Below are 121,896 nucleotides of genomic sequence, written 5' to 3' on the forward strand. Positions count from 1 at the left end.
GATTAAGGAAAATCCCCAGGCATTCTACACTTATGTAAGGAACAAAAGAATAGCCAGAGTGAGGGTAGGGCCAATCAGGGATAGTGGAGGGAACTTGTGCCTGGAGTTGGAGGAGGTAGGACAGGTCCTTAATGAATATTTTGTTTCAGTATTCAGTACTAAGCAGGATATTGCTGTTTATGAGGATAACATGAAACAGGCTGATATACTTGAACATGTCAATGTTAAGAAAGAGGATGTGATGAAAATTTTGAAACTCATGAGAATAGATAAGTTCCCTGGACCAGACGGATATACACAAGGAGACTAGGGGAAGCGAGGGAAGAGATTTCTGTGCCTTTGGTGATAATCTTTGCATCCTCATTGTCTACAGGAGTAGTACTAGATGTTTGGAGCGTGGCAAATATTATTCCCTTGTTCAAGAAAGGGAATTACAGACCAGTCATCTTACATCTGTGGTGGGCAAATTATTGGAGAGGAGTCTGAGACACAGCATTTATGATTATTTGGAAAATCATAGTTTGATTAAAGATAGTCAGCATGGCTTTTTGAGGAGCAGGTCATGCCTCACAAGTCGTATTGAATTCTTTGAGGATGTGACAAAACACATTGATGAAGGTGGCACAATGGATGTGGTGTACATGGATTTTAGCAAGACATTTGATAAGGTTCTCCATGGCAGACTCATTAAGAAAGTAAGGAGGCATGGGGTACAGAGAAAGCTAGCTATTCTGGATACAGAATTGGCTGACCTGTAGAAGACAGAGGGTGATAGTAGATGGAAAGTAACCAGCCTGGAGTTTGGTGACCAGTGGTGTTCCACAGGAATCAGTTCTGGAACCTCTGCTCTTTGTGATTTTATAAATGACCTGGATGAGGAAGTGGAATGGTGGGTTAGGAAGTTTGTCGATGACATGATGGTTGGTGGAGTTATGGATAGTGTGGAGAACTGTTGTAGGTTGCAGCAAGACATTGACATGAAGCAGAACTGGCCTGAGAAGTGGAAGATGGAGTTCAACCTGGAAATATGTGAAGTAATTCATTGTGGAAGGTCAAATTTGAATGCAGATTACAGGGTTAAAGGCAAGAATTTGGCAGTGTGGAGGAACAGAGGGATCTTGTGGTCCATATCCATAAATCCCTCAAAGTTGTCATCAAGTTAATGGGGTTGTTAAGAACACTTTTGTTGTATTGGCTTTCATTAGTGGGGGAGTGAGTTTAAGAGCCACGAGGTTATGCTGCATTCCTATAAAGCTCTGGTTAGGATACACTTGGAACATTGTGTTCAGTTCCAGTTACCTCATTATAGGAAGGATGTGGAAGCTTTAAAGAGGTTGCAGAGGCGATTTACCAGGATGCTGCCTGGACTGGATGTCTTATGAAGAAGGTTTGAGGGATCTAAGGCTTTTCTCATTGGAGCGAAGAAGGATGAGAAGTGACTTCTTAGAGGTGTACAAGATGATGAGGCATTGATAAAATGGATAATCAGAGACTTTTTCCAAGGACGGAAATGGCTATCTTGCTGGGGCATAATTTTAAGGTGATTGGAGAAAGAGTTAGGGGAGATGTCAGAGTTCGGTTCTTTACACAGAGTATGGTGGGTGCATGGAATACACTGCCAGCAGTGGTAGTAGATACATTAGGGACACTTGGATAAGGCACATGGATGATAGTGAAATGATGGGTATGTAGGTCAGTTTGATCTTAGAGTAAGAGAAAAGGTCAACACAACATCGAGGGCCGAATGGCCTGTACTGTGCTGTACTCTTCAATGTTCTATGTATGTTACTTACACCAAATATCCCCTTACTCTGTGTGCCAGTAGTCAGTTCAAAATAAGGAATATAATTTCAGTCAGAAAACTAGATGTATGCACTCTCTGAACTACCAGCACAGGCCAATTAATGATGAAAGAAATGGTAATGAAAAGGTAAGGTTGAACATTTCACTCATTTCGTTATTTTCTACTTTATACCTAAGATTTTGTACCTTCGCATTTTTGTAACTAAGATGGTGCCAGGAATGGCAATTTTGCATACTTTTCACTATATTCCTGTATCGCTGTACTAATTAACACATTTCCACCTATATTGGGTTTTCCTGTGTGGTATTCCTACTTCTCTAACATTGATGTGAAGGATAACAATTGTATGAGAATCATTTAACATACTGGTATATTCTGGTCTAACAGAGCCAGTTAGAAACAGTCTTGCTCTCTGCTTCTTACAATAAAAATTATGTCCTGAAAGCTGCTAATAGAAATTACATCATTGCCCCTTTACAGCACAATTAATCCTGGTAAAGTGGGTGAGAATTTTATTCATGGAGATATGAGATACTCTTCACAGGTCTGAATGGCTATCAGGTTATCTGGGATAAAAACGATAAACATTTCTTGCTGATGTTTGGAATGAGATGGCTCCAATAGTTCTAATATATTCTATTATAGTTTGTGTTCTTCTTTTGTGTAAGAAACATATATGTTCTTTCGGTAAAAGTCCACTGGCAGCATCTTGTGAAATCGTTCAGAGACTGGCATTCATGGTAAACAAAAAGAAAACTTCCCATCTATCAAGCTGAGCTCCCCACCAGGATCGATTGATATTACTTTCAGCAGGGATTATATTAGCAGGAGTGAGGAAGGAACCAGAGAGAATCGCAAAGGGCTAAGCATGGACAAAGAGAAACAGATGCATCAAGAGATGTAAAAACCAAAACTGCACATGCTGTAAACCAGAAACAAAAACAGAATTTGTTGGTAAAGCTCAGCAGGTCTGGCAGTGTGTGTAGAGAGAAATCCGAGTTCTGACCCTTCCTTAGAACTGAAGGTAGTTAGGAAAATATCAGTTTCTGCAGAACATAGTGTGGGTGGCTTGGGTAAGGAGTAAACAATAGGTTGAGATACAGCCCAAAGAGACAAAAGAACAGTTGGACAGACAAAGGATAACAAGTAGGTATCTGTTCCAATGATGCCAAATTTGACAAGGGGTCTTCCAAAATGTCTACCTTCTTCCTCAACCAAGGATTCCTCAGCACCATTGTTGACAGGGCTCTCAGCTGAGTCTGACCTATCCCCTGCACTTCAGCCCTCACCCCCCTCTCTTCCCTCACGCAACAGCAATAAGGTAACCTTTGTCCTTACCTACTGTCCCACCAGCATCAACATCCAGAGGATCATTAGCTGCCATCTCTGCACCTCAAGTGAGATGCCACCATCAAACACATATTTCTCTCCACTCCCTTGTTAACCTTCCACAGGGACTGGCCCCTCGTGGATACCCTCATCCACTCTTCCTTCACTCCTAACAATCCTGCACAGCCCCATGGCACCTTCCCCAAAAACGATAGAAGGTAGAACACCTGCCTGTTTACTTCCTCCCTCCTCAGTATCCAAGGGCCCAAACATACTTTCCAAGTCAAGCGTCGCTTTACCTGCACTTCAACCAATCTAGTCTACTGCATTCGCTTTTCACAATATGGTCTCCTCTACACTGGGGAAACGAAGCGTACACTCAGTGACCACTTCGCAGAACACATTCTTCTGTCCTAAACAGCCTGAGCTTTCAGTTGCCTGCCACTTTAACATATCCCCCTGCTCACTGGCCAACATTTCTGTCTCAGGCTTGCTTCAGTGCTCCAGCAAAGCACAGCGTAAGCTTGAAGAACAGCACCTTATTTTCCACTTGGAAAATCTACAGGCTTCCGGACTTAAATCGAGTTCAACAACTCTGGGGCTTGAGCTCTTCAATGTACTTACCCCAGACCCCACACACCAGGCCTTGTTTTCACATAAACTGCTAATACACACAATCCATTATTAACGACTAACAGTTCCCATTAATAGTTATTCACCGTCCTAGCCAGATGGATATCTATTCCTTTGTCTGTCCAACTGTTCTTTTCTCTCTTTGGGTTCTATCCTTACGTATTGTTTACTGCACCTCCCCCCATCCTAATCTTCTGCATATAAACTAATATTTTCCCAGGAACCATTAGTTCTGAGGAAGGGTCATTCAACTCGAAAGGTTAACTGTACTTTCTCTCCACAGATGCTGCCAAACCTGTTGAGGTTTTCCAGCAATTTCTGGTTTTTTGCATCAAGAGACGTGTAGGTACAGCAGATTGGAGACTTTGAAACTATTTGTTTGATTGTACAACTACAGAAGAAAATTTGCAGAAGTTGTGCTAGGCAAAATTCCATGTTGATATTAATTCAGATTCATTGCCAATAGTTTCAAGAACTGTATTTACCAACATTGATAAAAACTACAATAATAAATCTTGTGGCATTAAATACCACTGAAGCCTTCATGAAAAGTAACAGAAACACTTTGCTTAACATTATACTTCAAAATTGGATCTTATAAATCAAATCATTCTAAGTGTGCTTCGAAGAGCAATTTAGTACCTATATTTAGTTTAGGTTTAACGCGGAGTTTTTTTGCAAGTACTTATGAAATGATTTTTATTTAAAAATAAAGATGACTGCAGTTCACTGCTGCATAATCGATTGTTTGGATTATGGAAAAGGAATTGAATGGTATAGAACAGTCAAAAAAACTTGAGGTTGATCTTTCACCATGACTGGACTTCCATATTGCCAAAAATATCTTCGTTATAGTCATAAATTATATTTTGTTATTTCCACATAAACTATAAGACTTATTTCCGTGTTAAGCCCAAGCGATTAAAGAATTGAAAATTAATTATAAGTTGAGGAACTAAATCTAGTTTCATAGTTAATGATCTCTAAAAATTCAATTTACCTGGACTTTCTCTCAATGCATGACTAGTTCCAACATAAATCTCCTTGATTTCCGTTTGTGCCATCATCTGTAGCACTCAAGGTCACCTTTAGTCATTATGATTTTTGGCTGGAAAAAAAATATAATAAACAAATAACAAGCTACAAGATTAATGAAGAAAACATCTATCCACAGATCATTAAGGCTACTTTACTGATTTTGAAAAATTAATTAGTGTTGCATTTGACATATTTGTTACATTTGGTAATTAATCAACCTAGGGAGTAAAAGTTGGAATCTTATCTGCCCTGAATCATTTCCATAGGTTTTTAAGTTAGATTTCTGAAATTTGTCCCCAGACAATGAAAGGAAGATCAAGAGATCCTTTAACCCACCATAAATTTTTTCAGGGCTTTCCTGTAATAGCTGGCTTACAATGTGTTGCTGTGCACTCATCACACATCTTCTGCAAAGTTCCTTTTGGTCAGCTGACACTATCATTTTGAAGTTAGTCCAGGACTGTGCCAATATTTTCACAGGTTGCTTTCAACAATTTGTTAGAAGACCACTTGAACCATCCCCATAACCATTCTTTGCAGAGTAGAAAGTATACAGTATTGAAGTAGCATACCAATGTATATACCAAGTGAACTGGATTCACTAATAGATCTTTCACAGCACACATGCCCAGATCTCCAAATAGATCAAGCAAATTTTCAATTCAATATGAGAAAGGGTCCAAACCTAATTCCCTGCCTTGACAGGTGTTTTTATAGCCATTCAGTGTGTTGGGTGAAATGAAAAGTTTGCTACTGGAATGTGACTTACGCCAAGACTCTCTGCTGGTGCCAGATGTTAAGAGAAACAGAAAAGCCAGCCCAACATTTTGACTTCTGTTTGTGAGAGAATGCACAATCAACAGACATGCACAGAAAAGATGAACATTCCCTTGAGGAATAAAAACTCCATTGTTGACACGGTAAAATTATGATCAATTAGCAAAGTTTAAAAAATTGGATGAAAAAATTTGCAATGGTGTAAAGGTAATAACACTTAAATTGGAAAGGTTTTAAAATGTCAGCAATGGAAAGCTAAGAAATTGATGGCAAGGTTAAAAAAAAATGTGAGAGTGAATGAGCAAGAAAAACAGAAACAGATCATAAGAGCTTCCCTAAGTGTGTGAAAATGACAAGATTAGCAAAAGTAAATGTAGTTGCCTTTAGAAACAGAGACAGGCATTACTATATCAGGGCATAACCAATTGAAAAAGATACTGAACAAATACTTTTTGTTCATAGTAGACTCCATAAAAATCATACCAGAAAAGGTGGAATTGAAAGTTGTAATGAAAATAAGAATCTTAAAGCAGTTAATAACAATAAAAGGAAAATACTGGGGAAATTAATGAAAGTAACAGCCTTAAGATTCCCGAGGTCAAACAAAGCAATCAGTGTACCAACACTGCATGTATCTCCTTCGATTCCGAGAATTCTCTAGTTTCTAGAACAGTTCCAGCATGTTGAACTGTGACACACATACCAATAATATCTCTATTCAGTGGGGAGGGAAAGTAGAATAGGGAGCTGGTGGTTGGTTAATCTGACACCAATTGTTAAAAAAAAGTTGTTATTTAGTATTAGGAATGTGATAACAGAGTACTTGGAAAATTAAAAAAAGAATGAATTGTCACATATATCTTGACGATACAATGTAAAGTGATTTGTTGTCACAATCTGGTACCATTTTGAATGCCAAAAAGAAATTAAGAATTCATTAAATAAGAATTCATCTTCTGCTCAAATTGGATCTCTGCAAAATGTTCCTGTCCTCACGGAGTCCCACTCTGGAAAAAGCAATGTCCCAAAAGACCCTGCTCCCGCTGCCATCCAACACCACAGAGTCCTGGCTCTGGGCCCAGCCACTGACAAGAGTCCGGCTCTGAGCCTATCATCACGAGGTGGCCCAGCTCTGAATTCAGCCACCGATAAGAGTCCAGGCTCTGGCCCTACTGTCACCAGGAGGTCCTGATCCAGGCCCAGCCACTGAGAAGCGCCAAAGCTCTGGACTTACTGTCACCGGGGGTCTCACACTGGCCAGTACTGCCTAGCATCCAGGCTATGGGCACTGTCACTGCCGCAAGGAGTCACAATCCAGATCTCTGACATTGCAGCCACTTCCTCGCAAACACCGCTCTGGCCTTGAAGATGAAGAAAATAGAAAAGAGAAGATGAAAAGTACATAAGGAAAAGGGTGGAGTAGACTGCTCCAATAAGCCCAAACACTATCTCCTGTGCTGGCACAGCCATCTTTTTTAGGCAGGGTCAAAGTATTTATCTATGAAAAGGCAATTACGTTTGCATTTTTTTAAGGAATAACAAACAGGTTAGTTAAGGGGAAGCAATGAATTTAGTTTAAATTTCCATAAAGCACTTGATAAGGTGACATACAAAACGTTGTTCCACAAGATCAGACCACTGAGGGTGCAGTAATTACTTTTTAAAAAATTTCCATGGGATGTAGGTATCACTGGGAAGACCAGCACATGTCGCCTATCCATGACAATTATTCTCAAATCGATGATTGATTGAGAGTTAGTTATGGACTTGCTGGATTTATTTGCTCATTTTTAGGAATGTTTCATGTTGAAAGGCACTCAGTACCTGACCAAGGAATCCAACATTATAAAGGTGACATGCTGATAGCCACTGCCTCTTCTTTCATTTTTTCTGTTGTCCCACTAACCAGTGACACTATCCTCGCATACTCCATCCTTCATTCACCATGACCTCAGGTCTCTCAGCAATTCTGGGCCAGCAGCAGCCATCAGTCATGGATCCTAAATCCTGGGAAAAGTCTGCTACTGACCAGTTAAGCACCTATCCTGGATCCTAAATTCTGGGAAAAGTCTGCTACTGACCAGTCAAGCACTTGACGGCCAATTAATTTCAATTAGGCTTCTCCAGTGGAGGGCTTCGGAAACCAGTTGATTCCCTGCTTGATAGGAGAGACCCCATCCACCATATTAATTTCTGCCCAACATTTCAGGTCAATTTATGTTGATCAGAAACATTTCTATCTGATCAAATATTAGACTACACTAACAACCCATACAGACAAAGTCCAATCAACACAGGTAAAGGTTGGGAATATTAAGAGTTGGGAATGCCAGAGTATGTGCAGCGCAAGCACTGGTATTTAACAGACATACAGCACCAATAATCATACTGCTATTTGTCTAACTAGACTCATTTTATCCATTCTTTGGGGAGAAATCAAATGAAGTGCTTAAGTAACTTAAGGAATTGATAGGGTAGATAAAAGAATATCTTCTCATGTGAAGTCCACAGTTTAGGAGTATTCATTCCTAATTAGAACTAAGCTATTGATGTAAGGATATGGTTTCACATGCAAAAGTAGAGACCAACATGCTCCATATGATCTTGGACACTAGAATTACGATCAACATAGGAGCAAATGTAGACTTCACAGGGTGAATTAGTTTAATCAATATATAATTCATTGTTCCTAAAAAACATAATACAAATTCTACAATTGCATGAGATCTCTATATGTACCACTCAGTCATCGGTCTTCTGGTGATGGAGTAGACTCACACAGTAGTTGAGTATCTGAACTTATAGACCAGTAGAAAGCTCTCACATTCTGGCATCTTCCTTGATGTATTCATCTCATCTGTTTCTTCTCCAAGTTCCCACTTTGCTTGTGGGAAGTCCAGGTGATATAATTTTTTGCTGCATCATGACATCCTTGTTTTCTCAACTCTGCTTTTTGCCATCCCAGTAGTTTCTTGTGGTCTACATATGGGCAGGGGATTTCCAAGACCACAATGACACTCTTAACTCAGTGTACAATTGATTGTTGCCTGACCCTGTAACACAATTAATGATCCCAGGATTCAGCATGAGAACCAATTAATGCTTGACCGAGCTGACAAATGTTCAGCCATTTACAAAGCAAAGTCCAATTAGCAAGCTGCTGAAGTGGAGTGATTTAGAATACTTTTAACAATGAACAAGCTTACTAAATTCAATTCTCCTACAAAGGATATGAAAGTCTTGAACTCTTATTTTCCAAAACATTCTTACGGCTGGACATCAATGAACGGTTTGATAAGAGTTTGTTGAGCCAAAGTATTAGCGATTGCAATGTCTAAACATTTAGATGGAGTTGAGATATTGAAAACTGTGATATGATTCAATTAAAGAACAGGATTATGGGACTAAGTGTCCATGATCCATAAAATTCAGGTTTACAAATTCACCATGGGATACGCTAATGATTACCTGAGCTTTCAACCTTAAAAATCAAATTACTGCCCTTTGCTACCACTATGAATCTTACAAACAGGATTCTGGCATTTGTGCATGTTTTGACAATAATACATGAAGGAAATAGGGAAAAAAGATGGCAAATGAGCTCAGAACAGTTACATTATCATCTTCAATAATCTGATATGTTCACAATGTTACAGATAAAACACTTCCGCAAAGCATCTACTTGGAAACAATTTGAGTCTGGAACTGATATTTTTCAGGAAAATTTCCTAAAACTACTTTCCAAACAAAAACCTAATACTTAACTGCTTGGATGCACTGCTCCATGTATGAATATTTTAGATAGATGGTTGACATTGGAATCAAACCGAATAGAAAAACTAAAACAAGTATGTAGGATGTATCAACAATACTCTGGGAATTATAGAGATGCTTGCAAACTTAATTGACTGCAATAAATGGATTATTTCATCACCAAAATATAATCAATGTTGGAATGGAAATAAATCAACAATCTCCAGGTCATTCACTAAATTTTAAGTGTGTCATTGAAACTCCTACAATTATCTGCAATCCCTACCAAAGGCAAATTCCAAAACTGCATCTTTAGTGTTTACACAATGTATCTTTAAGGTTCCTAGTCCATTTAAATTTTTTTAAAAACCTGTTTATCTCAAGTAGATGATTAATTGCCCACAATAAAACATCTATAGAATGGAAATAGTCTCCAAAATCAGTATTTTTTTTTAACTTCCTCATTCTTTTCCTATTGGGCGAACACCCACAGGAATATAAATGACTGCAATGAGGAACCTCAGGTAATGGGAGCAAGTCATTAGAATGATAATTTCTCAGCTTCAACATCTGCAATGAAATACTCTTTATCGCTTGTTATTTTGGTCCTGATGCAAATCAAAGGTAAGCTATCTTTTCCATGCAGGATCCCATACAAATCCTTCTGGAGGTCCAGTGAAGAAAAATTCAGTGTATGGTAGGTGTTTGCTGATATTACATATGTGAGTTTGTGATTGCATGCATCATACTATAATTAGTGCCAATTGGCATATTTTCATCAATACATACATTAGTTTGTGAAAACATCATTTTAGATAAGGAATTTGGTCTTTATTGAATAGTCTGCAATTTTGAAGTTATGGAGCTGAGGACAAATATTTAGTGGGTTTTACAAGGAATTTACTTGTATTTATACATTTTCTTAAGGCATGGTGCATCAGTGGTTAGCACTGCTGCCTCACAGCCCAGGGACATATGTACAATTCCAACCTTCGATGACTGTCTATGTGGAGTTTACATGTTCTTTGCATGGGTTTCTGCTGAGTGCCCTGGTTTTCTCCACAGTAAAAAAAGTGTAGGATAGGTGAACTTGCCATGTTAAATTGCCCTAGAGTGAACAGGGATTTGCAGGCTAGGTGGATTAGCCATGATAAATGCAGGGTAATAGGGAATAGGGTGGGGTCTGGATAGGATGCTCTTCAGAGGGTCAGTACAGAGTCTATGGGCTGCATGACCTCTTTCTGCACTGTAGGGATTCTATGTGTTTCCTCCATCTACATGCGAACCATGTATTAACTGTGCTGCAGAGACTGTTGCTGTATATTCTGAAATTTATATATTTTGCTCTTATGCAATAGTGAAATGCAAAATGGATAGCAAAATTTGATAATTGAGAAACTAAACTTACTTGAAGTTGCCTTTTAATACTATATATTACACTTGTAAATATTTATACTATACATAAATGATTTATTTAACAATGGTACATTAATGAAGCTTTGAATTGTGTCTATTTCAGGTCTGTACACCGTATTTAAATATTCCAATTTTTAAAAAAGTTTTCCAATATATTTCAGATATTTTTAATGCAAACATACTTGTGTTCCCTTACTGGACTTGATAGAGCAATTTATTTAATAAAACTTTACAAAATGATGGCTTTATGGTCTGTTGTTTTTAATATAAACCTAATGTAAAGACTGGAAAGAAACTTTGTGAATTTTAATATTCAAAAAAATCTCAGTTGCATCCATTAAATGAATCAATATGTTGTCTGATTGGAAAGGCTACCGAAGTTTGATTTTTAAGGTCCTATTCTTGCCAAAATGATAGACTAAAAGGAAAAAATATAAATGATCAATACAAGTTAATATTCAAACTTCTGAATTAAAATGGTGAACGCATATCAATATCCTTTGTTTTTAACTTTGAACAATGTCTATTCCAAAACCTGTATTTCTATTAGGTCTGAATAAGAAGTATAACATGCTTTGTTGAAATGTTGTAAATGTTTAAATATTGGTTTTGTTGGAATTTGGATTGGCTGTAATTTCTGTCAGACCCATAAGGCACAATTTTGGCATTGGATTTCCGCACTTTTCCCAGCAAATTCCTGTCATAACCTCAGATGGAGACTGTCAAAACAGCACAAACCATCCCCAGGTTCTAATGATCAGATCCTTTTGCTCACTGATTCCTTCTCCCAGACCTTCCAGTAGTTGGCATTGGTACATCTGAAAAGGTCAGCAAGGCAACTGCCAAAGGTGGATTTTATCTTCTGGTGATCCCAAACTCTGTTTCTGGGCTGACTGCCCAAAGACCTTGCAGTGTGAATGTCAGCAGAAGGCTGCAAGGTTATTTTTAAAGTAGCAGCTTTAAGTTGTGTGTAATATTTTGGTCAGGCTCTGATATTGAGCATGAACTCAAATGCGTATTCATTACCCATGGACACATATTATATTCATTTTATTGTTTTATTGAGAAAGGTCACATAATCACAATTTTAAAAATAATCTGAATACATGTGCTATTCTGTACATTAGCTTTTTGTGAGAAATAGCAACTGACCAAAGCATTGCTGACCTTGAAGTATTTTCTCAAGTTCTTCAAGAAATTTAAGGACATTGGTGAGGCCACTTTTGGAATACTGCGTGCAATTCTGGTCTCCCTCTTATTGGAAGGATGTTGTGAAACTTGAAAGGATTCAGAAAAGATTTACAAGGATGTTGCCAGGGCTGGAGGGTTTGAGCTATAGGGAGAGGCTGAAAGGGCTGGGGCTGTTTTGCGTGAAGCATTGGAGGCTGAGGGGTGACTTGATAGAGGTTTATAAAATAATGAGAGGCATGGATAGGATAACTAGACAAAGTCTCTTCCCTGTGGTGGAGGAGTCCAGAACTAGAGGGTATAGGTTTAGGGTGAGAGGAGAAAAATTTAGAAGGGTTCTAAGGGACAACTGTTTTATGCAGAGAATGGTGTGTGTATGGAATGAGCTACCAGAGGAAGTAGTGGAGGCTGGTATAATTACAACATTTATAAGGCATCTGGATGGATATATGAATAAGAAGGGATTAGAAGGAAATGGGCCAAGTGCTGGCAAATTAGATTAGTTTAGGATATTTGGTCGGCATAGGTGAGTTGGACTGAAGGGTCTGTTTCCATGCTGTACATTTGTATGACTCTGTGAGTCTATAACTGTATGCAAGAAAGACATAAATGTCTATTTAAGATCATAGTGGTGTATTATTGGATAATCCCAAAGCACTCTTTTACAGTAGTCAGAGATACTTCCTTTCTATTTCACAGTTATAGTGCTTAATTTTAACTGTGCCCTCAATTCCCCATCCTAAGAGCTTTGATACAACTAATCTTAGACTTTCTCAGCTTCAGGGTTTTAATCAAGCCCTTCTCATCTGGAACATTTAAACTAAACTCCTTACACTGAGATACTGTCCTTCTTGCCAATCCTAAAGTAACTTCCTTTTTAAGAAATAATTGTTTTGCATGTACAGCTTTGGCCAAGACTTCTGCAAACTGTCCCAAACTGAAAATAAAAAGTTTTCTTCAAAGCTGTATGTGTAAGCTGAAAACAAAACTGGAGAACCTTCACTCTGATAGCCTAATACACTATACTGCATACTTTGTTCACTTGTAAACTCTCCACTTGTAAACTCTCCCCATTATTCTCCAGGAAGTTCATAATACGGTGTTTCAAAATAACTCACCATTGTTCGAGAAATATTTACAAGTTAATCATTAAACCCCTTGAGGTATACAGAAAACCTGTAAGCTACTAGTTCAAAATTCAAAAATCAATAAAACTATGTATATGTTGTACAACTTAAATCTTAACACTAATTGTTCTTTATAACTTATCTCCACTCTGCATAAAGCTAAAGCATTGCATATCTGCAAAAGAGATGATACACAATGGCAAATGAAACAATTTAAGGGTGACAGGGGATTAGTGAGCTCTTGTGATCAATGGCAAATATTCTCAATCAATGTCACTAATTCAGAATGCTCATGCAAAATGTAAATCTTTGCATTATCTTACATTGCAATAGTTCAAAAAAAGTGACTCATAATCACCTTGTTGAGGGCCATTTTAGGCAATAGATACTAGCCTTGCCTATCACACTCATTTTCCATGAAAGAACAAAACAATTGTCACTTGCTGATATGCTACTAAGTTGCTGTAGGATCCAAGCTTTTTTTTAACTTAAGTTGGTGTAATTTCCATAATGTATTTGCACTGTATGTCACCAGATTTTCTTTGGAGGAAATCCAAATTTAGGATGCTTTAAATCTGAATTTGGATCAAAAATCCAAAATTATTCAGTCCAAATTTGGGTCATTTGTTTCTCAAAGTCATTCCATGAATACACTCAAAAGTATCTCAAATGCCTTAGTGAACAGTGAACAAAGTTTGATGCACTGATCTGTATCCATCAGCCTGAGCTGGAGCAGGTTAATCTTACAATGTAGATAAGGCAGACTTAATGTGTGCTGGAGCACTGTGACATTGGTGCTGTACACTGGCCTCTGAAACATTAATAGCTTCACCTTGCATTCGGGAAACAATTGAGTGTAAGCCTCAACTATAACCTACCTATAGGAATGAGACACTTAATCATTAGGTCTCATTCAAGGAAATTTTTAAAAGTTAACAGCCAATATAATCCAGCGAAGAACAATCTGCAGCGTTACAATTCTTTGCCTGTCTAAAAAGCTGTAAAGGTTCATGCTACTCAGTTTGGAACATGGCAATAAGATTAGAATCAAAGGCATGGTGTACCACCAGACAAATGATTCTATCTTTGATACAGTTAATTTCTCTTGTGAAAATAGATTTAGACTGACCTCCATTTGTTTACGGGATGGGCATTGCTGGATTTATTGACCATCTCTAATTGCCCTTGAGAAGGTGGAGGTAAATTGCATGTTTGAAATGTTGTAGTTGTTGGAGTGTAAGTGCACCGTGGAGTGCATTTCAGAACTTTGACCCAATGACAGTGAAGCAAAATGGTTCCAAATCAGGGTGGTGAGTGGCTTAGAGGGAAACTTACAAACGGAGGTCTTCCCATGCGTTTACTGCCTTGTCCTTCTAGATAGTCAAAGTTGTGATTTGGAAATTGTTTCAAAGGAACTTAGGTGAGTTATTGCAAGGCTTTCTGTAGATGGCACACACTTCTGCCACGGTTCTTGATGGCGGAGGGAGAGAATGTGGGGGTTGTGGCTGGAGTGCCAAGCAAGCAGACTGCTTTTTCCTGGATAGTATTGAGCTTCTTGAATGATGTTGAAACTCTACACATCCAAGCAAATGCAAGATATTCTAACACGTTCTTGATTTGTGCCTGATATATGGTGGGCAGAATTTGGAGAGCCAGGTGGTGAGTTCCTCACTTCAAATTCTTGGTATTTAACTTGCTTTTGTTGCCACTGTACTTATTCACTCAGTTCCTCATCAGTAGTAAGGCCCAGGATGGTAATAGTGAAGATTTAACAATGGTAATGTCAGTGAATATCAAGCAGAGATGGTTTCTCTGTTGTTGGAGATGGTCACTGACTCTCACATGTGTGATGCAAATGTAACTAGCCACTTAAAAGCCTCTATATTGTCCAGGTCTTACTACACATGGACAATGACTCTTTCAGTATCCAAGGAGTCATGAATGGTATGAAACTTTGTTCAATAGTCAACCAACATGGAGGGAAGATTATTGATGAAGCAGTTGAAGATGATTCAAACTAAGAAGTTGCCCTGAGGAACCCCTGCAGAGATATCCTGAAGCTGAAAAGACTGACAGAATTCACATTGATATCAGTTTGGCTAGGGCTCCTTGATGCCACATGCGGACTGTCATTCTCACCTCATCTCTGGAAGTCAGCTCAGAACTGAGTACCCCTGTTGAAACTGAAACTGAGTATCAGAGATTTTTGTTTTCATTGTACTTCTATGTGACATTCTACCTGACACTAGATCTGACAATTTATTACACTTGGCATATGAAGCTGTGTTTGCTTATAAAGAGGCTGAACTACAAAAGTTAATACTATGATATCCTCAGAGAATCCATAGGCATGTTTACTTCTTATCCGTGCCGATTTGCTGACCTCTGCTAGAACTGCAGCTGGAGTCCGTGAGTGGCCTTGGGATTTTGGTTGTGAACTCTATACCACTTTGCTGGAAAACAACAAAGGGGAAAATTGAAAATGCAGAAGGGTGCACCAAATTATATATTGATAATGACCAGTTAGAAGGGAAAGAAGAGAAGAAACTCAATCGCTCAGACTTTGGCATCAACACATCTAAACAATATTATAAGAGTAATGAATTACACAATTCAACACTGTCTTCCTTAGATGCGTTCATTTTGAAGGCATCCCGTGTGCACTCTATTTTGACACGGAATAGCATAAGACTGAACCTCAATAAAAATATTAGGCTCAATCTTTTTGTTTCAGTTAAATGAACATTGTGCTGAGTTTTTCACTTGAGGCCCCAACTGGATCTTTCTCAACTCACCCCCTTAGCTACCTATCCTGCCCCTGTGGCATCCTTCACATCCAATTCTAACCCCATCTTAACCACAGGCCATTGCCAAAACAACTGACCACTCACCAGGTATCTGCCCCCTCCCCATCTTGAAAAAGTCGTTGTACATATGGAGAAGTGCCATCAGTCCAGATGGGGCAGACTGGGGGAAATTGGCACCTTGCTTTGGAGGCAGGTTCCTGGAGGTCTTTCAGCTGGCACAGACACAAGATGTCCTCTTTCCTCCGAACCAGTAGGCCTTGACGCAAGAAACCTTAGCGATTGCCACCTCAACCAGCTGGATGCAGGCCTAGCAGTGAAGGAAGAAGGTCAATGACTTTCTCCACCCCCTCAATATAGGTGTTACCATCTTCTCTTCAATGCTGCAGACTCACTCGCTGTCTGCTACTGAACATAATTCCAATCAAGGCTCCTGCTCTCCTACCAATGTTCCCTCAAAGCCACACAGACAGGTGGAGGTTACCCCACATTCTGACTGGCACACAGACACATTGATTTCCAGTTCTGGAATCTGCTGCCATGTATGGAAATTGCAGGCCAACGCATGATACATTAGATGGAATGTAGACTATCACTCTCACTATTTCCTGAGACTTCCTCCCCACTCACTGTATTGCCCCAGCCCTCACCAACATGAATGTCGTCTGTGCTGCTACTTACTAATCTGAGACCCTTCCCCAACAACACCGAATGCTAAGGCTATGTCACCCACTTTAATCTTCCATAATATCCACCCCTGTCTCTCATTCCAGGAGGAAAGTAGACCACAATGGCACAAAAGGTCTTAAAGTAGGCTGTTGGCTGCCTGACATTCTGCTCCTTGTCCCTCATGTGGATAGCATCCTGGCTCCGATTGCCCCACATGGCTGACTGACTGCGCCAAAGCCTCTGGCCTGGTATCGAAAGCTGTCCTTCATTGTGTCTGACAGGACTCACTAAGCAAAAGCTATCTCTCTTACCTGCTGATAACAACGGCAAGCATCCTGGCTTTGTGCTTGTACTAAACAGCAAAGTCAGAGTGATGTCAGAGAAGCCTTGTATATCTGGCAGAAGTGACAAAACATAAAAAGGCAATATAGGGATGGACTTCGCATCAAGAAGAGCCTGGAGACATAACTGGTCCAGTCCATGAGCTGGGTGTGTGACCTTCAGCACAAATGTGTTACCTGACAGTAACATAACAATGAAAGCTGGCAGCCTAAATTGGAAGATCAAAGTACCATAAAGGTTTTTGGGATTTCAGCACATGATGAATGGCAATGTCCATAGTCATGGGGTGTATGTGGTTGGTGCTAATGAACCACACCATGGAATGCTGGGAAACTCACCATATCTCCCAGTAAATGCAAAAAAGATGCGAAATGTTGCTGACATTAAGTTAGGCCTCACTGGAGTTCTTACCCAGTTCTGTCACAGATCTCACCATAGGCCATTAAGGTTATTTGAGAGATTAAAACAAGACCCAGAACTTCTTCAATTGCTTCCTCTGAATATTCACATTTCTAAGGTACATGTCTTCAATAGAGTCACTTGTTTTGGTTAGTTTCAATTTCTCTTTGGACCACACTTACTGATTTAATGTGGAAGTGACAGCAAAGAACAGATTTCTGGCTCTATTCATCAAATACTCTGAAATGCTTTGTGATTGTAAGAAGAAAATATTGATACAGGACATGACGCTTCATGGGAATCCCTTTAGATAATGATGTATTCTTTGCCAAAATAAAACATTATTTTGTACTTCACTCTTACAAATTATATGTCTCTTTCTAAATTAGCCTTGGATGGCTCAGTGCATTCCCTTCTTCCCGGGGCTGGAGATGATACGCCACCACAGAGCAGTGTTGGTTAGTGCTCATTCTTTTAATGTATTTGTGCATCTGACTTAATGTTATTCATGTAGAAATTCTTATCCCTGTCGTATCAATACGCCAATATTCTTTTCTTCCTTGCTTCAAGGGAACTGTTACACATGGGGGCGAGGAGCGTTTAGAACTTTCCAAGATGACTTTTTTTATTTTGCATCCAAGTGCAATTTCATACTGAGCCGTCAGTGCAAGGGTCCCGGAGAGGATTTTAACATCCAGATCCGCAGGGGAACAAATGGCAACCTGGAAACCATCCACATGCTGATCGAAGGTGTCTCTGTTGTTACAGCGAATGAAACAGTGAGAGTTAAAGATGTGACGTAAGTGAGATCTATTGTGAAGTTAGTTAGAGAACAATCGCCCCAAATTTTCTATTCTTCAATATACTTTTATGAATGTTGAGTATCGAATAAATATCCAAAGCCTGAAAACTCCTGTCTCTTCATTGAAATGTAGTCACACAGAATTTATAAAATATCAGGAGAGTCTTTATTGAGGATGTAGGTTTGGTCGCTGAGCTGGAAGGTTCGTTTTTGTTTGTTTCCAGCTCAGCAAGCAAACCTACATCCAGAACCTCAACCTGAGCTACAAATCTTCTCAAAACTCACTAGTGTTTATTGTCTACTGAACAAAAGCAAACACTTAAAGCAAAATACCAATTTCATGTATTTGTTTGTTTACTATGGAGTTTTCTTTTTGGAACTATGTCAGACTCTCCTTTTAGCTTCTAATACATGTCATGCCAAAGGTTGGAAGAGGGCATTGTTATTCACGTTCTGCTATTTCATGAGTCACAACATCACATAAAATATAACTTTTCCAGTTACTGAAATGGCTAGTTAAATATCTTGTGCATTTTAAGTTTTAAATAAGCATATTTATCAACCCAGTTTCTTGAATAAACACAAAACAATTGGTTTATACAGTTTGTAATTTGGAAGCCTCAATGTTTATCCTTCTAAGAAACCCAAAACGCACAAGCGATAACATGCACATGCACACCAGGAAAAGGATATAAAATGATTCGCCTTTCTGAAAGGAAAATGCTTTGGCCAAAGAGTTTTAGTCCTAGAAGAGGAAAAGGTGCAGGTGTGGAATGTTCACAGTATTTTCCAGTCCAATAGCCTGGTAATCATCAACAGATCACCAAGCATGTCTTAATAAGCATAATTTGCTCAAGAAATACGGAAGCACAAGCATGTTTCTTCTTGAGCTGTTAATGGGATGAGTTTTGTATATATATCAGAAACAGGACAGTTAAGCAGACTGGGTTGTTAAGTATATTCAGGGCTGAGATACATAGATGTTGAATCAATAAGGGAATCAATGGTCAAGGGGAAAAGACAGGGAAGTGGAGTTGAGGATTATTAGATTAGCCATGATCTACGTTACTGGCAGACATCTGCTGGTATATCTTATGGTCTTATGGGCAGTCCCTTCCTCAGAGGCATTTTCCATAAGTGAAGACCAGAACAAACTCCAAGCTAAACATTGCTCGAAAGAGCAGTAGCAAGAGGTTTCCAGTAAAGCAAACAGTTTGCACAAGTCATGTGATTTCTAGCTGGGCTTAGAAAAAAAAAGTCTCATATCCACAGTGAATTTTCAATGACTTTTTAAAGAAACTAATCCAGGTATCTCCCGAAAAATTGAAAGAATTGAATTTTTCCACTGAAATAACTTCACAGAGGTCACGAAGCTATCCTTCATTTACTTGACATTGGTCTGCTTCCTCAGACCCAGCCCTCCAAGTGAACAGAACCCTAATATTCCTGTTTCTATCTATCAATTGAGGCTCCCTGATTGGACCTGATTAACAGCCCCATCAGGGAACCCATATTCTCTGAGCTATACCTGGCTGACTTCGTTACAATCATTACATCCGCAAAAATTAAGTCTTCAAATAAAATCTTAAATATGAGGCTTCTTTATAAATTATTGACTCCATTCATTTGTTTTCTAGTATAAAACTGCCATATGATGATAAGATCATTGCTATCCAGAAATATGGAATTTACACAAGGATTTACAACAGGAAGCATACAATATCTGTTATGTGGAATCATCGGGATGCATTGTCGGTAAGGTTATGGAAAGAGATTGATGCAGATTATTGTTACAGGAGGTGTAGACAATCAAGTAGAGATTTGGTATATGTTGATCTTCCTACACATGAAGCATCACGTGTTGCACAATTCCATGGATCATCCCTCTAGTAACTCAATCTAATTGAATGTAAATTGCTGATGCCAGCAAGCTATTTGAGGACAGAGTCTACGTTTGATTTTTCACCCAAAGTACAACACATCTGGCAATACAGCAAAAGCAAAGACCAACAAAACATTACCTGCTGGCACCTTGAATGCAGTTAAAACATCCCAATTTCACAGAAACATTATCAAACAAAATTCAAAACCAAGCAACATGAGGAGATACCTCGAATACCTAGTCTGAAACCTTTGTCAAAGAGACAAGTTTTAAGAGATCTCTTACAAAAGGAAAGGAAGGAAGAGAGAAGAGGGAACATTTGAATTAGGACCAAGAGAGCTGAAATCATGGTAACTGAGAACAGAGTGATTAAAATCAGGGATATGCAAGTGGCCAAAATTGAAGCATAGATACCTTAGGAAGATGGCTTCAGCGTCAATAGAATTTTTTGAAAAGCCACCTTGGTTTTTATTGGAATCTCAGGGTCAAATATAATACTGATTTAATCTCAAAATGAGAAGAATGAAATTGGTAGCTAGAGAATGCACAAGTTGGAAATTAACGTAGGAAGTTTGCAGATGACACCAAAATCAGAGGCTTAGTGGACAGCGAAAAAGGTTATCTCAGATAACAACGGGATCTTGATCAGATGGGCCAATAGGCTGAGAAGTGGCAGATGGAGCTTAATTTAGATAAATGTGAGATGCCGTATGCTGGAAAAGCAAATCAGAATAGGACTTAAGGTCTCTGGGAGTGTTGCTGAACAAAGAGACCTTGCAGTGCAGGTTCATAGTTTCTTGAACGTAGAGTCGCAGGTAGTTAAGATAGTGAAGAAGGCATTTGGAATGCTCTCCTTTATTGGTCAGAGACTATTGAATAGAGGAGTTGGGAGCTCATGTTGCAGCTGTACAGGCCACCTTTGGAATATTGCTTGCAATTCTGGTCTCCTTCCTATCGGAAGGATATTGTGAAACTTGTAAGGGTTCAGAAAAAAATTGTGATCTAACACTCTCCCCTTAGCCCTTAATTCCTTGCGAGGTCAAGAATTTATCAATCTCTGCCTTGAAGACATTAAATGTCCCTGCCTCCACTGCGATCTGTGGGCAGGGAATTCCACAGGCCCACTACTCACTGACTGAAGAAATGCCTCCTTATTTCTGTTCTAAATTGACCCTCTCTAATTCTAGGGCTGTGCCCGCAGGTCCTAGTCACCCTGCCTAATGGACACAAATTCCCAGCGTCCAACCTTTCTAAGCCATGCATTATCTTGAAAGTTTCTATTTCCTCAACCTTCTAAACTCTAATGAATACAATCCCAGGATCCTCAGCCATTCATCGTATGTTAGGTCTACCATTCCAGGGATCATCTGTGTGAATCTCCGCTGGACACGCTCCAGTGCCAGTATGTCCTTCCTGAGGTGTGGGGCCCAAAACTGGACACAGTACTCCAAATGGGACCTAACTAGAGCTTTATAAAGTCTCAGAAGCATATAACTACTTTTCTATTCCAACCCTTTTGAGATAAATGACAATGTTACATCTGCTTTCTTAATCATGGACTTAATCAACGGTTAGACAATCCCAGACTAGCACTCCCAGATCGCTTTGTACTTTGGCTTTTATGAATTTTCTCACTGTTCAGAAAATAGTCCATGCCTGTATTCTTTTTTCCAAATTGCAAGACCTCGCAATTCCTCACGTTTGCTGGTGTTGGAGGATGTGAGCTATAGGGAGAGGCTGAATAGTCTGGAGCTATTTTCCCCAGAGCGTTGGAGTCTGAGGTTTATAATATCATGAGGGGCATAGATAGTATAAACAGACAAGGTCTTTTCCCTGGGGTGGGGGAGTCCAGACCTAAAGAGCATAGGTATAGGGTGAGGGGAGAAAGATATAAAAGGCACCTAAGGGGGTAACATTTTCACATAGAGGGTGTATAAATGAGCTGCCAGAGGAAGTGGTTTGGGGCTGGTACAACTACAGCATTTAAAAGCCATCTTGATGGATATATGAATAGGAGGGGTTGAGGGGGATATGGGCCAAGTGCTGGCAAATGGGACTAGATTAGGTTGGGATATCTGGTCGGCATGGATGAGTTGGACTGAATGGTCTGTTTCCATGTTGTACATCTCTATGACTCTGAGTTGGGTTGAAGGACCTGTGTCCATGCTCTAGACCTCTCTGACTCTATGACTCTCAGTTAAGCAACTGTATTGCATTCCATTATGATCCCAGGATAGAGTACAGGGCCTGATAATGATTTGTGTGGTCCAGTCTGACCTAGTTCAAGCCAACTGAGCTCCATATTCTTTAAAGTCTGCAACTATTAAATGTATTGAAGTGGGGATGGAGGCTATTATGGGCAGAGTGAGGAAGAGTAATTTTCTATTGGGGACAAGGGCATCAAAGGTGGAAGTGCAGATGCAAACAAATAAGCTCTTAGAGTCATACAGTCATAGAGATGTACAGCATGGAAACAGACCCTTCGGTCCAACCCGTCCATGCCAACCAGATAAACCCAACCCAATCTAGTCCCACCTGCCAGCACCCGGCCCACATCCCTCCAAACCCTTCCTATTCATATACCCATCCAAAAGCCGCTTAAATGTTGCAATTGTACCAGCCTCCACCACATCCTCTGGCAGGTCATTCCATACACATACCACCCTCTGTGTGAAAATGTTGCCCCTTAGGTCTTTTTTATATCTTTCCTCTCTCACCCTAAACCTATGCCCTCTAGTTCTGGTCTTCCCGATCCCAGGGGAAAGACTTTGTCTATTTATCCTACCCATGCCCCTCATAATTTTGTAAACCTCTATAAGGTCACCTCTCAGCCTCCGATGCTCCAGGGAAAACAGCCCCAGCCTGTTCAGCCTCTCCCTGTAGCTCAAATCCTTCAACCCTGGCAACATCCTTGTAAATCGTTTCTGAACCCTTTCAAGTTTCACAACATCTTACCAATAGGAAGGAGACCAGAATTGCACACAATATTCCAACAGTGGCCTAACCAATGTCCTGTACAGCCGCAACATGACCTCCCAACTCCTGCACTCAATACTCTGACCAATAAAGGAAAGCATACTAAACATCTTCATCACTATTCTATCTACCTGCGACTCCACTTACAAGGAGCTATGAACCTGCACTCTTCTTGAAGAAAGAGACTGAGAATGCTCTTAACTGCATTCTTGTTACAACGAGGTGTGCGGAAGTTTGAATCATTTCTCAATGTTTCAATCTCCCTCGTTGGCTACAACAGAGATTTCTATTCTTTTTAAGGCTGTGCTATACTCTATTGTGACTGTACCCTTCCCCAAACTGTAGTTAATTGATTTCACAAAAAAAAGATTCACTTATGACATTCCCTTGAGTTTAAAAAGACCCCTGTTTATTATATAATAAGCCCAAGAAAACATGATAAAACACAACATCAACTCTCTGTAAAATCACATTGGTACACGCAAACAACACATGCACAATCAAACAGATAAACTAACAAGTTCACAAAAAAGGAACAAATACACACACAGTTGGTGGTTTGGATTATTGACAGTAGCAAATGATGCAGTTATCCTTTGGTCAGAGTTTGGAGTTTAAGAATAGAGATATGTTGTCAGAACTATTCAGGTTGTTGGAGAAGCTCAGCATCCCTCTGAGAGGGATTGATATAAAGACATACATGTTTCCTGCTTTTGACTAACATTATTGCAGCTATGAATGTGATTCTAGCAGAATGGGTTGTCAATCTGCTTTCATGGCATGCTAATGAATACAACAGAGGTTCCTGACCATTAAACCAACAAACTGCTTCTGAGAATGTAATATGAAAACTTCAATCCACCTTTAAAAAACTGAATATTGCTTCATTCCCAATGAATTCCAGCCACCTTTCTAAAAGCTACAGATGGGCTCAAAGGTTCCGTCCAAGATCCACACCTCATTTGGCACAAATATCCTTCAAAAGTCTCTAAGATGTGCCCATTGTCAGATAAATGCTCTGACATTGTTATGTTCCCAGGTAATGGAAACACTGAACAAGTCAGATTCTGGAGTGAAACATGGTTTGATAGACCATAAGATTCAGTTTTGCAATTTGGTTACCTGGTGGTTAGTCACTGAACAAATTCACAAAAGACTACCAATGTACTTTTCATAAAAGAACATAATTTTATTCAACAAAAGAATAGGAAAATAAACGATATACAAATATACAGCAATTTGGAAAGATTTTGTTGTGAACAATGAAAGGAAGATGGAACCTAATTTCCCAGGAATCTCTTTTATCGAAACTCAAACCTAGTGATGTACCACACCAAACTTCACTTTCAAGTTTCTTCTTCAACTGACAAGTTTACAAATGCTTCCTTTCAATGGTTTTCTGCACATTCATCAACTATAAATTCTCTTCATCTCTCCCAGAGACAAACAGTCACAAGGTAATAACTTTTTTCTTACTAATCTCTAAGGAAAGCTTAGGATCTTTTCTGCCTACTTGGACTGCAAAAACAGCTTAAAACTTATTTCTACCTCTGATGGCCTGGAGACTGCCAAAATTAAACTGCCCTCCTGCTTATCTCTGAGCTAAACATGCTTATGATCCCTGGCCTGTCCTTTTGTTAGAAAAACTCAGCTGAGTGAACACTTCAGTGATTCCTCAGGTTACCAATCTAGTCAAAAGCAGAAATTGCTCTGAAAACTCAGCAGGTCTGGCAGCATTTGTGGAGTAAAAGTAGAATTAACATTTCAAGTCCACTGATCCTTCTTCATAGCATTCTGAGCTCTGAAGAAGGATCACTAGATCTGAAATGATAACTCTGTGTTAACCCACAAGTCCCTGATGAGACCACACTTGGAATATTGTGTCTAGCTCTGGTCGCCCTACTATAGGAAAGATACAGAGGCTTTGGAGAGGGTGCAAAGAAGGTTTACCAGGATGCTGCCTGGACTGGAGGGCTTGCCTCATGAAGAAAGTTTGAATAACCTCAGACTTTTGTCTCTGGAGAGAAGGAGGAAGAGAGGAGACCTGAATTGAGGTATGCAAAATAATGAGAGGAATAGATAGAGTCAATAGCCAGAGACTTTTCCCCAGGGCAGGACTGACTGGTACAAGGGGTCATAGTTTAAGATACTAGGAGAAAGGTATAAAGGGGATGTCAAATGAAGGTTCTTCACAGAGAGTTGTGAATGCATGGAATGCATTGTCAGCAGTGGTGGTGGAAGCAGAGTCATTAGAGACATTTAAGCACCTGCTGGAACATGCACATGGATAGCAGTGAGCTGAGGGGTGCGTAGGTTAAGTTATTATATTTTACATTATGAATAAACCAATAAACCAACGTTGTGGGCCAAAGGGACTGTTCTGTGCTGTACTTATCTATGTTCAATATTCTATGTTCTATGTTTCAGATTTCTAGCATTCTCAGTTCTTTTTCTTTTTAACCTGTCCAGTAATTTAGCTTAATTTATATGTTTTCTTACAAATGCTGTAATCCAGGTCCTTGATTCATTAATGAACTCAGCTCTTATAGCAGTAACACATAGTCACTGGGCATGTTTTTCTTCTCTAGAGGCAAATAAAGTTCTGATCCCTTGTTCTGTACTGTATCTGTAGTTCACCTCCTGATTGCCAAAGCAATCCTTAAAGTAGTAACTTCATTGTGTATGCTGTGCCGACAGTATAAAAGGTTCTACCTCTAATATGTGAACACTCCTATAAAGGGGTAAATCAAATTAGCAGATGAGAATCTTTTCATGCCTGACCAAATTTAATTGTCTTTGATAAAATATTAACTTCAGACCGGCTGTCTGTTGTCTAATCCACTTGTGTGGTCATATGATGCCTATGTCCATTTTAAGTTGGTTCCTATATCAAACCATTTTTGTCCATGTAAGTCCTAGGTATTAAATTGGATGATAACAGACTGTTGGAATGCAGAAGAAAGCCATTGAGCCTAATTGCACCTGCAAAGATGGAATTCAAAAATTCAAAATTAGATGGATTTTATCTGTATTATCATGGCACTGTGTACGTACATTTTTTAAATGCGAGCTATTTATCCCCATAAGCCCCATGCCCTGTTTATGGAGGTAAGCACAGGTACTGAGGTGATGGAAACAACCCCCCCTGCCATATGCATATTTGAAGTGAAATTCATCTCCAACATGCATCATGTAAGACTCTCCCTGTGAGCATGCTCTTAACAATTACTAGAAAGCTGGTTTGCACAATGCTGCTGGCTTAAATTACTTTACCAACCTCTTTATTTAAAAATTGTTTTCTTCTTTGATCCTCTGATTGTGGAATGTTCTGGCAATCAGCCGGTCCATTTCTGCAAAGTGAAGCAAGCAGCAATTTCAGATTGAATTTTTACAGCATCAGTATATTTACATGAGCATTCAAAGAGGAAGCTCTTTTTTGGGTGAGAGTGTTCTAATGTGAGAATGCCTTGTTTCGCATGGTTTCCCAAGACAACTTTCTACTCATTGTATATCACATTGTCACCTAAACATTTGCTTGTCTCTAATGCTGCATGTGCTGAAACCGATGCTAAGATAATCTTCAACAAAAGCTCAGGTTTCCTGTTATTACAATTACTGCATTTTGATTTGTTATGACCTGATATGGCTACCAATTGTCAGCTTGTTTTCCTAAAGTCAAGAAACCTAGCTTTGGTAGGTCCAATGTTTGTCATGTTAGTTAACTATGGTGGTGCTGTAACAGAAAGTAGATTTACTGGTATACATGATTGTACATATATTTATTGCTTAGAGTGAAAGGAAATTCCACTGGTTTTAAACTAATATTCAAAATTTAATCCACATAAATAAAGAGTTCCATTTCTAGGGAATCTTTCAAGATCTTGAGACATTCCAACGTAATTTCAATGTTAATTAGATATGTTTCCACATACAGCAATGAGATAATGACCAGGTATATTTGTTATTCAGTCTGAAATGAGAGATAATTATTTCCCAGGTTAATAGGGAGAAGCCCCCTTTTCTTCTTCACAATAGTGTCACAGATTATTACACGTCTTCCTGCGAAGGAAGATGGTCTCATGGTTTAAAGTCTCGTCTAAAATAAATACCCCTAACAATGCAGCACTCTCTCCGTACTGAAGTAGAGCTTCTGATTTGATTTTATGCTCAAAGCACAGCAGCAGACATGAATGCAAAATCTTCTGACATAGAGGCAAAGTGTTACCAACTGAATCATAACTGTTCATTTCAGATTGTGCCATTGTGATTTCACTTCATCACTAACTACATAATTCTTTCAATTCAAATCCTATCATTTGGTCCACAAGATACATTACTTGACTGTGGTTTGTTGAACCATTTCTGAAATGGGTTCAATTATCAAATATGTACATTTTCATTAGATATTTGGAATTTGTTATCTTTAATTTACAGGTAACTCTTGACACTAAATACAAAAATCAAACCTGTGGCCTTTGTGGGAGTTTTCAAGAAGGAACTGACATCAATACCGGTAAATAAAAACACCAAGCTTTTTTTAATAGAATTCCTACAGTGTGGAAACAGGCCATTTGGCCCAACTTGTCTATACTGATTCCCCACATAGCATCCCATCCAAACTCATCCCAACCCTGTAACCTTGCATTTCCCATGGCTAATCCACCTAACCCACACATCCCTAGTCATAATGGGCAATTTGGCATGGGCAATCCATGCCAAATCGGCACATCTTTGGACTGTGGAAGGAAACCAGATCATTCAGATTAAACCCATGCAAAATGTGCAAACTCACACAGACAGAGTCTGGAAATTGAACCCAGATCCTTGGCACTGTAAGGCAGCAGTGTTAACCACTGAGCCACCATGCTACTCCTTTTGGAGACTTTCGTCAATGTTATTCACAGCAGGATAACTTGCTTTAGAGGACAAAGATATATTTTTTTCTAATTTGAGTATATTTATTGAAATGATATATCAGTAGTTAAGATCATCATCAATCAATAAATATATTTTGGTGTGGAAGAAAGCTAAAGCTAAAGCTAAAGACCTCACCCAAAGAAAAGATTTTGACCTGATAAAAGTCAGTGGTATGGTGGCTCAGTGGTTAGCACTGTTACCTCACAGCGTAGGGACCTGGGTTTAATTCCTGCTTCGGGTGACTGTGTGTGGTTTTTCCCTGTGTCTGCGTGAGTTTCCTCCCGGTGCTTTAGTTTCCTCCCACAATCCAAAGCTGTGTGCGCCACGTGAATTGGCCATGGTAAATTGCCTGTGGTGTTAAGTGCATTGGTCAGGGGTAAATATAGTGTAGGGGAATGGGAGTGAATGGGTTATTCTCCGGAGGGTCGGTGTGGGCTTGTTGGGCTAAATGGCCTGTTTCCACATTGTCAGTAATCTTAAAAAAATATCTATGATAATGCCAAATGGACATTTTTAGAAATGCAACCTGTGCATTATGTACTGCATTGGCCATACAGTGGGCACAATGTGCAAAGACAGATATGTTTATCAGCAAAGTTTATAATAAACATGGATATGTGATATAAAACATTAAAAATGATATTAAGATGTTAAATTATATAAAGAGACAGTTTGCAGATGTACAATAATTTAAATTGATTATAAATAGATAATGAAGTTGATTTGTCATCACTGCCGAAATAATATACCATTGTTTTTAGCATTTCACTGATTTTGAACAGCTACTATCTCATGGTATATTTCCCTTCTTTGCTTTTGCAGACTCTGATAATGCTGTATATAACATCATGGTTGCGAATCAGCTGGATGTTCTGGGTCAAGTATGTGTTAACAACGAACCTACAAGTTCAACATGTTCAGCAGCTTCGGTAAGTTCTTTATAATCAATTTTTTTTCACAGCAATAGTAGATATGTGTCATCTTCTCTTACTGATACATTTTTGATTATCAATATGAATCTAAAAGTTGACAATCTCCAATAAATTAACTTCTCATATTAAGTGTGTTTTATTGTATGTCCTAATGGGTGGATCAAAACTGTGGGAGAATCCAAATAATTCAATATGATTTTCACTTGTGGATTACACTGCAAAGGTACCATTTACTGGTTATTCATGAGTGAGCAATGAGTCAATTGATTGCATGGTTTTATAGGCAAATGTGATAGGCAGATATGATTTGAAAGGGAATTACAACTATTGATGACAACTTGGCAACTTCCATTGTCATTTTATCTCACAATCATCTACAAAATACCAACGTTTCATTCCACAACCTGCCAAGGTGAGAATTCATAACTTCTGGCTGCCAATGCAAGACTGGGCAGATTAGTTATTGCAATACATTTCTTGGAAAAGTCATCTGATTTCATAATTTCTTGCCTACTTTTGTACTGTATGCATCCTCCTTCAAACTGACTGCTTTTCAGAGGCCAATATTCCATGCATTCATAGACTGACCTTTGAGCACAGCATGCACACACACAGAGTAGCAACATTATACGAAATGTTAGTCACATGAGAACAGCAGAGCGCAGGCAGAGTGGTACATTTTTTGACTTGAGACAAGGAGGAAGGCAGAAAGTGGGGAATTCTAGACCAGCAATGCTGATTACTGTCATTCTTAAATGTCAAACATAAATGATTCTCATTCTTTCCCAAAGCCTTTTTTCCCCAAACACAACAATTTCATCACCTCCATGTTTAATCCTGCACCTATTTCACCAATTCCATCTGCACTCTTTGTCCAACACTCAGTAAGGGCTGTCCCCAAACCTGCTCCCTATTTTCTACAGTAACTTTGGCAGAGATCAAGCAGAAATTCTGAGGACCTACAGAAATGGGTTTTGCAGTGAAATTATGGTGACAGAAAAGGACTAATTTTAAGGAAATTGCTCATCATATTTAGAGCTGCAATATGCAGATAGTGAACAGAGGTTAATCTGTTCAGTATCAGTCAACCATTCAGCACTAACCTGCTAATTAGTCCCCCACTGACAAATTGCAATCCAGCCAAATAACTTCAGGTCTCAGTGGCACAACATTACAACCTCACAACAAAAAATTATAAAATGATACTTCAACTCTCTGACATAACTGAGTCCTTCTCTTTTTGTAAATTTGCTGGAGATCAGCTTTATTTTAAAAATAATGTTAAAATCGAGAGGAGGAAATATTGCAACAGGGCATTCAGTTATCAAAGGATCAATCAACATGCCAAATTTCAGGGTACTCATACTGTTAAGGGCTAATATACTTGAGTATTCACATTTGAACAAACCTACTGCAATTTCCTAAATCTATGATTCTAATCTACTTGAGCATACTGCAATTCAGTGAAATATTTTATCTTGTGTTGGTGTTGAAGATATGTGAAGGAACTGTTTGACAAGACAGCAGAAATTCCATTCATTGGAACATTTACTGTCAATGGCTATTTTATTTGACTTATTATTGTCACATGTATCTCAATACAGTGAAAAGTATTGCTTTGCGTGCTACCTAGGCAAATCATATCCTATGTAAGTATATTAGGGAATTGCTACCAATAGTTGGAGCCATGGAATGAAAGAATATGAACACAAATTTTCTGATTCACCCTTTTGCTTTTCTACTTTCAGAGTTGCATCCACCCACTTTCGATGTATTTTTCAATATGCTTTGCAAATCCCACCTTCACTAATGAATACTTAAAATTATGCAAGAAGGATGTATGTGCTTGTGGAAATAAGGAAGAGTGTGCATGTGCAACATTTGAAGAACTATCACGGCAATGTACAAATCTACCTATAAGAAGGTAAATGTTTTATTAATTGGTGATATGGTTGATCAATTTGAATAATAATTGCTGAAAGAGTCAGTAAAGGAAAACAACACCTTGATAATCAGACTCCTTGAAAGTGGAGTCACAGGTAGATAGGATAGTGAAGAAGGCGTTTGGTATGCTTTCCTTTATTGGTCAGAGTATTGAGTACAGGAGTTGGGAGGTCATGCTGCGGCTGTACAGGACATTGGTTAGGCCACTGTTGGAATATTGTGTGCAATTCTGGTCTCCTTCCTATCGGAAAGATGTTGTGAAACTTGAAAGGGTTCAGAAAAGATTTACAAGGATGTTGCCAGGGTTGGAGGATTTGAGCTATCGGGAGAGGTTGAATAGGCTGGGGCTGTTTTCCCTGGATCGTCGGAGACTGAGGGGTGAGCCTTATAGAGGTTTACAAAATTATGAAGGGCATGGATAGGATTAATAGACAAAGTCTTTTCCCTGGGGTCGGGGATCCAGAACTAAAGGACATAGGTTTAGGGTGAGAGGGGAAAGATATAAAAATGACCTAAGGGGCAACTTTTTCTCTCAGAGGGTGGTACGTGTATGGAATGAGCTGCCAGAGGATGTGGTGGAGGCTGGTACAATTGCAACATTTAAAAGCCATTTGGATGGGTATATGAATAGGAAGGATTTGGAGGGATATGGGCCGAGTGCTGGCAGGTGGGACTAGATTGGGTTGGGATATCTGGTCAGCATGGACAGGTTGGACCAAAGGGTCTGTTTCCATGCTGTACATCTCTATGACACTGTGACTGTATGACATCCAGGCAGATCACTAACATACTGATGGGTTATATTGGACATCATCATAGGCTGGATGTTGCACTCCCATCTCAGTAGGTTTAAAGACAGGGACATGTTCATTCCATCAAACAGCCTGCCTGTCATCTACACAATGGCCTTGTCCACACAATATTATACCTGTGTTTGGAGAGTACTTCAGCAGCCTGCCCACCAGTGGTTCAATTGACCTACAATGGATTGAATTACAGAGCCTCATCTGCCACCATTGGGATTTAACCAGTAGTATGAGATGTCCATGTAAGGGGCAAACCTAGCATTTCCCTGAACTGATAATATACTGTCTCCCTGCTCCCTACCACATTGCCATTTCACCCAGTGCTACAGCCAGACTCCAAGCCTATCCTTCCAGTACTCTCCTCCAGGCTACTGCATCCTGTCACACTTGCCTGTCTCTGATGATGGTCCCTGGTGAATACTGCATTGTAATACCAGTTATTCTTCAGGTGGCACAGTGCTATTAGAGTGCTATCAGGCTCTGATTGGCCCCTAAAGCAGGACTTTCTGTTGCCGACAGGTGAACATTGGCCTTCTGTTTGCCTACAGATGGCTGTGAATGTAGCTGCTCATGTGTTTATACAGTAATTTCCATAGCATCAGGATTACCCCATATTTCATGGGAAATGAAGTATTTTTGTCAAAGTCTCAACTGCAGCTGTAAATATATTGGCAGCAGGGTGCCTCAGTTAACTGTAAGATGAATTTAGTCCATTGTGTTTTCATTGAGAATGAATATTAACCAGGTAAGGGGGGGAAGTCACTGCTCCACCATTAGTAGCTAAGCCCTCAATTGCCAGTGCCCTAATATCTGGATTACTGTCTATACATCCCTCCATTTCACTAGTTTGCTTGCCTCCATTGAAATGCTCCTTCAAACCTAGCACTTCAATGAAGCTGAAAAATGTGTTGCTGGAAAAGCGCAGCAGGTCAGGCAGCATCCAAGGAGCAGGAGAATCGACGTTTCGGGCATAAGCCCTTCTTCAGGAATGACGAAGGTGTGCCAAGCAGGCTAAGATAAAAGGTAGTGAGAAGGGACTGGGGGGGGGGCGTTGGGAATGCGATAAGTGGAAGGAGGTTAAGGTGAGGGTGATAGGCTGGAGAGGGGGTGGGGGCGGAGAGGTCGGGAAGAAGATTGCAGGTCATGAAGGCGGTGCTGAGTCCAAGAGTTGGGACTGAGATATGGTGGGGGGGAGGGGAAATGAGGAAGCTGGAGAAATCTGCGTTCATCCCTTGTGGTTGGAGGGTTCCTAAGCGGAAGATGTGTAGCTGTGTAGTTCAGTGCTCTGCTTTGTTCCATGTTACTCCTGTGAAGCACCTTGGGATGTTTTACTGCATTAAAATGTTCTATAAGTATACAGTGTTTCTGCTGCAGTTGCTCACTGAACTCAGGAGCATGTTTTCTGTTTTTAGAGAAGGAGATTTATTTCACCAATAATATAAACAGTACATCTCTAAGTGAGATTTTGAGCTCACTGGAAATTAAAAATTACAATCAGCAATGTGAACATAGCTATTTGCCAATCAGTTTGTTTCTTTGCTAAAATGGTATAGAGAGAAGTTTCATACCAAAATTTAACATTATTGAAATAATTTGTCCAGTGTAATTTTTAGGCTATCAGAAACATGGAAATTTACAGTACTAGAAACCTTCCAGTCCATTGATCCTTGTGCCTGTTAGTTGAAAAAGCTATCCAATTGATTCCACTCATATTCTCCGTCTCCGTAGCTTTGCAAATGTTTCATTTAGAGCCAAGTTACAATTGAATCCACTTCCGCCTCTCTTTCAAGCAATGCAGTACACATCATAACAACTAACTGGATTTTGAAAAGCTTCTCATCGCCCTCTAATTCTTTTACCATTAATCTGTATCCTCAGGTTGCCAACACACCCATCAGTGGCAGCAGGTTGATCTCTCTAAATCTTTCATTTATTTGACTATCTCTATTCAATCTCCCTTTAATCTTCTCTGGTGCAAGGAGAACAATCCCAGTTTCTCTCATCCTCTATGACATTTGCAATTCATTGAAATGGTATCTGTACTACTGTGATCTTTTGTTGACCTCTTAAAATGTTTGGAGATTTCCTTTGAACAAAATAGACAGCAGATATTTACAGCTGTGATTCTGACAATCCAGATAAATGGCTGGAGGCATCCCTCTCACAACATGACAGACGTGAGCCATTTGAATAGCATAATTTGTGTGAACCTTGTTTGGAGTTTTGCTTTTCCTACCACATGGAAACTGTACTCTGTTGTTTCTGGTGTATGCATACAAACAGAGACATACAGACAATTGCTTGAAATTTTAATGCTTCACATGCATGGATTAGTCTGGGTAGCATTGCAAATGAGAGTTTGTAAAAGGAAAATCAACGTGAATTCTGTTTTTTTTTCATAAACTCGAACAAGCCTTAAAATATCAACATTAAAGAAAAGGAAACAATTCTTAAATGCGACGGTTCACTTTTGCTGTCATTGTGATCGATAAAACTGAGAAAGACCCTTCAACTCATCACATCCTTGTTATTCTAGTTATTTGAATCTCATTTTTGAGCATTTGAACAAATGCACAAATACTTCTTAAATATATAAGGGTTTCTCTACCACCCTTACACACAGTGAGTTCCAGTTCCCAATAATCTCTGGGTGACACCATTTTCCCTCACATCCCCTCTACGCATTCTGCCCTTATCTTAAATCGATGTCCCCTAGTTATTGATCCCTCCAACGGGGGAAAAAGTTTCTTCCTGTCTACTCTAATCTATACCCATCACAATTTTAAGACTTAGTTGTTCTTACTCGCTGTGAGACTCCGTTAATTGAAAATCATTACTGCTTGCAGTGATAATGAAGACTTCTTCTACGGGATAGATTGGAAGGAGTGGAGCTCTAAAGTTAGTTGTGGTAAGAAGTGTTACTAAATTACTGAAATTCTTAGTTCTATTCTCAGCTAAATTTGAGAATTACATGGATGTGTAACCTCTCTTTCAGTAAGTCCTGATTGTCCTGAAAATCAGTTCTACCAGGAATGTGGTGCAGCATGTATCCCAACCTGTTCTGACCCAGAAACACAGCAACAATGTGATCAGTGTGTGAATACCTGTGAATGTCCAGACGGTAATTATAATAAGAAAGACAGTTATCAGACCTTTAGTGTAACTCTTGTGCATATTCAGATTCAATGCTGAAGGTAATGCTGTTATCAAGTGTGCCGGACATTGATTAAACTGGGGCCTATTTGTTTCTTGTGTTAAGTGCTAAGGTTTAAAGAAGGATATTGCCCAACGAAATAGTATAAATTCTTACTAGTACTGTTTTGAATTAAATAAATGCTGTTGAGTAAACAATTACAGTCTACAAAGTACAGCCACCAGAACTTATAGGAGGTGCATTGTTATCAATGCAACTTGCTCATTATAGTCAGAGTTAAAAATCACACAACAATACCTAGCTAGCTACCTGACGAAGGAGCAATACTCCAAAAGCTTGTACTTCCAAATACACCTGGTGGACTATAACCTGGTGCTGTGTGATTTTTGTCCACCTTAGTCCAACACCAGCTCCTCCACATCACTATATACCGTCAAATAAAGAAGTCCATGCAAATGGACAGTGTAGATAGGAAACATTATGGAACAAGAGGTTATAAAACACAAAATTTCAAACTAAATCAGTTTGATGGATGTCTAAAATCAGGGGTGAGATTGGAATGAGAGGTAGGGTCCTCAGTTCAGGCTTTTATTTTACACACTATTATCTAACACTCGACACAAGCTGTTTTGTTAATCAATTTGTCAAAACTTTGTGCATTCTTTTAAAGAGAACTAACCGCAGATTTGATCAATTGCACATTCATTTACATTTGGCTTTTGTTGTGACAGCACAAGGACTACAGTTTTCTAACAAGCGATTATTTTAAATAAATGTCATATTCTCTGCCTTTGTATTAGATAGATTAATTTAATATTTATATTGCGCTTCAGGCACTGTCCTTGATGATATAAGAGACACAGGCAAGTGCATTGACAAAACAGCATGTCCTTGTGAATACAGTGGAATGATTTATAACTCTGGACAAATACGAAACATGTCCTGCCATTCATGGTAATTATATCTATTCAGATCACACACCTTTTTCAACTCAGCTGTCAAAACTTTGACATCAATACTGACATATTGAGTTGCTTGCCTGATAATTATATTTCTTTGCTAGTGTTTGTCAGAGCGGAATGTGGGAATGCTTCGATATCAGTTGCCCTGGAAGATGCAAAATTGAAGAAGGAACGCATTTTACAACATTTGATAATAAGTATTACACATTGAAGGGAGATTGTCTCTACTATGCTGTTGTTGTAAGTTGGACTTCAATGGATTTAATGTTGGGAAGAGAGTGAAAACATATTGAGGTTGTGTAGTGCAAAAATACCATTCTTGTCACTTTTGGACCATATAAGGCACATCATGGCAATCTTATAAATAACAAAAAAAGGCTTCAAATGTAATAAATCCTGGCAGCATATTTGACACCTCCTACCCATTTATTTCAATGGCTAGAAATACATAAATTAGAGTTGAATGATGTTGTGACTGATATGTAAAACTCCAAGCATATGTTAGGGATAGACACAAAGGAAATAGTGTTGACATGTTTTCAGACATAATTAATATGAAGAAAAATTCGTTGGGAGCAAGCAAAGAAAAACAATATTGGAATCCAAATCTAGATCGCAAATGGAATATAGTAACAAATAAATAATAAGTAATTCAGGAAAACCTTTTTACCCAGAGAATAGTTAGAACTTGAAACTTGCTGCCACATGGAGTTGATGGGATGAATAACACTGATGTATTTAAGATAATGTTAGTTAAGTCCATGAGGGAGAAAGAAATTAGAGTAATGTTGACCAGACACAATGATTTCCAATGGGAGAAGACTCAGATGGAGCACCAGCAACGACACAGAGCTAGTGAATCCAATACCCTGTTTCAGTGTTGTACATTCTACTTAATTAATGTTTTGACTAAATGTAAAAGGTGCAAAAGTTCCAATGTTAATAATTGGCATTTTGCACTCCATTTTATAGACCTGAAGATGAGAACATTAGAAGATCATTCAGGAATGACTTTGCATCAATTTAACTGACCCACAGGAATTCATATTAGATCAGATTGGTATTTTGGTTAGTGTATGATTCTTATATATCTATTTGACAGAGTTCAGACTCATATTTAGTAACTTGTTATCCACAGACAAAAGCTTGGAGTGTGAAGGTTGAGTTGCGGCCATGTCAGATCGCATTTAAACAAACATGTTTACAGCGTGTGGTGTTCACCAACAATCAGGTGAGATTTTATAATCAGTCACTTGGGAAGTATAGGCCTAAATATTTTTCTAAAGAGAGATATGTTGCAAAAGCTTTTGTGTATTCCATTCATCAAGACAAACACAAGAATGCCAAACTTCAAACAGTCACTAGGGTTTATAATACAGGAAGAAAGAAAGCTGGTTGTTTGGCAAGTCATCTCTGATCAGCTAAAGCATTGCTCTGGAGAAAAAACAAACAAACTTCCTACTATTAAATGTGATTCTGCAATTGGACAACACATGCTGATCAATCCTGAGTGCTCTAATAGGTGCACTATAGGTACAAAACCCAATTCAAGATAGTTAGTCAAGAGCATACCATGTGTATTTTGTGCTTGCTAGAAGCAAAATACACCCATAACCATGGACTCAATTCTCTGAAAACAGAAAGAAAGTATTCAAGCCTTGTGTCTTTCTAAATTACCTAAGAGCTTGGGGAGTCTGTAGTCCCTGTTATTTTCTTGATGGCAATATCTCAACCACCCAGAATTGACTTGCAAATTAATCAACATCCTTTTTTTCCTGCAATATAAATTGTCCTAATTGTGTAAAGTTTGGCATTCTTGTGATGAATGCAAGATAAAATCTTTTAGCAACCTCTGTTTTGTCAGCATGATATGTAATCTTGTTATTCAGATGCTTTAGAGTGGTGCATTTGAGCCAGAAATTATGCAAAGAAGGATTCTTTTTTATCTTTTCCGCAGACCTCATATACATTCAATAATGATGGTAATGTGTATTCTGAAGGGAATAAAGTTGGACTTCCCCTAGCAAAAGGTAAAAGACATCATCTCATTCTAAATACCAAATTGGCAAGTAGAAATGATATTAATCTGTGCTTATTTTCTTTTCACAGGTGATGTGATAATATTTCAACAATCCTCAATGTTCATTCAAGTAGCAATGGATTCTGGTATGAAGATGCAAATACAGACATCTCCCATCATGCAGCTTTACATCTCACTGCCTGAAACTGCCCAGGGAAGTACAAAAGGTGGGTGTTTAATGCCCGAACAAACAATGTATTTAATTTATTGTTTACCCATTGTATTACACTTGTGCCCATGAATCAATCTGATTCACACTTCTCTTGTGTTTTGTGATTTTGTATTTATGCAAGGGCAATGGCCATGATGGTGCCTCCTGTTTCCAGGTCCCATACCTCTCCTGACACCCTTATAACCCTCAATAGCTTTATTCAAGTGCTTTCCCAATAGGTTAGAATAGCAGTGTACATGAGGCCCTTCAGCCCATCATGTTTGTACCAGTTCTTTCAAAGAGTGAACCAGTCAGTCTTGCCACAAATCCCCACATCCATTATTTTCACATTTGTTTTCTGAAAATCGTTATTCATTCTCCTATTGAACACTAATTTTAAACTGTAATTTTAAACTATTTTGATCTCAGTTTCAGGAAAGGAATTCATTCCAAATCCTAACCAGTACTTTTGTAAAAAAGCCTTTAGCCAATCAATTTAAATGAAATTAAATCGGTCCTGTGTAGACTATCGATCTTTCAGCCATTGGAAAGAGTTTTTAAAGTGGGTTGACTTTTACATTCTAGGCTTCTATTTATAAAAGCTATCATAATCTCAGGTTTCAGTATGATACATGTTACACCCACTACTTTGTCAGAACATTGAACATAACATTGTGATGTGTATTGTGCAATCAGTTCCACCTCTTTGAACTTATCAGGTGGATGCGGTGGCATATTGGTCTTATCTCTGAGCTAGTGATCTGAAGGCCCAAATTAAGGCTCTGATGTCATAGGTTCGAAGCCATGGAATTAAAAAAATCTAATCCAATGGTGACCATGTAATCACTGTCAATTGTTGGGGGAAAAAGTAAATCATCTAGTTCATAATGCCTTTTCGGGAAAGAAATCGCTGTTCTCACCCGGTTTGACTACATGTGAATCCAGACAGGTAGTAAATACCTTCTGAGCAGTTAGGGAAGATCAATAAATGTTGGCCATGCAAGTGGCACCAACATAAACAAAAATAAACACTTGTCCCCAAATCTTCTTTTTGAGATTTTTCAAGAGGGCTGTTTAACAATTTCTCAATTTTACAATTTGTGACGCTTCTTGCTGGTTTTCTGAACTTAAATTTTCATTTTCACAAATTCGTTTATTAGGTAATGCTGACACATAGTAGCATTATCTTGTGTATTTGAATTGGCATACAAGAGATAGCTAGGCTCACACAGTATCATCAATAGCTATTGATTCTACATTAAACTTACAGTCCCAACATGTAAGGAAGAGCATAGCAGGTCAGGCAGCTTCCAAGGAGCAGGAGAATCGACGTTTCAGCCTTTCATCAGGAATGAGGCTTGTGGGTCGGGGCTGAGAGATAAATGGTGGGGTGGGGGGGGGGGGCGGGGTTTGGTGGGAAGGTAGCTAAGAAAGCGATAGGTGGATGAAGGTGAGGGAGAAGGTGATAGGTCCGGAGGATGGTGCTGAGTTGGAGGCTTGGGACTGGGATAATGTGAGGAGAGGGGAAATGAGGAAGCTGTTGAAATCCACATTGATCCCATGTGGTTGCAGGGTCCCAAGGCAGAATATGAGGTTTTACTCTAGCAGGCATCGGGTGGTAACAGTTAGGCGGTGGAGGAGGCTCAGGACCTGCATGTCCTTGATGGATGGGAGGGGGAGTTGAAGTGTTCAGCCATGGGGCAGTGTGATTGGTGGGTGCAGGTGTCCCAGAGATGTTCTCTGAAATGATCAGCAAGAAGGCATCCTGTCTCCCTGATGTAGAGGAGACCACACTAGGTACAATGGATGCAGTAGATGACATTGGTCGAGGTACAGGTAAATTTCTGACGGATGTGAAAGGATTCCTTGGGGCCTTGGATGGAGGTGAGGGGAGTGGTGTGGGCACAGGTTTTGCACTTCCTGTGGTGCCAGGGAAAGTTGCCAGGAGTGGGGTGTGGACCTGATGAGTGAGTCACTGAGGGAATGGCCTTTTCAGAACACTGATAAGGGTGGGGAGGGAAATATATCTCTGCTGTGGGATCCACTTGGAGGCGGCGGAAGTGCCGGAGGATGATGAGTTGTTTGCGGAGATTGGTGGGGTGGAAGGTAAGGACCGGGGTGGGGTTCTGTCCTTGTTGCATTGGGAGAGGTAGGGTTCAAGGTGGTGGTGCGTGAAGTGGAGGAGATATGCTGGAAGGCAGCGTCAACCACATGGGAAGGGAAGTCGTGATCATGGAAGAAGGAGGCCATATGGGACTTTCTGAGGTGGAATTGGTTGTTCTGGGAACAGATGCAGCAGAGACGGAGGAATTGGGAATAAGGGATGGTGTTTTTACAGGAGGTGGGTTGGGAGGAGGTGTAGTCTAGGTAGCTGTGGGAGTCGGTGTGTTTGTAGCATATGTCTGTGGTTAGCTGATCACCAGATGATGGTGATGGAGAGGTCTAGGAAGGGGAGGGAGGTTTCCGAGATGGTCCAGGTGATTTTGAGCTCAGGGTGGAAGGTGTTGGTAAAGCTGGGGAGCATGAGGCAGAACCGATACAGTCATCGCTGTAGCGGAGGAACAGGTGGGGAGTTGTGCCAGTGTAACTGCGGAAGATGGACTGTTCCACATATCCTATAAACAAGCAGGCATAGCTGGGTCTTATGCGGGTGCCCATGACTACCCTTTTGGTTTGGAGGAAGTGGAAGGATTGGAAGGAGAAGTTGTTGAGGGTGAGAACCAGTTCAGCCAAATGGATGAGGGTGTCGGTGGAAGCGTACTGGTTGGGGATGGCGTGAGAGGGAGAAATGGAGGGCTCGGAGACCTTTGTCATGGTGGAACGATGTGTACAGGGACTGGATGTCCATGATGAAGATAAGGGAAATGAAAATCTTGAAGGAATGAAGTGCATGTGTGGTTTCACGAATGTAACTTGTGCACTAAGGGGGACAAGATGGTGTCAAGGTAGGAAGAGATGAGTTCGATGGGATAGGCACAGTCTGAGACAATGGGTCGACCGGGACAGTCAGGTTTGTGAATCTTCGATAAGAGGTAGAATCGAGCGGTGCGGAGTTCACGGACAATGAATTTGGAGGCTGTGCATGAGAGATCCCCAGAGGTGATGAGGTTGTGGATGGTCTGGGAGTCGATTCTCCTGCTCCTCGGATGCTGCCTGACCTGCTGTGCTTTTCCAGCACCACACTCTCGACACTGATCTCCAGCATCTGCAGTCCTCACTTTCTCCTAGTCCCAACATGTAAGGAAAACATTCATTACCTAGATGCAGTGTTCAAATTGGCATAAGACCATAGGCACTCATTAGTAACAAAAGTTTTTTTTCAAAATAGTTGGCATACTTCTACATCACCCTGGTCACAACTGCGACAGACTGGTGAGGTCAGAGCTAATGAATTCCTGGTGCATAAGAATAAGCTGAAGCATTTTAACCAAGCAATTACCAAAACATTCATTGCATTTCCAATCACAATTGCAAATTTAAATGCACCAATTGACAATATTCATTGCAATAGCATCCACCATATTTTTTTCCAAATAGTAAATCCTGATATTGTAGCTTAAGTTAGATATTCCACATCTACTGCTCCAATGAGTTCAAGTTTTCCTGGCTCTGAGGTAGTTGTGTATCCCATTCTTGACAGGCTTAAAGCGGTTATCTCTTCTTGCAGCCTCTTCATTTGCCCGTCCCTTTCCAATCTCTTTCTGCTGCCCCACACCCCATCTGCCACTGCAGCTTCATTCATTCTCAATTATCTTTACAGACTCCTTCTGCACGTCCATTGCAGCCTCCTCCTTCATCCTCCAACTGCTTGCGGCTTCCCTTGGCAGCCCCCACCCCAAATGCTCCTCCATGCTTTCCACACCTTGTCTGTCACGGCAACATGAGGCATCCCCTAGATCTGACTGACAGAAACCCAAACATCTGGTCTCCACAGTCTCCAAGGCCTGTTCCTACACATGTCTACCACTGAGGTGCACTCAGTAATCCCCAAGAGCAGGGTCCTGCATTGGGCACAACCCAAGGCTGGGTCATGCAGGTACCAGTCCCCTCAGCCCGGAGCAACATTGGCAATCCCACACTACAATGCCTCAAGCTACACAGGTGAACCCACCTGAGGACCAAAACAGCCTGTGATTGCCTGAACTTGAGAGACACAGAAGCTCCAAGTGGTGCAGCAACTTCTCACAAATTCTGTCTCCATCACCCACAGCATGACTTTGCTCTGATTGGCTGTAAAGGGCTGGTGTTTGGCAGTGATTGGCCCAACCAGCACCATGTTCTCCAGGGACCCACATTTCTGAAGTATTAACATTTATAGCCCAAATGCTATATATAGCACAAATGTCACATCATTCTTCCTCTCTCTTGTTCTCATTCCTGATTCTTTTATAATTCAAATTTGTATTTCAATGCTAAAAACACTTCCATTTACCATTTATGAGTTGCACGGCAATAGATATCCAGCGCTTTTGGCTTTTAGTGTGGATTTAAAGATAATTCATTCTGGCTTATGCATTTTATGAAACATGAATTCCATTATACAAAACACCTTGCCTGATATTATGACATCATAAAGCACTACTTTCTTTTAGAAGTAGTCACTGCTGGATCATAAGAGACATGGCTCAGTATACTGCCTCATAAACAGCAATACCTTTGTCAAATTAATATTGCTTTTAGAAAGCCTACAGTATGGAAGCAGGCCATTCATCGCATACAACCCCTCCACAGAGCATCCTACCCAGACCCCTGCCATTTCCCATGGCTAACCCACCTTGCCTGCACACTGGGGGGCAACTTGGCATGGCCTACCCACATAACCTTCACATTTTTGGACTGTGGGAGGTAACTAACCCATGTAGACATGGGGAGAATGTGCAAACTCCACGCAGGCAGCTGCCTGAGGGTGGAATTGAATCCAAGTCCCTAGTGCTGTGAGGCAGCAGTACTAACAACTGAACCACTGTTCCACTCGTGGGATAAGCATTGGTTTATCATCTCATCTCAAATCTATCACCTTTAATAGTGTTGGTATTTTCATTCCTAATTCACCCCTATCCAATGGTGAGACATTTACTCTCTGAAGCACGGAAACACTCTTTGTTTACACAGAAACATCGATTCTCCTGGATTCTCCTTGTTTATACTGGAGGTATCTCCAGTTTACCGACTACAGCCCCCTTCTGTTCCACTACATCTCTTTATCTGGTCTGTCCTTCTGTTCTACTGTGCTTTGCGATATCAGAGCAACATTATCATTTACATATTCTATTATGCTATGTTATAAACTAAGCTATAACTGACATTTGCACTACAAATCAAGAATGGTTTGAATTAATGAAGTAAAAAAAAATCAGAAGACAGATATCAGCTTGATACCTTCATTTAATGATGTGTATTTTCTGTTTCACAGGACTGTGTGGCATTTTTAATGACAATGCAAATGACGACTTTCTATCTGCACAAAACATTGTGGAAAATGCACCTGTTACGTTTGCTAATTCCTGGGAAGCGGAAAGCAATTGCCCTGGAGCATCCATATTTGATCCATGTGTTAGTTCAGATAATGGTAATATAGAATGGCTAATCCTTACTATAACAGACATTGTTTTATTTGGGTAAAACATGTAAGACACGAGTTCTGAATTGATATAATAAATTTCTCATCTCTTATGTAAAGAATTCCATCACCATAAACTATTCTGTTTTAATGATCCAATCAAGTAGTGACAAGCCTACTAATGACCATCCTTAAAGAAATACTTCAGTCCTTAAATATTTCATAAAATGTACTCACAAATTTGCCTGTTGCTGAAATCATTCTTGATGCATTTTTCAATCAGGTTACTTTCTATGAAATTAACACCAAAAACAATTAAGATTGAGTATATGTTTGGTTTATAGTTTTTTTTATTTGGCCACGATGTGAATGTTTGTTTTTTGGGACACATGTTCATTAGGAATTCTGGAAGGACATGCTGCCCATATTGCCAGAGTGCTCTCGAGCAGTGTGGCTGTTGGAGAGGGAGATTATGTCAGTATTCCAAAACTTGTCTTTGTCATCTGGTCTTGTTTCATTACAAGCTGGCACTGTACAAATGGTGTAGAGAGCACCAAAATAAGAGAATAAAAGAGATGAATGTGTGGCTGGAAAGATGGTGTGGAACTCCTGGGAGATTCGGGGGAGATGGCACCTGTACAAACTGGACAAGTTGCACCTGAACAGAACCAGGCATGAGCTCCTGTGGATATTTTGCTCATACTTCCCTTTCATTTGGAGAAGGAAATCTTCAAACAAACCTGGCAATGGGGTGAAAACCAGGACATTGTATTAGAGAGCAATACAAGAGTTTTCAAAACACTAGGAGACACAGATAGCATTAGAATACTAGGATGGTGGGTAGATTTGCAAAGGGAAGAAAGAATTCCTGTCTAAATACACTGTACATTTGTGAATACTTGGAGTATGGTCAATAAAATTCCTGAGTGGCAGGTGCAGATTGCCATGGTGATATTGTGACTATAAATTAGAAGCAGATACAGTAATAACATTTAAAAGACATCTTGACAGACACAAGAATAGGCTGGGAATAGAGGGACCAGATAGATGGAAAATGTTTTTATATAAAGGAGTCATGTGTCTGCGCATGCAAATAAACATTTTGAGGCAATGCTATGATTTGTGAATTATCCCATATTTAGAATTTGAAGACATAATCACTTAAAGTTATACTAAATGATTTTTTCATATTCTCTGCAATTATTTAAATGTCTGAAAAATGGTCAAATAAAGTTGCAAACTGTCAACCAATTCAATGTGACAAATATTATCCTGCAAAACAATCTGATAAATAGGCTGATTGAATTTGATTTTAAAATAATTTGCTTGTGGTTAGAGTCTCTGTGTCTCTCCTTTTCTACAGTTTTCTGATTTCCAACAGTAAAAAGAAGGTTAAGTGAGGGCACTCTACCACAAATGTTACTCTCAGTTAATGTTTGCAAGGGTAAACAAATGGACCCAGGAAATGCTTCAATAAGGAGAAACAGCTCACCAAGCACGTGCTCATTGTAACATCTTAGGGAATGGGGTTTGAGCAGTCAGAGTTTGACATCAATCTGCAATATTGTATATTGTTGCTCAAACATTGTACTTTAGCTTTTATTTAGTAACTGTATTATCTTGATTCCAAAGGTAGAGAGATTAGTCTTGAGGAAAAGGATCTATAATAGAAACAACATAGATAATAAGAAATGTAGGTCTTTAGGCCCTTCAAACCTGCTTTGCCATTCAATCATAGAATCCCTCAGTGCAGAAAGAGACCATTGGGTCCATCAAGTCTACACTGACCATCCAAAGAATACCCTATCCGGACCCTACCACCTCACCTTAACCTCCCAACCCTGTATTTCCCATGACTAATCCACCTAAATACTTGAACTGCGGGAAGAACCCGGAGCACCCAGAGGGAGCTCATGCAGATACAGGGAGAAAGTGCAAACACCATACAGTAACCCAAGGCTGGAATTGAATCTAGGTCCCTACCACTATGAGGCAGCAGCACTAACCGCTGTGCTACCCCATGCCATCCCATGGCTAATCATCCAGTTTAGTACCCTGTTACAAATTTCTCACCATGCACTTTGACTCCTTTAGCCCTAAGAACTATATCTCATTCCTTCTTGAAGATGTTTTGGCTTCAACTGCTTTCTGTGGTAGGGAATTTTGTTCTTAAGTAAGCATAAACATAACAAAATGACAGAAATTTACATGAAAAGCTTACTTGTTTAATTTGCATTACAAACATGAGCCTAAATGCCCAGCTGACCTTTGTACTGGACTCAAAGGTAATGCACTTAAAGAGAGAATGAATATAAAGATTATGTAATGGACTAGTAAAAGGTTGATTGTTGGACTGTGAAAAAGAATGAGTGTATGTTATCTGTATTTGGAAAGTTCTAGGAACAGGGTATTGCAATGTTGTAAAGTACCTGAAACCTTCTTTTATCTAATTACTTTTAGTCTTTTTAAATCAATATCCTGTCCTCGCATGTGTCCATATGGCGAATCCCTCAGTTTTTGTTCTGATGTTTCCAAAATCTCTGGGTCTTTATTTCCTCCCTAATTCTCTGGATCTTCTCACTCTTTCTTAATGCTTCTTCCTCCACTTGATCTGCCTTTTTCTGTCTTTCCCTGATCTCATTGTTATGTAACCAAGCTGACCCCAGCTTTTCATATTGAATTATTAAATTTACCACATCATACGTGAAATTTGAGCTGGAACATAAAGCAGAAGAGAGGAGAAAACCACAATGTGGCTAGTTTCAATGAAGATGTATCTTGCAAATATATTAATGTATGAATTTATGAAGTGGAAAATGTCAACACAATTTGGAACAAAAATGCTGAAACAAATCTACATGAGTTGGATATGGAATGAATATACGCTAAGTTTTATTTCGACATATTATAAATGCACATTATTTTATTGTATTGCTTAAATTTGTATTACTTTTTAAATCGTATACTGATGAAAACTGACATGTTATTAAATGTGGCTTGCAGAACACTATGCAAAGCAGCACTGTTCCAAATTAAAAGATCCAATGGATGCTTTCGCTGTGTGTCACTCAACAGTGGATTACACGAAATATTATGAAGTAAGAATTCTACAAAAATCTGAATGCCTTCAGAGAAATTTAAAGTCAAAATATAATGTTAATTAATGATGATGTGATCCCAGCTGATGGTAAAACTAGATAAGACATATTCCAGAGTGAAACCTGTTTTGATAGATAATAGCTTTTATATTCGCAGTTTGGTTAGCGTGGTGGTCAGTCACTGAACATACTAAGAGGCTGCCATAACACTTTGAACAAAAGAACATCAAAAATTATCACACACGAAAGGAATATTTCTAATTTTCACTCTGTAAGAATTATTTCAAATGCTCAGATTACAAACAGCAACAAAAAAAAAATTGATGTTTTGTCTTGAACAATGATCTTACAGATATTCAGACGTCAGTGATCACCCTCTTTCCACTTTAAGTTTTCTTGTTTAGTTGGCACAGCTGTATTTTATTCCAGCAAATGTCTGCAAAATTTTATGTCATCTTCTTTAGTTATTGTCTCTTCCTGAGACCCTTAAACTATATGCCAACACAGCTCTCTTATGCCTTGCATGTGATTCCTAAACTTTTCATTTATAACCGTCGGTTTCTGGAGCCTCTCAGGACTTTCATCTCCTTCTCTGACTGCTCTGGGGACTGCTAAACTGTGAAGATGATTACAACATTGATTGCAAAAAAGACTAAGCTTTTATAGCCCCCTCCAACCTGGGCTGCTTGGGACCAAGTCATTCCTGAAATTTGGAATTTTCTGGGAATTAGAATGATATTAATATGCCTAAACAGAAGTGTGTGGAACCAGAAGACAAGATAGATATGAATATTTACCTGAAACATAAAACAGTGACTGCAAAGTATAAAGCTGTAGCATGAATAGTTTTTAACAATCTAAATATTGTATCTTCCAAGTTTTTACATCCAAAGTGTTGTGCTAACATGATGGCATGTTAGGTTGTTTAGATTTTCTCAGACAAATTCCAGGTGACCATGAACATTTGGTTTGGAGAGATCACAATTTACAAACAAGAAATGGGGATGAACAAAATTCTAGAAAAGCTATAAGAGTAGTGCCACTTTTATGTGCTGTCAGTGATATTATCATGTTTCAGAGTGTTTCTCACAAAGCAGTTAAGAATGAATTTGAAATGGTAAGGTGAAGCTGGGAAAAGAAACACCAATCAAAAATATATTTGGGATATCCCGAAAAGAACAGAAGTTCTTGGACAACTGGATACCCAAGGAAGCCAGGAAAACTGAAGATAACTCAGAGATGGATTCTTTGGAACACACAGCAAAGAACACAACAGTACTTTGGTGGATTCATGACCTGAAGGATATTGGTCAATTGAAAGAATGCCAGCCAATCAACTGAACATGGAGTCTGTAGCCATTAAATAGTTAACGGAATCCCAATAAGAATGCTGAAAAACAGTTAATAACTGTTATCAGCAGAACATACAATATTGGGTAGATGCCAATATCTTGGGCTTATCAGTAGAGACAATTGACTTAAAATTATTTTAATGTGGCTTTAGTAGTACTGGGGTCTCAGAAAATAATGAAATGCTGAATAATCAAATGTACGCATTTAATCAAAAACTAAATGTATTGTGTAACACATGTGTTTGCAGTTCACCAGAAGGTATGATCCTTTATCAATATTGGCTTTATATTTTAGATTGCAATTGCCATTGCTCTATGTATTCATTGACTATAGAGTAACTATTGAAGCAACAATGAGTTGCAGTGATTTGTTTATTTAGTCTTCTTATTTATTCATCTAAATCTAGGTTGTTTATCAGTGTGACATATCTGTGATATAAAACACTAACTTTCTTAATTCCATTTTTCTAGATGTGTGTAACTGCTACCTGTGCCTGTGAGAATATCAATGACTGTCTGTGTGCAGGATTGGGAGCGTATGTTCATGAATGTGCTGCATATGGTATTATGGTCAGAAACTGGAAAAAAGGCATTTGCAGTATGTTCTTCCAATGCTTACATTTATTATGAAATTCTTGAATTTTATTGATCTTAAATTTTAGCTGATTAGAAATACGTTGATGAATGTAAAAATATTGCTGCACTTTCTTTATGGCACCTTAGAGGAAACAGTTAACATTTAAAAGTCATTGGCTTTCTTGAAAGCATATTACACTTGGAGAAAGTGAAAATAATGCATGAGCCAATTTAAATATTTAATTTAAAATTAATGTTAGAATTTTCAACTCATGCAATGCTAAATTTAAATAGAAGCCTACTTATACAGTCATAGACTCATACAACACAGAAACAGGCCTTTCAGTCCAATTAGTCCATGTCAATCAGACATCCTGCTCCATAGCCCTCTAAAACCTCATATAACTATCAGATGCTTTTTAAATGTTGCAATTATACCTGCCTCCACCACTTCCTCTGGCAGAAAGTTCCATACATGTACCATCCTCTGTATGAAAAAGTTATTGCTCGGGTCCTTTTTAAATCTTTCCCCTCTCACATTAAACCTACGCCTTCCAGTTTTGGGAAAGGATCTTGGCTATTCACCTTATCCATGCCCCTCATTATTTTATAAACCTCAATGTGGTCACCCCACAGCCTTCAACGCTCCAGGGAAAAAATGCCCCAGCCTACTTAGCCTCTCCCTATAACTCTAACTCTCCAATCCTGACAACATCATTGTCAATCTTTTCTGCATCCTCTTGAGTATAACAACATCCTTCCTATAGCAAAATGTTCAAATTATTTAAACGTACATTTATAATGCTGTCTATCTACAAGGTGTACAATTAAGAAAATAAATATCAGAACTTAATGATCATTCCTTCTAAATTTGATTCATAATGGTTTTGTTACACTACATCTGATTGAAAAACAAATCCTTAAACTCACCAATGTGTGAAAATACTTTAAAAAGCCCCAGGGGAGCATTACTTACATCACATTTTAAGCAGGTTATAAGCATTCTTTATTGAAAGTATGGTCAAAGGTTCACAGTTTTAACAAAAGGTAACAACAGCAAAAGCCTGGAAAAACTCAGCAGTTCCAGCAGCATCTGTGGAGAGAAAGCAGAACTAATGTTTCAAAGGAAGGGTTACTGGACCTGAAACATTAATTCTGAATTCTTTCCACAGATGCTACCAGACCTGCTGAGTTTTTCGAGCAATTTCTGTTTTTTTTTCCAACATCTGCAGTTCTTTGATTTTTTTTTGAACATCAAAATCCTGCTGTGTATAGAGGAATTGCAGTGGAGAACTCTAAAATGCAATATAATGTCTTGGTATTAACAATCATATCCTCATTCAGTCAAATGTTATGACATGCAAAATGCATTATTCTTTTTCAAAGATATTTCATGAATGATTGCTTGTTTATTTGTTTCTAGATAACTCATGCAGTTACTCTCAGGTTTTTGAGAACGACATGAGAACATGTAACCGCACGTGCAGATCATTATCAGAGAATGATTATACCTGTGGTGTTCATGATGTTCCAGTTTATGGATGTGGCTGTCCTGTGGGAAAGTACATGGATGAAAACGGAGCCTGTGTGGACAGGCCTGACTGCTTATGTTATGCAGCAGGGCGGTTTCTGGAGAAAGGGCAGAGTATTAATATGCACGGCCGATCTTGGTAAGTATATTCTCATACTTTTACAAAAATGTAAAAGGTAATTACATGCAAAATCTATTTTAATTATTATTTCACACTCAGCATTTGCCAAGTTGGAAAACTTCATTGCTCTCCAGTAATAACGACTTCCCGTCCTCCAGGTAACTAAGAATTACACAAGCTCTCCCTATACGAAATAGCACATGAATTGAACTCCATAGTGCATTGATGAATGGTCATTTTACAAGCTGTTTTCACATATTGCTTTTTTCAGATTGTCCACAGGGGAAAGTGTTCATTAACTGTAACAGTGAAACTGCTCTTTCTGCTGAAAACTTGTGTGAGCGAACATGTCGAACTCTGAATACACCATGCGTGAGTGACTTCCATCATTCCAAACGTGACTCACATTTGTTTCCATTTGCAGAACACGGAACTGGACAATCACACAAAATGTGTCTAATATTAATAAATTATTTAATGTCCAGAGGGGAATTGAGGATTAATTTTGCTCAATTCCGAAACTCATTTCCTGAATGTTTGGCAGAAGTAGAAACTTTCAGCACATTTAAAAAAGTATACAAGTGCATCACCTCCAGGCGACTGACTGTGTGGAGTTTGCACGTTCTCCCCGTGTCTGCGTGGGTTTCCTCCGGGTGCTCCGGTTTCCTCCCACAGTCCAAAGATGTGCAGGTCAGGTGAATTGGCCATGCTAAATTGCCCATAGTGTTAGGTAAGGGGTAAATGTAGGGGTATGGGTGGGTTGCGCTTCGGCGGGTCAGTGTGGACTTGTTGGGCCGAAGGGCCTGTTTCCACACTGTAATGTAATCTAATCAAAACTATATAACAAATGGAGTAAGTTCCATGATGTCTTTTCTGCCATATAGTTACAATGGGCTGAATAATCGCTTTCTCGTTCTACAGTTGTAGTGCAAGTCGGACATATAACACACTAATGTTGACAAATTTGGCCATTTTGTTCTGATGACCTACGAATTCTAAACGCAATACAGAGGCTTGAAGTTTAAGTCATTTGGGGCCAAACATTTTATAGACAAAGATTTAAGTAGATTTTAAAGACCTCCGTGAAAACACTTTGAAGCTATTTTGGTCTTTTCCACAATTAGAGTCCATGTGTGTCTGGCTGTGTCTGTCCCCCTGGTCTTGTGGAAGATTATGATGGAAGCTGCATTGCTCGTGAAAACTGTTCTTGTTTATTTAGTGGTGAAGTTTACAGTCATGGCAGACAAATTCAAAGAGATTGCAATAAATGGTAAGATTAAACAAATGTTAACCCAAAGCACAATTATATATCAAAATCTATTTGTGTCACTGAATAATGATATTGCACCCTGCTCTTAATATTGCAGCACATGCCAGGCAGGAATGTGGAATTGTACTCACAAGGAATGCCCGAAGACCTGTGAAGTTTATGGCGATGGCCACTATGTAACTTTTGATGGAAAAAGATATGTCTATGATGGAAACTGTGAATATATTTTTGTTGAGGTGTGCATAAACTCAAAATGTTAAAATTGTGCATGATTTTATCACAACAATATAATTGCCACTGGGAAAAAAACCAGCAAAATCAACTCAGTTACTCCAGCAGTATTCACATACTAATCATGTGCATGCAGAAAACAAAAAATACTTTCCTCTTGAAGAGTGTGATGCTGGAAAAGTATAGCAGGTCAGGCAGCATCCAAGGAGCAGGTGAGTCGAGGTTTCAAGCATAAACTCTTCAACAGGAAGCTTGATTCCTGATGAAGACCTCATGCTCGAAACATCGATTCTCCTGCTTCTCAGATGCTGCCTGACCGGCTGTGCTTTTCCAGTACCACACTCTTCGACTCTGATCTCCAACATTTGCAGTCCTCACTTTCTCTTCAAATGCTTCCCTCAGACTAGATTACAGAAAATAATCCATTACATTTGGGGTCTCTTTCAATGGCATCACAGTCCACCTGCAAGCCAGGTAACGGAAAATAGACAATCACTAGTTATACCAGAGTCTTGTGTTTCTTCAAACAGCATTGTGTTGCAGGTTTAATAAATACAAACTGAATAAGTATCATCCAACTTGCGTTGTCTAATCCAATCCTGAATTCATTGTTTTGTTCTCAGGACCAATGTAATCATCGAAAAGGCACATTCCAAATACTCATTGAAAGTGTCCCCTGTTGTGAAAGGGGAATGACTTGTTCAAGAAATATCAGGATTTTATTTGAGGTGATTTGCTTCACTAATTTTAGTTTATCTCTTTCTGTTTTGGAATAAGACTTTAAATACGTGCAACCTGTAGTGACTGCAAACATAAAACCCCCAGACACCTTCTAGAGCATTCTGTTTTCATGTGTATTTGTACAGGGTAAGCAACTCATTCTAACTGATAACCATGTGAAAACAGTTGAGAAGTTTACAAATCAAACCCAGTGCACAAATGAGTTCTATTCTCACCATACTGTTGGGCTGTATTTGATCCTGCAATTTTCTCATGGAATCACCGTGATATGGGACAAAAGCACTAGGTTTTCAATCACACTGGATTCAAGATGGAAAGTAAGTATGTTTGAAAGAAAGTAAGTTTGAAAATCATCATATCCATATTTGTCTCTATTGACCATTAGCAGAAAATATATTGGAGTCATTTCATCAATAAAGAACTGCTTCTGAAGTTTATTTTACATATTTTACAATTACGCATAACATTTTTAGATTAAAATCCCCATACTACTCAACAGGTCCTTTGGCCCAACAAATCCACACCAACCCTCCAAAGAGTAACCCACCCAGACCTATATTTACCCTTGACTAATGCACCTAACACCATGGGCAAGTTAGCCTAACCAATCCACCTAACCTGCACATCTTTGGATTGTGGGAGGAAACCCATACAAAAATGGGGAGAATGTGCAAACTCCACATAGACAGTCACCAAAGGCAGGGATTGAACCCAGGTCCCTGGCACTGTCAGGCTGCAGTGCTAACCACTGAGCCACCATGGTGGAGCACAGTGGAATTTGGAAACAGTTGGAAATCTATGGCCTGCTCAGATACAGTCAATCAAACATCGTTATGTGATCGAAACCCTTATTGTTTAGCAGGGGCACAGAGGAAGTATGGCATTTTATTTAGCATGATTCTCCAGTTTTGTGTAAACTTTTAAAATGGTTGTTTCCGTTTGCAATTAGAGCAGGAGAAAATTCAAATCAATACACTTCAATACGGATATTTCCTGATGAAGGGCTTATGTCCGAAACGTCAATTCTCCTGCTCCTCGGATGCTGCCTGACCTGCTGTGCTTTTGCAGCAACACACTCTCGATCACATACTTCAATATGAGCCAACCAAACTCTTTCCACCCTCAAAACTGTCAGAGGACCTCAGGAAGTTTAATTTATTTACAATCCTCATTTATTTCTAATGAAGATCTACTTCCAACCATAAACTTGCAAATCTGTTATAAGCACAGGCTTTCTCACTAATAACTTGCAAAATAAGAACTGTATACACTGAAAACAAAAAAATGCTGAAGATCACAGCAGGTCAGGCAGCATCCATAGAGAGAAAGCAAGCTAATGTTTCAAGTCAGAGCTCTGATGAAGAGTCATCTAGACTCAAAACATTAGCATGCTCTCTCTCCATGGATGCTGTCTGACCTGCTGTGATCTCCAGCATCTTTTTGTTTTCAGTACAGATTCCAGCATCTACAGTAATTTGCTCTGAAATTGTATAAACTAGTTTTTGTAATTTTTTTGAAGTAAATCTGTGTACAATATTGGATTTTTGCTCTGAAGAAAGCATGCATCTCTTTTCATATGAATCGGATAATGCTACAGGACTTTTGTTTTCCCATGATCCCCTGTTTTTTACAGAACAATGTATGTGGTCTGTGTGGGAACTTCAATGATGATGTTTCAGATGATCTAACTACAAAAGGCAATTCCTTGGTGACCAGTGCAGTGGAATTTGGAAACAGTTGGAAATGTATGGCCTGCTCAGATACAGTCAATCAAACATCACCATGTGATCGAAACCCTTATTGTTTAGCATATGCACAGAGGAAGTGTGGCATAATTAAAACTGTCGAGTTTCAAGCATGCCATAGAAAGGTAACTCTCCTGATGGGATCTACATCATTTGTAATGGACATCGAATACACTGGCAGCTCAAGTAAAGATTCAAACACTTGCATAAAGTTCATTTAAGATTGGCCTTTTCCATGAAGAAATTAAAGCTTGCATCTCTATAATGCTCCATAGAACAGCTTAAATGTTCAACTATTTAATCATTGTTGTAGGGTAGGAAATCACAGTTATGAGTTTAAACACAACAAGATTGCTTCAGTATTTAGAGTGCACTTTAACTTTAGTGGCAAGACCCAAGCCAATTATAATTTCATGCTGAATTTAATAGACCCAACTTAAAAGGTTCACTAGTCCTGATTGGTTACTAGCCCTATTCCAAGTATAAATAGGTGTTCGCAATTTTTATAGAGTTTTATAGAAGTTTAATCAAAACAAGTACAAAAGAACCTGTACTTAATAAAAGGAATAATTTTCAGTTCATTCACTTTGGGAAACCAGTGTGTGACACTTATGGACTAAACACATGTCTCATGTTCTTTTATTTTAAATTTTTTTAATCCCCAGTCTTCCTTATTGTGCTTAGAAACAGGCCTCAGTAATTCTTACTAACCACTACACCCTGTGCACGATCAGAGATATACTGAACTCTAACGTATAGGCAGTTAAGGCTTAATTTTGGATTGCCTAGCTAGTTTATGCTCAATTCCTGATTGGTTTGTTTAAAAGCAATGATCACCTTACTGACATTTTCCTACTCTCTCCTGATACATTCTTTGATACATTCTCTTATGACCATGTGTACCTCTTAGCTTACCAATGCTACAGTTCTTTAGCAAAATAAAATGGCAACAATATGGATTCAATCTGCGTCTGCCTGTGATTATGGCGTGTCACCTCCTAGTTATTAACTATCATCCTAAAACATCTGAAAAGATCAATGCAACTTCAATTCAGAACCTATTTCCAAAATATATATCCATATATACCCCATAGTCCTGGCACACACTCAAACTTACAAAAGTATACTATTTTAAATCATAGTTGTGTTAGAGAGTCATAGACATGTACTGCTTGGAAATAGACCCTTCGGTCCAATTCATCCATGCCAACCAATATTATAAATTAATCTAGTCACATTTGCCAGCACAAGGCCCATATCCCTCTAAACCCTTACTATTCATGTACCCATCCAGATGCCTTTTAAATGTTGTAATTGTACCAGCCTCCACCACTTCCTCTGGCAACTCATTCCAGGGAAAAGCCAGGGAACTATAGATCAGTGAGCCTGACATCAGTGGTGGGCAAGGTGTTGGAGGAAATTGTTTGGGACAGGATTTACATGTATTTGGAAAAGCCAGGATTGATTAGGGATAGTCAACATGGGTTTTGTACCTGGGAAATCATGCCTCACTAACTTGACAGAGTTTTTTGAAGAAGTAATGAAGAGGATTGATGAAGGCAGAGCAGGCTGGTCGTGATCTTTATCGACTTCAGTAAGGCATTTAGTAAGGTTCGTCATGGGAGACTGGTTAGCAAGGTTAGATCACATGGAATACAGGGAGAACTAGCCATTTAGATACATAACTGACTCAAAGGTAGAAGACAAAGGGTGGTGGTGGCAGGTTGTTTTTCAGACTGGAGGCCTGTGATCAGTGGAGTGCCACAAGGATCGGTGCTGGGTCCACTGCTTTTTGTCATTTACATAAATGATTTGGATGTGACAATAGGAGGTATGGTTAGTAAGTATGCAGACAACACCAAAATTGGAGGTGTAGTGGACATTGAAGAAGTTTACCTCAGATTACAACGGGATCTTGTTCAGATGGGCCAATGGTCTGAGGAGTTTAATTTAGATAAATGTGAGGTGCTGCATTTTGGAAAGGTAAATCAGGACTGGACTTATTCATTTAATGGTAAGGACCTGAGGAGTGATGCTGAACAAACAGACCTTGGAGTGCAGGTTCATTGTTCCTTGAAAGGAGAATCTCAGGTAGATAGGATAGTGAAGAATTCTGGATTAGTGGTGCTGGAAGAGCTTAGCAGTTCAGGCAGCATCCAAGGACTTTCAAATCGACGTTTCAGGCAAAAGCCCTTCATCACATTTAGTATGTTGTTTGTCAGAGAATTGAGTATAGGAGTTGGGAGGTCATGTTGTGGCTCTGCAGGACAATGGTCAGGCTACATTTGGAATAGTGCAAGCAATTCTGGTCTCCCTCCGATTGGAAGGATGCTGCGAAACTTGAAAAGGTTCAGAAAAGATTTTTATGAATGCTGCCAGGTTAGAGGGTATGAGCTATAGGGAGAGGCTGAATAGGCTGGGGCTGTTTTCCTTAAAATGTTGGAGACTGAGGGGTGACTTTATAGAGGTTTACAAAATCATGAGGGGCATGGATAGGATAAATAGACAAGATATTTTTCCCTGTGTTGGGGAGTCAAGAACTAAAAGGTATAGGTTTAGGTTAAGGAGGGAAATATTTAATAGGAACTTAAGGGGCAACTTTTACAGACAAAAGGTGGTACATGTATGGAATGTATGGTGCTACCAGAGGAATTACCTTGAATAAAGTTATTTTATCTCAAAATATTCTCATGTGTTAGCCTAAATTCACATTAGCCTAAACCATAAAAGGGTAACAAAACCATGAACCTCTGACTTTCCTTTTGATCTGGGCTGTGTGATTTGTTTCCTAACAAGACTGTTTGATCATTAGCTCAATTAAATATAATAGAATTTAATTCCTTACTTGTTTCATCAGGTCAAAACTGTTCATTATTTCAAAATAGCTTAATACTACAGAAACAAGATGCACTGCCTGTTATTCTGTTTCTCTCCAACGATATACATTCAGGGATAAAGAGTATCTGAAACCATAAAAGAAACTCACCTACTCTTCCTCAAATAATGCATGCAATCATTTAGGTCCACCTGAAAGGAAATAAAGGGTGTCAATATGTCTCATCCAAAACTCTATACAACGTAGCACTTCCCAGGACTGTATCACAGTGTTAGCCCTGCTTATGTACTCAGGCCATTGGAATGGGTTTTGAACACACAATCTTTTCCCTGACAGACCTCAGTACCATCAATGAACCAAGGCCAGCATCATGCAAGCATATCTCTGTTTATTGCAATATCCCTCCCACCTAGCTCAACTACATTAAAAATCCACAGTAGACTTTGGATTTTCTCTCTCCATTCCTGCAAACACTTCAACAATTGTTCTAATTCATCCTTTCTTTCCTGTTTTTATATTAAATTGACATTTATTTATCAGGTTGACCCAACTCCATTCTATGACGCCTGTGTCCAGGAGGCTTGTGCATGTGACTTGGAAGGGAAATATCTGGGTTTCTGTACCGCTGTCGCAGTGTATGCAGAAGCTTGTAATAAAGCTGGCGTTTGTGTTGACTGGAGAACCCCAGAACGATGTCGTAAGTTAAAAAAATCTATTAACTGTGCAATGATGGAAGGCACTTGTTATTTAATTGTATTATCAACGATTGTGTCGAATTCAATATGTTTTATAACAGCAAATGTCTAAGTGATGTTTGAGTCATAAATTATGATTGTTTATGATTTATTTCAACTTATAGTAAGACACAGTGATGACTTTCTTACATGTTTTGATCAGACGTTATATGAATGGCAATTATATTTCAGATTGAATTAATTGCTGCTAATGTATTTCCTTTTTATATTGTAGCTGTGTATTGTGACTACTATAACACACCTGGTGAATGGAGTTGGCACTATCAGCCATGTGGAACATTAACACAAAAAACATGCTCAGAACATAGCGTTGGAAAGAAGTACTCTGCAATTCTTGAAGGTTGTGTTTGAACTCTAGCCTATATTTCCTTCTTTTGGTTAATGGCTATTCTCTATGATATTATCTAAGAGTTTAGACGAAGGGTATTCTTCATTCTTCATTATTCTTCATTCACATTACACAAAGCAATGAGAAAGTCCCTATGAGTTAGCAATCCTTGCTCCAATTGACCTCTGGTAAAGACACTGGTCATTTCTATTGGTGACCCAACTGAAGTCAGTGGATTCGGAGCACAGTCATTTAATTGGCCAGCCCTCAGGAAGTGCTCACCTAATACAGCAGACTGTGAAATTGTAGCATTAATTATGGCATTAATACCCAGGCCAGAAGGACTGTCAGGCACATACACAAAACTTCATGTGGGAACCATCTCAAGGATCTAAACCTCAAATCCAAATTGAATCCCTGAAGTATCCCCCACATTAAATCAATCCGCCAATCTGAAACTTTCACTGAGCACCAGGAATCTTCCAAACTATAGGATTTCTTGTCCCTCTCTTTTCTGCATATTAATTAGATTGGATTCCCTACAGTGTGGAAACAGGCCATTTGGCCCAACAAGTCCATACTGACCATCTGAAGAGTAATCTAACCAGGCTATTCCCCAACATTTACCCCTGACTAATGGACCTAACACAATGGGCAATTTAGCATGGACAATTGACCTGATCTGCACATCTTTGGATTGTGGGAGGGAACCAGAGCACCCGGAGGAAACCCACACAGACGCGAGGAGAATATGCAAACTCCACACAAACAGTGGTCTGAGGTTGGAATTGAACCTGTGTCCCTAGCACTGTGAGGCTGAAAGCAGTATATGTGAGTCAATTAGTTAAGAAGCCTCCTTAAACTCCTATGACTGTCTTTATGCTTTTGCATTTAGCGCTTGATTGATCATATCTGAGGATATTGATATTTGGCACCAAATGTATTCTACATAACTGCTTAGGTATACAAAAAAAGCACACAGTATTTTCAAAATCCTATTCTTTTAAGACCTGATTGTGTAGGAAGCTAAAACCCATCGGTGACAAGAAAGTGATATTTCGCATTTCCTCTACAGAAAGGTATATGGGACTTCAGCTTTGAAAGTTGATTATCCCGGTGTACTTTAAGCTAGGATTTGTACATTTTCTCTGCAACCAAGAAGTAAGGAACTTATGCAGGACTCAATAATACTTCCAATCTGTTTTCCCTTCAAATTAGCAATGCACCAGTAGTTGATTTATTTGAGAACTAAATTTCTCATTTAACGTAAATTAAATACCACCTTGCAGATGTTTAATGCTTTCATGTTTCCAACATTCCCATTTGCAGAGCCTCATAGAGTCATAGAGATGAACAGCATGGAAACAGACCCATCAGTCCAATCCATCCATGTCGACCAGCTATCCCAACCCAATCTAGTCCCAGCTGCCAGCACCCGGCCCATATCCCTCCAAACTCTTCCTATTCATATACCCATCCAAATGCCTTTTGAATGTTGCAATTGTACCAGCCTCCACAACTTCCTCTGGCAGTTCATTCCATACACGTAACACACTCTGCATGAAAAAGTTGCCCCTTAGGTCTTTTTTATATCTTTCACCTCTCACCCTAAACCTATGCCCTCTAGTTCTGGACTCCCTGACCTCAGGGAATAGACTTTGCCTATTTATCTTATCCATATCCCTCATAATTTTGTAAACCCTCTGTAAGGTCACTCCTCAGCCTCCGACGCTCCAGGGAAAACAGCCCTGGCCTGTTCCGCCTCTCCCTATAGCTCAAATCCTCCAACCCTGGCAACATCCTTGTAAATCTTTTCTGAGCCCTTTCAAGTTTCACAACATCTTTCCGATAGGAAGAAGACCAGAATTGCATGCAATATTCCAACAGTGGCCTAACCAATGTCCTGTACAACCACAATATGACCTCCCAACTCCAAAACTCAATACTCTGACCAATAAAGGAAAGCATACCAAATACCTTCTTCACTATCCTATCTACCCGCGAATCCACTTTCTAGGAGCTATGAATCTGCACTCCAAGGTCTCTTTGTTCGGCAACACTCCCTAGGACCTTACCATTAAGTGTATAAATCCTGCTAAGATTTGCTTTCCCAAAATGCAGCTGAGAAACAAATCAAGAATGTTCCTAAAATCACACCTAACATTCTAGTAAACAGCTTATACTATTACTGCAGTTGGTATCAAGCAACACTCCAGGTGCAATTATGCATGCAGCTTGGAAATCTAGCACTTCATCACTGACCTGAATGGCAGATGTCCCTTTTTGAATTTTCTTCAACTGAATCCATACAAAGCAATATGGCCACCGAAAAGGTGAGGGATGAGCAAAACATGATTGTAGCCACGGGCATACTAACATTTCTCATGGAAACCACCTTATTTCTTTATTTGATGTCTCAGAATGCCATAAACCATGCAAGTTAGGATCCCATTAAAGGTGTTTTTCACCATACGAAATAGCACCCTTCCTTGCCAGCATTGTAATCACACAGCAAGCTGGATAATCAAAGAACCATTCAGCTACTATTGGTATCATTTATATTTGATTAGGACAGACATTGTAACCACTATGGTGTGTGACAAAATGCATAAGTTACTTTTATCGAAAAATGCATTCATGCTTAACAATTGTGGAAAAGTTTACTCACTTATTAATCATATATAACTGTCAGTAACCCATATTTCCAAACATCCAGTGCATTCTGCATAATACAAAGTACTTTTTCAAATAATGTAGAAAGAAAGATTTTGTCTTTTAAAAATTGCAAGCAAAATAGTATTTGAGAAAACTTTAAAATCTTTATAATAACATATGTAACAACCAGTAAATGCAGATATAATTCAGATATGAAAGCTGAAAATGGTTGATGTGCAACAGATGAGCCAGCATCTGAAACAGAAAATGGCCAGGTTACTGTTACTTATTTACTTTCAGGTTTTTATCATTAGCAGGTTTTCTTATGGTCATCTTGCATTGGAAAACAGTACAGGCAGTGCATTACACTGATGTTTTTACTTTCTGTTTAATGTAGGTTGTTATGCAAAATGTCCAGAAAATGCTCCTTATCTGGATGAAAACAAAATGAAGTGTGTGAACATGTCTGACTGCACTTGCTATTATAATGGAAAAATACTGGAACCTGGTGAAAAAAGCAATGACTGCAGTAATTGGTATGATGTCCATACAGATATATTTAAGACACATTCTTACTAATCAATACAATATTGAAAATTTAATGAAGTTGATTGGCAGGTAGACAGCTTGTGGAACAATGTAATGTTTAAATAATGCTTGAACTTTATAAAATGAGTAGTCAGGGAAGTATTTCAATAGATTCTCATTACCTTAATAATTTGAACCCAAATCAATTTAAATCCACCCCAGTAGAGTTCCTTGAAACCTTATTAAACATTGGTGATCAGACAGAAATGTCAAGAATCTTAAATATTGTCATATTCTGATTAAAAATATTGTTCCTCTTGGGGTTTCTTTGGGTTTTTTTTAAGAAGTTCAGGCTAGATTGAGATACTATTGTTAAACAACATCTAATAATACACTGTTCGTGATGGTAAGGTGATAGGTCAGCATGCTCCATGCTGTACTGTACCCAATCTCTTAGCAGAACACAAAAGTCACAGTGACATTTGGAGCTCACACCTCCAAAACGTATCTATATTTTCATTAAACTCTATCTTTACACATCAAAATAAATTCTGCACTGCTGTTAAGCAGCAAGGTATTTTTATTCTTTCGATTTTTTTAATGGGAATTTAAAAACACAATTGTGAGGCATTATTTATAACTTTAAACACTTTGCTCAATTGGAATATAGTAAAACAAACTAAAGAAATGCTGTAGTGGAGTCTGAAACTATGATACTTAAACTGTTTTTTTCTGTTACAGTGCCTGCGTTGATGGAAAAATTATCTGTATAGGTAACTGTGTCCTTTATTAAGTCTACAGCAACATTAACACTTGCAATGGCTACAAAATTGGTATAAATTATTGCTACAAATCTTAGTACAATACTTAATGTACTAAAGTGTTTGAAGTTACAATTCTGTTAACATTGTCTGTGGTTTCATCTTGATGGCAAGTTGTGAATGTTATCAAACGTTGTGTGTGTAATTGCTGCTGGCTCATTAGATTTAAACAGCAAACAATTGCATTACAGGAAGTGAAGCAGCCAAATTAATTACTAAATGAACATAATCAACATAGGTACGCAGTTGATTAATGCATTGATAGGTTAGGCAGATAAAGTTAGTTTCTAGTTGCTATGGTTCAACATGTATTGTTAGGCATGCATGTGTATTTTTATCAAACAATAGCATCCACTGACCAGCCTTACAGATAATGTACAGTGGGTATTCCATGGAACTGATACTTACACAGAGACATAATCTTCAGCAAAGAAAAGTAGATGAAATGAGCAATTCCATTTTTCCAAAGCCTTTTTTTTAAAAAAAGTCACTAAACAAACATTGAAAGGAAGTGCATAAATAAACAAGATAACTTAGTCCCCTTTGTGTGTAATGTGCCATGGACATCCATATCTAGAAATTATGATTTCAGATGAGCATGTGACTTAAGATATACAGATTTCACTTTGTCTTGCAATTGGCAATTTCTCCCATTCTTTTCATGGACTAACAAGCACATAACTATTGCAAAAAATAAAATAATCTTCAGGATCAGTAAATTGACATTAGTGTTCATAGTTAAACAACTGCAATCTTATGAATGTAATACTTCCAATTAATGAACAGCATTTAATCAGCTAGAAAGTTATTACAATTTCTAACAATCTTTTAGAAATAATTGTAAAACTAATTTTAGTGCAATTTTTGAGGAACATAGATTCTATAGAAGAAGCTGATTTGTAAGGTTTATTGATTTGGCCCATTATATTGTACCTTCAATGCAAAACTAAATTAAATGTTGATTAGACAATTTCTCGGTGGCACAGTGGTTAGCACTGCTGCCTCACAGCACCATAGAGCCGGGTTCAATTCCAGCCTCAGGCAACTGTCTGTGTGGAGTTTGCACATTCTCCCCGTGTCTGTGTGGGTTTCCTCCCATAGTCCAAAGATATGCAGGTCAGGTGAATTGGCCGTGCTAAATTCCCCGTAGTGTTAGGTAAGGGGTAAATGTAGGGGTATGGGTGGGTTGCGCTTCAGCAGGTCGGTGTGGACTTGTTGGGCCGAAGGGCCTGTTTCCACACTGTAAGTAATCTAATCTATTACTTGTGTAGAAAGGTTCAAATTCTGGCCACCTTAATGAAACAAGTGATTGAACAATTTCAAGTTTATTATCAATGAATTACAGAGTATTATGGCACCAAAGGCAGAAAGGTAAATAATTAACTTTCATTGTCTAATTCTAGAATGATGAAGTTTAGAATTAAATGTGGTGAGCATGTGAGCCCCTCAATACGCAATGAGGAAGACTGGGAATAGACAGTCCATGGAGTTGAGCATTAACTGATCTCAGCAATGTGAACAAACATTAGAATTACTTTTTTTAATATTTTGCATTTGTTTCTTGAATTATTACATATAAATACCACTTGTCACTTCATCTCAGTCAGTAGCACCCAAAATTTAAACACACTTAATGAGTTTCAGGCATAGTCAGGCATATATATGCATATTATACAGCAGGTGTGGCAGCATAGTGGTTATGATTTCCTTGCTTTCTCTGTCCAAAGGCAGATCAAAGCACAGCACCATGACCTCCATCATGAATTGGGCAAAAAGGCAGGTACTGAATTCATCCCAGCCAGAATAGGCATCAAACCCCATGTGTTGCCACCAGTCTGATCTAATCCAGCTGTCTAACCAACAGAGCCATCCACCAAGGAGTCCAAAATAATGTAGCAATAAGCTACATTATTTTATATACATGTTGTAGCATGAAGCTAGGGATAATGATGGTAGAGACTGAAATTCTTTCCATCACATGAACTTCAGAGCTATATTTCTTCCTTTTTGCTGAATGATTGTCACTCTATGCTCATCCTGAGGATTAGATAATTGCGGGTTTCAACTGCACTTCTGTTTTTGCATGCAGCCTTATTGGAGGTTAACTCTTCAGATGAAATATCAAATTGAACACTTGTCTAAATGTTGTACCTGTAAGAGATATCAGGATTACTATTGTAGAAGGTTGATCATTTCATTGAGCTGTTTAGTCCAAACCAACCTAGCAGCTCCTATGAAAAGTGCAGTAAGAATTGCAAATTTACAATAATGAATGGAAAATTGCAGAAGCAAAATCTCACATATTCTCTTTATTGCTTTTTAAAATGAAAAGTCAGTAATATTTTATTTTTATCTTTAAAATTAAATACAACAAAAATAGAGTTGAGAAACACAATAATTATCCATTACCAGCAAATCCAAGTTAATCTCCTTTCTCCTCAAGATAGCATCATGACATATTTCAGAAATATAATGCTTTTTATTTTTTAAGGTACATTTAGAGCATCGAACAAAACTGGCAACTTCAATTTTGTCCAGCATCATCACTATTCATTCATGGGATTTGAGGTTTACTAACTATTTATTGATCATCCATAACCTTTCTTGGGAAGTTATTGTGTAATAGTCATTTCACATAAAAACAGTGTTGATTTCATAACTTGAACTTACAGACAGCAACTTTGCAAGATAAATCTGGATATCAGAAATTCAGGCACAGAAATCAATGCACTGCTCATAACTAACCTTCACAGATGGAAAACCCTGAAGGCTGTAATGAGCCCAATGTTTAATGGCCATTATATCTACCTGCATCAAACCACTTAATATATAAAAACAAATCCATTGACCAATTAAGAAAAGATGCTCAAAAAAGTTACACATTCTCTGAAATGTCAAAGAGCTGAACAGAGTGGTAAGAGTGTGGAATGCCCTACAGTGTAGTTAATTCAGCCACATTAGGGAGATTTAAACAATCCTTGTATAAGCACATGGATGATGATGAGATAGTGTAGGGGGATGAGCTGAGAATAGTTCACAGGTTGGCGCAACATTGAGGGCCAAAGGGCCTGTTCTGCGTTGTATTGTTCTATGTTCTAATAGTTAGTTTAATGTTTATTGTTGGGAAAATGCTAGGATCGATTTTTCAAGGAGGCTTAGAAAATCATTAACCACTGTATAGTAAGGCAGAGACAACATGGTTTTATGAAAGGAAAGTTGTGTTTTAGATAGTTATTAGAGTTCTTTGAAGATGCAACAAGCAGCATGCAGGAGATGCAGTGCACTTGGATTTCGAAAAGACATTTAATAAGATTCCTCATAAAAGGTTACGGCAAAATATCAGAGGTGATGGTATTGATAGTTGGGTTGGGTGGGAAATGGGACTGCAACTAGTGGATAACTACAGAAATCAATACTGAGCTTCAATGACTTGTATTGTAGCTGCATTTGGTGACTATAAGCTTGCTGTGAGGAGGATACAATGAGAGATTGTGAGGGAGTTTTGCAAATATTGATGTAAGCAGGCCAAGTATATTAGATTAGATTGCTTACAGTGTGGAAACAGGCCCTTCGGCCCAACAAGTCTACACCGACCCGCCAAAGCGCAACCAGACCCATTCCGCTAAATTTACCCCTTCACCTAACACTACAGGCAATTTAGCATGGCCAATTCACCTAACCTGCACATTTTTAGATTGTGGGAGGAAACCGGAGCACCCGGAGGAAACCCACGCAGACACGGGGAGAATGTGCAAACTCCACACAGAGAGTCTGAGGCGGGAATTGAATCCGGGTCTCTGGCGCTGTGAGGCAGCAGTGGAAGATGTGAGGAAGTACACAGAAGCTTAATATTTAAATGGAGAGAGGCTTTGGAAAATTATAATGCAGATGGATATGGTTGTTCTTGTACAAGAATCACAAATAATTACCACATCAATGCCCAAGTAATTCAGAAAGTAAATGGAATGTTGGTCTTTATTGCATGAGGGTGGGGGTGGAGTACAAAAGTAGGGAAATCTCAATGAAGCTCTACAGGTAATGGTGAGACTGCATCTGAATTGTATGTACTTACTTTACAGACTGGCAGAAGTATTATAGTGCAGAAAGAGGCAATTTGGCCTATTGTTTCTGCACTCGCTCTCCAAACGAGCATCATCATGACTTGGGGGCATTTCCCCTACCTTTCCCGTGTACCCTTACTTAGTGTCTCTATTTGAATAAATATCCAATGGTCCCTTGAATGCCTTGATTGAACTCACCTCTACCAGATGTCCAGCCAGCACATTTCCTGACCTGAACCACTCCCCTGGAGAAGTTTACCTCCCTTCATATTTGCTTCTATTGCTAGTCACTTTAAATCTGTGCCCTCATATTCTTAATCATTTTACAACGAGGAACCTTTTTTTATGACAAAAAGAGAAATTGCTGGAAAAGCTCAGCAGGTCTAACAGCTTCTGTGGAAATCAGAGTTAACGTTTCAGGTCCAGTGACTCTTCAGTCTGCCAGACCTGCTGAGCTTTTCCAGTAACTTCTCTTTTTGTCATTAAAACTTCTGTCCAAGGAAGCTGCCAGACCTGCTGAGTTTTTCGGCAATTTCTGTTTTTGTATTTGTTTCGATTTCCAGCATCCACAGCTCTTTCAGCTTTTCATTTACCATTTTTTAATATCTACTCAGTCTAAGCACCTCTTAGTTTTTGAAAAACTCCATCAATCTTGCCTTAGCCTTCTTCTCTCTAAGGACAACTGCCCAATCTCTCTAATCTGTCCTTATTCCTGAAGTTTCTCATCTCTGGAAGCATTCTTGTAAGTCTCTCCTACTCTCTCTCCAATGCATTCACATCCTTCCAAAAGTGTGGCAGCCAGAACTTTACACAATGCTTCAGCTGAAGTTGAAAAACATTTTATACAAGTTCAGCACAATCTCCTTGTTCTTGTACTCTATTCTTCCTATTATTAACACAGCAAGTACAGTATCAACTTGATTAATAGCTGTCTCTACCTATCCTGCCACCTTTAATGATATGTGCACATGTGTACCCAAGTCCTTATACATCCATGCCTCCTTTAGATTTGTATCCCTGATGTTACTCTTTATTTTCTATCATTCAGACAAGTTTTTATTTACAGTGTCACTATCCCTTGTATTCAATGACCTATAGCTTTGCTCACACGTCTCTGTGTGGCATTGTATCAAACACCTTCTGGAAATCAATGTACGCCTTACCCTCATTGACTCTTTCTGTTATCTCGTCAGAAGAACAACAGTTCATTACTTAAACATGACATTCCTTTTAGAAATCTACTTACTGAGGGATACACTTATGTGGAAGCAGGTCAGGGAAGGTCCCTTGGCTGGTTCCTGGGATGAAGAGGTTGTCCAATAAAGAATGTTTGGCACTATATTCACTGCAGTGAAGAAGAATGTGAGGCAATCTTCTTCCAGCATTCAAGATTCTGAGTGGATTTGACAGGGTAAATACTGGAAGAATCTTTCCTTCCTTGGAGGAACCTGGAACTAGAGAGGACAGTTTTTAAAAAGCTGTCTGCAATTTTAGACAGAGATGAGGAGGAACTTATTCTCTCAGAGAATCAATAGTCTTTGGAAATGTCTTCCACAGAGAATGGTGAAGGCTGGCTCATTAACTATATTGAAGGCTGAGTTAGATTTTTGATTGACACTGAAGTTAAGGATTATGGGAGACACACAGGATAAGAGCATAAAGGCTGCCAATCAGATCAGCTTTGATCTTATTAAAAAGCAATGTAGGTTCATTAGGCCAAATGTTCTGCTGCTGCTCATACTTTACATGATCAGAAGTTGGAAATTCTGCACTGCATTACTCATCGATCAATTCCCCAAATCTGTCCACCATCGAGAAGTCAAAAAGTGTGGTGCTGGAAAAGCACAGCCGGTCAGGCATCATCCGAGGAGCAGGAGAGTTTATGTTTCGAACATAAGCCCTTCATCAGAAACATTCCTGAAGAAGAGCTTATGCCTGAAACATTGTGCTCCTTGAATGTTGCCTAACCAGCTGTGCTTTTCTAGCACCACTTTTTGACTTTGATCTCCAGCATCTGCAGTCCTCACTTTCTCCCACCATCTATAAGTCACAAGTTTGACATGTGATGGATTCTCTTCACTTGGCTGAATGAGTGCAACAGTCAAGAAACACAATACAATCCAGGACAAAGCCTAGTTGATTGCCAGCAAACCTACCACCTTAGCCATTCACTCTGTCTATCACCAATGCACAGTGGCAGCATTGTGTATTGTATATAGGAATGCAACAAGCCATCAAGGCTCGTCCAACAGCACTTTCTAAACCCACAACGTCTACCAGCTAGAAGGACAAGGGTACAGAAAGACGACCGCCTGAAAACCCTATACTATCCTGACTTGAAATTACATCACTGTTCTTTTCCTGTAACTGAGTCAAAACACTGGAAATCTCTTCCTAAAAATACTATGGGTATACTACCGATCACCAAATAAAAACCAAAAGAAATGTGGATGCTAGAAATCAGAAAGAACAGAAATTGCTGGAAAAGCTCAGCAGTTCTGGCAGCATCAGTGAAGAGAAATCAGATTTAACATGTTTGGTCAAGTGACCCTTCTTCAGAACTGATGATAGCTCGGAAGATGTTGGTTTTTATGCAGAAGATAGGGTGGGGGGAGGAAGAAGGCATTTGGTTTGCTTGCTTTTATTGGTCAGTGCATTGAGTATAGGAGTTGGGACATCAGGTTGCAGATGTCTAGTACATTGGTTCATAAGAACATAAGAACCAGGAGCTGGTGTAGGCCATCTGGTCCTTTGAGCCTGCTCCACCATTCAATAAGATCATGGCTGATCTTTTTGTGGCCTCAGTTCCAGTTATCCGCCTCTCACCGTAACCCTTAATTCCTTCATTGTTCAAAAAAAAATCTGTCATTTATTGAAGCAGCATCAACCACCTGCCTGGGCAAGGAATTCCATAGATTCACAACCCTCTGGGTGAAAATGTTCCTTCTCAACTCAGTCCAAAATCTGCTCCCCTTAATTTTGAGGTTATGCTCTCTTGTCTTAGTTTCACCTGCCAGTGGAAACATCCACTCTACGTCTATCTTATCTATTCCCTTCATTGGTTTACGTTTCTCTAAGATTCCCCCTCATTCTTCTAAATTCCAGTGAATATAATCCCAGTCTACTCAGTCTGTCCTCATAAGCCAACCCCTCACCTCTGAAATCAACCTAGTGAACCTCCTCTTCACCCCCTCCAGTGCCAGTACATCCTTTCTCAAGTAAGGAGACTAAAACACTCCAGGTGTGGCCTCACCAGCATACCATATAGCTGCAACATAACCTCCATGCATTTAAACACAATCTCATTAGCAACTAAGGACACAATTCCATTTGCTTTCCTAATTACCTGTTGTACTTGCAGAACAACCCTCTGTGAGTCATGCACAAAGACACCCAGGTCCCTCTGCAGAGCAGCATGCTGCAACTTCTTACCATTCAAGTAATAGGCCATTTTTACTGATATTCCAACCAAAATGGATGATCTCATTGGAAATCTAGGCACACCTCATCCACCGGCTCCCCATTGTCCAGTGTCCGTAATGTCTTCATAGAATGCCAAAAGACTAGTTAAGCGTCAGAGACCCAGGTTTAATTCCAGCCGCGGGCAGTGGTCTGTGTGGATTTTCTACATTCTCCCCGTGTCTGAGTGGGTTTCCTCCGGGTGCTCCTGTTTCCTCCCGCAATCTAAAGATGTGCAGATTAAGTGACTTGGCCATAGAGTTCAGGGATATGAAGGTTAGCTGTATTAGTCAGGTGTAAATGTAAAGTAATACGGTAGAGGAATGGATTTGGGTAGAATACTCTTCAGAGGGTCAGTGAGGATTTGTTGGGCTGAAGGGCTTGTTTCCACACTGTAAGGATTCTATGAACCCATGCTGCATCTGCCCAATGGGACAATTTCTATCTAGATGCCTTGCTATTCCTTCTTTGATAATTGACTCAAGCAACTTCCCCACTAAAGACGTTAAACCAACCAATCTATAATTCCCCATCTTTCGTCTACTGCCCCTTTTAATCCCAGGTGTCACATTTGCTGTTTTCCAATTCGCTGGTTCTGCCATTTTTGGAGTATTGTATGAAATTCTGGTCACCCTGCTTTAGCAATAAAGTTGTAAAAACAGAAAGGGTTCAGAAAAGATTTACAAGGATGGTTGAAGGATTTGAGCTATAGTGAGAGGCTGAATTGGCTGGGATGTCGGAGACTGAGGGGTGACCTTGTAGATTTTTATAAAATCATGAGGAGCAAAGACAGGGTAAATAGACAATGACTTTACCCCGGGATGGGAGTGTCCAAAACTAGAGGCAGAGGTTTACGGTGAAAGTGGAAAAATATGAAAAGGACCTGAGGGGCAACGTTTTCATGCAGAGGGTGGTGCATGTATGGAATGAGCTGCCAGAGGAAACTGGTACAATTACAGCATTTGAAAGACATCTGGATTTGTATGCAAATAGGAAAGGTTTATGAGCCAAATGCTGGCAAATAGGAACAGATTAGGTTAGGATATCTGGTCGGCAGTTACAATTACATCAGTTAAAATGCTAGCAAATGGGACTAATAAGAATCATTGAGACACAGAGATGCACAGCACGGAAACAAACCCCTCAGTCCAACTCGTCCATGCTGACCAGATATCCTAACCTAATCTGGTCCCATTTGTTAGCATTTAAAAAGTTGTAATTGTCCCAGACTCCACCACTTCCTCTGACAGCTCATTCCATACACGCACCCCCCTCAGAGAATATTGACCCTTCGGTCCCTTTTAAGTCTTTCCCCTCTCACCCTAAACTTATGCCCTCGAGTCCTGGGCTCCCCTACTCCGGGGAAAATATGGGATATCTGGTCAGCATTGGACAAGTTTGACTGAATGGTCTGTTTCCATGCTATATGTCTCTATTATTCTACTACTCTCAACGATAGGTGGGGATAGAGCCCAAAGAGAGAAGGGTAATTGGACAGACAAAGGAATGGGTAACAAACTGGCTAGGAGATTGGATAGTCATTAATGGGGACTGATAATGGTTAACAAGACCTGGTGTGTGGGGAATGGAGTAAAGAATTGGGAGAGCTCAAGCCATAAAGTTGTTAGACTAGATACTGTATTGAGTCCAGATAGCTGCAGAGTTTCCAAATGAAGAATGAGATGCTGTTCTTCCAGCTTGCACTAAGCTTCTCTGGAGCATTATAGCAAGCCTAAGTCTGAGATAATGGTCAGGGTAAAGGGTGGTGTGTTGAAGTGGCAGGTAACTGGAAACTCAGGGTCTTTTTTGAGGTTCTGTGAAGTGGTCACTCAATCTACATTTTGTTTCCCCAACGTTGAGGATACCACATTGTGAGCAGCGAATGCATTAGACTAGATTACAGCAAGTGCAAGGAGAGCACTGCTTCACTGTCTTCCTGATGGCATCTCCAAGATGGACTAGAACAACTCAGGAAGGTGGCCCATCACCAACCACTCAAGAATGATTAGGACTGAGGGACAAATGCTGGCTTGGCTAGCAATCTCCAATCCCTTGAATGAACAAACGTAATTAATAATGTGTTAGTTGACAAAGTGGCCTTGCAAGGAAATAGTGTTACCAGACCTAGAGAATAAAATAACTATTGGCCTGCCTATTCACAATAAAACAAAATACTGATGCACTTTCCTATCCCTGAAAAAACTTTCCGCTGTTTCCGGGTAAAGTCTCCCATGAATGGAGATAAAGACTCTATCCAGGACAAGCAAATGAGGAGTGGCCTGATTCTGTGGACAAATTGGAGATGATTGCAATGGCCTTATAGTCAAATGTGTGGATTGCACAGAGAGTGTGGTGGTTTGAATCTTGAGTTATAAAATAGATTCAATTAACTTTTGTGCAAGGAAAACACCTCTGCAAATAGTTTGGTTTCAGGGTTCTTTGATTCATATGGGCACAGCTCGAAATGAGCTATCACTCCCAAAAAAGGGAATCATGTGATTGCAAGAAAACCAACTAATTCTTCATGCTTGTTGGAGAGAATTTAGCCTGATGGTAATGTCATTGCATTATTGTAGTGGTAGCCTACTACATTGATGACCCAGGTTTAAATCGCACCAAAATAGCTCTTGGAATTTAAATTATTAATATATCTGGAATGAAAAGCTTGTCTCAACCATGGTGAAACTATTGTTAAAAGGCCCATCCAAGTCACTAATATATTTTAAGGAAGGAAATCCTCCAACCTTCTCAGGTCTGGCCTACACGTGACTCCAGATCCACAGCAATTTGTTGGTTGACTGTTAACTGTCCTTTGAAATGATCTAGTAAACCATTCAATTCAAGGAAAAAATTGACAACAAATTCTGGCCTTCCCATCAATGCCCACATCCAAAGAAAAAACTTAATGAACAAAACTCTATGGCAGTGACTCATAAAACTCTTTTGGATTCGAGAGATTGCTTTTAGACTTAAAGTTAGTACAAAATGTCCTTCAATTCCATGATAAATTGGCATTGTCTAATACTCGGCAAAGACTGGAAACACATTCTGTAATAATGGATTTGTTTCTGATTGTGTTGTTTTCTGTCGTATTTTTACCTTACAGATGGGTGTAAAGGCGAATGGTCTCCATGGTTTAATGAAAACACACCAACTCTGCAAAACAGAGCAGACACTGAGTTATTAAACCAAGTGTCAAGTTCTCTGTGTCCATTCTATCCCTATCAAATTACAGACATTCAGTGTGAGGCTCTCAAATATCCCCAGCGCCCAATCAATGAGATGAAAGATAACGTGACGTGCGATAAAGAAACAGGACTTGTTTGTACTTACAGTCATCAGGCATCCGAAAGCAGTTTAATGTGTTTGGACTACAGGATAAGAGTTTGCTGTCAGCACCCCTCACCCAGCACAAGAGCTACCCCAAAAACATCAGTAACAACCACAACTAAAACACTTCCAACAATACCTACATCCACAACGACCACATTTCCCACAACACTCACATCCACAACTACCACAGTTCCAACAACACCCACATCCAAAACTACCACAGTTCCAACAACACCCACATCCACAACTACCACAGTTCCAACAACACTCACATCCACAACTACCACAGTTCCCACAACATCCACATCCTCAACTACCACAGTTCCCACAACATCCACATCCTCAACTGCCACAGTTCCAACAACACTCACATCCACATCTGTCACAGTTCCCACAACACACACATCCACAACTACAACAGTTCCAACAACACTCACATCCACATCTGTCACAGTTCCCACAACACACACATCCACAACTACAACAGTTCCAACAACACTCACATCCTCACCCTCCACAGTTCCAACAACACCCACATCCACATCTGTCACAGTTCCCACAACACACACATCCACAACTACAACAGTTCCAACAACACCCACATCCTCACCCTCCACAGTTCCAACAACACTCACATCCACATCTACCACAGTTCCAACAACACTCACATCCACATCTACCACAGTTCCAACAACACTCACATCTACAACTACCACAGTTCCCACAACACACACATCCACAACTACAACAGTTCCAACAACACCGACATCCTCACCCTCCACAGTTCCCACAACACTCACATCCACATCTACCACAGTTCCAACAACACTCACATCCACAACTACCACAGTTCCAACAACACTCACATCCACATCTACCACTGTTCCCACAACACTCACATCCACATCTACCACAGTTCCAACAACACTCACATCCACATCTACCACAGTTCCAACAACACTCACATCTACAACTACCACAGTTCCCACAACACACACATCCACAACTACAACAGTTCCAACAACACCGACATCCTCACCCTCCACAGTTCCCACAACACTCACATCCACATCTACCACAGTTCCAACAACACTCACATCCACAACTACCACAGTTCCCACAACACCCACATCCACAACTACCACAGTTCCCACAACACTCACATCCACAACTACCACAGTTCCCACAACACTCACATCCACAACTACCACAGTTCCAACAACACCCACATCCACATCTACCACAGTTCCCACAACACTCATATCCACAACTACCACAGTTCCAACACCCACATCCACATCTACCACAGTTCCCACAACACTCACATCCACAACTTCCACAGTTCCCACAACACCCACATCCACAACTACCACAGTTCCAACAACACTCACATCTACAACTACCACAGTTCCAACACTCACATCCACAACTACCACAGTTCCCACAACACCCACATCCACATCTATCACAGTTCCCACAACACTCACATCCACAACTACCACAGTTCCAACAACACTCACATCCACAACTACCACAGTTCCCACAACACCCACATCCACAACTACCACAGTTCCCACAACACTCACATCCACAACTACCACAGTTCCCACAACACTCACATCCACAACTACCACAGTTCCAACAACACCCACATCCACATCTACCACAGTTCCCACAACACTCACATCCACAACTACCACAGTTCCAACACCCACATCCACATCTACCACAGTTCCCACAACACTCACATCCACAACTTCCACAGTTCCCACAACACCCACATCCACAACTACCACAGTTCCAACAACACTCACATCTACAACTACCACAGTTCCAACACTCACATCCACAACTACCACAGTTCCCACAACACCCACATCCACATCTATCACAGTTCCCACAACACTCACATCCACAACTACCACAGTTCCCACAACACTCACATCCACAACTACCACAGTTCCAACAACACTCACATCTACAACTACCACAGTTCCAACACCCACATCCACAACTACCACAGTTCCAACAACACCCACATCCATATCTACCACAGTTCCCACAACACCCACATCCAAAACTACCACAGTTCCAACAACACCCACATCCACAACTACCACAGTTCCAACAACACTCACATCCACACCTACCACAGTTCCAACAACACTCACATCCACAACTACCACAGTTCCCACAACATCCACATCCTCAACTACCACAGTTCCCACAACATCCACATCCTCAACTACCACAGTTCCCACAACACTCACATCCACAACTACCACAGTTCCCACAACACCCACATCCACAACTACCACAGTTCCCACAACATCCACATCCTCAACTACCACAGTTCCCACAACACTCACATCCACAACTACCACAGTTCCCACAACACTCACATCCACAACTACCACAGTTCCCACAACACCCACATCCATAACTACCACAGTTCCCACAACACCCACATCCGCATCTACCACAGTTCCAACAACACTCACATCCACAACTACCACAGTTCCAACAACACCCACATCCACAACTACCACAGTTTCAACAACACTCATATCCACATCTACCACAGTTCCCACAACACTCACATCCACAACTACCACAGTTCCCACAACACTCACATCCACATCTACCACATTTCCAACACCCACATCAACAACTACCACAGTTCCAACAACACTCACATCCACAACTACCACAGTTCCAACAACACTCACATCCACAACTACCACAGTTTCAACAACACCCACATCTACAACGACCACAGTTCCCACAACATCCACATCCGCATCTACCACAGTTCCAACAACACTCACATCTACAACGACCATAGTTCCAACAACACTCACATCCACAACTACCACAGTTCCAACAACACTCACATCCTCAACTACCACAGTTCCAACAACACTCACATCCACAACTACCACAGTTCCAACAACACCCACATCCACAACTACCACAGTTCCTACAACACCCACATCTGCATATACCACAGTTCCAACAACACCCACATCCACAACTACCACAGTTCCAACAACACTCACATCCTCAACTACCACAGTTCCAACAACACTCACATCCACAACTACCACAGTTCCAACAACACCCACATCCACAACTACCACAGTTCCTACAACACCGACATCTGCATATACCACAGTTCCAACAACACTCACATCCACAACTACCACAGTTCCCACAACACCCACATCCACAACTACCACAGTTCCTACAACACCGACATCTGCATATACTACAGTTCCAACAACACTCACATCCACAACTACCACAGTTCCCACAACACCCACATTCACATCTACCACTGTTCCCACAACATCCACATCCACAACTACCACAGTTCCAACAACACCCACATCCACAACTATCACAGTTGCAACAACACCCACATCCACAACTACAATAGTTCCAACAACACCCACATCCACAACTATCACAGTTGCAACAACACCCACATCCACAACTACAATAGTTCCAACAACATCCACATCCACAATTACAACAGTTCCCTCTACACCAACATCCACACCTACAACAGTTCCCACAACACCCGTATCCACAACTACCACAGTTCCAACAACACACACATCCACAACTACCCCAATTGCAACAACACCCACATCCACACATACAACAGTTCCAACAGCACCGACATCCACAATGACCAAAGAATGGCCAAGAACCACACTGACAAACATCCCAACATTTATTACCTCACGCACAATACCGCTGACAACGCAATGTTTACCAGATCCAAAACCCACATGTCCAAAATCAGCGAAATTTCTCGATGAAAATGGATGTGAGAAATGGTATTGCTATTGTAAGTATCATTTATTTTTGGAATTGATTATTTTTATTCAAAACTCTTTAAACATGATTAATGAGTCTCCTTTTGCCCTGGTCTCTATCTTCTTTCAGGCCAATGTCAAGTATGGGGAGACCCCCACTATCTCACTTTCGGTGGTACACAGTATGATTTCTTTGAAAATTGCACATACACACTTGTTGAAGAACAAGTTCCCAAATACAATTTCTCAGTTCTCGTCGATAATTATTACTGTTTCGAGGGCCTTCCTATGTCTTGTGCGAGAGGGATAGTTGTATCTTACAAGGAAAGTGTTGTAACTATTACAACTGGACGTCAGCATCTGGTATGTACAACAGAATAAACAGTAAATTTGGATTATTTATCATCATTAACTGTGTGAGAAGTGACCTTTTGAAATGGTTAAAATTGTGCCCTTTAATAAAAAATATTGTTCATGGGATATAATAGGACATAAACATAGAAAGTTGTAAAATCAGAATTGTTGCAGTGTGAATCAATCAGAGAACAGTTGGTATTTTATGTCTATAACGACTCTGAAAGGGTAATGGAGTTAGTTCCCTTGTTCTTTTCCCAAAGCAAAATTATTTTTTCTTTCTACAGACAATTATCCACCTCTCTTTTGAACGCCACGTTTGCATCTTGCTCCATCACATTGTTCGACATTGAAATTCAAACCTTCACTACTTTTCCTGTAATTATTACTTCTGTCATATTGATTCTTTTGCTTTTTCTAAAATTTTTGTTTTTATTGAACAAATAGATTTTTTAATATTACAAATACAAAACAATACAATTCAAAACAGGACTTGTTTTGGACCATTTGTCAAAATTTAAACCATGGATATCTTCAGCATGTCCCAGTGCAAGGTCTGTATGGGCATTCCTCCCCATTGTCTTTGGTCTTGCGATAGGATTCTTTTGCTTTAATCTCCTTAATGTGGTGTCCCCTGGTTTGTTACCCTTCCACCAGTGGAAATGGTCTTTGTCAAAATGATCACCTGGATTTTAAACACTCTATAAATCGTGTCTTAACAAAACTGTAAACCCAAAATACTAAAGTTGCTGTAAATCTCGAACAAAAACAGCAACTGCTGGAAATTCTCAATAGGTCAGATGGCATATATGGAGAGAAACAAGGTCAGATCATTGGCCATTGATCATCACAGACAAAGGAGATGCAGGTACAGGAACCTAGGGGCATTTTGTGCACAAATTATAGAAGTTGGCAGTGCAGATTAAGAACATGTTTATGTGGGCATATAGGATCCTTGGGTTTGGATTATAGAGGCATTGAGTCAAAAAACAAGATAGTGCTGATGAAAGTAATTTCTGTCTTCTTTCAATCTTCTTTTCACTATGGACAGCAGCCCATCTACTCACAAACTAAAGTACCTCATCCCTGGAATCATTCTATTAAAACATTTCTGCATTCTCCCTAAAAACTTCACATCCTTCTTAAAGTATGATACAAAAAATTGAACATAATCATCAAATACATAGTTTTATGGCGATTAATCATAACTTTATTGGTTCTGCATTCTCCATTTATGAAACCCAAGATACCACATTGTCACCTTCAGAAATTTCTGCACATATTTTTCCTAATCTCTGTTTGTGCATCTCTTTTGCAATTAGAAAGATATAAGACAGGAGCAGGAGCAGCTTGCTTGTTAACAACAAATGCAAAGTATTAATTTAGTTCTTTGGCTAATTCTCGTGCCTCCAGCTGCAGACTTGAGTTTTAGCCCCAGTGCTTCTCCTACTCTCTTTCCAATTATACATGTCCATAGAGGACTGCTGGATCTTTTTTTGTTTAAGCTGCTAGAGTCTTCTTATACTTTGCCATTTTTTTCCTTTCTTACTTCCACTGTGATCAGACTAAGTGTAGCCTAGTTCTCATTTATATTAACTTGACATGTATCACACTTGCTCTTTTTTCTGCTTCAGCTTACATGCTATCTCCTTCATCATCAAGGGGCTCTGCCTATGGTTGTCCTGAGTTGACCTGTCATTCAACTGTGCATTGAAATTCCTGAATCATTCCTTCGTTAAAGGTGTTCCATTGTTCTAGAAAAAGATGTATTCTCACCCCAATGAAATTTGCTTCCCTCAGATTAGATATATTAATCCTATGATGCTCCACATAACCTAAACTTTATGATATTATGATCACTATTGCCAAAATGTTCTCATCCTGACAATTGGTCCATTCATTTCATAGAATCATTTCAGAAACAGATCTCCTTCTTTTACACCATTACTGTCTCAGCCCATATTATGATAAATAAGCCCCAATTCTAATGCTTTAAAGTGTTTGTGCCTTTCTCTAGTACCCTACACTTTTGCTGCTGGATAGTATTACCCCAGTTAGCACCCGTAGTAACTAGGTTATTTGTTATGTGTGTCCAAGAAAATGTTCTGATTCAGTATGTGGATGAACCCACTAGAGAAGGTGCAAAATATGACCTACTCCTGGGAAATTAGATTAGATTAGATTCCCCACAGTATGGAAACAGGCCCTTCAGCCCAACAAGTCCACACTGACCATCTGAAGAGCAACCCACCCAGACCCATTACCCACCCCATGTTAACCCATGACTAATGCACCTAACACTATGGGTAATTTAGCATGGCCAATTCACCTGACCTGCACATTTTTTGGATTGTGAGAGTAAACCGGAGCACCTGGAGGAAATGCACCCAGACATGGGGAGAATGTGCGAACTCCACACAGTCACCCGAGGCGGGAATCGAACCTGGGTCCCTGACGCTGTGAGGCAGCAGTGCTAACCACTTAGTCACCTTGAAATAGACAGGGCAGGTGACTGAGGTGTCAATGGGGGAGCACTTTGGGGCCAGCGACCATAATTCTATTAGTTTTAAAATAGTGATGGAAAAGTACAGAACACATCTAAAAGTTGAAGTTCTAAATTGGAGAAAGGCTAATTTTGACGATATTAGAAAAGGACTTTCAAAAGCTGATTAGGGGCAGACATTTGCAGGAATAGTGACAGCTGGAAATTGGGAAGCCTTAAGAAATGAGATAATGAGAGTCCAGAGATGTATATTCCTGTTAGGGTGAAAGGAAAGGCTGGTAAATGTAGGGTATGCTGAATGACTAGAGAAATTGAGGGTTTGGTTAAGAAAAAGAAGGAAACATATATCAGGTGTAGACTGGATAGATCGAGTAAATCCTTAGAAGAGTATAAAGGTAGTAGGAGTATACTTAAGAGGGAAATCAGGAGGGCAAAAAGAGGACATGAGAAAGCAATTTGTGGGCAATTTGTTAGAGGGAATCCTGATGGACAGGACTACATGTATTTGGCAAGGCAAGGATTGTTTATGAAATAGTCATCATGGTTTTGTGCATGGGAAATCATGTCCCACAAACTTGATTGAGTTTTTTGAAGAAGTATCAAAGAGGATTGATAAGGACAAAGTGGTAGACGTGATCCATATGAACTTCAGTAAAGTGTTCGACAAGGTTCCCCATGGGAGACTGATTAGCAAGGATAGATCTCATGGAATACAGGGAGAACTAGCCATTTGGATACAGAACTGACTCAAAGGTAGAAGACAGAGGTGGTGGTGGAGGATTGTTTTTCAGACTGGAGGTCTGTGACCAGTGGAGTGCCACAAGGATCGGTGCTGGGTCCATAAATGATTTGGATGTGAGCATAAGAGATATCATTAGTAAGTTTGCAGATGACAACAAAATTGGAGGTGTAGTGGACAGCAAAGAAAGTTATCTCTGATTACAATGGGATCTTGATCAGATGGGCCAATGGGCTGAAGAGTGGCAGATGGAGTTTAATTTAGATAAATGAAAGGTGCTGCATTCAAAGTTTGTGAGAAGATTTGTAGCTCGGGTGCTCGTTGTTGTGGTTCTGTTCGCCGAGCCGGGAATTTGTGTTGCAGATGTTTCGGCCCTGGTCTAGGTGACATCCTCAGTGCTTGGGAGCCTCCTGTGAAGCGCTTCTGTGATCTTTCCTCAGGCATTTGTAGTGGTTTGAATCTGCCGCTTCCGGTTGTCAGTTCCAGCTGTCCGTTGTAGTGGTTGGTATATTGGGTCCAGGTCGATGTGCTTATTGATTGAATCTGTGGATGAATGCCATGCCTCTAGGAATTCCCTGGCTGTTCTCTGTTTGGCTTGTCCTATAATAGTAGTGTTGTCCCAGTCGAATTCATGTTGCTTGTCATCTGCGTGTGTGGCTACTATGGATAGCTGGTCGTGTTGTTTCATGTCTAGTTGGTGCTCATGGATGCGGATCATTAGCTGTCTTCCTGTTTGTCCTATGTAGTGTTTTGTGCAGTCCTTGCATGGGATTTTGTATACTACATTGGTTTTGCTCATGCTGGGTATCGGGTCCTTCGTTGTGGTGAGTTGTTGTCTGAGAGTTATATTACAGGACAATTATAGGACTATTATAGGTCAAGCCAAACAGAGAACAGCCAAGGAATTCCTAGAGGCATGGCACTCATCCACAGATTCAATCAACAAGCACATCGACCTGGATCCAATATACCAACCACTGCAGCGGACAGCTGGAACTGACAACCGGAAGCGACATATTCAAACCATTACAAATGCCAGAGGAAAGATCACAGAAGTGCTTCACAGGAGGCTCCCAAGCACTGAGGATGTCACCTAGACAGGGGACGAAACGTCTGCAACACAAATTCCTGGCTCGGCGCACAGAACCATAACAAAGGTGATGCATTTTGGGAAAGCAAATCTTAGCAGGACTTATACACTTAATGGTAAGGTCCTAGGTAGTGTTGCTGAACAAAGGTACCTTGGAGTGCAAGTTCATAGTTCTTTGAAAGTGGAGTTGCAGGTAGATAGGATAGTGAAGAAGGCATTTGGCATACTTTCCTTTATTGATCAGAGTATTGAGTTTTGGAGTTGGGCGGTCATGTTGCGGCTGTACAGGACATCAGTTAGGCCGTTGTTGGAATATTGCGTGCAATTCTGGTCTGCTTTCTATCAGAAAGACGTTGTGAAACTTGAAAGGGTTCCAAAAAGATTTACAAGGATGTTGCCAGGGTTGAAGGATTTGAGCTATAGGGAGAGGTTGAATAGGCTAGGGCTGTTGTCGCTGGAGCATCAGAGGCTGAGGGGTGACATTATAGAGGTTTTTAAAACTATGAGGGGCATGGACAGGGTAAATAGACAAAGTCTTTTCCCTGGGGTTGGGGAGTCCAGAACTAGAGGGCATAGGTTTAGGGTGAGAGGGGAAAGATATAAAAGAGACCTAAGGAGAAACCTTTTCACGCAGAGGGTGGTACGTGTATGGAATGAGCTGCCAGAGGATGTGGTGGAGACTGGTACAATTGCAGTATTTAAAAGGCATCTGGATGGGTATATGAATAGGAAGGGTTTGGGCTGAGTGCTGGCAAGTGGACTAGATTAGGTTGGGATATCTGGTCAGCATGGACGATTTGGACCAAAGGGTCTGTTTCCATAAGTACATCTCTATGACTCTATGACTAAATAGGTCTGCCATCGGCCTTTTCAGAATACCAGATGGATTTTTATGTACTACCACTGATCATCTGAGATTAAGCTGGCAGGTCATAAGGCTTGGTGCAAAATTGAGTGTCATGTTGAAGACAAAGGTCATTACCCACCTACATCTCCTGATATTCTGGTATTTTACCAGGCTATTGGCTGCCCCACCAATCATATTATTCATTGAAGGCTTGAAGTGACCATTGGCATCCTAAGGACCTTCTCCTATCTCTGTTGGTATTTAAACCATGACAAGGGGTTGCACAGCATATAAGAGGTGAAACCTGATGGCTTTTTTTGTGATCTGAGGAGACCTATCCTATCTGGACTCCCTGTGCTCAAAAGGGAGCATGCACATGCCCTCGCATGATCTTCCATTCACAAATGTGATGCTCAATACTGCTTGCTACAGCCCAACAGATAGACCCAGGTAAACCACGGTCTCCCCCATACCCTGTTGACCTTCAAATCCAACTCCATGGCTCCTCAACATTGGGACCTTCCAACTGTCCCTATATTGGCCACTACCTCAAGCGTGCTGCTGTGACTGGATAGCTGCTAACCATTCAGGGCTTGACTTTCTCCCCCGTGGTCCTCTCCCTGAGCCAATTGCTCATACAACTGACCTAAACAAGTGGAGGTGCGTTCACTCCAACCTTTCAGCCAGGGTAGGTACAACTGCCTCCATGTGATTCCTGCCCATCTTCTCTCTGCCGCATCATTATATTCTCCATTAGTATTGCAAGTAATTGCAAACCCTACTCTTCCTTTCTTTAAATTTCTGTCTTTCCTGAGCATCTTCTATCTCAAGATATTCAGAACCAAGCTTTTATGCCACATTATGTCATTATTTTCTTCTGTAATTCACAAACTGAACCTACCTTGCTTCATGCATTTTTTACATAGAATATAACAGCACTCATGAACATGAAGGCATTAGAGTTGTTACTATTGAGGTCTCACCTGCCTCAAGACCAATTTCAATGACACAGAAATCTAAACTCCTACCTCCTCTACCATCTCTACAGCCATGCAGTAATCTGCTCAATCCTCTTGTTCCTGTTCTCATTCATGCAAGATACCAACAGTAGTCCAGAGGTTATTGTTTCTGAGACACTTCTTGCTAAGTCGTGCTTGTAATTCTGGCAATGTCCAAATAGCTCCACTGCCCAGACGACCATGGACCTGACTCTAGTTACACTCCCCTAACAAATTGTCCACATTACCAAATTAATAATGGTTTGAAATGGTTTGTACTCATGGAACCCCTACATTACATGCCTGAACCGACTTGATATTTCAGCAGTTATTATATTCCCTTTCTGCCTTCACACTATCTTGAAATCTGCTCTTTACATAGCTCTTAGTTTGTGGATGCATTGCAGTGACTCCAGCCACAGCTCAAGCCCAGTGGTCGAGCTGGTAATAGTTACTGTCCAGGACAGAAGAACTGCCCTGAGGTTCCCATGTGGAGTAGGGTGTGCCTCTAATGGAACAGCAGTGACCTGCCACATCTCTATTTATTGGACTACTAAATTAATCTGGTGTAAATAAAACTTAAGACTTTAAAAACAAACTTAAAATACAAAACATGTTTTAATAACTCTAATTCTTTACCTTAGCTCCTTACCTCAATATGCTTCCCTTTCTCACGATCTTATCTTTCATGAGTTCTGCGATTCCTTTCTCTTCTCACTGACACTGATCTACAATCACTCTTTCTTACTGTGAGACATTTGCTATGACATAGCATTCGTTTAACGCTTTTGAGAAAGGGGGAGAAATGAGAAGTTTGGCAAGGATTACTGAGTTTTAAGAAGGGGGCTTTTAGTGCAGGAAATTGAGATAATAGAACTAGAGAGAGTTTTAGAATCCTGGTGACTGAGGGCTTTCTGATCAACAGAGGAAAGCACTGAGGCTAGATTAGATTCCCTACCATGTGGAAACAGGCCCTTTGGCCCAACCAGTCCACATCAACCCTCCGAAGAGTAACCGACCCAGACCCATTTCCCTCTGACTAATGCATCTAACACTAAGGGCAATTTACCTGACCTGCACATCTTTGGACTGTGGGAGGAAACCAGAACACCCAAAGGAAACCCACTCAGACATAGGGAGAATGTGCAAACTCCACACAGACAGTCACCCAAGGGTGGATTCGAACACAGCTCCTTGGCACTGTGAGGCAGCAGTGCTAACCATTGTGCCACCCAATGTACAGGTACTAAAGAGAAGAGCTGGAATAATGGGCTTTCAGAGCTGGGCAGAGGGTTAAGCAGATGGATAATTAAAAAGGAAATAAATATGTGAAAAAGCCATTGGGCAACAAAAAAATCATTGTAAGTGAGCAAAAACAGTGGCAATGGATGAAGAAGAAGTAATGAGAAACGGAAAACAGAGGTACTATGTGCTTCAATCATCAGAAAATATTATGTGATTTTTCACTGAAATGGTCCAGTTATTTAGGATTTTAAACCATTATTCACCTTTACAGATAACATTTGATGGAGCCATTGTGACTGTTCCCTACAGTTTGAATGGAATTGACATATATTCTACACACCACAGTATATATATTTCTATTCCTGAAATACAAGCAATCATAATTGCTTTTGGAGATTCCTTTCAAATTAGATTGTCACAACAATACTTCCTGAACAATACTCAAGGACAGTGTGGTATGTGTACCTCATTTTCAACTATATGTATTCCTGAAAGATGAGATAATCATACTATTTCTTTCAGAGACACTACAGATACTTGTAAATGACAATGGATTTTTTTTCTCTCAAAGGTTCTTGCGTGGATGCTGGTGATGATTGTATAACAAGGGATAGGGAGGTCATGCCAAAACACTGCTGCCACATTGCTGCAAATGACTGGAAATTTCCTGACCCAAATAAGCCGTACTGTCAACTAACTCCTAAAACTAACTCAAAAGACCTTTGCACTGATCCAACTCCCCCTCCAACATGTACCCCAGAAAAAACAATTTGCATGCTACTTTTGGGAAAGTATGTGAATGTTTTCATTCATATTTTACTTTTATCTAAATAAATACAAGAAAGTAAATTGTAAAGATAAAGATGGACTGACAAAATGCAATTTGCATTTATGAAGAGAATATATATAGCAAGAGAAAATTGGTTGGTCCACAGATATTTTGAATTTCATAGTCTGCTGTCTCACTTATACCTCAAGGCATAATTGATGATTTGGAGAATTCATTGCTCCAGATGTAACAATATTTCAGCTATTCCTGGTGTTTGTGTTGTGAAAAAAGTATATGATACACACACATATATGTATTATATGTTAATATCATTTATTTTAGGTTTTGGATGTTGAAACAGTGGCATGTGGGTTTTGATCTCTGTACAAAAGAAGGTTTAATGATTGACTTGTCAGCCTTTCTGGAGCCATGACTTAAAATCAGTGTAGTTCAGAGAACAGAGAACTGGGCTCTCTTGAAGTTAAATTGAAGTGACGTTTCTTTATTTGTATTCTGGGAGCTTTACAATCGCAACATTGAAATTCGTGATCTTACTTTGAAGAATCAAGATTTTTGCTGAAGAAAACAATATCATAGATTGGAAAGGTTTCAGATACAATTTGTAGAAGACTGAGCTGAGATTAAATGTAAGAAATATTTTTTCTTTGTGAAATAAGCTAGTTCAGAATAGTAAGAAAATAGGTTACCTTAGTGGAAACAATTTGGTTTGAAAATTCCAGACTAGAAGTGTTTGGTTAGAAGATACATGAGTCTAAAAGAGTTTATATTGCCCAGAAACATAAATTTAATCTGTGAGATTATATTGCGCTATAAAAGAATAAATGTCTTTGTACTTTAATTTTCTTCTTTTTATTGTTTACCACGTAGACCATTTGAAGATTGCAGGAAACACTACAGTGAAGATGTAGATCGCTATTACCAGACTTGTCTCTTTGACCATTGCCATACAAACAAAACAGAATTTGATTGTTCCAGCCTGGAAGCTGCTGCTATTGCTTGTAATGATAGGGGTGTATGTGTCGACTGGAGAAACTTTACAGACGGATATTGCAGTAAGGATAATTATGCTTTTTTTTGCCAGAACTAAGAGACTAATCTTATCTGGAGAGGTTGAAATGACTGTGGCTACTTCCCATGAAAAAAATAGACTAAAGAATATAAAGTGTTTGATCGATCAGATGTAAAAAGATATATTTCCACTTGTGGGCGAGACTGTTAATGTTCTTAAATCTCCAGAATGCCAAGAGATGCAGGTCCAAGAAAAGGCAGACATCATTTTCAGTCAACTTTTCACAAATCTGTCATAATCTGTGAACATTCCAGAATTGCTCTATCATAGCTCTGTTTGGGATTTGAGCATTTCAGATCTGTTTTATCATGATTAAAACCAAATTGCTGGCAGTATCGCTTAGAACCTGACTGATAGGACTACATTTATCTCTTGCATCCCCAACACAGAAACCAGGAGTGCATAATAGCCACTGGACTTTGAACATGCACTTCCCACAGTTTTCTAGGAAGTAGTTTCAATAGATGCAAAATGAGGTGTACCTCAGGGTGGAATTTTATCCCAGGCTCCAGCCCTGGAGCCAAGGCTATCTCCAACAAGTATGTCTTTGGGTCTATTAAGGCTCCTAAATAAGCTTGAACTTTGTAGATAGTTGAGAAGAGAGAGGAATCAGGAGGTGAGTTACTTACCGCAAAATTTCTAGCCTTTAACCTGTTCTTAAACAGCAGTATGTATATGGTTGATCCAAATCTGTTTCTGCTCCATGGTAAATCCCAGGATGTTGATGGTGGGGAATTCAGTGATGGTAATGCTACTGAATTAAAAGGAGTGATAGTTAGATTTTCTCTCATTGGAGGCTGTCCTTGTGTGGCCCAAATGTTGCATAAATGTTACTTGACACTTATCAGCCCAGACCTGGATGTTCTCAAGGTTTTGCTGCATATGGGCATGGAATGCTGCAATATCTGAGCTGCTGGGAATAGTGCTGAACGTGGTGCCACCATCAGTGAACGTGTCTATTTCTGAACTCATGTTGGAGATGGTCTTGATGAAGCAGCCGATGGTATTTGGGCCAAGGAAATTGCGCTGAAGACTTCTTGCAGTGATGATGTGGGTCTGAGGTGATTGACCTCCAACAACCACAATCATTTTCCAGCTCCCATTCACAGGCTCATCTTCCTCCAGCTCAGAGCTGAAGCCTGTTCTGATCCATTGAACAGCCAAACCATTGTAAAAGCCACTCATTGTGTCCCAGTTTTCAGGGATAGGGCCATCATATTCATGCAAAATAAAACCCTGAAACAATCAAATCCCAAAATGCAGCACAGGAATATTATGAAACAAAATTGGACTTCAAATCAAAGGAGATGAAGTAGATAATCAAAAGTTTTGTCAAAAAGGTAGGTTTAAGGATCATCATAAAGAATGATAGAGATGCTTCATTAAGCAATTTAAGAACAATTTAAGACGCTGTAGGGTGTTTGGTTTGATTTTTAGATGGTTCGAATCACTCCGAGATCCCTGGTTCTGACACTGGACTTATTTGTGAAATGCAAAAGGGAATGTGAAATGCAAAAGACGGTAGACAGGTAATTGAGGGCAAAAGAATTTAGTTAACTTCAAAAGGTAAGTATACCTTTGTATCTCCCCACTGCAGTGGAGACCATATCAAGAGCAACCGACACTGTAGATGAGGTGTTTGGATGTGCAGGAAAATCTCTGCCGGATGTGGAAGGATTATTTGGGGCTTTGGATGGAGGTGAGGGGGGGAAGATGTGATGCAGGTTTTACATCTCTTGCCGTGGCAGGGGAAGGTGCCGGGAGTGGAGGATGTGTTGATGGCGGTGGGGGGGGGGTGGGGGGGGGGGGGGGGGGGGGGGGGGAGGTGCATGGACCTAACAAGAGAGTTGTGGAGGGAATGGTCTCTGCGGAATGCTGATAGGGATGGGGAGAGAAATATATCTTTGGTGTGGGGTCTGACTGTAGGTGGCAGAAATGGTAGAGCATGATGCATTGTATTGGAGATTGGTGGGGTGGAAGGTGAGGACCAGGACAGTTCTGTCCTTGTTGCAGTTGGAGGGGTGGGGTTCAATGGTGGAGGAAATGCGCTGGAGGGTATTGTTGGCCACATGGGAGGGGAAATTGCGGTCCTTGAATTAGGAGGCCATCTGGGATGTTCTGGAGTGGAACTGAGAGGAATTGGGAGTTACTTGACTCTCCTGCTCCTCAGATGCTACCTGACTGACTGTGCTTTTCCAGCGCCACATTTTTTTTTACTCTGATCTCCAGCACCTGCAGTCCTCACTTTGCCCTGTCCGGTATGTCTGTGCATGAGTATTGATTGAGTTGCGCCATTCAGTCTGAGTTGGATGGGGTTTAGGCCTTGTTGATTGTTCTTTTAGAGAAAATGTGTGTAATGGGTTTTGGGGCTGAACAATATTTCCAAGCAGCTATCTTTGTGTCTTGTCTATTTTCCCAGAGCATTGCCCAGCTGATTGTCTTGTTCTTTTACTTTTAAAAGTTATTTGAAAAGTTCAGGGTTTTGGTCCAATATTTCAGAATATGGAGATATTTTGCTCAATCCTACAAAGCTTTTGTTCTAAAGCAGTGTCATTCAGAAAGGAATGCCTGTTATATAGTTAAATAATTAATTATAAAATACTTATATGACAATCCAGGATGTTCTTTGGTCTATTTTCATTCACAAATTGTAATGAAATTTTAGAAGTGTTGCTCTGGTTTTTCATGGTCATTTGTTCACAGGTTTTAATTTCTAGAAAAAAGTTTGTTATTTTGCATTCCTACCTCATATGGGCGGCACGGTGGCACAGTGGTTAGCACTGTTGCTTCACAGCGCCAGAGACCCGGGTTCAATTCCCGCCTCAGGCGACTGACTGTGTGGAGTTTGCACGTTCTCCCCGTGTCTGTGTGGGTTTGCTCCGGTTTCCTCCCACAGTCCAAAGATGTGCAGGTCAGGTGAATTGGCCATCCTAAATTGCCTGTAGTGTAGGTAAGGGGTAGATGTAGGGGTATGGGTGGGTTGCGCTTCGGCGGGGCGGTGTGGACTTGTTAGGCCAAAGGGCCTGTTTCCACACTGTAAGTAATCTAATGTGTTTGCTTGCTTTTCAAGATTATACCTGCCCTGAAGGTTTCATTTATAAAGCGTGTGAAACTTGGGAAAATGATCAGTGTAAGAATAAGTAAGTATTTCCACTTGTCACACACTGAGGGCATGATGTGATGAACAAAGATTAATTGTCATGACACTCAGGCATTGGATACATGTGTCGAGATTGTGGTGCTGGAAAAGCACAGCAGGCCAGGCAGCATCCGAGGAGCAGGAAAATTAACGTTTCATGCAAAAGCCTTTCATCAGGAAAGAGGCTGGGAACCTCAGAGGTGGAGAGATAAATAAAAGGGGGCACGTGGCTGTGGGGAAGATATCTGAGAGTGCAATAGGTGGATGGAGGTGACGATAAAGGTGATAGGTTGGAGGGGAGGGTGGAGCAGATAGGTGGGAAGGAAAATTGGTAGGTGGGACAGGTCATGAGAGATAGCAGGTTGGATCTGGGATAAGGTGGATGGAGGGGAAATGAAGAACCTGGTGAAATCCACATTGATGCCATGGGGTTGGAGGTCGCAAAGCGGAAGATGAGGTGTTCGTCCTCCAGGCATTGGGTGATTAGGGAGTGGCAATGGAGGAGGCTCAGGACCTGCATGTCCTTGAGGTGGGCCCCAAGGACATGCAGATCCTGGACCTCCTCCATCTCCACTCCCTAACCAACTGATGCCTCAAGGAAGAAACCAAAGATGCAGGTCCTGACCCTCCAACTCCAGGGCATCAAGGTGGATTTCACTAGTTTCCTCATTTCCCGTCACCCCACCTTATCCCAGTTCCAACCTTCCAGCTCAGCACCACCCTCATGACCTGTCCTACCTGTCCATCTTCTTTCTCACCTATCCACTCCAGCCTCCTCTCCAACTTATCACCATTACCCCCATTTACCCCCAACTCCATCCACCTATCACACCCTCAGCTACCTTCTCCTCAGCCCCCCCCCCAACTTCCATTTATCTCTCCGCTCCCAAGGGTCCCAGCTTCATTCCTGATGATGGGCTTATGCCTAAAACATTGTTTCTCCTGCTCCACGAATGCTGCCTGACCTGCTGTCCTTTTCTAACACCAAACTCTCGACTCTAATCTCCAGCATCCGCAGTCTTCACTTTCTCACTTTCACCATTGGATGCATGACCAGAGTTTTCATCGCACTGTTGTAAGCTTTCAGAGCCCCATTCACCTGACAAAGGAGCAGCTCTGAAAGCTTGTGCTTCCAAATAAACCTGTTTGGACTATCATCTGGTGTTGTGTGACTTCCGAACTTTAGGAAGGGAAGTCCAGGACCCAGCAACAGTGAAGAAGCAGCAATATACTTACAAATCAGGATGGTGTGTGTCTTGGAAAGAAACCTGCAAGTGGTAGTGTTGGTGAATTTCCACTGTGCATCTGGTAGATGGCACACACTGTTGCTACTGTGCACCAGCAAGGGGGTTGGGTGAATACTGAAGGTCGTGGACCGGCTAGCAAACATGCAGGCTGCTTTGTCCTCAAAGGTGTAAAATACCTCCATGTTGTTTGAGCTGCACTCATTCATACAAGGGCAGAATATTCCATCCAATTCCTGATTTTTGACCTGTAGATGGTGGACATTCTTTGGAAAGTCAGGAGATGAGTTGCTCACTGCAGAATTCTCAAGAAGTTATGTCCACAGGGCATTATATCCTTTGCCTCTGATCTGTTCTTGCAGCCAAAGTAGTTATATGTCTCATCAGTGAAGTTTCTGGCCAATGGTAAAATATATCAATGATGGATCTGACTTGCAAATGTGTCTTCCCTAAAATATTTAATGCAAATTAAATTTAACTGACTATATAATTGATAGTCTGGCCAAAAAAGCTGCTCCCTTTGACACTTGCAGGCATTTTGACATATGCCCCAAGTGAGGGGAACCCATGTTTTCCCATGTGGGCATGGATATTATTACTTGCGTGCTTTTGCATACCCAATAACAAACACTTGGGCAACTTGAGCTGCTCACCACGTTTCTCCACAATACTTTCAGTGGTGAACTGGACCATCCTTGAATACAAATCACAAACAAATTACCAGTTGCTCATAACATAAGCAACGTTATTGAAGTTATGTGAACAGGATTCTGATATGTTGGCTTCATTGTTAAACATAAACTTGATTTTCAGCATGCTGATCCCTGGCCAGAAATTATATCCTTTGTCAGAAAGCTGTTTTTGTCCAAAAGGAATGATATTTTCTGAAAACAAGACCACATGCGTTAGCTCATGTAAGTTGTCTTCGTTTATTTAGACATGAACCTATTTGATAAATATGAATAGAAATTAAAGCAACTCAGATTTCATCAGCAATTTATTTAACCTGTTATTTGTGGAAAAAATGTACTGATAGTAAGTTTAAACTTCATTTTTATAGGTTGCATTGACAATTCAGGAAATCTCAGAGAAGTAAGTGTTTATTAACTGATACATTGTTATCAGGCCTATGTAGTTTGACAGATGATGCCAGGGGCTTAATAAATTTTAGGCAATCACATCATATCTATTTTATTGCATTGGATTTATAATCTGTCATCATCTGTTAAATACCACTATGAGGATATGATTTATCAAACGGGCTGCAATCAAGTGGTTCATCAGCAGTTTGCACGTTATAATATTTTTCTAAAACTGTCTATTTAATACACCAGGAACTACAACAGCATCTTAAGCTTATTCTGTTGATCATCTACTTTTTGTAATTAAATTCCAATTAAGACCAAAGCTCCAGCTCCATTATCCTATAAGCACAAATAGACAAGTGGTAATTAAAACTCCAATGCAAGCTCTTAAACAGAAATCCATTCAACACATCAAGATCAATCTACACCTAGATCATGTTCCCTTATTATATGACACTTTCATGTCTGGCCTTTTACATAAAGCCTCAAGTTAGATGTCTAAAAAATACAGGAAAGACTGTTCTAAGTTTAACTGAACAAAATCTAACCATAATCAACTTGCCACATATATCTCATTAATAGGGAGCCTCCTGTGTTCTGTTGGTTAGATTAAAATCAGACACTGCCTCATTTCCTCTTTATCCAAGCATCCTCCAAACTAGGTTTTCTCAACTTCATCAAAGTACAGTTATAAATTAGTTGAACATGATTTTACTTTCAAAACAAAAGAAAATTGACTCAGCCTGATTATTTAGGGCTAAAGGGATCAAAGGTTATGGGGAAGAAATCAGGAACAACATCTTGAGTTGGATGATAAGTCATGATCATATTGAATAGCAGAGCAGGCTCAAAGGGCTGAATAGTCTAGTCCAGCTTCTATTTTCGATCTTTCTATATTTCTATGATTCCTTGCAATAACTTCTTTAGTAACAGCTTCCAAAAATTTCCCAACAACAGATGTTAGGTTAATTCACCCATAGTATTCTACTTCCTGACTCTGCCTCTTTTTGATTAAACAACTTACATTTGCGACCTGATTGAATGGCACCTTATCTGAATGTCAGACATTTTGGAAAATTAAAACCAATGCACCAATTTTCTCAGCAACCACTTAATTTCCATCAGGACCTATGCACTTATTTACTCATAGCTCCAACAATTTACACAGTGCTACCTCATTGATGATTCTGATTTTCCTGAGTTCATTCCTTCCATTTCCAGATTTAATGCTGCTTCTGGGAAGTGACTTATATCCTCAATGCAGACTGATAACAGCATACCTGTTTAAATCATCTGTCATCTCCTTATTTTCCATTACATATGTAGTCTCATTTCTGTCGGACCAATGCTCACTCTGTTAACTTTTAATAATTTAGAGAAACCTTTACTGTCTGCTTTTAAGTTTGTTCAGCATTCTGTTGTACCATTTTTTTCTCTTTATTAATTTTTAGCCATTCCATTCTGTTTTACTATATTCTATCCAATTTTCTGACCTGCCACCTGCTTTTTTGTACAAATTTCTACTTTTTCTTTACATGGATACAGGCTCTATCATTACCCCTGAAATTTTTCTTACTCTTTGCAATGCACCTACTTTGCATGTTCTGAAATATTCCCTGCAATGCATCTCTATTGATCCATTCTTTAACCCAGTTTGCAGTTTACTTTAGCCAGCTCTGCTTTCATAGCCTTTATTTAGCAAAAGTTTCAGAATAACTCCTGAATGTAAAATTCAGCCAAATTTTGATTGCTGCTACCTATGACCACCGTCACTCTGAGATCAAAGTGTGATGCATTATGTTGATTTGCTGTGCTTTGCACAGTTAAAGCAGGCAATGAGCTGATGGGTTAGGTGCTGAGGAACTGGGGGAATGAGAGCTGAGGAGGATAAGGACATTGGGATGGAGGAAGTTCTCCTGGTCCATGATCATGTTCAGCTGCATCGGGCGCAAATGCCACATAGAACCTGATTAAGACTCACTTCCAATAGGTGAGATGTGGGGTTCCTCTGGGTGCTCCAGTTTCCTCCCACAATTCAAAAAAAAAGTGCAGATTAGGTGAATTGGCCATGCTAAATTGCCCATCGTGTTCAGGGATGTGTAGGTCAGGTGCATTAGTTAGTGATAAATGTAAAGTAATAGGGCTAAGGGTCTGGGTGGATTGCTCTTCAGAGGACTTGTCGGTGTGGACTTGTTGGGCCGAAGAGCCTATTTCCACACTTTAAGGATTGTACCATTGAGTCAGCTACCCAAAAGAATTCATTCTGGGAAGATTTTTCTGCTTCTCCTTGTTTTTCAAAATAATTGGACAGTCAGGAGGTGAAAGTAACAACTTACAAAAAAAACGACTGCTGTTTCAGAAATTACCTGCATTCCTGTGATCACTAACAAAAACTAAGATGGTTAATACATTTGTAGATGTTTTGTTGGTTACATTATTATTTGTGTGTTTCCTTCCTAGGAAGGAGAAACATGGCCTCATCCAACAAATTCATGCATTGTCTTCACATGCTCTAACTTTCAAGTTGTAATTACAGAGAGACCGTGCTCTTGTGAGGTTGGTATAGCTTTTTGTTTCTATCGACCAGGTGTCTCAATCTTGTGGGACATTGCTAAACACAGAACACTGGTTCAACTAAGATATTTAAAATGGATTTATTGTAATGGTCATTTTTGGATAAGTGCATGTTATTTTAAAAGAATTTCAAGCAAAGGAAGATATCCTCATATATGGATCATTTATATCATTTTTCATGTTGTTGAAAATATTCTGAAATTCATAAACCTTCATTCCTAATATATTGGATGTAAATCTCACCCAACGCAAGTGAAAGGAAAATCAATACTGAGCCAGAAAGGGAAAAATTAGGATGTCTGACCAGAACTGTTTGAAGGGATGGGTCAAGAACATTTTTCAGAAGTTGTAAATATAGATGCTATAAGGCAGCGAGCTGAGAGAAGGACCAGGTGGCTGATAGTTGCAGAGTCAAGGGAAGCAAGCTGATAAATGGAAAAAGATCACAAATGTACAAAGTCAGCTGAGGGGTTAAAGAATTATTGTAGATCAGTAAGGAGATGGATGATGGTGCTTACAACAGGATATGTTGGCAACCTTTCACTGTTTAGGGTTTAAAGAATATAAAGGCAGCCAGAGAGGGAAACAATGGAAGAAATTGAAGTTGATGAAGCACACAGTTGTTTCAGTAGCAGAAAGGATAATATTCTATTTCAAATATATATCAGTAAACAAAAACTATCAGTCATTATCTCTTGGCATTTAGATTTTGGCCTGTGATTTGATTGGTACAAAATTACTTTTGCATGATTTATTATCCATTAAATGGGAAACGATGTATAATAAATATATGGAATTGCCTGAATATCTTTTGTTATTATTATTAGTATAAATAATGGAATTAATTTTTCTGCTCAGTTCATAATCGTGTAAAGGGGGGGGGGGGGATGTATTAACGCATTTTCCAGGAACTTGAAGCAAAACAGACTCCTATTTCAGCAGAAAATCAGATAACTGCAAATATTACAAACATTTCCAGGGTTTTGCATGATTGCTCTGTCTTTTTCATATTCAGATAATCTTCACAGCAGTAACTATATGACATTAATTTTGTTTATTTAGAAAGAAAGTATCTGGGAGGAAGATTACTGCTCACATTGGTGTCGCAAAGAAACCCCTGGTAATCACTGACTTCTTTCCAGTAAAGCAAAGAACTGCAGAAATATGAAACAAATAAAAACAGAAATTGTTGGAGAAAACTGACAGGTCTGGCAACAGCTTTGGAGAAGAAACAGAGAGAATGTTTTGAATCCTTCGACCAGTTCTGAAGAAGGGTCACTGGTCTCAAAACATTAACTCTGTTTTTCTCTCTCCACAGATGCTGCCAGACCTGTCAGTTTTCTCCACCAATTTCTGTTTTTACTTGTTTCAGACTTTTTTTCTTTTCTTGGTTGCTTATTGAATATTCTTTTCCACTTTGTGTTTAAATCAATGCTCCAATAATGACTTTATAAGAAGGAAATTGGGCTCAGACTTCTGGTTTCACTTAGTGATTGACCAGAATGGTACAGACACACAGGGCAAAGTTTAATGACCACTTAAGGATGATATCCTTTCACCTCTGGGATTCATCCAATGATGGGTAGCAGCGTTGTTATACAGGTAACCCAAAATACAAACCTGAGGATCCCAGCGGGAGGTTGGGGGCAGGGTGTGGGGATGGGGGTGCTGTCCTCATTCAGAGGCTCTTGTTGCCTATTTGAGGGATCTGGCATCAGAAATGGGAGATGGGTGCAGCCACTCCCTTCCGTTTATGTCCAATTCCTATCTTTCATCCCTACGGACATCTCCCACCCCCAAAATACATAGGCCCCCTTCAGTGGCCCCACCCTACCATTTCCATCCCACCTTCACTCTTCTTTGCTCTGGATCCCCCTTTGATGTTGGGCCTCTTGTTGATGCATTTCCAGCAGATGCCACTGCTCCCAAAGGCATTGATGGCAATGGAGAGCTGCCAGTGTCTGGTTAACCACCAACACTCAGAGTGGGTTCCATTCCCACCTTCAGCTCCTCAATCTCAGCAATTTCTGGGCACTGAGAGGGGATATCTCCAGTGTGAAAGCCGAACTCTGCTAACAGCTAATCCCTTACTGGAAGGTAATGGAGTGCCATCAGTAACGGCACGGTGGCACAGTGGTTAGCACTGCTGCCTCGCAGCGCCGGAGATCCGGGTTCAATTCCCGCCTCAGGCGACTGACTGTGTGGAGTTTGCACGTTCTCCCCGTGTCTGCGTGGGTTTCCTCCGGGTGCTCCGGTTTCCTCCCACAGTCCAAAGATGTGCAGGTCAGGTGAATTGGCCATGCTAAATTGCCCATAGTGTTAGGTAAGGGGTAGATGTAGATGTAGATGTAGGGGTATGGGTGGGTTACGCTTCGACGGGAGCGGTGTGGACTTGTTGGGCCGAAGGGCCTGTTTCCACACTGTAAGTAATCTAATCTAATCTAACCATGTTATAGTAGCCATTCTGCAAGTTAATGGTTACCCTAATCAGATGATGTTTCACAGTAAATCATACAGATTTATCCAAAGGCCTAAAGCATTTGGTGCTGGAAAATGCCCAGGTTACCTTGGAAGGGTAAGGTGTCTTGAAAAGTTTGAGCAACAGGTAAATATAGCTGTTTAACTTTGCTTTTCTGAAGTAGCAACATGAATGGAATTCACCAGTAATAGGCTGCTGCCATCAACTCAAGAAGACATTCTGCCTACCACACTAGTGGGTGACATGGTATATGAATTTCAGTACTCATGTGATGGTTAGGGATGTAGACCATATGTTCCAAAGATTGATGGATTGTAACAATGCTGTATCCCTTTGACAGTTTGCGATAAGCAAAGGTACTGACCATACCCTACCTGGTCATGCCTTCAGAACTTGGAATAGTGTCCAACATTAGACGTGAATTTGCATTGGAACAACATTTGCTAAACAACCCTAAGTCTATAAAGGATTATGCTGATAACTCATTTTGGATTGCCAGTCAGCTTGCTGTGTGGTGCACCTGCATGGAAGCTGCATGCATCAATACTAATTGGCCTGTTCTTTCCATCCAGACAGAATATATAGAGAGACTGAACCTATTGCAACTGCACACAACAGTCAATAGCCATTCTCTGGTTTATTTCTCAGAGCAATGACTTAACCAATTAGAATCCTGCCTGACTTAAAATGTAAACAAAACTTGGCAGTTTATTGTCAGTCATCTCTAACTGGTACATTCTCCATGTCAATGACCAGTCAAAAGTGAATTACTAACAAATCAGCCATGTCCTCACATTCAGGATAAATGTCATTTCTACTTTTCTTGTAAATTATCTTGGTGAGCACAAGACAAAAAAAATCAGGAAAATCTTTTTTCAGCAAACTCAAGTTCTGTATTACCATATAATAATAAGTAGAGATATGTCTACTCAATGACCTAACAGTATGATGCCTGAATCATCTAACTTCTTACTAACTCTCTTAGCAAATTCTAAACAGTGGAAATTTCATTTATATTCCTCTGAGTTTAGTTTTAATTTTGCTGTTACCATTCTTTTTTCATAGACTATTGTAAAATGTCATTTATTTCCAAAAACGTCACATCTGAAAATTCAAGCTGTTCAGCAGAAGTTACGATGACAAAATGTGAAGGAAACTGTCCTGGACATTTTGAGTAAGTGCTTTCATGTAATATTATTCATATAATTAAGACCCATGGAATATTATGGGTCTAATAAATAATGCAGGCTAATACAATAATAATCAAGATTAAGGATTTACCAGGATTCTCAAAGCAAAGACTGATGTAAACGAAAAGGACCATTCACCATTTTTCTGAATTTGGCTTCTAGTTGTTGCATCTCTCCTATATCCCAGCTTATAACACACATTTCAGCAACTGTTCCATCCTGAGGTCTGTTCTAATTATGGCCATTACAGCCATGAATATTTACAATCTTAGTCAGTTATGTCAATGCATCTCCTTGATCCAACTCCCTCAATCCAATGAAGTATTCCACAGCCCTGCTCAGAACTCTTTTTCTGATGCTGAAGAGCCCAATTATCAAGTTATCCTCTAAACGTTTTCTCTTGAATAACTGGCGTTTCCCTCATCTTCAGCCTGCATGCCTTCTTCTGCTTTAACAACCAGAACTGCATCAGTCCTCCAGCTTGTATATGACTGGCACTCTATATAAACCTTCAGAAATAACATCTCAACATTTGAACACAACTAATGTAGCGAGGTAGTCCTGTATAGTGTGCGCTTTGTTCACAACACTGTTTTAATGCCATTGCCTGACCTTCCTATTCCATGTCCTTACTATTATAAGATGACTTATCAATGCTTGCCTCAGTCGCTACCTCAGATCCAAATCCTCACCCACTGCAACAGAAATCTCATCCACTATTTTGTTACTTCTAGGCACAATTATTCTAGTATTCTCTATTTCTTCCATTATCTGTCATCTGTTAATGCTAATCTATATGAAAATAACATTAAAATGTCCTGAGGAAGAAAGTTAACATTCTATAATGTGGTTCTGCTCCCTCTTCAATTTTGGTCAGCAAGTTCAGTCAGGCAAAGTAAAGCCCTCCAATGCATTGCAGGTTATCAATTTACTAAATTATTGTCATAAAATGTTCACTTTAATTTCATTTCTGATGACAATTGCATTTAGTTTTCCCAGTTATCCCAAGAGACTAACTGGATCTTGAGGTACATTCAAATATAGGAATAATATTTACTTGTTTCTGGGTTTCTGGAATCTTCTCTGTGTTCAAAATAAAGCTTGAAATGATATGGGGTTGCAGACAACAGTGCACCTCAAAATTGATCCATACTGTACACAAACTAGAATCCAACACCGAAAAATGTTATATTTAATGAAAGTGGTTATCAAAATGTCACACAGATATATGCTGGATTCTGCCATCAATGATAACATGCCTGTCTTACTGAAGACCACTAGGAAAGCTGCCCACAAAGACCTAATATTTTCTGCAGTGCAGACCTCCCCTTTCAGAAGCCAAGTTGAGGGGCTCACTAGATATCCAGCAACAGCAATGTCATCCTGCAGGACAGACAGACAATCGCATTAAAATATTCTCTCACCAAACAAAGCAAGAGTAAAAAAGAATTAAACCTTTCACTTTTACCATTTTTTATTAGATTGGGACATACAGATGGGATTATGGAAGAAGATTAAAATATATAAATAAAACAGAGAATTACAGATGCTGGAGATCTGAAACAAAAACAGAAATTGCTGGAGAAATTCAGCAGGGCTGGCAGCATCTATGGGAAGAAAGCAGAGTTAACATTTCGAGTCCAGTGACTCTTCATCAGAACTGTTAGCAGCTATAAAAAAGTTGAATTTATGCTGAAGCTTAAGTTGGGAGGAGAGTGGAAGGAGAGAAGTGAGCGGATAGATGGAGATGGAGCCCTGGGAAAGAGGTAGGTAAACAAGGAGATTATTGATAGTGGGATAGGACAGCAGGAAAGCTGAATAAGGGGTAATAAGAGCAAAACGGGTGAGCTGTAATGAATGCACTCCATACAATGTGATAACAGGCCTAGGAGATTGAGAGAATGGGTAATTGTACTAAAAGCAACTCAGGTCATACCTGCACTGGGTGTGAAGTGGGTAATAAACATGGAAGAATGGAATGAGGCTCAAAATTTGATGTTGAGTCCTTAATGATATATAAATACATTACATTTTACTGTTTCAAAACATGCATAGTTTCTAATCATGATGCATGTTCAATAAACATGAAAATATCTTTCCAGAGTCAGTGAAGCTCTTTGGTAGCAATTATGAACATTGCACACTTTTGCAAACCCAGTGACACATTATTCAACAAGATGTAGGTGTTTCAAACGTTTTTACAGCATGGCAAAGGGCTTAAAAGTGAAAACTTTCGACAGTTCATGAATTCTAATCGATTACATTCAGGAGAAACCTCAACAGTGTAACCTCTGTTTAAGCTAATCATTGAGGGCAACATCTCTCTGTGTGCACGTGCACACAGAAACTGCTGATGGTTGTGAAGGAGAAAAGTGAGCGAATGCTATCAGTTTCGCTGTTATTACTGTCGCAAATTGCAAGATGTGGTTTCATTCACTACTAATCACGTTGTCAATATGCATTACTGATATATCACATAATGCATTCAATGTACTCTCCTCTTTGATTCCTATGTTAATTAACATACATACATGTAGTCCCTGTTGAGTTGAAGCATTTGGACTGACATTTTTTTTACTGCTGGCTTCTTATTTTCCAGATTTGACACTGTTACAAACACCATGATAAATGAGTGCAGCTGCTGCCAGCCTACAAATATTCAAAATATGACAGTGAACCTTGATTGTGAAGATGGAGACAGCATCCCATATACTTATGCTTATTTTACGGCATGCAAATGCATTGGCAAGACTTGCAATAACCCATTCTCTGTCTAATTATTTTTGTTGTTGGGTGCAGCCTTAAGGGTGCAGCTCCATTGTTTTCATTTGGATAGACACCAACACCTTTTAATATACGTGGCTGGTTTGTGCTTAGATAGAACAGACACTTGCTGCTTACAGTGCAGTTGCATAGTTCAGATGGAACATTGATTATATCAATGTACCTGCATTTTAAAAATCTATTGCTCTTCAAAACTAAAATTAAATCAAGCTTTCCGTTCTCATCATAATGATTTTCTCTGTGTACAAGAAACGCCTTGGTAGAAATGTTACAGAACTGCTTTTTATTAAGGTATTGTGGGATTTTGCAATATTTCTATCATACATTATAAACCAGCCAGCTTTTGAGAAATTAAAGTCAAGAATTGCAAACAATTACTTCATCTATGAAGTCAGTTATTTCAAAATGTGATTCATTTTTAAAAACTTTTCAGGCATAATTTCTCTGAGGCCCACCTTTAGTAGAACGTAGATTGCATTTCCCAAGCATTACAAGATTAAAAATGCTAATCAAACTTCCATATCACAGCAGATCATTCAGCCCATTGAGAATGCACCAACCCTTCAAAGAGAATCCCACCCAGACAGATCCCCCTATCCCTATAACCCCACATCCAACATTGCCAACCCACCTGCCCTACATACCCCTTGATAGAATGGGCATTTTAGCACGGTCAATCCATCTAATCTGCACATCTCGGACTATCGGAGGAAACTGGAGCACCCTGAGAAAACCCATGCAGACACGGGCAACACAGTTACTCAAGGGTGGAATCGAACCCATCCCTGGCGCTGTGAGACAGCAATGCTAGCCACTGTGTTGCCCCAGATGGGTGAACTAATTTTTCACTGCATACAAGTTTAAATTTTGTGATAAACACTTTCTAGATTAGATTAGATTACTTACAGTGTGGAAACAGGCCCTTCGGCCCAACAAGTCCATACCGCCCCGCCGAATCGCAACTCATCCATACCCCTACATTTATCCCTTACCTAACACTACGGACAATTTAGCATGGTCAATTCACCTGACCTGCCCATCTTTGGACTGTGGGAGGAAACCAGAGCACACGGAGGAAATGCACGCAGACACGGGGAGAATGTGCAAACTCCACACAGTCAGTCGCCTGAGGCGGGAATTGAACCCGGGTCTCTGGCACTGTGAGGCAGCAGTGTTAACCACTGTGCCACTGTGCCACTGTGCCGCCCACAAACTTGACTGATAAAACTCTGGTGGCATGATGCAAGTGTTATTCTATTGTCTGTGGTTAATAGTGACATTGTGTAGTATTTCAGGGGAACAGATCAGTGAAAAAAATGGTTCAGTAATGTTGTACTGCCTTTAAGCAAATTAAGAATTTGCATGTCGATCAAACAATATAGGAAAAAGTCTGAATCATTTTCTCAAGTAAGGTGACAACAAATATTAAACTTTTAACTCCATCACAACCATTTTTATACCTCGGATTTTACAACTATAAAGGAGGTGGCGCCCAAAGCACCCCCAAGTCTAAAAGCTGGCATAAAAATTCTGAAGTGTAGTTCTCATTTTTTATGCAAGAGATATATGGCTGACAAAGATAATGCACATCTATTATTCCAACAAGTTGCCTGTGATTCTACAATGAATGAGTTGTGACAGGCAATTTTAGATTTAATAATGAGCAATGAGTCAAATTCAATTAATTCCTTAACTATATGTGAAAGACTAGCATTTATATAATACCTTCCATGGCTTCAGGCCAAACCAAAGTGTTCTGGCAGATCTTGAAAGCATTTTTGAAGTATAGTCATTGTTATAACAGGAAACATAACAACTGCAAGCTTTCTGGATGAAGCAATTAGATAATAATCAAATAATTTGTTTCAAAGTCATGTTAGCCTGAGGACAAATATTTGTCAGGCCATAGGGAGAACTCCCCTGCATTTCTTAGGCAATTGCTATGGGATCTTTACATGTATTTTAGAGGGCAGAGAGGATGGATGCTTGGGTTTAATATCTCATGTGAAAGGCAACAGGCCCCTTGCCTACACCCCAACTCCCTAGACCCATCACACATCACAGAGCAGTACTGTCTCATCATCACCTTAAAGGGTCAGCCTAGATTTTATGCTCAAGTCTATGAAGTAGCAAATGTGCTCCACTGAGCTACAGCTGAAACACATAATAGTGTCTTCATAATCCCAATTATTTTGAGATTGTTTCTTTAAATCTTGCTTACACAGCCAAACAATGAGTTCCTCAATTAATACATCTTTTGGAATCAGATATAGTTGATAATTGTATTCTCTCTGTGGGAATTAATGCCTTTGGAGCAAGTGACTTGCACATTTTAACACTGCAATAATAAAAGTTAAAACTTAATTTCTGATAGATACTGATATTTATCATTTTTAAACATAAACCTTGCTTTTTATTTGATTAAACAATGATCATATGAAGTGGTAGATAGGGCATTTTAAGAATTCTATTGTAGCTGATTTCTGAATGAGTATGGACACTGGGTGAATTAATGAATTTCACACACTTTTTCTTCAATTGCTACAATCATTGCTGTTAGATATGATTTGGAAATGCCAGTGTTGGACTGGGGTGCACAAAGTTAAAAATCACACAACACCAAGTTATAGTCCAACAGGTTTAATTGGAAGCACTAGCTATTGGAGTGCTGCTCCTTCATCAGGTGCTTTCACAACCACCTGATGAAGGAGCAGCACTGCTATAGCTAGTGCTTCCAATTAAACCTGTCGGACTATAACCTGGTGTTATGTGATTTTTAACTTTGCTGTTAGATAGTAAGACAGAACACCTTATAAAGATTGGAACACACAGGCAAAACTGTAGATTGAGCGTTGAGCAGGAAACTTTACTGAAGCAGACAGAGCAAACAATTCACCCAAACAAAAACCAAAAGAACCGCCAATGCTGGAAATCAGAAACAAAAACACAAATTGCTGGAAAAACTCGGCATCAGTGAAGAAAAATTGGAGTTTTGGATCCAGTGACCCTTCTTCAAAACAGAACTGCAAACAAGTTCTTGATGTAGCACGTACGAGCTTTGTGTTAGCCTATGCAGGCAGTAATATGATGGACTTCATATGATGTATATGCATCTGCAAAAATCTGAACAGATTAAATACTTGATTGAATTTAATTAGTCCCGCTTACTATAAAGATGTTATAAGGACTTGGGAGAATAAATTAAGACCTCTTGAAGAACAAACTGCAAATGGTGGACCGATTTGTATGGAGAAGCTTGAAAATTTTGTCCTTGCGTCTTAAACTCTTACAACAGATAGTTCAGAAATGTTGGTGCTTTTATCAAGAAATTTGACATACACAGGGATGGCGTGACCTCCTCTGCCAGCCTCCAGGTTCTCTTTGTGCAGACCACCCTATCCACTAGGACTTCCAAGTTTCATGTCGAAAATATGTGGCACCATTTTCCCTTTCTGACAGAATGGAGGTAGGCAGTCAAAGTAAATCATCAGAAACCGTATTAAATGATTTTCCTGACTCTTCAACATTTTGCCTGTGATGAAGCAGACTCTATCCCCACTTTCCCTGTTAACTTTGATGGCTGACAGCTTAAAAAAACATGGCTATGTATTTATGAGATTGCCACATTGGCATGAGTGAAATCATAATTCAGAAAGAAGCTCCTTCAATGAGCAAGACAGCTGGTAAATGCCAGTGCTCATCCCAGCTCTTTTAAATGTGGCATGACGGCCAGGGATGCCAGTCTGCTGGAGGCTATTGAATGAGTAGCCAGTTCTTCCAGGAACATCAGGTCATAGCATGGGGCTAGAATTGCATGAGAGGGACACCATAGGAGTGGGGAAGATATTTAAATGAGGTGAGTCCGGTAAAATATCTGGACAAAATAAAAGTGAGATTCAGCCCCAGGTTTTTAACATCTTTTCAGAATTAAATGATCTCTCACTGAACTTTAGCCTTACAACTCTCCCCTACTCTAGTATCTCTTCTGTTTTCAGTGGCGAAACCAAGGTAATCTGACCAGAACACTACACAGTTTCAGCAGAAGATCTTTGAACATGTATTTAGTGCTGATTTCACCATATAATTCAACATTATTTGCTTCATTGATTATTGTGCCTGTAGAGCTGAACCCCTGTCACCATTCCAATTGTAGAGTTTGCACGTTAAGTGTTTAAGCAATATAAAACACCGCTGCCTAACTTTGTCTGCGCTGTCCTGCTCATGTCCAGACCACTCATGCCAATGTCGCAATCTCACAAACATATAGGCATTTTTTTAAACTGTCAGCTACTACAGTTAATCGGGCAAGTGAAGATAGAGGCTGCTTCACCACAGGCAAAATCCTGAAGAGCCAGGCACATTTAATACAGTTTCTGATTATTTAATTTGGTTGCCTACCTACATTCGTCAGTTAGCCTCTCCACATCTGGTGGGGACAACTGTCCCTATCTCCCCATGGCTCAGTAAATTCCCACCCTCTCTTCAATACTATGTGCCTTATTTTTACCTGCACACCTCTTGTAGAGCATCTTAAGATATCCCACTTTCAAACATTCATAACAAGATGCAGAGCATTACCTCTATTAATACAAGATCTCCACAGATTTCCACCAACATTGGCCAGCTGTAAATGACCTGTTACAAGTCTTGGTTGATAAAGTCTCTTTCTGTTTTACCAATATCATTCCAGCTTACCAATGTCTACATTTTACTTTGATGCATTAGATAGTAAGGTTTGGGTGTTGTGGCATTCTCAGTGAAAACTTCATTCATATGAGGTGTTTAAAATATAAAATATCCTGAGGCATTTTATCTGAAAAGTTGTAAGGGGAATAGAAACACTGGTTGGTATTTAATGGAGACCATAAGGTGTTTCCCCACTGGCTGAAGAGTTGTCTGCCAAATTAAAAGCAGGCACTTAAACTGGGATCAAGAACACCATGAGCAGATGCCAGTATGTGTGGAACAGCAGTGGTGCTATGCAAGCAGTGCCTGCAGTTGGTAAAACATGGTCATGAACCTGACCATGCAGGCACTGGTAAGAGGTTGGCAGTAAGGGTTGCTCTGACCATCATCTTTGCAATGCCAGGTTTCCCGATCAGGCCTTTGAACAAACCCAACCACCACATTCCCTCTCCCCGGCCTCCCGCCCCCACCACCCCCACAGAGGCCTGTAAGGAAGCTGGCACAGACTTGCCCATCGTGCATTTTGCATGGCAAGACATGGCCAGTTGCCAGTCTACAACCATCTGCAGCAGGATGAGGCCCTGAAGTGAGCATTAGCTGTTCTCATGGGGAATGGGGGCTCCCTTGACAATGGAGCAGAGAGTCCAACCACCATGAACATAATCAGGGCGGAACAAAACCAGGAATGACTGAAGAAGCTCACCAGGTCTGGCAAACCTGCAGTGGGAGATCAGAGTTAACGTTTCACGTCAAGTGACCCTTCCTCAGAATTCACTCGACCCGAAGTGTCAACTCTGATTTCTCGTCACAGATGCTGCAAGAGCACCTCGAGCTTTCCCAGCTATTTTCTGTTTTGCTGTTCTGATTTACAGCAACTGCAGTTTTTTCCTGAGATTTAGTCAAGGAGGAGACAGCTAAATGGTGGTGCTCACTCCTCAACCCCAACCCCACCATCCTCCTTCTTGTTTCATTGCACCTCCCACCAGCAAACTCAGCAAAGAGTGACTGAAAGTCTGAATATCAAAATGCAATCTAAGACAATTTTTTTTTCAAATGAAGAAAAAGATAGATGCGTGTGGGGATTGAGAACAGTTTAGGAGGAGGCAGCAGACACAGGATGGGGAAAAACCTCTGAAGGTTGGACAAGGATTTAAAGTTTAACAAGCTGGGAGTCAAAATGGGTTGGAGACTGGGAATGGTCAACAGGCAAACCTACACAGTCTTGGTCATGGGAGAATTTGGGATTTGAAACACAACTCTTGAGTTGAACAGCCTGCCAATACTGCACGCTGTTTTATTGAACCCAAATGAGAGGTCAGGGGGAGGAAGAGCAAACACACTGTTTAGTAATTTACAATCAAATATGCTTGTCAGGAATTATGACCATGGAGGGGAAGCCAACTTTGAAGAAAAACATTTGAACTCAGATTAGTAAAGATGTCTACCATGAGAGATAGGAGAGGAGTTAATATCTAATTTAACTTTTGAGAAATAAACTATCAAAAATCATTGAGGTATCTGGTCTGAACTAGCAAATGGTAGGCAAACTTTCAAACAGATGATAAACATTTATAAGGCAGATTCTAAAAATTGTTAATTATTAATCTTCTTCACCTGTCTAGACATTATCAATAAAGATGGAAAGTAAATATACACCAGGAATACGATATACTAGCAAATATATTAAAACTGTTTATAGAGCAGAAGAACAGCAATGTGAGCAAAAGGTTTCTTGAGGACAGGTTTTGTTTGATCAACAAGCTTTTGCAATTATTTCTGGGACTGAAACTGTGTCTGCTGCAGAAATACTAGATTTCACAAACACTGTATTGCTCCCTGAATAAATATTATGCATATCAATCACTAATTTTAACCAATAGTTTTAAATGAGGTCAACTTATTGTTAGCAGCAAGGAGAAAACAGAAAAGAACAAAACGGGACGTTGACTATAATTTCTATAAATTTAACATAAATTTGCCAAAAAATTGGTTATTTTAACTTACTCACTCTATTTCCTTTAGTTTTTAAATTAATCATAAGAGATTACAAATCACAAATCTTTAGCTTGGATTCCCAGCTATTTAAAATAGGTTTGGTTCAGGCATAACTGGTTCAGTTTTTATTGTCCAGCTACAGTTGTTAAAATCCTCAATAGTTCCTTTTACAAGTTACTTTTGCTATGCAACTGCACATTGGCTTTTTTAACTTTCAAAATATACTTTATTCATTAAAATGTTCTTGTATATTTACACTCACACAAAAGCAGTTCAGTTCTGTACAGTTGCTTACCAAGTAAACATAAAACTATACACAAAACCAAAGATCTCTCTAACACAAACAATACCAATATTTGCATATATTTGACACACTAGGACGGTCAGATAACTGAATGGACCCCCATTTACCTACAACAGGAATACGTCAGATTGTAGTCTTTCCCCACTGCACCTTAGCGGCAGTTGCCCCAAGCTTTAGTGCATTCTTTTTAATTTCAAAAATGTACTTTATTCAGATATTACAATTTGTACATTTTGACACAAAAGCAGCTCATTTCTGCAGTTGCATATCAAGTAAGCATAAAACATGGGAAGCTTGACTATACACTAAACCAAAGGTCTTGTTGCTGGATTCATCCAGCACGAGAATGAGAAAGATCTCGCCTCTTTCATATCACTGAAACCATAAGCAGACCAGCTTTGCCTCCTAGTGAATGTTATGACTTTGAAGTTTCAACTCAATGAATGGATCAATGAATGAAAGTGGTTAATCACAGGGGTGTTCTGACATATCCAGCCCATCATGCCTGCACTGGTGTGCTAAATGATCATCATTATCTAATGCAAATCTCCTGCCATTTACCAATATCCTTACACATCATTTCTATCCAAATAATCATCCATCCTCTCTTGAATCCATTCACTGTGCCTGGTTCCATTACAGTTCCAGGCAATACATTCCATTCCCTAATTACCTGCTGGATGAATATTTTTCTTTATTTCACCTTTGCTTCTTTTGCAGATCACTTTAAATCTATGCTGTCCTGCTCTTGTTCCTGCTTGTAATCTCTACTGTTATGAATCATACCAGACACCCTCAAAAAAGATAGTCTAGACCCTAACTTTTTCTTATTTTAAAGGCAAGTGCCAGGCATCATGATCCAGATGCAATTCAATTGATCAAACTACTACTCTTGAAGAAAAACACTTTATTCATACGCTTTATTATACGTAAAGTATAATAAAAGAACACAACTGGAAAACTTAACAGAATAATAGATTATTTAACTACTAAACAGTGACTTTCCCAATATGGTAACATCCCATAAACACATCCTTGGCAAAGGCAAATTTAGTCAAAAAGATTGTCTTACATACAATTCTAGCAGCAGGAAGAGAACCCCCAGCTTTTAGCTGTAATAAAGAGAGGAAAAAAAACAGCTTCAAGACCCCAGCAGCAATACTACTGAATGCTGATACTAAAACAAAATCCTGGTTCTTTGGGGGCTTGACCCCACCAATTCAGGCTGCTTCTAATGTTCCAACTTTCGGAAAACAAAAAGACCTGATAAGCTGTTTACCTCACATGGGCACCTCTGTCCCAACATTTCTTCATATAATAAAAAACCAAGACCAAAGGTGCCTCTTAAAGCCCTGGTATTGTCACACCTCTAATGCTTTAATATGGATCAGGAGAGTTCCTGAGACCTTCCTGACAAATAGTCATAGACTCAGCTTGTTTTCTAGACCACATGATTGATACACCTTACAAAAAGTAACCTGACAGTTGAAATGTGATATTATCAATCCATCATTTTAAAACACAAGTTTAAGACATTAGTTATCTTTTCCTGCACTAAACCTTTCAGTTTTTACATTACAAAATATACATTTGTTCTTTCCATCCTAGAATCCGATTAAGATAGTTTACTCCTCAGCTATTTTTCTCAGTTATATCAATCACTATTAGAAAATATGCTTCCTCAGTCCCTGATCACTTACAGAATTTTTTATAGTTCTTTATTTAATGCTGTATGGGGGTGTTCCAATGTCTTAGAAAGAGAAAATAGAAGCATAGAGAATAGGAGTACTCAGCCCTGAGAGTATTCTGCCATTTAACTTGATCAGAGCTTATTCTCTAACACCCATCATTCCTGCCTTCTCATTGATAGCCTTTCATCCCTTTAGCTCTAAGTACCATATCTAACTCCTCCTTGAAAACATTCACTGTTTTGGCTACAACCACTTTCTGTGGCAGAGAATTCCACAGGCTCACCATTCTCTGGGTGAAGAAATATTTCATCTCAGTCCCAAATGGCTTACCCCATATACTTAGACAGTAACCCTTGGTTGTGGATTCCCCGGTCATCAGAAACATGCTTCCTGAATTTACTCTATGCAGTCCTGACAGAATTTTTAACATTTCTATGAGAGCCCCCTCATTCTTCTAAACTACAGTGAACATAATTCCTACAACAGTCTTCACTGACCATTGCTGAAGTGGTTATTCTCTTTGGTTTGGACACAGCAAAGTGACCTCTAACACAAATGCAAACAACTCGTCCTATATCCAAACCAGTATCTAAGTTTTTATCTAATGTTTTAGAAATTGTATGGAATGAAATTCTGCCTAGGACGTTGGTCTTGTGGTATTTACACACCCTCTACATACGCATGATATTTGTACTATTTCTAAATACCCATCACTTGGATGTGTAGTACAATATTCATAGTTTCTTTTAATAAGATGAATGAATGTCAAAGCTTCACTGGTACAACCAAGTGCACTTGTTTTAGATTGGCTATTAACAATTAATAAGATGGAAGGATATTTTACAAAAGAAGAGAAAATTAAAGAAAGATAATAATATTAAAAAGCATTAGCTGATTTGAAGGACAGCAACTTATTTACCTTAAATAAAACAGAAATTACTGGAGAAACTGAGCAGATCTGGACACTTCTGTGGAGAGACAGTAGAGTTAATGTTTTGGGTCGAGTTATGAAGAAAGGTCACTGGACAAAGTCTTGACTCTACTTTCTGCCAGACTGGCTGAACTTCTCCGGCAATTTCTGTTTTTGCTTCATAATGCCAGGATCTGCAGTTCTTTGATTTTGCTTTAAATTATTTACCTTCTCTTTTAGAGTTATGATGGCCATCATCAGAATTAGTATGATAGCAAGAAATTAATTTGGATTCATATGGGTGTGGTTAAGAAATAAAAAGGGGAAAAACACACTGCTAGAATTAGTCTTCAGCTCCTTTTATGTCAATATGGTGGGACAAGGAATAAATCAAGACATAATGGCAGCATGCAAAAAAGACACTACATTACTTTAATCTTCATGTAGATTGGAATAGTTAGATTGGTAGAGGAAGAAATGTGACCAGACCTGGCTGGAATGGACTGGGGAAGGAGCTTGGCAGCCAACAGGGTGGAGGAACAATGGTTTAAGAAAATAGTTAAAGAGTGAGAAAGAAGGATATCAGAAAGGGGATACTCAAATCATGCTTAACCAGGAAAATTGAGGCAAAGATTGGTAATAAGACAGTGGATTGGGAAAATTTTAAAAACCAACAAAGAGTAATTGAAAAATAATAATGGAAATAAAGTCTTTGAATATAAACTTGCAAGTAATAGCAGGATGGACATCAAGAGCTCCTTTCGATATATAAGATGAAGGGAGAGGTCAAAGTAAACTCAGACTTCTTAGAGAATGAAGCTGAGAGAACAATGGGGAACCAGGAAATGACACAGCAGTTGAAGGAATATTTTGCATCAGGCTTTACAACAGCATTCCAAAATTACTAAATATTCAAGGAGCAAAAGGAGAAGAATTAAATACAATACCGATCAATATCAAAAAGGTGCTAGGAAAACTAATGGGTCTAAAAACCAATAGGGCCCTGAACCTCGTAGGATTCACCTTAGGATATTAAAAGAAGTAAGTATGGAAGTATTTGATGCACCAGATCTTTCAAGACTCTTTAGATGCTGTAAATGTCTTAGAGGTTAGAGGAACTGTAAATGTAACATCTTCATTGTAATAAAAAGGAAGGAGACAAGAAAAGATAGCAATTTTTGAGATTTGTAGCTCAGGCTGATGGTAAGGATGTAAGTTAGCTCACTGAGCTGGAAGGTTTGTTTTCATGGTGAGAGTCTCTGGTGAAGAACTGGTGGTATGTCCTGCCTCTCTATTTATAGGTCTTGGTTTCTTAAGGTGGGTGACAGCTAGACAGCTGTTATTGACAGAAGGTTAATCTATTACAAATAATATAACAGGAGATCATTTAGAAAAACATGACTTCAAGCCTGACAAATTGATTAGATATATAAAGGGGAAACAGTGTATTTTGATCTTCAAAAGGCATTTTATAAGGTACCATATAGTAGACAACTTAATAAGAGCACAGGGTATTGGAGGTAGTATATTAGCATAGATAGAGGATTGGTAAACAAATCGAAGATAGATTTGAGATAAGGGATGCATTTTCAGGATGACAAGCTGTAACTAATGGGGTCTCACAGGGATCACTGCTTGAGCCACTATTAATGACATGGATGAGAAAACTGAATGCATTGTGGCTATGTTTGCAGATGATACAAAAATAAGTGACAAGGCAAGTGCTGTCGATAATAATGATTCTGTACAGGGATAAGCAAATGAGAAAAGTCTTGGCAGATGGAATATGTTGTAGGAAAATGTGAATTTATGTACTTTATTAGGAAGAATAGAGGAGCTGAATACCATTTAAATGAGGAAAAGAGTGCAGAAAGCTACAGTACAGAAAGATTTGGGAGTCCTTGTATAGAAATCATTCAAAGCTAACACACTATTTCAACATGTAATAGGGAAGGCAAATGAAACGTTGAGCTTTATTTCAATGGGAATGGAATAGAAAAATAAGGAGGCCTGAGAATAATGGTCACAGGACTTGAAACATTAACTCTGCTTTCTGTCCAGAGATGCTGAGAGAAAGTGAGGACTGCAGATGCTGGAGAGTCAGTCGAAAAGTGTGGCACTGGAAAAGCACAGCAGGTCAGGCTGCATCTGAGAAGCAGGAGAGTTGATGTTTCAGGCATAACTCCTTCTGGGCTTATGCCCAAAATGTCAACTCTCCTGCTCCTTGAATGCTGCCTGACCTGCTGTGCTTTTCCAGAGCCACACTTTTCGATTCTCCAGAGATGCTGTCAGACCTGCTGAGTTTCTCCAGAAATTTCCATTTTTGTTTGCTTCACATCTCCATCATCTACAATTCATTGCTTTATATTTACACCAGGCACTAGTCAGGCCACACCTGAGGTACTATGAACAGTTTTGGTCTCCTTATCTAAGGAAATATACATGTTGGTATTGGGTATGATGGTGGCTTGATTCTGGATATGGAACGATAGAGGCAGGACTTATACAAGTAATGGAAAGGCCTTGGGTATTATTGTAGAACAGGGGGACCTAAGGGTTCAGGTACATAATTCTTTGAAGTTTGCATCCCAGGTAGTTAGGACGGTTAAAAAGGCATGTACATGCTGGTCTTCATTGCTCAGTCCTTTGAGTATAGGAGTTGGGAAGTTATGTTGAGGTTGTACACAACGTCGGTGAGGCCTCTTCTGCAGTAGTGTCTGGTCCAGTCTAGAAGTTTATAAAATCATGAAGGGTATAGATAAGATTAATGGAGGGTTTTTTTTCCCTAGGACATGGGATTTTAAGTCCGGGGCACATTTTTAAGGTGAGAGGAAAGAGATTTAAAAAGAGATACGAGGGGCAATTTTTTCTTTTACACAGAGGGTAGTTCGTGTGAGGAATGAACTTCCAGAGGAAGTAGGATGCAGGCAGTTTCAATGTTTAAAAGACATTTAGATAAGTCCCTGAATAGGAAAGGTTCGGAGGGATATGGGCCAGAAGTAGGCACATGGTACTAGTTTTGTTTAAGGTTGTGGTTGGCATGAACTGGTTGAACTGAAGGGTCTGCTTCTGTGCTGTGTGACTCTATGGATCAGGATGAGTGTTGTGTTGGATCAACAGCAGGTACTCAGGTCTGGCAGGGAGGGAGTCAGATCAGGAATGTCAAGGCTCAGCCAGAGCTATGGTACCAGTGGGATTCTGTGGTGAATTAGTGATTCACTTACCCCAAGAGTGAAAGCTTTTCAATACTCTAAATTTTCCTGAGTAACTATTCACTTTAAATAAATTAAGAAACATCTCAGAATTATCCAATTTTAAGGGACTTCAATGAAAATTGCCAATCAAAATTTTCATTTTCTTGGGAAACTCTCTTAGTCATCTGCATCGGGATGTCAGCAAGCTGCCGATGTGCACGTCCAATATACCCTGCAGCAACAACTGTGGGTATTGTCAGTCCAAATGTGCATTCACACCCTAAAGAATGACCTGTGGCACTACTCACATTAAGACAGAGGATTCACTTGTTTTACACAGACAGAACATTACACAGCTATTTAGCCAAGTATGTGCTGTTACGTGCCTCCTAAAAGGTTGTAAGTTCAACTGCTTTAAGTAAATACTGTAAAAGTTCATACCGAGAAAGTTCATCCCGAAAAAGTCCATACAAAATTGCTGAGACTGTATTCTAGATAAGTGCCAATGTTTGTTATACAAAGTATACAGACCCAACTATTTGTATTAGACTGTGCAAGATATTTGAACTGTAATGGGTTTGTATATCTCATTTTTCATAAACAAAAGGCATTGGTCATTTCCAATAGACTTTAAAAGGGTACATGCTTCTGGAATGGGCAAACACAGGGCAGATGAAACGCTATGCAACAAAGTGTGAAGTGCTCTGCATTGGTAGGAGAATGAGACAATGTAAACTAAAGAGCATAATTCTGAAGAGTTTGCAAAAACCAAGAGACTCAGGTAAATGCACACAAATCACAAAAGTTGGCAACACAGATTGAAATGAGGTTCTGATGAATCTTTATTGATCAAGAAGTGCAATGATTGGTTAAGAACTGGAATGGCTCGAAAGGATGTAAACAGATACAACTGGAATTTAAAAAGGGAATTTGGATAAAAAGTCTAAAAAAAATTGCAAGATTATGAGGAAAAGACAGGGACCTGGGACTAGCTGATTTGCCCTTGCAGGACAGAAAGTTGAAAGTGAAAGTTATTTCAAACTAAACAAAAGCTAAGTACAACTTTATAAAGATAAACAATTAAAGTGCAATTTTAAAATGACCGGACACATATATTCCGATTATGTCAGCATGAGGAAACATCTAGACAACACTCAGGCTTGGATTAATAAATGGTGAGCAATATTCACGCATTACAAACCCTAGACAATGGTCATTTCCAATAAGCGACCATTCCCTCTGGGACTTCCTAATCCAATCTTCAATGACCACCAACACCACGCCCCATTCCCACGCCACCTTCCCATGTAACCGCAGAAGGTGCAACACCTGCCCCTTCACCTCCTCCTTGCTCACCATCCAACGGCCTAAACAGTCTATCCAGGTGAAGCAACATTTCACTTGTATCACCTCCAATGTTGTGCATTGTATTCGCTGCACCCAATGTGACCTACTCTACATTGGTGAAACCAAACATGGACTGGGTGACCACTCTGCAGATCACCTCCAGTCTGCGCACAAGCATGACCCCGACCCTCCCATAGCCGGTCCTTTTAAACCAGCATCCTATTCGCATGCCCACATGTCTGTCCTCAGCATGCTGCAGTGTTCCAGTGAATCATAGCACAAACTGAAGGAATAGCACATTTTCAGACTCAGCACTTTACAACCTTCTGAAATTAATATTGAGTTCAACACCTTCACATTGTGAACCCATTTCTTTCTTTTAGCTTTATTTGTTAGATTCTCTGTCACCATGTCCTCTTTCCCCACTCCAGTGAGACTATCTGCTCTTTCCAGTTTGTCAGTTGGACACACCATTGTTCTACTATTCTCACATTCTGATCACTTAAGCTACTCTCTCAGCACCCTTTCTCCCCCAGGACTTCAACCCCACACTATTGCATAAATGCTGCCTCATCCACACCTCACATTATCTCTGATGAAGAGTCATCTAGACATGTAACATTAACTTGCTCTCTCTCCATGACTGCTGCCTAACCCGCTGTGTTCTCCAGCATTTTTTGTTTCAGTCAAGAGGGAATCTAACCACTGCTGAATTTCCCACCCTCAACATCTTAGGGTTTGCTATTGATTTGAATCTGAACTTGATGTGGACAGTGTCTACAGGAGAAAATCAGATGTTATAAATTACCTTCTGTCTTCCAAAACGAGCTGCAAGAGCAACACTTCACCTGTCTGGATGAGTACAGATCCAGCAACACTCCAAACTTAACACCATCCAGACAAAGGAGAAAGTGAGGACTGCAGATGCTAGAGATCAGAGCTTAAAAATGTGTTGCTGGAAAAGCGCAGCAGGTGAGGCAGCATCAAAGGCGCAGGAGAATTGACATTTCAGGCATAAGCCCTTCTTTGATGCTGCCTGACCTGCTGCGCTTTTCCAGCAACACATTTTTAAGCACCATCCAGACAAAGCAACTTACTTAATTGGCATCCCATCCACTTCCTTAAACGTTAATCTTGTCTATTACTACTGCACAGGAGCAGCAATGGCCCTCATCTGTAAGATTTATGCGGAAACTCTGGAAAGCTTCCTTCAACAGTACCTTCCAAAACTGAAACCTCTGTCGCCTAGGTGACGAAACAACTAATTAGAAACAAAAACAGAAATTACTGGAACAATTTGGCAGAACCATTCTGAAGGAGGGTCACTGAACCCCAAACGTTGTCTCTATTTTCTCTTCACATATGCTGCCAGACCTACTGAATTTCTCCAGCAATTTGTTTTTGTTTTCCAGCATCTGCAATTCTTTGTTTTTTTTAAATTGAACACCAAACTTGATACTGTCCAATAGGAGGTAGTAACATAATACTGATATGGTAGCATGTTTGCCTCCAACATTTGAGAATTCAAGACCCCTATAGGACCTGAGCATAAAAGTCAAGTTTACAGCTGAAGTGAATTGAATTGAATTGTTGTTATGTGTACCAAGGCACAGTGAAAAGCTTCATCTTCTGAGCATGACAGGCAGATCACAGAGGTAAAAACAAGGTAAAAACAATGACTGCAGATGCTGAAAATCAAATACTGGATTAGTGGTGCTGGAAGAGCACAGCAGTTCAGGCAGCATCCAACGAGCAGCGAAATCAACGTTTCGGGCAAAAGCCCTTCATTCCTGATGAAGGGCTTTTGCCCGAAACGTTGATTTCGCTGCTCGTTGGATGCTGCCTGAACTGCTGTGCTCTTCCAGCACCACTAATCCAGGCAGATCACAGAGTTAAGTAGCGTAGATAAGTAAATAATAGGTATGCCATTAAGTTTAAAGAGTGTAGAACAATTGTAGGAAATAGGAAACCGAGATCTGCATGCAGGAGCTTGCAAGGACCACATCTGGCGCCATCTTGCTTTGTTCTGTTTACTACTAGTTGGCACAATTTGTTGGATGGGATATTAATAAGAGTACATGGCATTAGGTGCAGTATATTTGCATGAATTGAGGAGTGGCTGCCTAACAAAAAACAGAGAGTTAGGATAACTGGGGAATTTTCAGGATGGCAACCTGTAACTAGTGAAGCGCCATAGGAATTAGTGCTGAGACCATGATTATTTGAATATATATTACTGATTTGGTTGAGGAAATTTAATGTACTATAGCCAAATTAGCAGATGACAAATTTAGGTGAAAAGGCAAGTGGTGATGATGACCCAAAGAGTTTACAGATGGATGTGGATGGGTTAAGCAAATGGGCAAAAACTTGGCAGATGGAATACAATGTGGAAAAATGTGATGATGCATTTTGGCAGAGAGAATACAGAAAGAGAATAATATTTAACTAGTGAAAACTTGCAGAAAACTATGGAACAGAGGGGATTTGGTCTCCTCATCCATGAAATCACAAAAAAACTTGCAGAAAAAAAAACGGTTGGCCTTTATTTGAAAGGGAACCGGACTATAAAAGTAGGGAAGTTTGCTAAATACTGTGCTGGAATACGATGAACAGTTTTGGGACCCTTATCTAAGGAAAGATATAGCAACATTGCAAACAACCAAAAGTTGAACCTGAGTGACTGTCTAACAGGAGACTGTATTTTGAGGAGAGATTGTGTAAATTGAGTCTGTACAGTTGGAATTGAAAGAATGAGAAGCATCGCTATTGAAACATATAAAATTTCCTAGGAGTCTTGACAGGCTAGTTGTGGAAAAATTGTTTCCCCTTCTGGGAATGCTTAGGATCAGAGGGCATAGTTTCAGAATATGAGCTTATGCATTTCATACGCAGGTGAGAAGGATTTTCTTTTCTTTGAAAAGCTGGAGAATCTGTAGGTATTATTTTATCTCAGAGGGCTGTTGAGACTGATTTTTTTTTAGCATATTCAAGGCTGATATAAACATATTATTAATCAGTATGGGAATCAAACATCATGGGGGAAAGGCAAGATGGTGGATTTGAGGATTATCTGATTGGTCTTGATCTCATTGAAATGCAGAGCAGATTCAATGAGCTGAATGGCCTATTTCTGCTGCTACATATTATGGTCTTAGACCAACTTTTAGATTAGATTAGATTAGATTACTTACAGTGTGGAAACAGGCCCTTCGGCCCAACAAGTCCACACCGCCCCGCCGAAGCGCAACCCACCCATACCCCTACATCTACCCCTTACCTAACACTACGGGCAATTTAGCATGGCCAATTCACCTGACCTGCACATTTTTGGACTGTGGGAGGAAACCGGAGCACCTGGAGGAAACCCACGCAGCCCCGGGGAGAACGTGCAAACTCCACACAGTCAGGCGGGAATTGAACCCAGGTCTCTGGCGCTGTGAGGCAGCAGTGCTAACCACTGTGCCACCGTGCCACCACTATGTTTCTTTTTAGAATAATCTATATTAATTATCCTGTCTTTTTCAGTTAGTACTCTGATACTCCTCCCTTGCTCTTCAAATTTAGTAACCCTGTTTTGCAGGTTTTGAAAAACATACTACAATTCTTTTTGTTTGTCGTCCATAGAAAATCACTGTCAGAAGAGTTGTCAAAAATTTCGAAATTGCAGAAGTGCCACCTGCTTGAAACTATCAAGTGTTAGCAATCACTTGCATAAATTAAATTGTGAGCAGTGATTTTTGAAAAAAAATCAACTACGTTTTGGTGATGTGATGAATTTTACATATTTTTAGTAAACATTTCATCAAAGTAATCTGATAAGCAAGAGCAATATAGTAATTTCATATATTGGAAAATAATCTTTTCATGCAATTACTTCCATGAACAATTCTGAAACCAAAATTCCGAGATATGTTGGAGTTAGCGATATGCAATATTTGCAAGTGAATAGAAATATGAATTTAAGGTTTATAATTGGCTGCAATGTTCCATGTACCTAATGTGACCCACAAATGCAAAAGTTTACATAGCCAGCTTTAATTCTCACTTAAAGTGCTGTACTTCCTACTGGATTTCCTTAATACTAACTGAAAGCTCTCACTTAATTTGTTTAGTACTGTACATTGTGTATTTAAAGATGACTTAACTAAAGAACAGCTCATAATATCAAGAGCTCAACAAGAAAACTGAAAACCCAAAATACAATTATTCAACAATCAGCTCATGCATCTATGTATGGCACAAAGTACATCTCCTTGTTATATGCCTGAAATGTCGATTCTCCTGCTCCTCAGGTGCTGCCTGAGCAGCTGTTTTTCTGACTCTGATCTCCAGCAGCTGCAGTCCTCACTTTCTCCTCCTCGTTATATGAACATGTTCAAAGATAGTAAGTTCAATCACCTCCAGAAATATAAAAAAAATCACTATTAACAAAAGGTTGCAATTCAAATACATTTATTCTTGGATCAATATGACAGGGTTCTTGTGATTTTGATCCAGAGCAAGATATCCTTGACCAGCATCAGCCTGAAACTGTGTACATTCAAGGGATTTTTCACAGTTCATGATTATCTGCAAACTTAACAGCAATTTTGAGAACCTAAGTTTACAGAAATTGCTAAACCAGCCAGAAAAGTGCTGTAACAAATCACATCAAGTCTATCACTGATTTGTTGTAAATTATCACAAAGCACCAGTTTCCCCTTACTGCACCCCCCAACCAGTATTTAAACTATCAATGTCTCAAAGGTAAATCTTCTGGAACAATTAACAAATATGTTTCCCAACTTTATTGTATTCTCTAGGCAAGGAATGTATAGTATTGTTAAATTCCAAACATTAAACTGTGGCTTTTTCCAAAATAAAACACAAACACAAATGGGACATGTATACAATAGTTATTCATACTTAGATTTGGAACCAAATTTCAGCCCAATTAGGAGGCATGCAATCTGCATGGGTTCTGCCTTTTACTTAGAAGACAACTTCGTGTAGCTCTTGATCGTCTGGCAAATACACCATTCGTTGGTTTCAAAGCATCATCCTTATCTGCGGGAAGCAATATTGAATGTACCATCTCTGTCACTGCCAGGAAAGCAGTGAAGAGTGTCAAAAGTGCTCCAAACATGTATAACTTGACAACTTTTGAACTTGGTGTCTGGCCTTCAATAATCGCTTTGATCAAATTTATCCAGATACGACTGACACCCTTCATCACGTTTGTATGATCCAAGATTGATTTGCTGATTTAGTTCTTCAGAGGTATACAAAGGTCTACAAACATAAATTAATTAATTAATTCATCCAGTGTTAGCAAACAATAACTACAACATTTGTGCACAGTCTTTTCAGTTTTTTTAGATTAGATTAGGTTCCCCACAGTGTGGAAACAGACCCTTCGGCCCGACAAGTCCACACCAACCCTCCGAAGAGCAATCCACCCAGACCCATTCCCCTACAGTTTACCCCTGCACCTAACACTACGGGCAATTTAGCATGGCCAATTCACCTAACCTGCACATCGTTGGACTGTGGGTTAAATGCAATCTTTGAAATCTGGTACAGAGGGTATATAGACCCCAAGACTTCTGTCCCTCTTTGAAAAAATATTTTTTTATTCCACATCCTTTGACCAAATGTTTCACCACGCTCAAATAGCAGCTCTGCTCGGTTATCTTAGTAACATTTCTCACTTTGAGCTCAATCACTTAATTTTACAGTACAGATGGAGTATATTCGGCTTTTCCTATTGCTAATGGCAATCACCAAGAACAATTCTTCAGCCAGCAGGGAAACTAGCTGCCAGTGAACATTAGAAAATTATAAGTTTTCAATGGTATGGGAATTAAAATACGTCCTACACAGTGATGAGGGAGAAATAAATCTTCATTTCAAATCTGTGTCCTATATGGGATGTGGAGCCACAGAACAGCACAATCTGTAAAAGGCAGCCGCTGTATGAAAATGAGTAATTTAGCCTGAAGCAAGATGGGTTGCTCTTCTTGCCTTAATTGAAAAAGATTCTCTCAAATCATGAAATACTCACCGAAACCAGGAGACACATAAACGCATTCAGGCAAAGGCAAGTCAGGGCAGTGAACGGTGTTAATTTGGAAGGAGAAGCTGTTTGCCTCATGGCGTCATGCCGACCCTTTAAAAGCTACAGCGCTGTACCGGGCTTCTGGGTCAGCACCCAGCCCGAAGCCAAGAACAGGCAAATAGGACCCAAGCACCTCCTGCAACCCACTCCTCATTCGTGCTTACTTCCCCGGGAAGGAGTCACACCGGCAGCTCCTCACCAATCACAGGCCAGTACCAGCCTGGTCTCCATCATCTTCTGTCACCAATGCGGATTCCCGTCCAATCAGCTCTCTTCTGCATTGTGACGTTTGTAACCACGCCCCCCAGAATGTATCCCTTGGCCGTGCATCCCGTTCACAGTTGCTTGTGTGGCAACAGGTAGCATTCAGAATAAAACAAATAACAGTAAATGCTGAAAACTTGAAGCAAAACAACAAACTGCTGAAGAGGCTAAGCAAGTCTGAAGCAGGGTAACTGGACTCGAAACGTTACCTGCTGAGTTTTTCCAGCAATTGTAAGAGACTTAGCGCGGAAATAGAATCTTCGGTCCAATTTGTCCATGCCGATCCGATATCCTAAATTAACCTCGTCCCATTTGTCCCATGTCCCTCTAAACCCTTCCTCTTAATATACCCATGAAGATGCTTTTTAATTGTAATTGTTCTAATTGTACCAGCCTCCACCACTTCCTCTGGCAGCTCATTCCATACAATCTTGGTTTGAGGTATCACTGTGACAGTCAACTCTTATATATTGGAGATGCCTTGGACTGGGGTGGACAAAGTTAAAAATCACACAACACCAGATTATAGTCCAACAGGTTAGTGTGCTTCCAATTAAACCTGTTG

At 39.7% G+C, this 121,896-nt stretch overlaps 1 protein-coding gene and 1 long non-coding RNA gene across 2 annotated transcripts; one reads left to right on the top strand and one right to left on the bottom strand.

Moving 5' to 3' along the window:
- Window positions 1-9,870: 9,870 nt before the first annotated feature.
- LOC140466589 (uncharacterized) lies at window positions 9,871-101,206 on the top strand. The gene is made up of 41 exons (XM_072562042.1): window positions 9,871-9,958; window positions 17,669-17,737; window positions 17,850-18,078; window positions 19,719-19,836; window positions 27,374-27,452; window positions 28,679-28,785; window positions 30,537-30,712; window positions 34,385-34,446; window positions 34,534-34,659; window positions 35,526-35,646; window positions 35,756-35,894; window positions 36,793-36,885; window positions 37,612-37,684; window positions 37,764-37,901; window positions 43,299-43,454; window positions 46,449-46,543; window positions 48,367-48,493; window positions 49,895-50,141; window positions 50,223-50,281; window positions 50,395-50,495; window positions 51,248-51,393; window positions 51,491-51,629; window positions 52,248-52,352; window positions 52,491-52,682; window positions 53,999-54,235; window positions 57,487-57,643; window positions 57,916-58,041; window positions 61,082-61,220; window positions 61,954-61,985; window positions 72,660-76,742; window positions 76,841-77,073; window positions 84,758-84,941; window positions 85,058-85,277; window positions 86,144-86,328; window positions 89,416-89,485; window positions 91,542-91,642; window positions 91,789-91,820; window positions 94,274-94,369; window positions 95,450-95,507; window positions 97,932-98,040; window positions 100,656-101,206. Exons 1-41 carry the CDS (start codon window positions 9,910-9,912, stop codon window positions 100,831-100,833), a joined length of 9,186 nt encoding a protein of 3,061 aa, XP_072418143.1. The 5' UTR covers window positions 9,871-9,909; the 3' UTR covers window positions 100,834-101,206.
- An 18,199-nt stretch (window positions 101,207-119,405) lies between these two features.
- On the bottom strand, window positions 119,406-121,290 carry LOC140466623 (uncharacterized). The gene is made up of 2 exons (XR_011955232.1): window positions 121,014-121,290; window positions 119,406-120,241 (listed from the first exon to the last, which is right to left on the bottom strand). It is a non-coding gene; the product is annotated as an uncharacterized lncRNA (long non-coding RNA).
- Window positions 121,291-121,896: the final 606 nt, after the last annotated feature.

The sequence above is a fragment of the Chiloscyllium punctatum genome, chromosome 44, assembly GCF_047496795.1.
Source record: "Chiloscyllium punctatum isolate Juve2018m chromosome 44, sChiPun1.3, whole genome shotgun sequence".
NCBI classification, from domain to species: Eukaryota; Metazoa; Chordata; class Chondrichthyes; order Orectolobiformes; family Hemiscylliidae; genus Chiloscyllium; species Chiloscyllium punctatum.

Bases quoted from the DNA above. Each gene is read 5' to 3' on its own strand.
- LOC140466589 (XM_072562042.1), top strand. From the start codon at position 9,910: ATGAAATACTCTTTATCGCTTGTTATTTTGGTCCTGATGCAAATCAAA. The intron at 27,453-28,678 runs GTAAATAAAAAC...TTGCTTTTGCAG, and splicing joins AGGAACTGACATCAATACCG to ACTCTGATAATGCTGTATAT. The intron at 58,042-61,081 runs GTTGTGTTTGAA...TGTTTAATGTAG, and splicing joins GTACTCTGCAATTCTTGAAG to GTTGTTATGCAAAATGTCCA.